The following is a 144,179-nucleotide window of genomic DNA, read 5'->3' on the forward strand; positions in this document are numbered from 1 at the left end:
AATATTTTATTACACATTATTTGCCTCTAAAAAATATTTCTTTGACATAAACGGACACAAAATGAACAATTCCACCTGATAACTAAAGTTGGTCACTTCCTGTGTTTATTTCTGTTGAGTACATCAAAAAACAAAATGATTGTTGATTTGAAAATAAAACATTAGGTTTGTCTCAAGAATGATTCTAATAGACTGTCTAATTGTTGTACTCATAAGCATTATAATTTATAATCAATATTTCTGGCATTTTAAAAAAGAATATTACATTAATTGAAGCTTTTGTATTCATAATACTAATAATAATAATGGCTTAACTTTCGTATGTGAATTTGTCAAGATCAGAAATTTTTATTAACCCACCTGTTGAGAGCCACTGTGTGTCCTATGGAAATTTATTAGCAGTTAATTTTTCCATTAAACAAAATGGAGGTGGTAGTGCATGAGCGTTTTGCAAAATTTAATAAGAAAACACAAATTGAAATAGAAGAATAACGTAGTGGACCAAGAAATTAATTTGCCTCTGCTGTTTTGTCAATAATATTAACATTTACGCAAATTTTTATAATTCTAGTTTAGTGGTTCTCAAAATTTGGGACTTTAATTTAAGAACGATTTTTTTGGAAAAGTATGAATTTTCGTTTTACATAAATTTTGCTTAATCCATTTGTCTTGCCATTCTCTATCTGTCTTTAAATATTTGCTAAACCTAACACGCTGTATTTTGTAATGTTTCTTTAATTTTGTAAATTTGTTTTTTATTGACACTACAATGAACACAGAACAATGTAGTCGTTGTTTAAATTTAATTCTTTTAACGATTATCGATCTGGTCAGAAGAAACTTGTATTATTGGTTGCATATTTATACAAATTTTGAAATAACCCACTATTGTCACACCCTGTATATGGAGTGCATTATTTGGCTGTGCATTTAGTTATTTTGTGGTCTTGTACTACAAAGAATTGTTTGCGTTTTTTTTGGTTATGTTGGCTTTAAGTTACACAGAGTTTCAAGTTGTTATATTTATGTTTTTTTGTGAAATTTTGTTTTTTTTCAGATTCTGGTTTCTCTTGTGACATTGTGATTTTAACCCAATTAAGTAATGTAATTTAAGGTTGTAATATTTTATTATAACACTTAGATACAATTATTACAAGTCACAATAAAAAACATTTAGTTCTAATACGTTTTGGTTTTTAATGAATTAATACTGTATGGGCGTTAAAAGTTGTTGATGTATTTTCGATTTTTCGTTTGTGAGTGTTGGTTAAGAATTCGGATAATGAACTACTTTGTGTGTTTGTTGTTGATTCCCTATTCCTTCTTTTCTTTTTCTTGAACAACCATTTGAACGGAGGCAATGACCTGAAAAAGACACAAAACCATTTAATAAACCATTGAAATATTTATGAATTCTTTTCCTTAAAAACCTGTTGTACGAAGAACTAAATACTAGGAGGCGAAAATAGTTATTTATCTAACAAGTTTGGAAATTGCTTTCAAAACAAGTTAGGTACAATATTTTTTGTTACGAATCACTCAAAAAAAATAAAAATTAATACTTTTATAATTTAGTATTTTTTGCTAATAAGTTAGTAACAGGACAAACAATAAAAAAAATAACAAAAATTGTCACATCGTAAAAAAATAATCGTTTCCATCTCAACGATAGCGATACCAACTTATTAAATGTCCGTAGCCATTGTTGCAAAGTAAAAAACACCACAGTACGGTGTAAGTCCGTTAGCTATCTAAACGCTATGAGTACAAAAATTAATTTTTTGAACTCATAGCGTTTAGATAGCGTGTGGGAAAAAAAGAAATTTTCATAAAATTTCGCTTACAAACAAAATTAATCTAACGGCAAGTGACAAAATACTGCCATTTTCCATCTTCATTCGTATTTTTTTGGTCCGATCGTTATAGCAAATTTTTGGAGGAAGGACGTACTCGTACCAAAATGCTTAAATTAAAGACAAAAATATTTTCAACTTGTTGAAGAAAAATATGTTTTTTTTGGTCAGTAATGTGTAAAAAATTTTTTTTTCAGGTATATTTTGTAAAAAAGTTAATTTTTAGTTTTGAAGTAAATATTATCTGTTTCAAAACTATAAAAACGACAACGTCGCATTTTACCGAATTATTTTTTTAAATAAAGTTAATAACATTGTAAAATAATTATTGATTTGATCTTTTATTGTAACTATAAAATACATTGGCTAGTGGTTTTTTGAATTGCATGAATAAATTATATCAAATAATTTTGAGAGAAAGTGCGATGTTGGCATTTCTATAATTTTGAAACAGCTAATATTTTTAAAAGTATTGGTAACTTTTCAGCCAATTTTTACAAAATTTCGCTTTTGTGCTCGTTTTTATGTGTTTTAGTCAAAAAAAGGTATCATATTTGATTGTGCTTCGAATCGAAGTCCATTAAAATTGAGTTACTTCATTTGGCTTCAGAATTCTGATATTTCGAGATGTTGTACGGTTTTCCCAGACTTTTTCAAGTTTATCGGTTTAGGACTTTTTTTTCATTTGATGTGTTTTATTACATGGTAAAATTGACACACATATTTCTGATACACCCTATAAATATATGAATTCATTACCGACTTTTTCATTTTATTTTTTATAGCTTTATTAATTCATATTTTGATTATTTTTTATCACCAGTAATATAAAGGCTGTACTATTTATTAAAAGCACTCAAAAAATGTTATAAAATGAATTTGAAAAAATGTAGCAATTTTATAGTAATAAAATCGACCAGTTTAAGTTTTTTTAAAACCTGCCCTAAATAATTCTTATGATATTATTTATCACTAGTAACTTGAAAGCACTCGAACTTGAAAATATGAATTCAAATTCTTTCTAAAGTAGTTTTAATAATTCGGACTTTTTAAAAATGATAAATAAAATGATAAAATATTTTTTAAATAATTATACTAAGTTTTCAAAAAAAATTGGGTTACATTTATCTCTTAGTATTAAGAATTTAATACTTTATTTGTCTTTTTTTTTGCCTTGAATTCACCATTATTTAAATACAAGCACTTTTTTATTTGTACAACGTGTCGCATCCTAGAATTTAGGTATCTGTAACATTTTGTCTAATTTGGTTTAATCGTCTTAGACTTAGCTAACAACATTTGCATTTGTTGTAGGAGATAAAGCTTCATCCCTATAATTTTAATTAAGTTTTCTTTTCTCTTAAAGCTAATGCTTTAAATGATGGAGTAGTTAAGGAGCACGAGAACATTTTATCGTTTTTACTTATTTAAGGTTATCGCTATTCATAAATTTTCGTGGTGTCTCAAGAGATAATTTAAAAAGCATCAACCTTTTTAAAGTGGAACATTTTTTATTCAGTTCAGTAGGCAATAGCTGTTTGTAATAATAAGAAAAACGTTGAGTAATTTTTTTGGTTCCACATAGGAAGGATCTCGTTAGTAGAGAAGTTTATGTGTAAAAGAATTCTTCCTTCAAACTTCTTTAATTTCACCAGAATTATAATAAGATATAATAAGTTCTTTTCTTTTGTTTGAGTGTTGTTGAAAAAGTCTACGCAGTCATTCACTGTCATTTCAAGTTTATCGTCATCTGTTGTGAGAAAAATTTCACATTGAATTAATTAAAAGTTGTCGAAGTGCTTTCGAGACATACACCTTCATCAGTTTGTGTCTGCTCTTAAAATAAATCAACCTAGTTCAGAATTAATTTCACTTAAAGTGTAGCTTTTCGAAAGCTCAATTCGTTGATCAATATTATTTCAATTTGGTCCAAAAGTTGCAAACGTATGTGTTTGGATAAACTGTTTGACAGGAAACAAACAAACTTATTTTAATTTTGTTCAGTTGAGTTTATACACATTTTTCGGCGGCTGATAATTAATGTATTAATGTAAATTAAATCACAAATTTTTTAAATCATATTTTTGTCTTGCTTAATAATGGAAAAACAACTTTTCAAAGTTTAACAGTTAAAGTTTTTTCATCTCATTCGTTGAATTAACTCAAATCTGGGGCATGTATAACCTAGTCTGCAAGTTATCCTTAACGTCTTCCTTTGCTTTAGCAAATTAATAAATTAAGCAATTAATAAAACTATATTGGTATAACAGTAACTTCAATCGAAGTCAAGTCAAAACATCTTATTCGCGTGTCTTGTTGTGGATCGATAGATAAGACATGATTCATTCGGTTTTGGTCGACAGTTCAAAACAAAAAAATTGATAGTTTCTGTAAGTTTATTTTTGAGCATTTGTATTTTTGATTGATGCATTGTTCTTAATCAAAAGGAAAGGTTTTGTTTTCGACCTCTAAAGATCGAACGAAAGAATGAATCTTGTTTAGTTTAAAGTGAAAACGTCTGGGTTTGTTTCAAAAAATTATTACCAACAATAAAGTGTTTAACTGAATCACAATTTGTTCATACAGTTTTAATATGTTGTTTTGAAAAATTAGGAAGTATGTTGCTTTAATGTAGCGCACGGATGTGTTTGACATTGACACTGAAATATGGTTTGTGTTGTAATGGATTAAATGCTAAACAAAATATCAGCAAACAAATTTAATGGAAGCAAGTTGGACCAAGTTATTAAAAGGTGTTTAGTGAAAATAAAGAGGTATTTTAGAAAAAAAATATAGATAGCATTGAATTATAAAAATTCGCAATATGGATCTAGAAAGTGCTGAATTAATTATTGATTTTCTTTGTGAATTGTTCCTTGTGTTATTGGCAATTTGAAGTGTTTGAGGTGTTCTATTTTAATTATGCTTTTTTCAGATTTTTTATTCAAATCCATCATATTTTTAATCAATTGCGATTAAAACGTTCTGTATACCGGTCCACAGTTTTTCATTTCAATCACAAATCCTTTAAGAAAAAATTGAAAACAAGAACAGGTAGTCTGAAACCAAAAATTTGGAAACGACAACACAAATCTGATAATAATGTGTCTTGAGAAAACTATTACTTAATTAAAAATTTTAATATCTTTATTTTACCGTAAAATTGCAAATGTAAAAATTTATTAGTGAAACAGTAGTTGTAAATTCGAATTTTGATAAAAAATTTTGTTGCGGATATCACTAAGAAAAACAATCCAACTTGCCCGCTGTTGAAACACAAAAACAAGCAAAATTTTGTGAAAACTGTTTGAAAAATTTTCTAAATAATAAATTTGAAAATTACTTTCTTTAGGACTAAAAACCATCGTTTTTTAAGCAATATTTAATTTTCTCCAAAAATTCGAAAATACTTTCTAAACCAAAATTACTTATTTCGCACAAATTTGGTGAAAAAAATACAAATGTACGTAGGTGGAAAATCACATTATTTTAATTGTTTTCGTTATACTTATCTTGTTTATAAGAAAAAAACTCACTTTGGCAAAATGGAACTAGAGAATGACTAATTTAGACCGAAATTGACGATTGTTGAAAATATTTGATTATTAGCTAAAAACCCATTTATTTGAACATTTTCCCTCTCATATGGTGGAAAATTCGGGAGTTTTCGCTAGAAAATCACGACAAAATCAATAAGCCGAAAAATCACTTAATTTATTTGAGGACATTATTTTTGTTGTATTCAAACGCTTAAATACATTTTAAAGTACAAACGCACTTTTTTCCCAAAATTTTGGTTAATAATAATAAATAATAATAATATTAATAACAATATTATTATATTAATAATTATTAATAATTGAAAAATATTTATTTTATAATATAAACAATAATAACCTTTATTTATGGTACTAAAAGGGAACTTTTAAAATTTAAATCCGTAACTGTTTAGAGCATTGCGGTTAGGAACATAAAACAATAAAAAATAAATAAAAATTGGATAACTTAAACAAGTTAAATGGAACACCTATTTTGCTTCCAGAAAGTTAAAGTTAATTTCAACTAAATTCCACATTATTCATTTAAATGCGAAAAAAAAATGGATGTTCCATTTAAAATTTTAAATTTATTCAACTTGCAGCGAATTTCTTCATATTTTTATCTTCTTGATTACAGTGTACGTGTTTTTGTCCAAAAAATCGAATTATTTCAAAAACTAAGTAATATCGACCAATAACAATTTAAACATCAGTGTAAAAGCAAAAATCCGAAAGTGCAAAAATATAGAATGTCCTATTTAAAATACATTCTGATTCTTATGCAAAATTTTTTGCTGATTACGAATCCAAAGTTTGATTTTTTGTTTAAAATTGCCTTCATTATGAAAAAGACGTTTCTGTGAAAATTTTTGAAAAACTTAAAGTTGGTCAAATTTTTCAGTGTTGTGTCGAAAAATGGGCCACCAGGAGCCACAGTAAGTGTACCTCAATGCTGTGATAAATTGTGTGTAATAAAGGCGATTTTTGAGACTCTGAAGCCCCTTAAAAAGGAATTAAATTTTTATTCGTCAAAATCACAAAAATCAATTATGAAAATGAGTTAGTTTCGTCCTCAAAATTAGAAAACGGTGTTTTTATTATTTATTTATTTATTTTTTCAACCTTCAAGTTATAACGGCCTAGTTACTAGTATTTAATTTTCCATGGACATAAAAACGGAAATCATTAACAAAAAAAATCAACATTTTTGAACAAATGAATAGAAATATTGTTATTAGTGTTATTACTAATTAGTTTCACTTAGCGCGAATTTTGCATTCGTCAGATAAACCCCGGATAAGTTAGTCGTAGTATAATCACTATGGTTACAATTGTTACAACAACTGTTGTATTTTTCAAAATTTATCCACAGGATAAAGTTATCCAACGATTGCAAAATCCACCCATAGAGTTGCAATTGAAGTTTTATTTTTTACTTGTTGTTTAAATAATACATTGACTTAAACCATTACAAATGAATGAAATTTGCAACTAAAAAAAAATAAAAAAATCAAAAAATAAAAAAAGAAAAAATAATAAATTCCCACGTGTTGCTAACAATACCCCTATTCATTTATATTTATAAGGCTACGAAATAAAAATACTAACCCCAATGTCCGACAGAAGTGTGTAGAAAAGAGGCAGTAAATAATGGGGTTAGCTGCAGAGTTGAGTGGTGCTAAACTTTGGATAAAAGTAGCGATAGCTATATTGGTCTGAGTCCCTGGTATTTGCCCAAACACTTGTAACAAATCAAAAATTATATAAGGACTCCAACATAGAATAAAAACTGCAAAAAAGAAAGAAAAGATAGCTTGTACCAAATGGAGAAATTTACTAAATTCCGTCTTGAATTCAGTAAACTTCCTTTTATCAAAATATTTTTTTTACAAACCGCTCACTATAACAAATGTGATTTTTATAGTCTTGACTTTGGCTCTTGGTATTAAACCTCTCGAACTTGCCCTTCTTGAATTATCAGACCCATTAACAGCTTTGGTATTTTTGATGAAACCTTTGGCATTTTTCGACCAAATTGTGATAATAATGATGGCGTAACACGTCGCAATAATTGACGCAGGAATGATAAAGAGTGAGAGCGAAACTAGTGTCATGTAGACTTGCCATTTCCATTGTGGATGAAATTCAATCCAACATTGAAGTTTTCCTTTCACAATCTTCTCCTCGTAGAAGATCAAAATCGGTAACGAATACAGCGCACTGAAGAACCAAGCGGCTAATATTAGATATCTAGCACGTTTCCCTGGAAAAACATTTAATATTACACTCGAATTTTACCTAAAAATAAACAACGAAAATATTGAAAAACAGAAACAATATTTATACTTACAACTGCCTGAAAATTTCATGGGGTGACGAATTGCGTCATATCGGTCTATACTTAAAGCAACCAAAACATAGGTCGAGGCATATGTTACCACTACCTAAAATAAATAAACCTTTGATATCGATTTATTTCAGTTAGATCCGAGGGGCCGTCAACTCTGGAACTGGTTGTACAAAATTTTGGAATCAATCGAATCTGATTGAAATTATTTAAAATATCCTTGTAATTTATGGAATTTTCGGAATTATTTGGTAATTACAGACATTTGTTTTTGGAATTATATAATTAACTTCTTACAATAGAAATTTGTTGAATTTCTTAGAACTACTGAAATTACGGGAATTAAGATAGAACTGTACTAATTTAGAGCTAGAATGTTGTTGGAATTACTTAGACAAATATTTGGAATTTAATCGGAATTATTCAATCATTTGTAAATATTTGGAATTATAAATAAAACTATCTTTGGAATTAATGTAATTATTAGAATTATTACTGAAATTACTTACGAATTACTGATTTTTTCTAGAATTTATGAAATTCTTTTTGAAATTACTGTTATTCCACATTTGGAATTATTCAATTCTAGAAAGGAAAATTATGTTTCGATTTTTTTGAATTACTGGACTTATATTGGAAAACTACTAAAGCTTCGTTCAATTTTTTTATGAATTACTAGAATTTCCGTTGATTTTATTTGGAATTATAATATAAATATAAATTTTTAGAGTTTAATCGGAATTGGAATCAGAATTGCTTGGAATTATTTAGATGTATTTGAATTTATATAGAATTACTGGAAGTAATTGTAAGTACTGAAATTCTTTATGAATTACAGGAATTAATCCGAATTTACTACGGATTATTGGTAATACTAAAATTTCGTTGTATTTTTTTTAATTACTGGAATTGGTATTTGGATGTTTGGAATTATTGGATATTGGCATTAGTTGTAGAAATTTTTGAAACCTAATCGGGACTGTGAACATGTGGAATACTGGAATTACTTGCAATTTAGGTAGTACTAATTTTTTATCTATAATTATTGAAATTCTTTTTGAACTTATTAGTTTTCGTTGTAAATTATATCCGAAATTACTTGGAATAGTAATTTACGTTTAATTTCTTAGAATTGGAACTATCGAAATTAACTTTCAATTTCAAAAATTAGGCTGGAATTATTATGAGAATTATGTTGGAATTGCATGAAATCATTTGACATTATTTGAATTAATCTAGAATTATTAAAATTACTGTAATTTTTAATTGTAATTTTAAGTACCCATTTTTTAAATTTGATCAGAATTGTAAGGAATTCTTAAATGGTTTTAGAATTATGTATTTATTTGTGTAATACTGGAATTATGGAAATTAAGTTGGAATAGAGAATTTAATCTAAAATTGTGGATTATTCGAATTACCTAGGTACTAGGATTTCTATCAATTTTTTTAAATTAATAATTGCATTTCCGTAGAATTGTTTTTAAATTGGAATAGATAAATAAAGAATTCGAGTGGGAATTGCTTGAAATTGTAAAGACGTATGTATTTGGAATTAATTTTGAAATTGCAGCAATTAATGTGAAATTGGAATTACTGCATTTTCGTGGATTTTTTTTGGAATTGGAATTAGTTGTATACATTTACTTGGAATTATTTCAAATTAATATTAGATAAGTTATCTTCTGACTTTATAGTACTGGAATTATTTGTAATTTCTCTGAAATTAATAAATTCTTTTTGGAATTACTATTGGAAATTACGTTGAGTGACTTAGAACTATCGGCATTTTGGTAGTTTTTTTGGAAATTGAAGGAGTTGTACACATTATTTTCGAGTTAGAGGCCCCTCGGTGAGATCCAGACCTGGAGAAAACGTATCACTTTACAGGCAACGTTTCCGGCATACCATGCCACTGTTGTTTTCCAAATTATATCTGTCAAAACATTAATCAAACCCACACTAAGGTCTGCAAAATAAATTTAATGATGGGTTTGGATGATTGTTGATCGGACTTTTACCTGCTAGGGCTAGGTGGGTTATGAAATAATTCATTCGACTTTTTCTAGATCGGCCAAAGAGAAGCGTGTACAACACACCTACGTTTCCAGCGACTATTATCACGAATAGGACCCATAGTAAGGTGAATTGTTCGGTCTAAAAGCAAAGATTAAAATTAAACTTATTTTTAGTTACAAGTACATGTATAAATTTTGTGTCAACGTTTCTAATAAAGTTATAACCGGATCTCTACGCTTTTAAGAATTATGTAAATTTAATAATATTTATTTCTTACTCTATAAGTAAATTTAATGACACTGGCATTGAAATTGAATTTATTTTTATGCTGATATTAAAAATTCGGTCTTTTCCAGATTGCTGATTTCGTAGTGGCTAACATAACATTAATGTAAAAATAAAATTTCCTGTTCAATTAAATTGTAGAAGAGTCGTTTCACCGATGCACCATACATACAACATTTCAAGAAAAAAATAAAATTCACTTAGGTATTAAATTTAAATTAAATTTAAAGAATTAAAACGGATTTATTAGGTTGACACGAGCTAATCAAAATAGGTGAACTTGTACTTTAACGGCCTTTTCTTTAAACAAAGAAAATATTTTTTTGTAAGAAGGTTAGCTGAATCTCACTGCATTTTTGAAAATGTAATATTACAAAGACTGAAAATATTTAAAAAATAGTAGATTTCCATTAAAATGATCCTTTTTGAATTTTACAAATAATTTCTTTATGTTAATTTACTTAAACACAAGAGCACTCCGTGCAATACTTGATCATAATTTATTTGCAAACGTGCAACCTGAAACAATTTTTTGAAAAGTTTGGAATCCATTAAAAAGCTCCGCTTTGTTTACATTTACTTCATCTGGTATATATTTAAAAAACTCAACAATTTATAGATAGGTACACAAACTTATTATTAATACAAGCTGAGTCTGAGGAAGGTATATTTTTAATTTTTAAATAATTTTTAAAAAATTATTAACTATGTAAAAATGACAAATTCAGTTAATTCAGTTTCTTCAGTTTCTTTTAGAATAATACTAGAAATCATAAAATTTCCATTACAAATTATTAATTAATATTTTTAATTTAAGTTTTTTGTATAAGGAAATATATAAAATTCTGAAACAAATCATGCACTTGTATTGAGAAACAAAGAAATTATTAATAGTTTAATCAATTATGAGTTAATAAGAAATGAGTAACAATACTCATGATAACAGTTTAACTCTTTTGGATACAAAAATAAAAAATAGGATGGTGCATTTTAAATGTTAAAGTTATTAAACACTACTTAATTTTTTAATTTGTGTGCAAGCACTAAAAGAAAGTGATCTGTGACTTTGAAGTTAAGTTGGCAGTGGATAATGAATTCAGTATTGCCACTTAATTTCGAAGTCACAGCTCACTCTCAAAAATGTACTTGGTAGTTTATACAAACGGTATAAATTATTTTCAGTACAATTTATTGTAAGTTTAAAGAGTTCTATAATATGTAGGTACACATCTGCGAATAAAATAACTTTAGAAATAAAGTTTAAAGTTTCCGGTTGAACTGTGTTAAAACTGTCAACAAATGCAAGTAAACCTGGTGTAGTTATCATTTAATAGAACTCTTAAAAATCCAGGATAAAGTTATAATGGTGAATGTGATTTCAGAAATTTATTGCCGTATTAAGTTACCAAGAGATCCTTAACAAAAGATACTGCAGAATTTATTATTCATTAAGTATTTATATCAGCTTTTTTGCGCTAAACTCCTTAATTTCTTGCGGAAAAAGAGTGGTGCGGGATTATTTATTATTTTCAGTGTTGTATTAATAACCCACGTGTTTATCCCGTTACAGGAAATACAATCTCAGGAAGTGGAAGTACATACAATGTGTTCAAAAATGGTTGTTCATCATGTTGACTATGGAATTCAAATTCATTGTGCCGCTTTGTCCAAATGACTATTGTAGTTTCTCTGTCAAATCATTGAATTAGTTTTTTACTCACTTTTTGCATTTTTTTTCAGTAAAGTTGTTTCACGTGCAGGGTATGTCTTGGTTTGTGTTTTATATTTCCGTGATTTTTGTTCTTGTGTATTCTTTCGTTTTTAGATTCGAAGCCCTTTTGCATTATTCTAACGGATCTGTCACTTTGGCGGCAATCACAAGTTAAATTAAGCGCCACACTACGTCCAAACTTAATAGGTGACTTGGTGAACAACAATTTTTGAAAACATTGTTTTTAAGATTCTACAGAATGTTTTATTTAAATCCCATAATAGAAGTTTTTTAAGTCGTTATAATGACATTGAATTATTTAAATCTAAAAATTTGTTCACATATGTGAGATTTTTGGGATGAAATTTTGCATGTTGGTGGAATTTTGCAATTGACAAATTTTCAAAAATAAAAACAAATTTAAATGTTTGGTAGAAAATCAAACTAATATGAGAAAATTAGTTTTTTTTGAATGATTAAATCATTTTTATAGTAATGTTAATGAACTTTTCGTATATCTTTCTTGTATACAGCGTGCTCAAAAACTGGCGCACCAACTCAATGGTGTGTGATAGAGAACTGGTTACATATAAAGGTAAAAATAGTAAAAAAATTCTTTGTATTAAAGTTATTGATAAATAACGGATTTTAGATAAATGATATGTGGCAACGTTGTCTAACAGTCATGATCACAATAGAATTTGAGCAACAATAAAAATAAATTATTTTTGAAACGGTTTCCTAGGAAATAATGTCCAGTGTTGGCTCATCTACACATTGTGATTTTTTTGATGAATTTTAATTTTTTAAATTAAAAAAACTGCTATAATCTGATAGTAAATTTAAAAATAATTATTCATCGTTTTGTTACGGAACGATTACCTGGTATGAAACATAAAACCATAAAAAAATAATGAAAACCAAAGAAGTTAACACAATAAGTTTGTAGCTCCAGATTTTTTAAAATATGACTTTAGGAATTTTTTCAACATTTTTCCCGTAATCTGCACGTGCTTCTCAATAACGTACCACTGAGTTGGTGCGCCAGTTTTTGAGCACCCTGTATAAAAAACCTAAATAAATTTTTAAATTTAATTTAATTTTAAAAATTTTAATTTAATTTAAATTTTTAAATATTTCAAATCCATAAGGTACAGTCTGGCATTTTTATAAATAATTGTCAGTGTCAAAATCAGAAAAAGACTTTCGTTGTATGGTTAATTGAAGAATTTTATGAACAAGGTGTATTGTTCACCCCAAATTGGGGTAGGTAATGTAGAGCTAATTTCTCAGTTTTCCATTTTAAAGCGATACGAACTACTTTTAAAAGCGATTTTAACACTGTCAATTGTTTATTAAAAAAACGGATAATACATAGTAAATAGGTAATGCCCTTTTTGTACATAAAAGTCCACTGTCTTGTAAAAAAAATTCGCACATAAACAGTGTCGCAAACTTGAAAATTTCATTTCGTAGAAATTCGTAGATTTGGCAATCGCCAAAAAACTTAAAACCTGGTATCAACTTTGTTGTAACAGAAAGTTATATTTTTTATTTATTATTTTATTATTTAGATTAGTCGACTTATTCTAAAGGAGTTTTCATTAGTTTTCCCTATGTTATACCTAAAATAATTATTTTTCCAACACATTTAGTTTACAGAACATTTTAATTGCAATTAAATCTTAATCGCGATTAACTTGACCTTTGTCAATGCATTTTAAATGGCAACTTAATTCGAATTAGTTTAATTTTTAATTAAATTTTAATTTCGCTTTCTATAAACCGACCTTTACACTTTTTATTTTTTTTGCACCTCCCCCTTCAAAAATCAACTTTTTTCTGTGTTAATTATAAAAAATAAAAAATGTGTTAAAATGTTTTAATTGGTAATTTATTCTGCTTAGTTAAAACACGCAGCAACGTGTATAAATCCAACTTTCGAAAACGCGCATTTTTTTAAGTGTCCATGGCAACATCAATAACCCAAGAAGCGTAAGGATAAATGGCAACATTTTGATGATTTTTTATTATAATGACAATCAATTCCATCCCAACGAAAGGTATACTGATCTCACATTATACTATTTCCAATTTTTGTAATTTTAATATCAGTATTTATGATTTTACAGTGTACCAATAAAAAACATAACGTAAAATATTCTTGGATAACTGGTCTTTAAAACACTTACTTACTTCGAAAATTGCGCGTGTTTTAAAAACCTCAGTATTCACTTATACTTTAAACTTAGAACTTTCCAGTTTAAAAATGCAAAATAAATTAATAAAATTCAGATTTAAAAAACTTTGATATTCATGTTTTTCTCTTAAATATGTTATACCGGGTGTTTCAGTACTCAATGTAACTTTTCAATATAAGTATTTTTATTTTTATAAAAAAGTACATACAGAGCTTTCATTTCAAAAGGAGCCAGTCTCAATAACTTTTGACACAGCAAATTTATTTTCAAGCAAAAACAGGTCGATTAGGATCACGAGGTTTCATCCCTTAATCGTTACCCACTCCTACTTTAAAATTTTAAATTACACTACTTTTTCAAACATTTTTCGAAAGGAAAAAAAAATTTTTCGAATTTTTATTGTTTCATTTAAATTAAATTGGCTTCAAAACAAACGCTACTACAACTTTAAGTTTAAAGAATAAAATCACTCTTAACTAATAAAGGAATTTTTTTAACAGTTAAATACGCTATTTTTTTTTCTTTCCGAAAATGTTTGAAAAAGTAGAGGGTGTCATTTAAATTTTCAAAGTAGGGGTGGCTAGCGACTAGGGGATGAAACCTAAAATGTTACTAATGTTAGTTTTGAACTTCCCCCTCGCAATCACAATCGACCTGTTTTTGCTTGAAAATAGATATACACAATTTCAAAAGTTATTGAAACTGGCTCCTTTTGAAATGAAAGCCCTATATAAAAAATCATATTTTTTGCCATTTGTCAAACGGTAACTGTTAACTTTTTTTTCCAACAGGAACTTGTATACTTTTTTGAACCATTTGATAAGTTACTTTTAGTTTTGGAGATGTCCCAAAGTATGCCAAAATCCTAGTAAACAATCAGAAAAAATATAAAAAATTCAAAATTATTTTAGATATAAAAAAGAGATGACAATGAAAACAATTACTAAAAACATACCTACCAAATGGATGCAATTCGACGGATAAAAATAAAAAAATTACAAGTGGGCAATACCAATGAAAAACAGCCGCTATAAATATAAAAATGTAATTCTATATTAAAACTGTCAATCAAAAATTTTGATAATTGTTACACTTTTGGGACATACTTTTTCTTAAAATTATTTTTTTAACATCTTATTATAGTTTTACAAATGTAGACTACACTACACTGGTTAGTTAATCTTTTTAGAAATAAATTTGTTTGATTAATTACTGGCACTTGAACAATTACAAAGAAATTTTACGTGTAGGATTTGCAAGAATTAAATGTGAATGACCCACAATATGATTCATTATCATTAGAGTTTTCAGAAACAATTTAGCTAAAATTTATTAATGAATATTAACCATTTTTCTTTTACAAAGCAACAATTAAAAGTCTTAATTGATATTGACTCACTTCTAAATAGATAATAACAATTGGCTAATTATACGTTAATCCTTTAGTCGGCTTATTTAAGAGTAGCCACTTCTCACAACCAAGCGTTATATCGTAAGTACAGTGGAACCTCGATAAGTCGACCCGATTGTCAGGTGTCAAGCATTTACTAAGAGAAAATCAATGTAATTTTTTCAATGATATCTCGATGTTGAATATTTTTTTTAAACAGAACAGATTATATTTTATGAATTTAATTATTTTCTTTAATTTGGTAATTTTAGAATTTTGAAATAAAACAATAAGGGAGGTTCCACTAGAAGTATGTTTTTACTACATCTCATAAGCTAATAAATAATCTACAGCATCCAAGTTTACTTTTAAGTACTTTGTATTTTTCTATATGTGTCTACATTGTTTTTTAGATGTTTTAAATAATTCCTTTTAATTAAACTAAATAAATTAATGAATTAATTAATTACTATTGAGTAGCTACAAAAAAGTGATTTTTCTTGTGGCATGTGAGAATAAGCGATGCTTAAATGTTGTTTTGTGATAAAAGTCCTGAAAAAATTCACATACATAGATAAAAACATTATTTAATAACGAACACCAAATTCGGTACGATTATTACTTTTTGAGATATAACAAAAGATACTTTTAACACACTCACCCTGTATGTAGTATAAAATGCAATATTGTATAGGTGTCTTGAACTTCGATATCTCATTTTTTTAGCAACAGGTAGGTACTTCGACTTATAGAGGTTGCACCGTATTTTGTTACTATCGACTTGTTTCGTGTTCATCAGATTTAAAAATTCTGAAACGGCGCGTTTAATAACAGTAATTATATTTCTCCTTATGTTTGCGTTTTTATCCCGCGGTCTTATGTGTACCATTTACGACCAAATTGTCTATAATTTTTCCCACTCACAAACACGTGGTAGTAATTCCCGAGGTTTTTGCTCTGCATTGGTTATAAATAAATGCTTTATTTTCATCTTTAGTGTGATTGAAAAATATCAATTTTGCACATTTTTTACTGGGTTTCGATTTGTTCCCCGAGAAGATTATACGAAAAGTAGGGAGCAAATATACCGTTCTGATTGAATTGGATGATTATTCACCTGAAAAAATAAAGCGAAACGTCTCGTCGGTTCATCCAGTGAATTAAGTCACGTCTCAATCATTACCAAATAACTTAAACGAGCACCTGATTTTTAATGAAACTAAGCGGATTCGAATAATTGAGGAATCATTGTCGCTACTTCGTTCTCTCTTACTAGTTCTGGAGATACAGTTACGCCTTAATTAACGCTAGATAATGGGGAATACGATAAGGGTTCTTAATAACCAACTTGGAAACCAATTAAAAGATTTATTCCGTCAAAAATAATTTATAAACTCAAGTTTTTCCGATCACAGTTTCCAAGCTATATTTAGATTTTCCTCAACTTGTTGACGTCTGACTAGTAGGTAGCTTTCTTCCTTTGCTGTAACACTGTAATTTATTGCTCCATTTTATATTCATTCTTCGAATAAATTAAATATTTGGTCAAACATCATATCGTGCACGAGGAAAACATTTCTATTCAATGCAAAATCAATAAACTCCGTCAAAGGCCAAACAAAATTTCAAAAGGCACGAGTATATAAGGTATCTATAAACTGATTGATGATTTTGAAATTTATTTTCATTGAAGAATTTTATTTATATGTGTGTCGGGTTGAAACGTAATGTAATTTTTAGGTTTCAGAGACACGTGCTTTTTTGCTCTTATTGTATAACAGATTAATACGGGGTGAGTCTGCTAAAAGTAACACATTCACTCAAATTTTTCTATCCTTTCTTATAATTAAAATTGATTATTTAAAAAAATTAATATCCATGATATTGAAAATATGACAATAATATTAAGATGGAGAAATCCTGTGTTTCAAATAGTTACTTTCCACAAGTCATTTGCCGTCATATATTTTATGTACTCTACGTCAATTGGCCAGAGGGTTCATCAGTAGCGCGCAATAATTAAAAATTAAATAAGTTTTTAGTCCAAGAATCATTTCGATATCTTTAAAACTCAGCAGGTTATATATGCACTTGAAGTAGCAATGCTGCGTATTTTCTTTTGTACTCGTACTGTTGCCCAATTTTCTCAATTGTGTATTTACGTTAAAAACTACATTCATTGAGCAATCTTTTGCAAAAGATTTATCCACAAGGAAGATAAGAAGATGTAAATGAAATATTTGACCAATTTTGAGTTTTTCAAGAATTTCTACAAAAACGTCTTTTTCATAATGAAGGCTCCAAATCGAGAAACTAAATTCGGATTCAAATTCAGCAGAAAATTTTGCATAAGAATAAGTGTTTAGTAAACGAGTCCCTTTTTAAGGTAAGTACTTTAACCCACGAAAATGAATGTACGTCACTGATTTAAAGCGAGCGCACAACAGAAGGATCACTGTTATCATAGGCCAGTAGCGCAAGTTCGTTTTAAGATTTTTACCAGTTAACGATTGACAATTTTAAACAAAATCAGCTTTATTTCCAAGAGTCCACTATAGATGCAAAAGTAATTTATTTTTTCTTTAACACACAATGTTGATGAGAAATAATGTACAACAATTTTTTTCAGTTTTCTGAATTTTTTTTCAAAATTAAATAAAGCATTTACAGCATTTTAAAACACCTTTGCACCTACAGCCCGAGTAAAAGAATGTATCTTGTAAATAACTTTCAACAACGTTACTTAAAACGGCTGTAAAACACCGAGGAAAATGGCTGAAATTCGACACTTTTTAGCGTGTGTATTCTCTCCCTTAATTATTCGAAAATTTTATGATTTCTAATATTATACTAAAACAACGATGTTTAAATTTTTGCTAGCACCAAAATTATGTTTATTTGAATTTTTAATTTTAACTTAATTAGTTAGTTTTTGGAGCCAGCGACATTTTTTTAATGATGTTTACCACAAAACAATATTGAGCATCACTTGAGATACTTATTAGTAACTAATTAATTAATTAACTCGAATTTTAAGAAGTTGTAGAACTATTCTAAAGAAAAACAGACAGAGAAAAACGCGAAGTATTAAGGTGCTGAATTCTCCACGATTATTACTTTTTGAGATATAATAAAAATATATACTTTTACTATACTCACCCTGTATAATAAGGATAATTAAGACCAAACAATAAAAATGCTGTTTTTTCAAATGACTTCTAAAAATTATACTCAGTCACAGTATTATGAAAAAAGTACATCATTTGTACATGATAATTGTCTCCCATTTTTTTTTCTTGTTCTTGTAACTTTTCATAAGGAGAAAAGTATACTTCCTAGCCATTTTTATCCAGGGTTTTTCACTTGTTATACGAACAGTGGACCTTTACGAAACAAACTTGGATCTCTACTACAAATTAGAGAGTTTGGGAGCGAAAAGTAATTATAAAGCTTTGCTTGAGGATATTTCCTGTTTCAACAGCTTTCATTCATAAGTTGGAAGGAAAATTGAGATTGTTTTGCCTAAAACTGAAGCAAAAATGGTTACAAAGCTCACAAAATGAATTTTTGGGATTTTAGAGAGGCCATTCGATTTAAAATCATAAAATATTATAAACTTGTAATAGCAATAGTATTTCTAATTTAAACCAAAAAAATTACTTTGACATCAGAAATTACGAAAAATTAAGAATTCAGCTTGAATTTTCTATTTTAAAAAATTTGAGTTTTTTATTCTTCTATGTCTTTTAGGCTTATTCGGTTTTTGCCATTTGTTTTAACTTTTCTCATTAAATTTGAGTTATAGAGAACTTATTAATACCTATAAATTTTCAGTTTTTAGCGGTGATAGGTTTCTTCAAATTTTTTAACTTAAAAGTTTTTTTAGTTCAGGTTTATATAAGTTTTTCGGAACTTTATTATTATTTAATTCAGTTTTATAGGTTTCTAAATAAGTTTTTCAAGGTTTTTAATTCAAATTCACTGAAATTTGATTGTTTGATTTTTCGATTTCCTTGATTTTAACTTTTTCAAAATTTTAGGTACTTATTTCAAGTTAATTAAAATGTAAATTAAAGTTCGACTTTCACGTTCGGTAAATTTTGAATTTTATGCAGAATGCATATTGCAGAAAACAAAACTACAAAAATGTTGTGTCTTCGTTGAAGTTATATGTAAAAAATAGCATAAACTCTTAATAAACAAAATTATAAACAAGTAGTCGGAGATTGTAAAACTAAAAAATTTAAACAATAAAGTATACAAATCTGAGAAAAGCTTTATAATTAAATATTTTTTTCAAATTAAAACTTCACTACAAAATGCAAATGTCAGGGACAGTTTCATAATCGAATAGAAAGGAGCATTGAATGAAATATTGTTTATAATGTACTGATTACTATGTACTTGTTGACAAAAATTTCATATTCTAAAATCAACATTAAGTCCCTTTATTTCGATTATAAAACTGGCTTAAAAAATTTTGCTACGCGAATAACAAAAAAAAATTGTATCAAAATAAAATAATTCTACTTTAAATGGGAATTTTGTTGAAAATGGTTAGAATTTCCCTAAAAAATAAATACTTAAGCATATTTTTAAATCAAAAAAACTTTTTTCCTAAAGAAATGTTTTTGTTTCTGCCTTTCTTCAAGAGTTTTCATTCTTTTGATGAATGAGTTTTTGGAAACTCACTTATTACGCACACACCACACATATGCTATATCAGGCAAAAACATCATGATAAAGGTCGAAAATGGCCTGTATTTTAACAGCTTTCGTTACATTATTTATCTGGTACATAAAAAAGAAACCTACTAATTTTTCAAAATTTCGTAAAAAAATTAAAACTGATCGATTGACGTTCTGACCAGCTCAGAGTGATTACATGCTAATAATATCGAGAATCAGAAAAATTTCATAAAATAAGTATAAACTTAAGTGACCTAAATTTGGTGAAAATTTTATTTCGATGATTTGCTGGAAAAATTAAAAAGCCAAAAAATCACGTAATTACTCAATTCGAAGATATTATTTATGCATTTTTCAAACACCTCTACAAATATTTTTAAATTACAAATACACTTTTTTCGCAAAATTCATTTTCACCAAAAAAGGTAATTATTAAAAAAAATTGAGAAGAATTATCCAAAAAATCACCAAATAAGTGAAATTGTGCGCCTACTCTAAGGAATTTCCTCCAAGTCAGCCAAAAAATCAAAATGACACTTACTTTACCTTTTCAAAAAAGCACTTAATTCGCAAATTATTTATGCATTTTTCAACTACCTCTACAAACATTTTTAAATTACAAATACACTTTTTTCGCAAAATGTTGCCCGAATAGTTACCACGAAAGATCTAAAATAATATTACTTTTGCCTTTTTCGAGCAGTTTACTACGTTTTTATGCCAAAAATTCGCTTATTTCGCATAATTTATTATATGCCAAAAAACTCATAAAGGAAGATGAAAAATTATGTTATTTTGACCCTTTTCTTTCGAGGTATCGTATTTTTGAGTAAGAAACTCACTTATTTTGTAAATTTTATTAAAAATTATGTTTTTCTCAATGACCTCGATTTTTCATTTTCGTGGTTTTGATTTTTAAGTTTATTTACTTTTAAAATTTTCTCATTATGTTTCAGTTATTAATATCTACGAATTTTTAGTTTTTAACAATGATATTTTTTCAGATTTTAATTTTTTATGTACTTTTGTTTCGAATTTTTATTTTTTTCAGGTTTGTTTTGGTTCATATATTTTATCTGAGTTTTGACAGTAATTAGATATTTTATATAAATCTATAGATATTTTCTATAAATTGATATTTTAGATTTTTCGATTTAATTAAGCCTTTTGTAATTTACTTTCGAATTCGATTCGAATGAGATCTGACTGCAATTAATTTGTTTAAATATATAAAATAAATGAGAGATAGATAACTCAAAAGATTGTTTTTTAATACTATTTTAGATTATCGTTTCCAGTACCTCATTTATTGTTATATTTTATTTTAACACAATTTAATTAATATTAGGTAGAGAGTTAGTTAGTCAAGACGTTAATAACTTTCAAACACTTCAATCACTTTAAAACTTTTATCCTACAAGTTTTTAATGTTTATTCCATTAAAAAAGTTAGCAGAACTTATTATTTTAAAGGAAAATCTAAAATGACTGATTAATGTTAAAAAGTGTTAACAAAACTTTATTTAACTTTTAATCTGCTTTTAACTGACTCATACTGTAAATTTTATTATAAGTTTCGTGTAAAAATAAGGACGTGTGTGAGTTGTTTATTCGTTTTAACAAAAAATAGAAGTTCTACTGTTTAAATAAATGTACGAATGTTTTTATGTCAAATTAAAATAAAATTGAGATTTTAGTGTCTGTAAAAACTTGTATGCGAATAAAAAAACAAAGTTTAGTTTCATTTTATTAGGCTTATTTTATTCCTCTGTATTGAAGAAAACTCAACAAATCTATAAATCGACAAAGTTAAAAAGGACCGGAAAACAAATCTTTGAAATTACCCTATATTTCGTACTAAACTTCAGTATGTTGATAGATCAATAAAAGACATTCACATTTTCAGCACATCTTCAGTAAATAATTATTAATTCAAATGTGAACAACAATAAACAAAATTTGCATTCGTTATAAATATTTGTCTTTGTTTTTTTCATGTTTACCCGAAGCTGAGATATTTTTGAGTCAATTAAGTTAACTGAAAGCAACAGGCAAGAAAATATCAAGGAAAAATATAACTTGTTATATGCGCGAATAGCGAGGCAATTATTCCATTACTGTTTTTGAAAATAGAGGATTCTTTTATTTTCAACAACCCTTTCATATTATTTTTAGTATCTAATTTGCATTTTTAATGAAATATTAAAACAGCGAAAATTAGGGGCAATAGAGTGTAAAGTTAAAGAGCGCCGTCTAATTCATTTAATTATTATTTGCCCTTTATTGATCAAGGAAAAGTAAGTGCTTCTTGTTTTTATCAAATGTGTTTGAATGTTACAAAGAGCTAGTAAATCGTCTATTCTGCTATTATGATGTAGTACAGCCATAAAATTTATCTACTTTATTTTATATTACACTTTTTCGCATACTTCAAGCTCATCAATTACAACTTCTTTCAATATTTAATATAAATTTCTCTAAAGGTGCATGTTTAAAATAATATTTTGAATTATGGCCCAATACTTAGTATAGAATTTAAAAAATCTAAAACTTCATTAAACTAAGGATGTGAAGAAAGAATGTGTACTTTGATTTATCTCTGAAGCGTAATTACGAGAATCGACGTCTTCCTGGTTCTAAAAATCAATTAGATGTCTTAAAGTGAAGCTGGCGTTTCTTTAACATTGTGGTCTTAGTGATTTGCTGTAATTTGTTCTAATTGAATAATGTCCGTCACGAACACATTTCGCTCTTTCCCGATCCATTTTTAAATTATAAACTGGTTTTTGTTTCCAAGGAAAAGGCAATGTACTTTTTAATTGTCTATAAGCCGGAACATTTAATTAAAATTGTGTTCTTTCATCTTTCTGTATATTGTCATCTTAATTTTCCAATTCATATTTTTTTACAAATTCGGAACAAATTCCTTTTGCACACATTTTTAAATCATCATACGTTATATGTATAACCGCTTTCTTTGTAAATTTATATTGAGTCATTTTTAGTCTTGCCGACAAAACCACGTGAAGACATTAATCAAGTTTATTCGAATTGCAAATTCGAGCTCTACTGTAAAAGCGAACCGCAGATAAAAGAATTAGTTATTATAATTCTGTGTATGATTAAGTTGTTGTGATATACAAAATGAATTTTTTGGCTATTCCAGGCCGAAAGATACATTTAGTTTCAACATATGATTCTAAATTAAGGACTTGTAAACCTAAAAATAAAAATAAAATAGTATATAAATACTCTTTTGTTGTAATGTACGTTTGTTAAATCTGCATCGATAAAAAGTAAATTTTTGACTTTATATTTTTCAAAATTAAGTTAGCTGATTTAGGGTATTTTTTTAACAAAATTTACTTCTCTACAACTTTGTTCCTGACACTTTTTTGTATTTTGAATCGTATTCGCAGCGCTTTCATAATAATAAGCAAATTGGTAAATATTTTAATATTTTTAAATATGTATTGATAATATTTTTGTTTGCCTTATTATTATTGTGACTTACCATCATTTAAACACAGATGACCGGTTTATAGAAACGTCATTAATTTAGTTCACAACTAAATGCGTGATTAACTGATCACGTGGCCAAATTGAGCCAATTTGATTGGTCTATTCGTGTTTTTAACTTTTAACAACGAGTTAAAATTTGATGCAGCTTTCTATAAACCGGCCCAAAGGCTTTCTTCATTTTAATGCACTTTGTAATTTTGTACAAATATTTAGGTTATTATTTAAAAACGACCTTTCAATCAAAATACAAAATACAAGTATAAGAAATATACATAGTAGGTATATATTTTTTTTATTTTTTTGTACCTATTTTTTTCAGTTCAACGTAATTTATTAATATTGCCCTGTAGTTTATTATTATTATCCTGGATATTAATTTAGTTCAGAACGTTTCAGCAAGAAAAAAAAATCTCCTATTTTTAAACGTTTTAACTCCTTGCACTTAAGTAAAAAATTTAAAATTTCGTATAGTTTTTCAACAGTTAAAACACGTTGTTTTAACAACAATTTATTATTAATAAGCAAAAACGTCATAATGACATTAATTTTTGCCATTTTCAAGCGTTTTGCCTTATTCTTCAAAAAACGAAATAAATTTCGGAAAAACTCCCAAAATCTGACGAAAAATTTCAAAATTAGTACCAAAATTGAAGAATTTTTGTATTTCTCGAGCTTTAAAGCACAACTATACCTATTAAGATAAAAACGAAAATCTAGTAAATTAAATTGAAAATTATAATACAATTTAACCATTTTTACATTATGTTTGCAGAACAGGGCTGAAAATTTAATAAAATGGATCGAAAATTGTAATACAATTCTGCCATTTTTACATTATGTATTTCTTTGTTTTATTTTCGCCATAAAGGTAATTATTAAAAAAAATTAGAAAAATTATCCAAAAAATTACCAAATAGTGAAATTGTGCGACTATTATAAGGAATTTCGTCCTAATCACCCAAAAAATCAAAATTACACTTACTGTACCTTTTCAAAAAAGCAATTATTTTGCAAATTTCGCTAAAATCATTTGAAAAATCATTAAGTTAGATTATCAGATATTCATCAGAAAAATTATTGCACACTTAGTTCACGAATAACATTTTCTATAAAAACACAGTTTTGAAAAATTTTGGTAAACGAGACTGAGAAAACAAGAAATTAGATTAAAAGTGATATGATTTTACCATTTTTGCATTAAGTTTTGCTTTTTTCAAGTGTTTTACTACATTTTCTAAAACGCAATTATTTTGCAAATTTTCTCAAAAACCAGCTAACTAAAATAGATAATTTTGCCCTTTTGGGTTCTTAGCAAATTTTCATTTAGAAGTACAATTGTTTACTAAAAGTTCTCCAAAAATTAACCGAAAAATGAGAAAATCAGTCTAAAAATGAAGCAATTTTTGCAAATTATAGAGATAAAATCACAGTTTCTGCAAAATTTTGCAAAACGGGGTTGAAAAATCAATAAATTGAATCGAAAATAATATGATTTTACCATTTTTACGTTACGTTAGAACATTTTGCACCAAAAAACTTAATTGTTCAGAAAAAATTCAGTAAAAATTTACCCAACAAAACACCGAATTGGGTAGAAAATTGTCCGATTATTGTGAGAAATTTCGTCCAAAATAAACCAAAAAAATCAATAGACCAAAATAACATCAATAGTGTTGCAACAATTATTTCAAAAAATTACCAGAAAAATCACTAAACTGGTTCAAAAAGTACCTACATTATTTCCATGTTTGAGTGTCTTAGCAAATCTTCAGTTAGAAAGACAGTTGGTTACTAGAATTTCACCAAAACTTGTAAAGTTTGTTTAAAAATATCGTTTATAAGCTCGATAAAAACTATAAGTTTTAGCGAGATTTTAGATTTACTTTTGCATAGAAAAGTACATGATAAACTCCACGTTAGTCCAAAGTGGAGCAATTTTTGCTTTTTTCGAGTGTTCAAGCACATCATTTTTGTTAAACAAGTCTGAAATTAATTGAAGCTAAAGCGATACGATTTTGCAATTATTTCGTAAAAATTATCAAAAAGCAACTGAAAAATCACCAACATCGAAAGATAAATTATTTAGCCTTTTTGGATATTTTAGCACACTTTTAATAATTAGAAACGCAGTTGCTTAGCTTTCGCTTTCAAAAATTAATAGAAAAATCGAAAAATTATTTCAAAAATGGAGCAGTTTTTACACACTTTCCAAAGTTTGAAAAATCACAACACTGAATTGAAATTATTTTACTTTGTCGTTATATTTAAAAAGTTTTTCGTCCAAAAAGACATTATTTTGTGAAAATTTTTGGGTAAAAAAAATACCAAAAAAACTTTTTTCAACACTTTTAGACACGCATTATTCGATAAAAACTGTTTTTTCGCGAGATTTTGTTAAACCCGAAAAAAATCTGCAATTGAAATTAAAAATGAATTGTTTTCTTAACTTTTAGCACGCTGTCGAATCACAAGATAATTATTTTATAGCACATAATTTGCCCTTGATTTCAATAGAAGTTGATTAGGATTAAATATAGAATAATCCAACAAGGAAATCTAAACTATTTTTTTAAATAATTGTCACACTTTTTAATAATTTTAAAGTGTTTTACATTACTTTTTTGAAAGATAAGATAAGATTGCGATTGTTTATACTTGAAATTTCAAAAAACAAATTACTTACTGAAATATCATAAATTAACAATTGATTGTTGTGAAAATATTTAAAAAAATTTGAAAAATATAAATATACTTTAGTTTCAAAAGGTAATAAAATTTACAAGTGTAAAGTAGACTCCGAAAAAGTGTATAGTCATTTATTTTTCTGGAAATCAAGCTTTTCAATTTTTTATAAGAATCAGTTTTGTGAAGACAAATGTTATGCTTGACTGAAAATAGCACAGTTTAATTAATCTTATAGGCAAATAAATGCTATACAATTTTACGTTTTAAAAAGTGAGTCATTTATTCAAAAACAAATACAAATCCAGTTTGTGAACTTCAAAACGGATCTTTGATTAAAATTCTCTAATTTAAATAATCACGAAATCCTTAAAGTGTTGTGTTTTTTTATTAATTTTAGAACTTTGATGAAAAAAGTCAAAGTTAATTAAAATGGGAAAACTATGTTTTCCACTTTTTCCGTTTTTAGGATTAAAAAAATTGCCTTTATTTTAAGACCAGGCAAGGCCGACCAATCTGAAAACATTGTTGTGATGACAGCCGAAGCAAATTTATTTTTAATTAAATAATCAACTGTACTATCCGGTATCTTACCCACAAGCTATTCGTTGAAAGAATCACACATAACAAAAATAAACACCAAACACTTGTGTTCTTCAACAATTAACCAAAGTTATGTATTTGCCGATAAAAATAATATTTTCCGGAAATACAGTGCCCTTCAACTCAATTAAGTTTGTTGGAGAAAGTGAATGCGTGAAAGTACGAAAAAACTGCGAAAATTTGATTTATGTTGTTGTGATGATTATTAATGCTCCGCTTTGTCGCTAAATTAAATTTGTTTCTGATCAATAACTCGCGCGAAAAACGTGCGGCAACAAGCTTTTAAGACACTCACCTCGAAAAAGTAAAAAGCGTCTAACGATGTGTTGTTCGAATCGGTCTCGTTTGCATCTTCAATGTATGACATGTCTCAAGAAATTGTTACATGTTGCCCGTTTCTAGCACAAAAATTCGGAGAGAACTGGCCGAAACGCGGCAATTTTTTTGTTATATACCAACAACTTAATTCCGGACACATGCGCGCTGGACGATCTGCTAAAAATCACAAAATTTCATTTTATTTAAATATTTTCTTGACGCAAGAGGCTTTAATAACCGAAAACGATAAGGTTTTTTCGAATTTGCAGCCAATGGCGTTGCGAAATTTCGGAGAAACTGAATATTTTTTAAAGTGAATGGTGTAATTTTCTAAATTTCGTGACTAAAATTGCTGGTGAAAAAATCGAAGGGGGAGTGACGCAAATTTGGTGAAGCTAATGAATTCTGATCTGAAATATTTCGTATTCGAACAATTGTGGCGATAATTCACGTTAAACGTGGATAAAAAACTAATGGAAAGCGGAGAGGAGTAATTTACGATACAGTTATTACGATTTTATGCCTAGTTTCTTCATTTTGTTCGAGACTGAACGGAAAACAAATAGAGGAAAGTTTGACGAACTGAGAAGTTTCACCCGAATATTTCGTTTCTTTGACACATTGGAGATTATTCGGTTAATCTAATCGAGAAAAAGCCTTTCAGAAAGTGCAGCCACTGTGAAAACGAGGGAAACTTGTTGCATCTCAATGAAATATACTTTTCTAATTAAAAGTTGAACCAGACGCTTACTTATTGCAATTTAAAAACTGGAAACAAATAATTATGATTATTCAAAATAATCACAAAGAAATACATTCAATGTCTAAGAGAATTACTGAAAATTTAAAAGAACATACTTCCTAATAATTTCACTTTCGTTTAATAACAGAAAAAAATAAAAAAATTAGTATTGTTCATAATTATAATATGATATACGAGGCGCATAAAATGTATGTTTCGTCTTTAATTATTTACTTAAAAAAAATAATTGAAGATTATACATCCAAAATGTGGTAACTTTTCAGGAAACGCAAAAACTTTTCTTCTTTTAAAAGTGCCAAAAAAATTTTTTGGAGATTGCAAATGTCTGGTCTGGCTCTGTACTTAATAGTATTTTACGTATCAAGTCCGGAAAGTAAGGTTTTACTGAACAGGTAAGCTTACGAGTAGCAGCAGAGGATCAGTTTCCGGACGTAATGCATACAACATTTTTCCGGACGTAATGCATACAACATTTTTTTTGCAACCGTGATGAGGATTTATTCATCTCGAAGGGGCGACTAACTCATTAACAATGTTAAAAACACGACTGCAGTTGCAATACCCCATTCTTCATGTAGCATTTCTGCACATAATTGTACATTTATTGATTATAATAAATAAATCCCTAAACTTCCAACTGCATTGCCTAGTTTTTACCGGACTAGTCCGGTACAATGGTACTTTCCGGCATGAATATTATGAAATTAATATGTTCATTAATGCACGGCTGAGAAAAAATACTTATTTGTACGGCTTAGAAGTCCAAATTCATTCTATTGTAGAATTTGGAAGCACTTTCTTTATGTTTTCAGAACGACTCATTCGTTTTTTTTTCAATGTTTGTTTGTTGTAATTTTTTTGCTGCGATTTTTAATAAAATTTTTTGGAATCTGAAATATTAATTTTAGGTCAACTTCCGCATCTTTTCGAAACTCTTTTGTCAAAAGTACAATAATGTTGTGTTTTTCGTAAAGTGATTCACTGAAATACGAATTGAATAATAAAAAGAGAGACACTAAAACTAAAAAAAATAAAATGAAAAAATATTTTGTTTGTCAAATATTTGTTGGTGTTTATTCGGGGATTTAAAACTTTGCCACAATTTTAATCATTTCCCTATAAAAATGACAAATAATGGCATAAGGGTAACATTAAATTATTATTAGCTGAAATTTTCACATTTCGACTACTGAAAAAATAGTTAATAAACTTAATGATTTTTAATGTTTGAAGTTTAATATCTTGTGAGTAATCAGCAAGGGACACTTAACTGTTATTGTTTTTAGATAGACAATGAGACAACAAACCTCTTAATTTTATTTTCTTAACTGCAGTGAGCTAAAAAAAATACATCCTTAGAGTTCCTTAAAGTCGTGAATGTCCCACTTTTGAAGGATTCTTAGTTTTTGAGCAATACATTTTTAAAAAGAGCGTGATTTTGTTAAAAAAATTTAAAAACCTTCAAAAACTAAGCAAAATCGACCAATAAAAGTTTAAGTCAAAATCCTTTGTTTGAAAAGCTACATCCAAAAATGCAAAAAATATAAAGGTACACCCTGTATATTTGAAAATAATTTTAGGTAAGAAAGGGTGTTAGTATCTAGAGCTTTGGAACAGAACTATTACTTTTCTAAAATTTAAAGGTAAATAATAGACTTTTTCTACTTTGGTTTCATAAATTGTTCATTTTGAAACTCACAAAGAGAACTTTTGTGCAACTCCTTTTAGTGAAGTTTTAGGAGTTGTATTGGCAGTGCTGAGCTGGATGTCATCAGTCATCACTGTAATTTAGTGTGTGATCTGTCAACAGCGTCAAGTCGTTTATTGATAAAGCCCGAACAATTAACAAAACTAAGATGAAATAGTTTAAACAGATTTTGATAAGTTAAACTAAACAAAAACAAACAAAAATAGAAAAGTAGGAAAAATAGTATATTACACTCGTTTTATAAGACTAAATTGTAGCACTCATTCTATTGGAGCACAACGAAGGAGTGCCACATTCGAGCCACAATAGAACGTCTTATAAAACTCGTATAATAATATACTAGTACCTACTCACTGGAACACACAGGGTGTATTTGAGTTTTTCAAAATACTATTAAGGGCCGCTTTTACAGTCGTCAGATAACTTTATCCTGGGGATAAATTTTGAAAAATACATTGTTGTAACATTTGTAACCATAATAATTATACCACAAATAACTTATCCGCAGTGACAATTGTAAAATCCACCCTCAGTATGTTTGATTTTTCGATTAAACTGAAAATTGAAAAACTAATCCAATGGGTCTGATTGTTTTTAATTTCAATTTTTTCGGTAATAGGTTCAAGTTCGAATTGGAATTTAGGAACCAAATTTTGCTGCGGATGAGAAAAAAATTTTGCACTAAAATAAAATAATGCACTTTTATTGGGCTTCAAAGCAAAACCAAATGATACATCTTTCTATTGGAATGCATTGGAAGGAGTATGAAAATGAAATTTTGTTAAATTGGCTCGAAATTGCGCCTGATATATCTTTGAAAATTATCTTCCTTAGAGCTAAAAACTTACTTTTTTGTGGAATTTCTCGAAAAAACACTCAAATTCTAAGGCACATTGTTAAATAAAAAAATTAATTTTCTTGAGCAAGTCGATACAACTTTCTCCTTTTATGAAGCGTTTTGGAACCTATTCCTGCTACTCTCTTATTTCATACAAATTATAAGCCCACAAATAATATGTGAATGTCAAAAATGATATTATTTTGACTACTTTTATTAGATTTATCTATTTAAGACAATTTCTTCTGCAAATGACTAAATTAGATCGAAATTGACGTTCTTTTGATCTGCTCAGAGCGATTTCATCCTAATTATGAGTATGTTGGAAATTATTTAACTATTTCGAACCAATTTCGAAATCGAAGAATCTTGTAATAAGTTCTAAGATTTATTTTCGCATTTTTCAAATGCTTAAATACATTTCTAAGCCTCAAACGCATTTTGTTTCCCAAAATTTTGCTCAACTAACTACTACTACTAATGATCGAAAATGACTACTCTTGCTTGTTCCCTGCGTTTTTGTAAGTTTTTATGGCAAACACTCACTTATTTCCATAATTTGTTTGGATAATAAAAAATCACAAAGAAACACAGAAAATTACACTATTTTGAGAATTTTTGTTGGATTTATATTGATTCGAGTAAGAGACAATTATTTTGTGAAATTTCGCAAAAATACTTTTTTCTACTTATGGCGTTTAGACTTTCCCGCACTTTACTTTGCAACAATGGCTAGGAACATTTAATAAATTGGTATCGCTATCGTTGAGATGGAAACAATACTTTTTATGATAAGTGACTGATACCAACCCATTAGCAAAAAACACTAAATTATAAAAAATATTATTTTTTATTTTTTTTTGAGAGATCCAGTACAAAAAATATTGTACCTAACAATTGCTCGCATTCGCATTTCATGCAGCACTCGCTGCGCTCTTGCAGCAAACAAACTGCTCATGTGGGAAATTACTCTTTCCAAACTCGTTAGGAAATAACAATTTTTTCAAGCCAAACCGAAAATAGAAAATCCCACTTTGACCTTAAATTCAAAAATATATCTAAAATGTAAAAATTTTAGGTTCTGGTTTCTCCAGATTTTCATTTTCAATTTTCATTTCTAAGATTTGGTTTTAAGGATTTATTCAATTTTAAACGTTTCACTTCTCATTAAGTTTTTGTTAGAATTCCTATACCTATGAATTTTTATTTTTTAGCAATGAGTTTCCTTTTTTATTTTTAAAATCAATAGAATTATTGTGTCTGAAGTTATAGATTTCCTTGTTGGTTTTAGGATTGTTTTTTAACTATTATAAATACTTTACTATTTGTAAATTAAGGCCCAGGTATCTTATAAAAAATACAGATTTGCATTTGTTATTAAGTACTTTATTTATTTCTCTATTTATTTATGTGTATATTTCATAATTATGCTTCTACAATTAAAAAAATATACTAGACCAGTTTATTTCATTTCTGCAATTTTTTTATATTGTTATTCTTGTTTTATGTTGCTACGTTCAAGGAACATAGCTTAATATATTTTGATTAAGTTGTTTTAAATTGATGTATGTAATTAAATGTGAACTTTTAAGACTCTGCTGTTATGATGACAAACCCAAAATAATTTGTTTGCCATTTATTACGCTTAAAAAATTGTCAACGCGTTTTTTATTTCCTACAGATTTATTTCTATAAATTTAAAAATAATGGTTATGAAAAAAATGCTATTTTTCTTAATCCTACCCAAAAGTTTTGAACAAAACATTCACAATAAATTTGAAATTCACTTAGAAGACTCCTCTAACCCACTTTGCTGTTAATTTATCATAGTTGACAAAAATATATTAAAACAATAAATCTCAATAATTCATCTACAGTGAAATTTACCCAGGTTGAAAATTCAATAATAAATCTTGAAAAATGCTTTGCCCGAGATATCTCTCATTGAATTAAAACAACAGAACTCAAAGTTAATTTAAAAGAAATATTTTCCAAAAGAAAATGATTTTCAGACACTGAAATCTACTTTTTGCGGTGAATCCACAAAGTTGTACTAAATAAACTGTCCGGCTTTTATTTCGTATTAGAAAACCAAGAGGAGTTTAAGTTTATACGTACCGTGTCAGAATTATTCAAATTACGTTATCAAGTAATTTCAATTTTCGTTTTATTTTATCAGAACTTAATCACAACGAATCAATAAAAATAACGTTCTTGCCTTTTTGAATTTTGAAAGCACAATTTCAGTATGTGTAAATCTATCAGTGAGTGTTTGGACTCCTGAAGCACAATCAATGTCCTAAATTATGTCTTTTCAAACTTTGAAACGTAAAAAAATCTGGGTCATTCTTGTCCTCACAACAAACTCAAGAACCTCCAACAGTGTTTTACAGCGTAATAGAGAATTTTGATTCTGATAAAAATGATGTCAATTACGATAAACTTATCTGGATTCTTTTTACCTGACGACAACTTTTCAGAACGATGTTCTGCGAGGCGTTATCTAGATCACCTCATACCTCATTTACCTCCTTTCTGTCGAGCACCTGGTTTTTAAATGCTCTGAGAGGAAATGTTCGAGAGCTGAAAACCCACAATTGTTCATGTTTTCACCCGAAGACTTATCGATTTGGTTTAAGCTGTCATTCATTACGAGCCTGTCTGGTTCAAGATTAATTAATCCTCATTTAATTTGGAAATATGTTCATTAGCAAAATATAAATTGTTTTTTCTTGTTATTTCCCGGTAATCTAATGGCTAATATAAATTTGTTAAAGGAGACGGTAGACTAGTAATTCCAGTTTAAAACGTCTAATAAATTATTCATTAATTCGGAGGCTTCAATTTATTCGTTTTTTCTAAATCAAACTACAACTTCTCACAGATAATAAATTGTGGCTTATTTTCTAAATTAATTAAATATTATATGGAATTATGAAGAAAAAAGTGAAGTAAATTTTATTTTTGATGCGATATTAAATGTTTGTTTACTCAAATAGACAGCAGAATTACCTACAAATGCACTAAACTTCATGATACATTATGCATTGTGTATGAATACTGAGCTCTATAATTTCGAACGTGAAGTCAAATTCAATGATTTTATTATATTGCCTGTACGTTTATCGATTTGATTTAGTGTAACTCGAGGTGAAAGTCACTACGTTCAATTTTTAATTGTATTAAATTGTTTTAAATACCCAAAAATATAATTATTAGATGTTTCAAAACTATGTAAACGCCAACGTCGCATTTTACCAAATTATTTTTCTAAACAAAATTGATAAAAATGTAAAATAGTTCTTAATGATTAGATCTCTCATTGAAACAATAAATTACATTGACTATTAATTTTTTAAAGTGCATAATAGTATATTATAATACGAGTTTTATAAGACGCATTTTGTCGCACGCACGAATTTAAGGCACGACGAGCGCAGCGAGCAGTGCCATAATAGAGTAGTGCGACAAAATGCCTTGTAAACGAGATATCATACAGTATTTTTTCTACTTCGCACTTTCTGTACCAAAAAAATTAATTTCGAAATTTAGGGAATTTTGTGGCAGTTGACAACATTTGCGCACAGACAGTGAAATGAAATTAATAATTTGGACCATCATTAGTTTATTCGTACAAATGTATTCTGAAAGTGTCCAAGACGTTTTGTAATGTATCCCTTAACAAATACGGGCAAATACGTGCAATTTGAAAATTGGCCGAAAGATAATGAGATCTCAAATTACTTACTTGCACTGGCTTTTGAAATTATGTTTGTACATTACTCGAAAGGTGTTCGAAAGGGCCACATATCAGGGTTGGTACAAAAGCCTCTAAAGATTCGTATTTGATTAATTTGATTAAATTATGCACTTGAAACAGGTGCCGATTGACACTGACAATTCTCTCAGATAGTTCAAAAAACTAGGTTGTTAACATTATCCAACTAAATTACCCTGGTTTTTAGTGTAATTATTATAGCACTCCGTTGGATATTACGATAGGCAAATCGTAATCGCGTATCGTAATGACCTCAATACGAAACCGAAGTAGAAAAATAACTTTTTCTTATTTGGTTTCACAAATTGTTCATTGTGGAACTCAAAGTAGTTTCACAAAGAGAATTTTTGTGCATCTCCTTTTAGTAAATTTTTAGGAGTTGTATTGGCAGTGCTGGGCTGGGTGTCATCATCACTGTAATTTAACAAGTAATCTGTCAACAGTGTCAAGTCGTTCATTGATAAAGCCCGAATAATTAACTAAATTAAGAGGAAATAGTTTGAACAGATTTTGATAAGTAAAACTAAACAAAAAAAAACAACAAAAATAGAAAGTAGAAAAAAATAGTACATTACACTCAAAAATATTAGTATTAATAAAATTAATATAAGTATGAAAATATTAATTCATTGAAATTCTATTATTTCTTGTGTTATTCTAAAAAACGATGCCTAAATGATATTTCCGTGCTTATTCTCAGATTACACAAGAAATATTTTTCTAAAATTACTTAATAGTAATTAATTAATTAATTAAAATTATACGAAATTGAAGAAAAAATTGACAAAAAAATCTGAAAAAATATAGGCATAGAGAAAGATACAAGTTATTTAACAGCAAACGCTGAATTCTGTGCGATTATTAGTTTTTGAGATATAATAAAAATTAGTACACTCACCTTGTACCTATACACTGAATCAAGTAGCAATTCCAGCTTCCACTAGATCTGTACTTAGAATAAGATTAATTAATTATTTAACTGTACTGACAATTTTTTGCATCAGTTGGACATTTAAAATTCACTTACCGTCACATTTAGTGTAAACATAAAATTTTTGTGGTTTTGATAGTAATGTCAGCCTTTCCCTATTAAATCCTGTTTCTGACTGATAAGAAAGTGTTACTTGGTTCGCAAGGGAATACGAATGAGTTGTCCTAAGTGAATCTCTTTTGTATTCGTTTTTAAAGCGTGTTTCTTGGAAGTAGCTGGGTATAGGATTTACTAATGGAGTGGCGTAATTAGGATGAGTACGTGCGAAGGTGTAATCAAGCGAATTCTACGTGTATAATTGCTAAAGTAATTTTGTTCAAGAATCTTTATGTTACAAACATGGACATTGTGTAAAGTTGTAAAATAAACACTGGACATCTTTGAAATTTATTTTTAGCAACTTGTGGATTTGTAATTTTATTATTTTTTAGGTAGGTACCTTAAATTTACCGGCGTCTCTTATCTTTCTCCGGTTTATTTAAAGACAAATGGTTGTAGATTTTCTGAGACGTTCTGTGTATGAGTATGTACGATTTTTATTTACATAGAGACACCTTTTAGTGTAATTTACAAAGTTGTAGCACCAACGCGTATATAAAAGAACCCCTTCAAAATTTTAAATGACATCGCCTCCTTTAGTATGGATACCTTTCAATGAAAGTATCACGAAAGAGATAATACTATTTTAAAATTTTAAAAGGATTGTTTGTATCACAAAAGTGACACTAAAAAGTGTCCTTCTGTAATTTTCTAATCCTTAGATAGTTACTTTATTAACAAAACACTTATAAATTATTGCCATGTAGTACTTCAAAACAGTATTAAGAATTTTTAGCAGATTGTTTAAAAATATCAATAATACTTGCAGACGATTTCATTTTCAGAGGATAAACAGTTAAATCAATATTATTAAGGTCTTTAAAACAGGCGCGATTTTTCGAGCACGACGGTTCGAAATAAAGCAAGTGTTTTAAAGACCACGAATACTTTGCGTTATTTTTTTATTGATACACTTTGAAATCATAAATAATATTAATATTAGAAAAAAAATGGAAATCATGTAATGTGAAATCAGTATACCTTTCGTTGTCATGGAATTGATTGTCTTTACAATAAAAATCATTAAAAAGTTGCCATTTATCTTAACGTTCCTTGGGTTATTGATGATGCATTGGACATTCAAAAAAACGCGCGTTTTTGAAAGTTCTATTTATACACGCTGCTGCGTGCTTTAAATAAGCAAAATAGATTACCAATAAAAAATAAAACTTTATAGGATACATTTTTTTACTCGGGTCATATGGGAGAAGGTTTTTTAAAATGACCACTTTATTCTATTAGTAAGTTAAAAAAATAACTAAATCAAGTAAAATAGATAGAATAAAGGTGTACTACTCCTACTCGTATCTAACGGAATAAGTAACAACATTATTAATACCTAAAAGAGAAAATACTTTTCGCTCTGTAGTAGACACTTGATGGAAATAAAGCGGTTTTTATCTACAGTCAGTCTATTATTAAGTCATAATATTTCTAGGTACTAGGAAAACACCATTAAGACTCGTAACAAAATTACACTACATTTTCTACATTTACTTTTATATTAAAAGAGAAATATGGTCGATTTTTCCTTTATTCGATGTGGATGCCAAATTTACTGTAGACGAAGCTGGAACTAATGAAGTATTCCTATTTTAAAAAATAATTTGACAAACGTCACTTCAAAACGTCAAATTAAAATTTTGAAAAATTATTTGAAAATATTGATTTAGTCTCGGATTTAGTCTATATTGTCTGGGTGTGGATAAAACGTTGTATTGCATACGGGTCTTACATGTATTTTATCCCCTTAATTAAACGCTCAAACTTTGTTCTCGAGTTTAAACCGTTGCGCGTATAAAACACATTTTAAAACCCTTAAACAACGTGTTTTTAAATGATTCTCATCTAGTCGTCTGTGAATTTCGCATGAAAAATCAGAAAATGCCGCCTACTACTCTCCATTTATTAAGTTTCTAAACCGGAAATAAGCTTCGACAATAAAAGTATTTTCTTGCCTGTATAACGATTTAGTTGAAATTTAACGAGATTTTTAAAATTAATTAATGGACAATTTGTGAATTTCACAACTGACAGTTTTGACATTTTTTGACAGAGAATTCAATTGAGCAGAGCGGCTAAAATTTTTTTACATGTAAACCAATTTCAAAGTTAACTAGATGAGAATCATTTAAAAACACATTGTACCATAAATAACACTCGTTTTTGCAAATTTCTGTAAAGAAACGTATTTTTGCAAAGTATATTTTACAAAGTGTGCAAAATGTACTGTATTTGGTGGAATAGAGCTCTGATGAAACAGATTGGTGGAACACATAAACTTTACAGTTTGTAACTTATGTAAAGTACAATTTATTGAAAGTTATCGTAACTTATGCAACTAATTAAACGGCGAAACAAGTAACGCAACAATAATAACAATAATATAAGACCCAGGAATATTTTCAGATCAGGAAAAGGCAGAAAAGACCAAGATTAGATAATAATCAAGCAATGTCTAATTTTTTGTATCGGAATATGCGGAACAGCCTATACAGCGTGTCCGTTTTTCGAGCTCACTATGGGGATCTCAAAAGATACGAGGTCGGTTAAATTAGTACAAAATTGCGAATTTTTATGCTGAACAATTATCTACAAAAAATTCGATGTCATTTTTAGTTTTTGAATTATTGGAAAAAACAGAAATTTCTAATTTAATTTTTATTTTTTCAAGCGAAAACCAAAAGAACTAACAGCTGATTCAAAACAATAAAAACGCCAACGTCTCATTTTACCGAATAATTTTTTTAAATAAGATTGATAAAATTATAAAATAGTTATTAGTGATTAGATTCTTTATTGAAACTACAAATTACATTAACGATTAAATTTTTAAAGTACCTGAATAATTTGTAACAGCTAATTTTGAGAGAAAATGCGACGTTGGCGTTTTTATAATTTTGAAACAGCTAATACACGTTTTTAACTGGGACCTTGTTCAGCCACTTTTTTACAAGGAAACTAAGAGCCGGTTTACAGAACATTTTAATTGCAATTAAATTTTAATCGTGATTAACTTGACATTTGTCAATGCATTTTAAATGGCAACTTAATTCGAATTAGTTTAATTCTCAATTAAATCTTAAGTTTGATTTCTGTAAACCGGCCCTAAATCTGTCCTCGCATTTTCTAAGGCGTTCTAGATGTCAGAGTTACAACTTTCAACTTTGGATTTTTCTATAGAGGCCATATTCACTTTTTGTATTTTTGAAAATTATTTTTATTTCGGATTACAACGATGTATCACTTGATATGTTCGAATCTTACATGCTGATCAAAATAGAGAAAAAAGCATTTTTGCGAAAAGTTCTTTGGAAAAATCGTCAACAATTTTGTTTTTAAACAAACTAGATGTTAGAAGTTTAAATGAATTTGCATCTAGAACGTTTACATTTCCGCCAAGCTTACTTATTTAAAAACTAAATGACATGATAAGTTACAAGTTTGTTCTTTGCAAAACAAGACAAAAGAAAGTTATAAAAATTCTGCTCGCATAGGTATTTTTTTTCTTAAACAATATTTTTGACGTTTTTTCCAAAGCACTCTTTGCAAAGAGTATTTCATATAATTTTTACAAGCCCAGCGCCTGTAAAAGGCCACCAAGAATACATACATATTCCTATACGAACTCGAGTGCAAATTTTTAAACACTAGATAGTTTTCTTTAGTTTGTTCACCCTTTAAAAAAACGTTTTTGAACTTTTAATTTAGTGATTAAAACAGAGAGATTAGAATCATATTCATTCTGTCTCTTACTAGAACTCATGATATTTGTTTCTGAAAAATAGCAATTTCTGAGTACTACTATTACAGTGATTATGATACTTATTTACTGATTAGTGTGCCGACTACTGTCATGAGTTTCCAAAAATTAAATAATTAAATGTGAATTTTTTGTATCTAGTATTTTGTGACATTTGTATATTTGGGGGCGTACATTAGGCGCAGGCCTCGTAAAGTTGTATCAAGTTGTGTGAAACACCCTGTATTTCTCTTCGAGCCATAGGTGCATCTCAGAATTCTCAGCCTAATCTTTCTTTCTTTGACTGGCCGAGTCAGTAAACGCATTTATAAAGATTATCTCACGAGTTACAATACCTCCTTATTTTTCCATTTCTTCCATAAAAGTAGACAATAACTCGTGCTCAACCCTCCGTACACATTTCCCATTGTATGAAAGGATTACTGCGTTATTGCCACGATTGCGTGCAACCTTTCGTATTTTTTACTATTTTGTCCAGGTCAAACACACATTTCTCATCATACAACAGCAATAACGTCCCCAACGTGAAACCACAAATTATCTAATCAGGACCTGTACTTTGAGGTTATGCCGCAACTTCTGACCTTAAAGCAGAGATTAAATTAAGCCGATTGGTAGCAAACCTCGCAATGTCGTTTCCGAAAGAGCACCCTCGAAATTTAATTCCCGAATTATGCCGCCAATTTTACCATCTGGGGTGGGTCACCGGCACAGGTAAGCCCCCCTTTAATCCCTCATTCCCTCAATTTACAACCAACAGGGGGAGGTATCAGCATCAAACTCGGGGATGAAATCTACATCGCACCCTCAGGAGTCCAAAAGGAACGCCTACAACCTGAAGATCTCTTCGTCCAAGATATAAAAGGCGAAGATTTGCAGTTACCACCCCCCGAGAAAAAACTGAAGAAAAGTCAATGTACCCCCTTGTTTATGTGTGCCTACACGGCGAGAAATGCGGGGGCTGTTATTCACACGCATTCGAAAGCCGCTGTTTTGGCTACTTTGTTGTTCCCCGGGAAGGAATTCAAATGTTCTCATTTGGAAATGATCAAAGGAATCAAGAACCAAAAAACTGGGAAGAATTTGAGGTATGATGATACACTTGTGGTTCCGATTATTGAAAATACGCCGTTTGAGGAGGATTTGAAGGATAGGCTTGCGCAAACTATTGCTGAGTATCCTGAAACTTGCGCAGTCCTCGTACGTCGGCATGGGGTAAGTCAAAATCAGTGTTAATTTTGGTGTATTTCTGAATTTTATTACATGCAACCACAAATAAATTTAAAATCAATTCATAATACGCGCCATCAAATGTGACGTCACATCCTCACCGTAGTATTTGATGTCTCAAAACTATAAAAATGCCACTGTCGTATTTTACTATTTTCGGTTCACTTTCATAAAAACCATTGTGGTGGAATTGATTAACCCGTTACCATGACAACTCATATAAAAGTTAAAGTCAAGAGTACCCAATTTCCACCACAATGGTTTTTATGAAAGTGAACCGAATGTACATTATTTTTTTAAATAAGACTGATAAAAATGTAAAATAGTTATTAATGATTAGATCTCTTATTGAAACTATAAATTACGTTAGCAAAAAATCCCAACTCTACGAATTTTTTTTCGACCGATTTGCCTAATTTGAGTGGGCTAAAGCAAACTATGGTGGAACCTTCGGGGAACTAGAAAGTTGCTAGTTGAACATACAGATGATTCAAAAGTGTCAGACTAACTTCTAACTTCCGTATGATGATAAATGACATATATTAGCTGTTTCAAAACTATAAAAACGCCAACGTCGCATTTTCCCTCAAAATTAGCTGTTATAAATTATTCATGAACTTCAAAAAAATAATAGCTGAAGTAACTATCTGGCAATTTTATTAATCTTATTTAAAAAAATTATTCGGTAAAATGCGACGTTGGCGTTTTTATAGTTTTGAAACAGCTAATACAAAATTCAGATTTCATAATTTTTATTCCAGTATTTTGTTTAGTGTTAACTTCATGGTGAAATTTTTGACGTTTATAATTATCAAAGTAACTCAGTGATTCAATCGAAATAATGGAAGACGGAATAAAATTTTGTATTGTACGCGACGATAAAATTCTTGTATAATAAATAAGTGTTAATATTGTTTTCCCTTAGTAAAGAAGTCTTAATCATTGCTTTTATTTCCAATCTTATCTCGTGAAAAAAGGCTCAAACAATTTTTTGTAAGAGAAACTTTAACAAAGTTGGATTCTTTTATCACTAATTAAGAGTTACGATAATGAATAACCAAAAAAAATCTTAACTGTAACGCTACCAACCTATACAGGGTGATTTTTTAAAAATAAGCCACCCTGAATATCTCTGAGAATAAACAAACATTAAAAAATTGCGAGATAGGTCAATTTTTATTTAAAAATCACCCTGTATGTTAATGTAAAGTAAAAACAGTACAAAAAAATTTCATTGTTTCAGGTGTATGTGTGGGGCGACACTTGGCAACAAGCGAAAACAATGACAGAATGCTACGACTATTTGTTTGACATTGTAGTTCAAATGAAATCACATGGATTGGATTCTCTGGTCAACGCAAAATAAAAACAAAATATTATAAAAACAACAGCAATTATATTCCGATTTATTTTTAAATATACTCTATACAAATAGTTCACAACATAATTTATTTCTCGCATAACAATCGAATAAAATTGTACACTTCATACTTAAGCTAAGAGTCTTTAGATGTGAAGAGGAAAACTTTCAAAAATATACATCTGGTCAAAAAAATTGTGCAATACTCGTACATGGAGAGTAAGGACGGGGCATTGGGCAACTTAAATAAATGGCACAATAATAGTGAGTTTGAGTCATGTCAAGTACGCCTTCAATCAAAATTGTGGAGGATATACTTGAATTTTTGATGTGATTTCTGTGAAATCAAAATGCTTAACTTTGAATTGCATACCTTAGTGAGTTGTGGCACCAAAAACTTATTTGATGTCAATTTATTTCATTTCACTACACAAATATGACATGTTACAAGAAAAATAAATTTCCTATTTTGTCATTCATCGTCTACATTTATTGTGGAATTTTGAAAAAAAAAGAAAGATAGAAACACAAAACCTTCCCAATTCTAGTTTTCAAAATGTTTACAAAAACATGTTTCTCACAATGAAGGCAGTTCCAAATGAAAAAGACCTTCGTATTTCAATTTTATCATGATTTTATCTTACGATTTTCCAATGTTCTACGTATTATGATTTTACTTCTAACCATTTTGTTAATTTTAGATAAACCATTTTTTATGTACTCGTAGAATTTTACGCTTTACAATTTTAATTACGAATAATTTATGTTTTTTTTATTTTTCCTAGCTCTTACCTTTTTTGAGTAATATTGAAACAAACACTCCTAGAAAAAAATCTTTGGCTCAACATTTTTAAAATAACTACTAGTACTTCCACAGTAAATTATCTCAAAAATTCAAGTAAAATTTTGATTTGAAGGTTTATGTGACCGGACCATTTCTCATACAAGGTGAGTCTGTTAAAAGCGTTCTTTACTGTATTTAAAAAATTGCTATTAAACATTTTATTTTTTTTCCTATGCATGTGGATTTTTTCTGCCATTCTTTATAGAAAGTGATAATTAAACAAACTAAAATTGTAATTAATAGAACTTTTGTTTTAGAACGGGATAAAAAACAAATTTCTTAATGAAATTCATTATAATTTATTAATTAATATTATACGTGATTCTTGTATCAGAATTCTGAAAAAATGCACATGCCTAAAGAAAACAAACAAGTATTTAACGAAAAACGCTAAATTTTGGGTAATTATTAGTTTTTGAAGTACAGTGAGAATTTACTTTTAACGGATTCAACCTATAATGGGTTATTCTTTTCTTTTAACTTCCAATGCAGATACAGCTTTGACATTTTGAACAGAACCAAAATCAACCGTTCTCAATTCAGCCAAATTATTTTCAAAATTGCTGAACTATCGTAACTACGAGAAATTGGCGCCAATTTTGAAATAGTATTCAGTCATTTTGTCGTATTTTTTAATTCTCCTTCTCAAACTAAGTAAAACGTTAAGTTCTTTAGGCTATTAATTTTTTGTCGAAATTTTTATTATATTTGTTTTCCTATAACTTATATTAAACATGTACGAATATTTGCAAGCTTATCAACACTCAGTACTCGCCTCGTGCACTATGTTTGTTGCGTGGGTAACATACAACTTAACCCACTTGCAACATAAATAACAATTGTTTGCATTTTTATAACCAAAGGTTGAAGAATGTTCTAAGGTAGTTGAATATTGTCAAATTTCAAGGTTAATCTGATTTCTGGAAAGTGTAATAAGCCTATTTTTTCGATGGCAATCGAAAGAACATCAAATTTAATTTTAAACTTATACAGTTTATTGAAATAATAATAAAAAACGAGTTTTAGTCCTATATTTTCGATGTTAATTAAGGAAGCTTTGGAAAAAGACGCTAAAACTAAGATACTAATTAATAGTAACTAAAGTTCAGCTCATTTTCAAAATAATTTAGTTCAATTTTAATTATGGTCAATTTTCGAGCTGTATAAAATTTCAAAGTTAAAAAGTTTCTAATGGAGGCCGAAAAGAATCACCCTGTATATTAAATAGGAACATAATAAACCTAAAAATAAGCTTACTAAATGCGTAAAAAATCACAACAGAATGACTAAAATCCACTCAAATTGGAAGTTCTCTCATAAAAAAGCATATAAGCTGTACTTTGCAATACTTCGTCGACCATTACCTCGCGTATCTCTACATCAGACGTATAATACCACCTGTAATTAATTAACACATAGCTAGTGTGTTTGATTAAAAAAACAACAGTTTACTTGGTATTGTGGTGTCCCCTCCTATAAGTAATGAAATGTCCGGAATGTGCATCCCCTGTATGGACCACAACCGCAGCCAATTGGTAAACATTTCGAAATTCGTTTGCCATTTCTGACAAAGACCCCACACCCCATGACATGGGCATACTACTCGATAATGGGCTCCCACCTTCACTTGTACTTGTGTACACTGAATTGGTTAATTTTCGCTGATAATGAGCATGGACAAAAGTGTACGCTGCCAAAGACAATCGCATTGGAAATTGGACATAATCTTGGCGTTTCGATATTCCACCTGGCTGCCAAGTGTTACGAGATATATGTATGCAAAGACACACCGGGAGCTGAAATGTAAATTTTCGTTGCAGAGTTGGCAAACTAATATAGGTAATTTCGATATTTAGTAGTTAGACATTAGCTAGCTTGAAACACTTTGTAATTTAATTGAGTTAATCAAGTTATAATATATTCCTAATAGGTTCTGGAGTTCACCCATTACCATGAGATGTTCAATTCCACTAACACAATTTCAAACAGCAAAATTTTGTATTCAACAGTTAGAGTTTAAATAATATTAAAAAAAATGCAACTTATGTTTTTATATTTCTTTTGTACAACTCGACTTTTTTTTAAGTACAGAATTTTGTGCTACAATACAGGGTGGTCCACCCCAGCTCCTGTCTTCTATAGCTCAGTTCTTATTAAAGTTGGTGTTTTGTTATTTTGTAGATGTTATTTATACTCTAGGACACATTTCAGGAAATTATTTTTGATTATAGAGAGTGTCCTAAAAATGGTATGACGCCTTAATAATGAATTTTTTGATTGGTATGCTATTATTTTTTTGTCTTCATTATGAAACCTTTTTAGCTTCTTACATGTCCTTAAAGTTTTTTTCAAATCCGTTGAGGGATTACTGCTAAGAAATAAAAAAAAATCGGTTGTACACCTTTATTTTTAAAAATTAATAAAAAATAGAAAAGTGCTCTTTTGAAGACATTATTACTACATAAGCGTTAAACAAGGTCTAATACCTGTTTATTTCTATACCATTCGATGGGGAACTAACACGTTTGTTAGAATTAGAGATTTCCCAAGTCTAATGCTGTTCGTTATACATACAGCGTGGTCCACAACGCATTCCCCAGCGGAAATGTGCTAGTGGTAACAGGTAACAGCAATGGAGATGGCAAAAATGCACAAAAATAGGTCATTTATTTTATTCTTCGTTTGCGAGATACAGAAGTTTTAAAGTGATCAACCCTAGAAGCTGTCTCCCAGGAAAGAAAAATAATTCAAGTGCACACTTTTATTATCTGTTCCACCTATTTCTGGTTTCCTAGCAACATATTTGCAACTTTTTGCAAAGAAACTTTATATCAAGAATTGCCTAAACTATATGCTCCTTTCCGGTGGGGAGCGAGTTGTGGACCACGCTGTATGTAACAAACAAGTTTGATATAAAAAAAATATTTATTTATTAATTAATTGTAGGTAGTTACATGTGTAGATTAAACTGTCGTTCATTTAAAAATAAACGGTTTGATAAAAATTGATGTTTTTGAGGCACTGAAGTCTTGAAAAAATAACAACTCGGCTAGCACCTCGTGCGTCAAAATTTTCACTAGCACGATACTTACTTTCCACAGTCGTTATGTAATATACTATTTTAATATCATTTTTTTCTTAATAATTAACAGAAAGAAAATCAGTAAAAAAATGTTGGTTGTCATTTTAAAAAACTGAAAATGATGTAATTACTCCAAAACCAATAACGTCAAAGACGTCATCCATCATAGTTTTTGAAATAATTTTAAAATGTAGTATTACAAAAATTAACCAATCTGTTCGGGATTTTTTTTTTAAATAACAAAGATATGACTTTTTCGCGTTACTTTAAATTCAGTCTGATTAAAAAGTACTCACCTTTCCAAAATTAAGTATTTTAATTTGTTTGGACAAAATCGCCGGCATCGCCGGATCACGGCCACTGTTACAACCTTCACATTGAACGTCAGGTACAACTTCTGGAGTAACAAAATTCGTAAGTAACTGATGTAATTTATGTCTTCCCCAACCCAAATCGCCCGCTCCACTGGGTAATGCCAATGAAAGACTTTCAAATTTATCATAACGAACGCTAGACTAAAAAATACTGTCCATTCTATCGCTCTTCTAAAGTATACGATACAACACGAGTCTGCTTGAAGTACTTGCTACTCGAAAACTAGGAATCACACAGAATTCAACAATTGCTTTTAAATACTTTACTTGTTCTCTACGCATGTGAATTATTTTCATAATTTTTCTACAGTTCCTTACAATACATATTACTTAGGGTCGGTTTCACCAACCTCAGTTAAATTTATAAGCATAATAAATCCACAGAAACGATTGTTATAATCATAGCAACGATTGTTTTTAACTGTTCATTAAATTTAACTTAATTTCATTTAAAATATTTTTTGGTACACGTCCCTAAAATGGGTACTTTGGGAACTGCTTTGACTTCGCAAAATGTCATTTTAAAGGAAAAGTACTTAAAGTCGTCACTTTGCAGTCTCCGACTCATTTTGCGGACTCTAATTTATTTATTATTTGACAAAATAATTGTTATTGTTTCAATAAATCAGTCGTTGCTATGACTATCGATCGACTGCACTTATATTGGAAACGTAAAAAAAATACAATTTATTTGTTTTAGAGAGCTAGTACCAAAAAAGTTTGTATGCAACACTTCCGCAAAATTGTTTTAGCAGACTCATCTCATTATAAATGAATCCGATTCGTCCGCTAAAACTCTATTTTGCGGACTTGTTACATAAATAACTATTTTTGTTGGCAACATTTTAAGCCTTCTTTTTAATAACTGAATCCTAGATTATAAACACTATTATAAAAGCACGCTTTCCATAGCAACGTGTTTTAAATTTAATATAAAAATACGCTTCCCATAGCAACGTGATTTCAATTTAATTGAAATTGAAATGAAATTGAAAATTTAAAATAAAATAATAAAAAAAATAACTAAACTTAAAATACGTTTTGTACCAACAAAAAAATTTTGAATAAGACTCTTGCGAAAACGCTTAAAGTTCTCGGGTGTCTATGCAACTTGCTGAGGCTCGCTGCATACCCGACAGCCCTTGAACTTTAAAAGCTTGTGTTTTCGCACTTGTATTACTAATAACTATAAAATAGTAATAATCAAGTTATTATAATTTTTATTATCATTCTCACACAAACGATGTTTAAATGATTAAAAATTAAGATCGGTTTCAACAACAATAAATAAATTGTCGGTTAGTTAGACCAATAATTTTTATTATTATTAGTAATGCCATCATCCAAGTGTCAGAGTTTTCAGGTCGCATCTACGATCTCTGACTTGACCTAACGACCACTAGTAGTGTCCGAGACCGACGAAAGACGAGTTAATTGCGATGTTTTGGCATTACAATGACTATGATTAAGTGGGCTAAAAAGAGTCGAATTTTAGCCATTTTCTACAGTGATTTAAAGCCGTTTTAAGTAACACTTTTGGAACTGCTTTACAGGATACATTCTTCTATTTGGGCTGTTTTTTCGAAATTATTTTCTGAATTAAATAGTGCTATTGCCGCATTTTAAAAGACTTTCTCCCCTACAGCCCCAGTAGAAGAATGTATACTGTAAAGTTTCAAAAATCTTACATAAAACGGCTGAAAATCACTGCAGAAAATGGCTAAAATTTGACTCTTTTTAGTCCCCTTAATCACTAAATTACTAAATTTGCAAAAGTCGTTTGAATTCAATGAGTTTCTTATGAAAAACGTTATAATAAATATACCTGAAGAAGCGAATATTTACTGCATTGTTTCAATAGAATTTCTTGAGTTTTATTGAATTTCACTTTTTTACATTACTGTAGTAAACTCATATTTCTAATTAAAATCTTTTATTTAAAAATGTTCCTACATTCACAGAAAATAAAAAGTTTTACACCTGACTTAGGAACGATTTTACACTTTGCTTTGATAAATCAACGTGTTTTAGACTTAATTTAGATTTAATTTAACGATTTATTACTTCTTTTACTTGACAAATCTTTCGATTATCAAATTTCTCGTCGAAAAACACCTAGATCGAACAAAATAAACTCAAAAACACATCTCGATCTTACTTTTATAGTCTCTTTGTGTGTTATCTTGAAACAATGAATATTTAATGGGATGCACACGGTCAGTTAAATAAGAATGCATTAAAAATATTTTTCGCAGCTATAAACTGTGATAGACAAAATTTAATTAAAATTTTTGTTAAAAAAAAAGGAAATATGTAATAAATATAAAAATAATAATTTGACTAAACATAGTATATGAAACAAGCTATTATTTGTAAACTAGCGTGGTTACTACAAAGGATAATAGAAAAATTCTGAAAAAGTAAGTATTTAACAGCAAACGCTGAATTCGGTACGACAATTAATTTGGAGATATAGTAAATATTATGAATATATACTTTTAGCAGACTCACTCTGTATATAACTGGATACCTTATGTCCGCATTCAGTACACCTTAATTGACTGGTTAAAGTACCAGTAAAAGGATGTGAAACGGGCTGTTGTGGAGGTCCAGACATTTGCAAAGCCCTACAAGACCTAGAAATCCATCGATTTCGCCTAATTGCAGTTCCTCTCCAATTTAAACTGCTTGGTCTACATAATTCATTTAAGGACATAACACTGCCTAAAGTATTAAATTCGGAAGTTTCCTCTTCTGGTTCAGTGACATCCAATTCATTCATGCCCAAAGCATCGGATAAACAACCAGCCTAAAATTACGAATTAAAAGCAAAAATAAATGAAAGCGATTTTTAAGTATAACTTTTCTGGTAATTTTATGAGTCTCTTCGTCCAAAGTTGTTAGAAGCACATTTAGTAATTCGTGAGCGTCTTGCTCGCCAGCGGGGATAACCCAACCAAGCCGTTTTAAAGCATTAATAACAGCAGCTGGTGCGTAAGTTTCCTTAACGGACTTATTAGTGCCATTAACAACTAAAAATCACATAAAATCAAACAAATACAGAGTCTATTTATGCATGAAAAAAATAACATACTCGTATTAAAAATACTACTAAATACAGGGTGTATCAGAAATACGTGTTTTAATTTTAATAGGTAATAGAACTCAACAAATAAAACATCTTATCTTCTTGTAATTTTTAAATAAAAAATTCGCAAATTTACTTAAAATTCGGAAAAAGATAACATACTGAAACGTGTACTTGCCTATGGGTACAAAAATAAAAGCGTCGAACTATTTTCGTTATAATAGAAACGGACAATTTGAAAAAATTTAAAACCACCATGAAAATTGTTGCAATGAATTCAAACTAATTATTAAAAATTGACCGGCTCGTTTACACAAAAGAAAGGAGGAAAACAGTGAAAACTATAAATAAGAATTTTGCAAAACATTATATAAAAAATTGTTGTATTTGATGAGTTTTATTACGGTAGTAAAAAAACACGTATTTCTGATACACCCTGGATAGTCGTTTACGAGTGGGTGTTCCAAAATTTATTGATATGATTTTTTTAATGCCAATTTTTATTAATCAAACATTATACTCAGAAACGTCGATCACACATCAAACGTTTAACCATGTTTACAAAGATGCGTAAAATTGCAAAAAAATAAGTTTTGGTGTAGATACACGTTTTTTCTATTCTGAAAAATCATCCACAGTATTAAATTACCCAGATTCATTTACTTTTTTCCGGATGCCACAGTAGTTCGTAAAATAAATTTAGTAAATTAATTGTAATTTTTTGATTATGGATCAAATTAAAGTAAAAGTCGTAGGCTGCCTTTATTTGAAAAAAAAAAATAAATAAATAAAAGTAAAAAAATAAATATGAGCATTGAGCAAACTACTACCCGAAAAGAACCCGAAAACCTAGAGTATATTCCGAATTTTTTTTCTAAAACCATTACATAACGGCCCAATTATTTTTTTCGGAAAAAAGTAAATAATTAGATACGGAAAGTAGATACGGAAAGGGGTGTGTAATCGGTCTATATTTTTTTGTTATTTAAAATATTGCCATGCCGTTTTCATTATACGATAGATCGACTTAAAGTATACAGACTAAAAATATTTTTATTATACACAGGCTGTTGTATACAGAGTGGTGAACCAAAGTTATATTTTTTTAAATAGAACACCTATTATATTTTTGCATAATTAGATTCTACATAAAAAATAATGTAACTTCGTATAAATTATTATAGGACTAACTCCTTTCACTTCGCAATTATTCAACTTTTCGACAAATTTGCCACAAAAAAAAACTCAGAATACCTTGCAGTTTTAGCAAAGAGTCGACTTTTACTTAAAACACGCAGATAAGTACAGGGTGTGCCAAAACGAAAAAAGTTGAATAACTCATTTTTTTCAAATGGAACACCATGTATTTTTGACACGTGTCGATAGCATTTTGCATAAACTTATAACTCGATTTTATAATCTCAAAAATTACCAATATTTTTTTTAAAATGTAACAATACCAAAGAAAAACATAAGCAGAACATATGCTTCCTCTTTCAATTCAAAATATTCAAAAATGAGACAGTTATCGATTTTAGAAGAGGAAGGGGCAAATCCAATTATTTAAGAGTTAATATCTTAAAAACACCTAAATTTAGGTATGTAGGGTAATTCAGAGGTGTATCATCTCTTGGGTGAAGGTAAAGAACATACAACTGAATTAAAAGTTGTCAAGACAAAAAATTCCTTGAACAATTAACTTTTTTGTCATTTTAATCTCTTTTTTTTCATAATTATAAAAAATCTTTTGTTTCTTCCAAAAATCTCGAGTTCTTTTTTGGTTAAGGTTTAATTTCACGATTTTTCTTAAGAAATTAATTCGCATAACTTCTAAATGTAACGTTATTTGTACTATTGCTACTAAAAATATCGCATTCATTGTATAATAAGTAACTAATAACTAAGAAAACTTTGATTCGCAATTTTTTATTTAACAAAAATAAGTAAGTTTTTTGACGTTCAGATCATGTATTTTTTTAATTTAGTTAGCGTAAACGGCACATTTTAATAAACTAAATTTACAGGGTGCTTCAAAAGGTGCTTTGTACATCATAAGCATAATAAATACATCAATTTTCAACAGGTACCTGTTAAATGTTGCAAGATCTGTCGTTTCCGCTAAGTGCAAAAAAAATATGATCTGAAGTGAGAAAAACTTGAAACATTTTTCTTGTCATAAGAAGGTTTAATTCCAATGTCTTTTATCCCTAGCCAAAAGATTGTTCAATAATTTTGAATCATCCTGTGTATCTGTTGAAAAAATTCACTTATGTATATGTATAATCTTATGATTGCACTTAACAACAGTTGATCCGACACATGCCTATAAAAACTGTCATTTCAAAATTATTCTTACTAAGAACAACGGAATAAGACTGCCAAAATTATCAGATGAATATCTTAAAAAATTAACGTAATATTTAAGTGAAATACTCGTAGCATATGTTTGTCCGAAAACAATAATTTAACTAATTATAAAATAATTCATGCACTTAAAAGAATAGCTAATGTAATTCATAGTTTGAAACATTAATAACTATTTTACAATTTAATCAATCTTATATTTTTATTTTTATAGTTTTAAAACAGCTAATAATGTTGCCTTGCCTCATATTTCCTATATTTTTTCTTAAAACACCATTAATAACGCGGTTAGATATAAAAGGTGAAAAGAAGAGAACTGTAGACTTAATTTTGGCAGGCAGTAAAACTTCGAATCACAAATTGAATAAGTTGTTAATCCAAATGTAATCGAAGAAAAAGTCTCATTTTAATAGTTACACTACTAAATAGCCAAAAATATCCCGTGAAATTTTGAAACCAAAAACCAAAATTTGAACCATTTTAAACCTTTAGAAAAAAATGTCTAAAAAGTCACAAAAAGATTTCTGTGCTATAGTACCAGATTCTAAACAAATTTAGTGTGAAGAAAATCCACAAATTAAGAGAGAAAAAGAAAAATTTTCAAAAGTGACATTTTATGCTAATAAAGATTTGAAAAGTTCTGTATGTTCTGCTACGATTTTTGCGAGTATATTACAATACATGCAAAAGTTGCCTAATCGAAATATTCTCTTGCACTAGTTCGAGTTGCGGGGGTTCCACAGTAATTTAAAAAAAAAATTGTAATTGAGACAACAGAACAACTATTGGAAAAATTTTAATACTGGCATTAAAAACCAACTGCTAGGTATATTTAGTATTGCTATTTAAAAAACAAGATGAACTTTATCACAAACAGGTATTACAAAAATGATCACAACAAAATTTCTTTTGGTTCTTAATTCATACCTGATAAGACAGTTGCCAAAGTTCTTCTTAGGCTTGTTTCCTTCACACATCTGTCCTTTTCCAACCATTCAATAAATTGCGGACAAGCTGCCAGTGCATGCAAAACAGCATTGAGAAAACAGGTCTTCCCCAAATTGACCAAACCAGCTAAACGCCCTCGACCGCTACCAGACGTTGTCGCAGGGCCCCAAAAGACAAATGCACCAACAACTGCAGCTGCGGTCAAGCCTGCAGCTACCAGTATTCGATCAGATTCCATCCTAACACAAAATGCGCTTTAAAACATTGGGCTGTTACTTAACTCTAACCTCACTTTTTTATATCATAAAACACATATTCGCTTTCTTCAATATAAACCAGTCAACACGAAATTTAAAGTCTTGATTGTAAAACGAAAGTAATTTTAATAATAATAAATACTGTTGGATTTGTTTGAAGAATATTATTGAATCTGTCAAATAGCCAAACAGTATGACCAACTCTAACTAAACCGATACTGCGATTTTTCAATTTAGAACAAATTACTTTTTTAACTATTTTTTTGAAAGTTGATTGTTTGTAACAAACTCACGTTTTGATGTAATTGTGATAATTATCTCAATGCAATTTAAATTGTATTAATTGATTTATTAAAGTTGGTGCTAGGGACTTTATTGTTGTGGCATTGGTGGCGCATTTAGTTTGTTGACAGTTGTCATTTGGGTTAAGTCAAATTTGGTTAAATTTAAAAACGATGGATGAAAATTGTGAAAATAGTGTGTATAATCTAATCACCAACTTGTGTGAAACATTTTCTTATGACCAGACGGTCGTTAAGAAACTTCGATCAACGGCCTATGAAATTCTGTTGAAAAAGAGAAGCCACAATCAAACAAGTAAGAAAATTAGCTAATGGGGCTTGTTTTTACAGTTTTTCAGGTCAGAGACATTTGAAAGGTCCTGATCCTCATTGTAGTTTGTTAGCTTGGCAATTTGAACTTGCGACAAAGTACAATTTAGTGGATCATGGTTTAAAATTGAAGGAATGTGGAGAATATATTCAAAGGCATTACGAAGAAAATATTATTGAGTTTTTGTTATGTTTGCGAAATGTTCCGGTTGAAAAAGACGATTCTGTGGTGAGTCACGTTGAAATTTATTTATTTCTTTGTTTAACTGTGTTCGTATTAAAGGATTTTGAGCTACCTTTTGATGTTAAAAGTTTATACAAAATACCCTCGACACCTGAAAGCGAATGCTCAGCTTTGATTGTAGACATTGCTAAAAACTGCTCATCAACAGACGTGTGGACTGAGGCGTCCAAATTAACATTTAGCAACCGAAAAAACTGGGAAGATTTTGGGCATCCTGAGCCTGATAAGGAAAAACCGTTTTTGTGTGAATTAGGGGAATTGTCTCATTTATGGGTTGAGAATTTACCTTCTGGTTATTTTTCTTGCTTCTTGCAAGATGAGAGTACTGTTGAACCAGTTGTTAAAACAGTGAGTGAATTTGTGAAAGATGTCAAGTATTTGCTAGGTAAGTGTATTTTTTTGTTCACCACACACGAAACAGCAATTTTTGGATAAAATTAATATTTAATATTGCATAGAATAATTAGGCCTATTTAACATTCAATTATTGTTTGTTGGCCGTTTACAGTTTTTTTTAACATTAAATCAATAAGTCAATTTCTTATTTTATCGTAGTTTCCATTAGCTTTTTCTATACCGAAGTTTAGCCGTATTTGGATATAAAATTCATATTTAATATTGCACAGAATAATTGAGACATATTTAGTATTGAATTATTTTTTGTTGGTCGTTTATTGTTTTTTTTAATAATTGAAATTAATAAGTCAATTTCTTATTTTATTGTAGTTTCCATAAGCTTTCTCTATACCGAAGTTAAGCCGTATTCAAAATATTTACTATTTTAATTATTTTTTATTTGTACATTCTCCTCTCCTAGCCAGTTGACGTAGAGTACGGCCGGGTGATTTGAAAATGTCATGCCAATAAACCCCAGCACTTGGCATCGGTAGGTACTCTAACCGCAACCATCGGTGGCAATAAACTATATTTAGTCGTAAACTTGAGGACACGAAATAATTTTAGTTTTCAACTTGAATACAATTACTTAAAATAAGTCTTCATTTGATGTTTTTAGTAAATTTCAAAGTCATTATGTTGACGAAATCCGTAATCAATGCAACTAATAATAAAGCTGATTCCAATTACAATTGCCATTTAATTCGTATTGAGAATAAAATTAATCAAAAATGAAAATTTTAATATTTATTGATTTCAACAGGTGACTCGAACACAGTTGCTTAAAAGATCTGATGTTTCTAGTAAATTTAACCGTCGAAACCCTTGACCGATGAAACCAATTTCAATAAAGATGTTGTTTAATTCGCGTTGCTAAATAAATTTGTTCTCCCTATGATATTCGGCGAAAACTAATTGCATCCCTTTTTGTAACAAAAATCCAAACACGATTGCCAAAGTGACAAACTGTGAACAAATTTGTGATAAAGATTTGCAAATAAAAAAACATAGTTTTGTTTTTAACTGGAGCCATCATTTCTTTTAATATATTCTATTTCTTGTTGAAGAAATAATAATAATCATTGAACAAGTATCAAAATAGGTAGAATTCTTAAAACGCACAATTCACAAATAGGCCTTTAGAGGCAATCAAATTTTTGTTAATTCATTAATTAATTTTTTTTAATTTGAAATCAATTTTATTTCACATTGAGAATTAAACGACACCTTCATTAGAATCGGAAAAGGGAATAGAATTAGTGGATTAACGGGTTTATTAACATAGTGATTTTTAAAATTACTGAGAACATCATAAAATTAAATCTTATTTTAAGCAGTTGGATTCAAATTGAAAAGCAAAATTATTTCCTGTACCCAAGTTTAGTTTATTGCCACAGATGTTTGCGGTTCGAGTACCTACCGATCCCAAACCAGGGTTTATTGGCATGATATTTTCAAATCACGCTACTGTACATAAAATATGTAATGGAAAATGACTTGTAGACAGTTACTATTTGAAACACAGGAATTCTCCCTCTTCACTTTATTTAAAAATTTAAAAAAGTTGAAACATTGACATTTTTTAAGTCGTTTTTGTAATTTTATGTTTTTACCACATTTTTAGCTTACTCAGATTATTCTTAAAGCTTTTAACAGCTTACACAATACCTAGTTTAGTCGTTTTGTATAGATAATAGTATTTACATTTTTAAATTTTTTTGTTTCGCACTTTTTATTCTTGGTTTATAACGCTCTTATTTTTACATATTTTTAATTGTACTTAGGCATTTGAAAGAGAAAACTGAGATATTTTTTTATTGGTAAATAAAACAAAGTTTAAAACCCGACACACCAAACCTTTATTTGAAACACAACGCGTTTCAACCACAAACTGGTCATCCTCAGGTGAGAATATAAATTCTTTATTGGTCTTTTTAAATTTCGAAAAAAATTAACATAAATACAAAGTAAATTAATAAAATTCTGGTTGCTGGCCTTACAGATGTGGCTAAAGTTACACTTCACTTTCAAGGCTTACTCTAATTCAGAATGATTTATTACTATCAATTATTATTTATAAAATAAAATGGATTTTTAAATACGTGTATTAATTTTAACAGGTAACAGAGTTCAACAAATAAAATATTTTTTCAGTATGTAATTTTTCAATAAAAGTTGAGATAGAAACGGATAATTTAAACTATTTAAAATAACAATGAAAACTGTTACTATGAACACAAAATAATTATTACACACTGACCGGCTCGTCTGCACAAAAGAAGGGAGGAAAACAGTGAAAATAATATTCAAGAATTTTGCAAAATGTTATACAGAAAAGTTGTTGCATTTGATGAGTTTTATTACGCAGTAAAATTAAGGGGGGCCCCGAGAACTGTCAAAATGATGTGTTCATACTTTTATACATATCTCAAAAAATAGGCCACGGAGTAGTTTACCAAATAAAAAGCAAAATGATTAGAAATTAATTCCCCACAAAACTACACATTTTTTATTTAGCATTGAATCCATTTTCATGGTCTACTGATCTGAGACTTGGGTGCCAAACGCAACATACTGCAAAGATCGTAAAAAATACATCATTCATGCATAACATAATTGTAAATATGCATGCAAAAATTTAACCCAATACTAGCAATAGCAAGGAAAAAACATTAACTCCATTACATTTCTTTACATGTATAATAAACTACTATTTGCATACTTTGAGTTTAAACAAGATTTTTTTCCATTTTTATTCATATTTTTGTTGTGGAGTTTAACATATTGTTTTGTTTTTGGAAACAATGTTTTTATGCAACAATGATCGTTTCTACTGAGAGTTAGAAACTGGTTAATAATAACTGATTTAAATATATTGGAAGTGCGACTTTTTTTAAAATAAAACAGCTAAAATACGATTATGCGAATACGACACGTGACAAAAATTAAATTAACAAATAGGCATAGAATTTTTTTAGTGATTATTTTGCTCCGTAAGAAACGTGTGGTAAGTATCTAAATTCTACGTAAACATATACTTTTACAAAAGTTTTATTAAATCACTTTGAAGTAAAAAGTCTTATTTTAAGAGTTTCGGTTTTATCTAAAAATACAAAAGAAAGTTTATAAAGAGATTGGAGAAGAAAAACCTCCACTAGAAGGAACAGCAAGTTTCCATAATGCTGAATAGAGAATGAAAATGTTTCATCAATATTCAAACGACATGACCTTCTGTTGACTATTACTGTGCGATTTTTTAAATTTTGATCTGGTTATTCCTGACAGTTACGTTAACCCGATGTCCATTACGAAAACATGGTTCCAATATAGTTTTTTTTTATATTCTTCTTTATTTTTTCAAATAGAATGCCTTATTTTTTCTTTAATAAATATGTATTAAAAAAATGTGAACAAATTTTCATACATAGAAAAAACATAAAGTGTTTTTTGTAATTATTAATTAGACAGTAAGCAAATTCGCGACCGTATTTTTGCCAATTTCATAAATTTCAAGGGGCGTTCTAGCGAGATTACCTTTATTATCACCCCCACTCGAGTTTCTTAAAGGACTTAGATGAAACAAAAGTGTTAAATCAATTTTTCACTTTCTGATTGAGACATTACCAATTGTCACAAAAATCTCTAAGTCGTTTAAAATAACAATTTTTGTTTAAAACAGCAAAAAGGGGGTAGATTACAAAAACTAGTATAAAAAAACTCGTTTCATAAGACCTTGAAGCACTCATTCTTTCAAGTAACTCGGGCTAACGCTACTTGAAATTGAATTCGTGCTTCAAGACTGGTTTTATTAAATTGCTTTTTTAATATACTATAGTAGCAAACTCTGAATTTGATGCGATTATTAGTACATACCTATATAATCTAGGGTTGTATTTTTTTTGAAAATTTTTATGAAAGCCGAGTAGAAAATTGTCAAATTGAATAGAAAGTTTAGCGTACTTCATTCTATTTAGTTTGTGAAGTGAAAATTTGGTATTTTTTTACTTTTTTGTGGCAGGAACGACCTGATTTCAAATAAATCGTTAAATTATTCCAGAAATGGTGTTATCTTTACAAATCAAATATTTTTGAAAAATCATACGGTTAGATAGAAATTGATATTATTTTAGCTTGTTTGTCTTGATTTAGTTTATTTTTGAATCAGACCAAATGCTCATTTAATTAGCAACATGTTATAAAAACGTGTTTAAAAATCATAACATACATGCAAATTAATGTTCCTTTATTGGTTTTACTTTATTTAACTTGTTTCATAGAAAAATTAAAAAAATATTTTAACAGTTTATAAAAAAGTACGTTTTTGATCAACAAAAATTTTCATTTTTGCTATATTTGTCTAGGACATACCAATAAATCAAGTCAAAGATTATACTATTTTAGTCTTCTATTACATGATCAAATTTCTGATGTCATTGTTGCCGTTTTAATTTTGTTAAAAGTAATTGAAACCTTATATAGTTTTCTAGACCTTTTGTGAATTTATTTGTAGTGGGCATGGCCTCTTACTTCTTCAGCTATACCGACGAAAGTGATTTTTTTTTGGTTCCAAACCTAACAGTTAAAGGGCTATCATCAGAAGCTTTAAAATCGTACAGCGAGGAGTTTATTTTTTGTGGAAACTGTTACAAAGCTTTACATGAAATTTCAACTCCCTGCTCACTTACGGGGGAATACAAACAGGACGGTTATATTTTCGCTGTATGTCGATCGAATTTTGTATTTTTCGTGTCGTTAACTGACCTTCTAGGAGCTATGCCAGAGCATTCAGCGTTATTTGGAAATTTATCGTACGACAATTATGAGTCTATCTGACACAATTGGTTTATTAAAATTGCACGAACGCACTAATCAATTGCGCAAACAATTAACTACTTTAGCTTCGATTTGTAAATTGGGACCTTTTGCACAGTCAGAGAGGATGCCACATGGAGTGTTACTGCTGAATTATCTATACCAGACAGCTTTAAGTCTCACTGATAAAAATGTTTTATTGGTGTTGTACGCAGTTTTGTTCCCTTGCTGTCAGGTCTATTTCAGCAGGTTTCTCCAACAGTGGCTTTTGGACGGCACTGTTAACGATCCGTTTGAAGAATTTTTCATTAAACCAAATCTTAAATACATATCGACACGAGGCAGGACGTACTGGACCAGGAGTTACAACATCCGTGAAGATATCGTTCCAGATTTTCTAGCGGATTTGCGAATGGATATTCTAAACTGCGGCAAATCCATGAATTTGCTAAAATTATGCTTACAATCGGTTAGTTAACAGTGAGCTGAAATAATCGTTTTATTTTTTGTTGATTTGTTTACCAGAGCACATTTTGCTCGTATCTAATGGGAAAGAAACCGCTGATTATATCTTGTTGTTTAACTTCGGAACAATTATCCTTGTTGGAGCAAAACGCGACGAGTTATTACCTTGAAATTTTATCCGAATGTGGTCCGAGGATTAACCTGGAACATATCGTTAGGAGGAATAAAGAACAGGATCCGATCTTTATGAATTTAATCGCCAAGAAACGTGCTGCGACGTTGGCGAGACTTGAACGTAAGTATAAGTTTTTTTTTAAGAAAAAAGTTTGTTTCAATTTGGAATTACACCAACTTGGCCTAGTTTGGAGACTTGTGCAAAGCGGCAAAAGTAATCTTGTCGGCTGTCATAGTAATGGAAATGATGTTAAGGTTAAATCTTAATGCGAAGCAATCTTTATAATTCCTTCCTTCCAATGAATTTGTTACTCGCTACCACTATTCTTTCTAAGACAATCTCATTTTATGTATTTTACCAGCTTATCATGTTTGCAGTCTAGAATGCAAACATCGCCTCGAAATTTCACTTATAAGGAATTACAGAAAAATACTGAAAATTTTCACATGCATAGAGAAAAGTATAGAGCATTTAATAGCAAATGCTGTATTCTATCTGATTACTAGTTTTTATGATATGCGAGATATGAGATAATATACACGCAAGAAGGTTACTCATTTTCATGATGATGAAATTTGCTACACAAGCCGAAGTCGAGTGGATTAATTTATCCGAGTGGAAATGAATATTTCTCATGAGTTACCAGTATTTCTAATCATATTAAAGAATTTTTAATTGAGAAAGTTGGTCAGGCTTTAACTGTAGAGAAAATTGAACTCTTTCTCTACGAGGAGTTAAAATTTTTCCACAGTTGAAGACTGACGAACTTTCACAATTAAAAACATTACAAAAACTATTTCATTCATTAATATGTCGACCAACAGCATACTCTCATTCAAAAATAAGGTTAATCTAAATTTTACATCGACAAACTATAATCTTGTAATTTTTTTCGGCTTCTCTGTTCAATAGAATGCCGTACTTTGGTAACCATACAAATTAAAAAAAATGAAAATAGAATACAATAGAAATAGAATCAAAAACTAATACATCACACACAAAAGTAAGCATTTGCTTTAAAAAAACTTTGTGTTGTCTTGGTTTTTGGATGTTTTTGGCTTGGTTTTTTTTACCTATTAGATGTTTCAAAACTATAAAAACACCAACGTCGCATTTTCTCTCAAAATTAGCAATAATAAATTATTCATGCACTTCACAAAAAAATAATAGTTAATGTAATTTCCACGCAAGAATGTTTAATATTCTTAAGTGGATAAAATGCGACTAAAATACGAATGCAATACAACGTTTTATCTACAATCACCATATTAACAAAATGGAAGTAATCGAAGTTAAATTAAAAATATTCGTATTCGTAAAATGAAACTTGGCAGACTTTCTCTGGGAGTCATAATTACTAGTTGCTATGTCACTAGTGGATTAATAGGTCGCTTTATATGTATACTTTATGAGTGTGGATAAAACTCCAATTATAATGTGATTGTGGATAAAAATAATTGTGAGGTAATTTTTTCATTATTTTTCTAGAGTTTATTTGAAACGTCTGCTATAGCATAATGAAAATTTGTATACACCCTGTATATATTTTTAAAGCAATGGATGCTAAAATGCATTAAACTTATCCTCGTCTCGGGCAACTAGATGAAAATCATTTTAGCATACTTTGTAATATTTCTGTAAAAGTAGATCATACAAAAATTACTTAGTATTTCCCTGCTAATAAAAAATAAATATAATTGTAATAAAAAAAAACAAAAAACTTGTTATTTTGTTAAATCGTACCATGCAGATTTCTAAAATTTTGATCTAGTTATCCCGATGTCCATTACGGAAATAAGATTCCAACATGTTCTTCGGGGAACATTTTGGACATATTGACAAATAAAGCGATGCTGAAGTTATGCAATACATTTCACTACTGAAGTAACTCATGGATAATTAGATCAAAATTTTAGAAAATCGCATGGTATTTCAAAACAATACAAATCATTACCCATTTTCGAAATTGTACAATTAAATCAATGACGAATATTCGCCAAAATGTACAGGGTGAATCATTTGAGATGATTAGAGTTGCTTCAACGAGACTTAAACATTTTGAGGCTAACTGCAATAAATTCCATTAACTAAGCATTTCTTTTGGGAAACAATATAGTCTAAAGGGCCGGAAATGATCGAAATGTTTAAAAAATTTAAAAAAGGTGAATAATTGTAATTACTTTATATGCCACTCATGCGATTTGGAAACAGGTTGCTAAGTTCTATAATTTTATAAGAGAAGTTAAAGTTGATTAAACTGCGCACAAGATTAGCTCTTATTACATTATTGTTTTAGAAAACGAAAAGTTGAACCGAGACTTGTGTAATAATGAAACTGTTTCATTTTTTCTTTTTTAATACTTTCATTAGTCAGTGTGAAATTATTTTCTGTATGTGTTTATTTTTAAAAATCGTACTAGAAATTATCGATAGATAAATTTCAGTCGAACGAAAGAAAGTCTTAGAAGAAGAAAGGGAGAAAAAGCTCGATGAACTGACCGCATTAAAAGAACAGTATGATTCCGCTGTTCAGCTAAAACAAGAAAGAATTGCATCGGAAATAGAACACGAGATCAAACTAATCCAGTTTAACTTATCTATTGAAAATACTCGCGATAGGTTAATCGAGAGAGAAGCGTAAGTTCTAATACCACGCAACTTTTCGTTTATTATTACCACGCTTGTAGTAATGAGTTAATCGATTATTACAACAAATTGTACGAAATATCGGACCTTCGGCGAAAAAAAATTGAAACCCACATTGAGAAACTGAAAACTTGTTTGGAAGAGCCAAGTAATTTGGAAACAAACTCTTCAGAAGAGTCTTTCTATTCCGTTGATGAACCAATGAAAGAGACAGAAAGTGAAGAGAAATTCGATGAGTCGGAGACACAACCAGAAGAACCTATTCACACTTCAAAATCTCTCGATATAATCAATGCCAACAGCGAACCAGCCCTTGAAACATTTGCGACAGCAAAAAAAATCAAAGAAAAGGTTTTAACAGAAGAAATGGGAATCTTAATGCCACCATTAAAAAAACAAATCACTACAATTTGCGACAACCACAAATTAACCGATGCACAGAGGAACAAACTTAAAGTGATGAGCTCCGAATTCGGCATCGAAATGAGGAAACCGACGATCAGAAAAAGTTTAACTCAATGGGAAATCAACCGAAATCATGTTCTAGGCACTAGCGAGGTGTTTATGCCGGTAAAACTTGACAACGTTAATTATCTGAATCGGAATTTTACGAATAGCGACATAAGTGAGAAAAAAATTAAAAAATCGAATAGTCTTTCTTTGGATTTTGCCAAATGTGATATCCCTTCACCAATGAGTGTCGACACGACCCCAATGAGCGAATCGACAACGAGCAGATTCGGCCTAAGTGTGTCACGAGGCGATTTTGAGAGTCTTCCCACAACTGCTGAAACTCAAGCCACTGACGAAGGTTTCCTGTTTGAAGGCGTCCCAGAATCGAGCTATGTCCCAATCAAGCGAAATTTTGACGATTCGTTGCAGAAAAAAGTCTTCTCGAAGCGAGTAACACGCGAGGAAGCGTCTGGTCTTAGCACAAATTGTCTGAGGCTGTTTCTTCACGAAAGTGTTTCGATTCCGTTAGCAACGCAGACAAAACTACTCGATAACGAATTACTCAAATACTTTGTGGAGGATTTGCAATACTTGAAGCATTTGAATAGTCTTCGCGATTATTTTTTCCTGCAAGATGGCGAGTTTGGGCGCAACATTACTGAGACTCTGTTCGAGAAGTTATACGATGTGCATTTTCCCATCGAACTGATCAATTGTCAAACGTTGCAGAGTTTGGTTTTGGGAGCGTTGCAGATGTCAAGTAAATTTCAGGAAAATTCAACTTGTTTGTCTTTCAAGATCAATAGTCTGCCGAAGAGGTTTCATTTAGGGGATCCTGATGTTTTGGATTGCTTGTCGCTGACTTATAAAGTTAAATGGCCTTTGAATATTTTGCTGCCGGTGGACACGATTGAGAAGTACGATGAAGTGTTCAAGTTTTTGCTTAAACTTAATCGGATTTCGTGGGTGTTGAAGAAAATTCTTTTGGTAAGTTTTAACACTAAAAACGGACTATGTCAAAATCATCACTTCTAAATCCGCAAGTGTACATTTAACAGTGATACTTTTGACATGGAATTTCTTAATTTTTTTTTGTAGTTTTTATTGTAGCCATTTCGACAAAAAACTACTCGTAAATTGTTAAAAGTGATTTATGTATTCTTTTGGTATTCGTTACAAAAAATGTTGTGTCTAACTTATTTGAAAAGCAGTTTTCCACAGTTGCATTTTATGCACTGTCTTCCGTCGTGCTGCAAACAAATTGCTTGTCTGTGAAATAGCATTTTCCACACGCTATTCAAAAGCCATCTTCCGCTTATCTTCGGTTATCTGCAGTGTATTTTACATTTCAATTACTTGAATATTTTAAATATTTCTTTTTGAAACATTTTTGGAAAAAGCTTATCTATGCATGAAATTTTTTTTCTAATAGTCTATGATTTTAAGTCATCCTTACTTTTAGAAACATAAACATAAATTTTTAACTCAGAAACAAATCACCAAAGAAATTTTTTTATCTAAGTGTTATTAATTTAATTTAATTACAATACTTAGCAATAAAATAAACGAAAAATTAACCCTTAATTTAGAATATTTAATTAGAAATAATGGTGGAACTAGACAGGACATATCAAACTTTTCTAAATGAATAAAGTAATTAATTAAAATACTATTTATGATATTATGACTTAGTTAACTTCACGACTAAGAAGGGTGTTTCAGATTATTTAACTATTAATGATTATTACTTAATTCGTTATTTGCAGAAATAATACATCTAAAATCAGAAATGCTGCATTACAGAGCTAATGACAGGCATTCACACATCTAATGTTACCATTCTCTATTAATTAAGTTTTCAATTCGGAAGTAATAAGTTCGATTTGATAAATGTGTTTTCTTGCACAGGGGTAACATTTTTGATGCTTTTTAACGAAAATATTTAATTTGTAAATAATTGACAATTTGTGACTTTCAGTACTGATATGTCATTTATTGACAGAGGATTTAATTGAGCAAAGTGGCATAAATTTTTTCACAATTTTAAAGTTACCTAGATGGGAATCATTTTAACCAACCTTGTATAAATAATAATAAATTCGAATAATTTTTGAGGTATGGTTAAAAAATTAAATATAAACTGATATAACTTTTTCCATCTAATACTTAATAGACGTTATTTTATTTTTTATACTTTGCGTTTATACAGACTGATCCAGAAATACTAAGTCTGTTGGCAACACTGGACTCAAATTTTTAGTCTATCAGTAGGAGTCGTTTATGACTGATTAAAGTACAGTGTACTTTAGTGAATGTAGGGATATTTTGTTTTGAAAATTCCCTAGATGACAATTTTTTTTTATTAAAATACGAAAACAGGGGGCGCAAAGTATAAAAAATAGCATAAAATTCTCGTTTTATAAGAGTTTTAGCGCCAAATCAACGCTTATAAAACTTGTTCTTTAATATACTATTAATTATTACGCACTTACAATTTTAACAGTAAGAAATTACGGTAATGAATCAGTAATAAAAAAATAACAACACGTATTAGACGTGCAGTTTCTTTGTGTCCATTGTGGTGCAGTTAGCGTACTCTTGGCATTAACTTTTATATGTGTTATTATGGTAGTGGCTTAGTCATTTCCACCATCATATTTTTATGAAATTAAACTGAAAGCAGTAGTTGACACTAAATTCTGGGAAAGTAGCTTTTTTAAAATTCTTAATTTTTTTCATCTTATTTTTTTTGGAATACTCTAAATGATTTCCTCCAAAGCAAAATACAAGGTGTTACAGATTCCCTTAACTAAACTCAATTTTTAATAGCGAATTAAAATAATTTAATTCTCTACATATGAACCAAATTCGTTATATTTTACTTACATTTTTAAGTAATTTTTTAGATTTGATTTAATTATTTAATTTGTTGTTTACTAGAAAGCTTAGTATTTTTGGTATTTTTTAAGGTCATCTCTTCACCTGTAAAAATAATAAAATATAAATGGTAGAGAAGAAACATTCTTTAATATGTAATAATTACAATTAATTAGTAAATTTGAATTGAATTGAACACCACACTTTTTAATTTTTCAAATTGTGTTCGAGATTTAATTAACTTGGTGACTTAATTAAAATTGGTATCACCACAGGTATCACTTAATTCATTTTTGTCTCAATATTATGTGAAAAGAATAAAACATTAAATAATTATCACATTAAAAAATTACTTTAATTACTGAATAAATTAAATTATTTTTTCTAATTAATTCTTCAGTTGACTGAATTATCGAAAAAATATTAGATATATTAGAAGGTACTCGTTTCATTTTTTTACTAAAGTAAGGGTGATATTTTTTTTCTGGATGATAATCCAACACAACTCTAAATGATAAAAAATGCTTTATAAAAAAACACAAATGATATTCTTATTGTATCTGCAGATTTACTTTAAAATTTATTAATATTCTTAACTTTTTTTAATCAGTTTATTTATTTTTGTTACAAAGTTTTGTACGTAACTTATATTTGCGAAGTTGAGACGATTTTTTCAACATATAACATTATGAATTATTCTAAAGAGTTTTAGCCTAAATTGTCTGAATAAAATGTTTTTATTAACAAAGATAGTAGTTTTTCTAATTTTTGAGTTCAGCCCTGTGATTAGAGCTTCAAAATAACGGGTGCTCAAAAACCGGAGCACCAAATCAAAGGTGTGTGTGGTAGAGAACTGCTTACATATAAAGGTTAAAATAGTAAAAAAAGTCGATGTATTACAGTTATTGATAAATAATGAATTTTAAATAGATTATATGTGGCACTATTATCTAATAATCGTCATCGCAATAGAATTTGATCAACAATAAAAATAAATTATCTTTGAAACGGTTTCCTAGGAAAAAGAATTCCCTGTGTTGGCACATTTACAAATTGTGATTTTTTTGATGAATTTTATGTTTTTTTAATCATTCATCGTTTTGTTAGGGAACGATTACTTAGTGTGAAACATGAAAACATTAAAAAATAGTAAAAACTGAATAGTTAACAAAATAAGTTTGTAGCTACAGATTCTTTAAATTATGATTTTAGGATTTTTTTTTAATTTTCCCCGTAATCTACACATGCTTCTCAACAACGTACCACTGAGTTGGTGTGCCAGTATTTTATCTCATCATTACTCTATGGATACCACATTTTCAATAATTTTACTTTTTACTATTCTACTCTTACTTTTTACTTGTTGTCTCCTGTTAAAAGGAACAATCTGTATGCGTTCGCATATGCAACACCTCTTCCAGTCGTGCTGTAAGCAAATTGCTAATGTTTGCCAACGCAACAGTTAACTGCGAACGTAAATTTCTCCTCGCAGTTGTGCGTAAAATATTAAAAAAACAATGGCTTTTTCGAGCGTTGTAAAAATAATTTAAGTTTATAATAATCAAATCTAATTTACAAGTCACCATTTTTCCACTTTGGATGTTAAAAATATCGAAAAAGTAAAAATATTTTTTTTTAACTCGATTGACAGTTGACCCTTTGAAGCCCATAGCGTAAACATACGCACAGATAAGATAAATAATTCTTTTGTTGGTAACATTTTAAGCCTTTTTTTTAATCCCTGAATCCTGGATTATACACACTATTTTAAAACACTTTTCCGATAGCAACGTGTTTTCACTATTTTAAAACACGCTTCCCATAGCACAAGGTGTTTTAAATTACAATGTTCCAACAAAAAATTTTTTTTAGTAACACTTATGCGAAAATGCTTAATGTTCTCGGGTGTCTAGGTATGCAACTCGCATACGCTCGTTGCATAACGACAGCCCTCGAACTTTAAGTTTGTGTTTATAAAACATTATAGTTACTAATAATAATAACTATAATGTTCGTTGCTCACTCGTGTAATGCGCTTATGTGCGAAAAATGTCTTCTCGCACTTTGTTCGTAAACTCAAACACGTTAGATAAATAATAACGATTGCACAGGAACTGAAGATCTTGGCGAAAGTCTCGGGAAAGAAAGAGATTTATTTGATGATGTCGCCTCATTATCGGCGAGTGCACCAATGCAGGCACGTCATGTTGCACTTTATCCAAACATTGCAAAACTATGTGGTTGGAGAGGTGCTGCAATCGAGTTGGGAAGTTTTCGAACGCAATTTGGTCACAGTTACAAATTTGGATACTTTATATTCGACTCACACCAACTACATTAAAACAATTTTATTCCTGTAGGTTGTTTAAACCCATTGTTTTGGTTGGATTTGTAGATTTCTGTTTCAGCTGTCTGCTTAATCAAAAATCGGCGCCTTTGAGGAAAGTTATTCAAAAAATATTCGTTGTCATTTTAAAATTCTACGATCATTTGAGGTCAAGGGCGTGGAAATGCGAGAATGGAACTTACATTCATCCCAATTTTGCGAAATTGGAGAGCATTTTTCTTAATTTTGAAGAATTTGTTTTGTACTTGTTTAAGATAGGACGGAAGGTTGCAAAAAGTGGCTACCAGCCACATTTAACACAGTTGCTTGATATGTTGGATGTTAATGGTTATTATTCCAACAAAAATTATGTTCAAGTTACTTAAATTTTATCAAGGTTGAATAAATGCTTAAAACTGATTGGCTTCTTATTTTATCCTTTTTATCCTTTCACAAATATTAAAGTGTTGTTCAATATTATTGCGTCTCTTAGAACCAGTTTATGGAAACGTCATTAATTTAATATGCAATTAAATGCGTGATTAACTAACTGTCCTAAACCTTAAAAAAGCGCGTTTTTTAAAGTGCCCATTGCAACATCAATAACCCAAGAAATGTGAAGCATGTTTTTAATAATATTTTATTTTAATGATCATCAATTGCATGACCACGAAAGGTATACGGATCTCACATTACATTATTCCCAATTTTTGTAATATCAAAGTGTATATATACGTATATATACATTGCTCAACAAATGAAGTGGATATTGAGAGAAATTCTAAATTTTGGTAATTCATTGTATATTAAATAACAAAAAACAATCACAGTAAATAAATTTATACTCGTTCACACTCAAAATTAAAAACTGAAGAAAATTGTCCGTAAAAAACCAGCACTAGAAGTAAAACACAAAAATCGAATAAAACGTAACGAAACTTAAAAGTTCTCAAATTTAAATTTAAATTTATTCGGAATTTGGTGTAATAAACGTACCGAATAGAACAAATAATCAGGTACCGACTAAGACATTTTTTGTGAATTTTCGGTGAATTAATCAATGAAAAATGCTACCAGACTGGTTTAAATTTTTTGTAGGTTAGATTAAGAGACTGAACTAAACCCTTTTATTAAATATTTTCAATTAGGAGCCCCAAATTGTCCAAAGTTAAAGTTGACAAGTGTCTGACAGGACTTGACAGCGCTTTAAGTGCAGATGCACTTTCGTTGCTACGGATATCGTCTGCTCAAAATTTATACTTTTTTGATTTTGGTCAAGTGCATGCCTCTGTTTAAATTAAAATAACTATTAAATGGTGCATTTTAGCGATGTAAAAGGTTATACCTTTTTTATTCGCAATTGATTACTCTATCGATTTAGGCAATAAAAAAGTAGTGTTAAGAGGGCAAAAAATTAGAAAAACACAAAAAATGTGACCCGGAAATGCTGCAACCGGAAACTAGATAGATGTATCCGGTTTTCATAATTACCAGATTAAAAGGCATGTTCTCTTTAGTAAGTCTACCAAGTTTTGTAATATTTGGTCAAATGATTCCAAAGTTATGGTGCAAAAACGTCTTTCCATACCCCTACTTCCCAGGGCTGTAAAATTCTTATCAGTTTCGATAGGACACGACTTATAATTTCAATTAGCATCATTTTATAGGTCCTTTTTGAGGTTCATTTTTTGTTGCACAAATATGAATAACCCTGTATAAAAAATATATGTCAAAAGACTTCAAAGAAATAAAGGGTTGTTGGTTATTAAACTATTTTGCTGACTTGCCAATGAATAATTTGTTGTATTGGTTTTAAACATACTACCGTAAAAAATTAATTTTTGTTCAAATTCTGTGTGCCCTTTCTCATGTCTTTTTGATTTGCACTTGTATGTTAGGGCGCCCACAAATTTTGTAGTTAGGTGTGGAATGGTTTAAGCCTTTTATAAAAATAAAAGAAAACTTTGTAGCACTTTAATTTCGGTTTTAATTAAGGCAGTTATCCAATTTAAGTGCGTACAGATATTTTAGGAATGATTCACTTACTACAGGTTGCTTTCTCATTGTTTATGTTTACTTTAAATTGCGTTTACATTATCATGCAATGTATACAAAAGTAAGGGTTAATTCAAAAAGGGATATATGGGTCAGCAGGTTAATAAGATAAAATATTTACATTTTACCTTTACAACCTAATTGCAAGCATTAATTAGTGAACATTAATGAAAACATATTGCAAAAGCAGATTTTGGTGTTAAAAATGGTGGAGGTGCCGGGAGAGTGGATACATTATTATTATTATGTGATCAGTACACTGGGTGAAAATCAAGAAATATCACATTTCTGTTTTTTTTTTTCAAGCAATTAATGAACTATTGGCTGTTTTAAAATTATAAAAACGTCAACGTTGCATTTTACCGATTTTTTAAATAACTGATAAAAATGTAAAATAGTTATTAATAATTAGATCCCTCATTGAAAATATAAATTACATTAGCTATTATTTTTTTGAAGTGCACGAATAATTTAAAATAGTTTATTTTGAGAAAAAAAGCGACGTTGGTGTTTTTATATTTTTGAAACAGCTAACAGTGATAACTCGATTTTTATCAATTCCTGGATTAGAAAGAGTCAAATCATTTTAAACTCACTGCGTCTTTTAAAAAAACAATAGAACAAAAAAGAAAAATGGTAAATATGAGTAGTAAAAAGTTTAAAAATTTAACAATTAAGTAATTGGTAAAAAAGAGTTTTTTTAAATGCCTTAAATTTATTATTGAACTTTAAAATTTAAAATTTATCTAATATAAAATTTAATTAAAAAAACATAAAAATGCAGAAGTAATAGTTGAACTAATACTTACTTATGTAGTCAAACAAAATAAATTGACAACGATCTAAATTATTCAAAGCATGATAACAAGACACTAAGTGATGAATTATAAAGTGTTTTTGTTTAAACTCAGAAGTCCACAAAGCAGGAATTAAATCTTTAAACATTAAATTCACAACAAGAGTTAGGTTATGAAAAAAACTGTGTTCGTGACTTCTATAAATACATCCATATTTCGACAAAAAATCGTTAATTTGTAGGAGAGAAAGTTTAACTCTTTTTTAAATCGCACTACATTTTTCGGCACAGAAAATCCTGTTATTTGATAAATTGTTTCGTCTCACGGTTTTAGTTTCCGCGTAAGTACAACATTGCACTCGTGTCCTATAGAAATGCCAACGTTGCATTTTACCGAATTATATTTTTTAGTAAGGTTGATAAAAATGTAAAATAGTTATTAATGATTAGATATCTCTAATCTCAAGTACATGAATAATTTATAACAACTAACTTTTAGAGAAAATGCGAGGCGACGTTGGCATTTTTATATTTTTGAAACAGCAAATACGTATTTGCTGTATTAATGTCAGAGGTCAGACAGAAATTTCATATTTTCTTCTAATTACACTTTTATTAAAATATGTACGTATACAATAATTAAAAAAAAGTACTACTTTCAAACCTATTACGATAAAAAAAGATTAAATTCTATTTCCATTTTCATCATATTCAAAGCACGTTCAATTAATAATTTATGACAAGGTAACTTTGACAAATTAATATGAAATGCGTGTGCAGTACGCAATTAATAAAGATCTACAGCAGCTATACAAATTGTCTGTAATAAGCCGAACGTTCTGGGATAAATAACAATTTCAATGAAAAGTTTTCAGCAAATTTTCAACGTTCTGAAGTCTCTTTTTAAACACAAATGTCAGTGATAATTCATTCGTATCCATTTTAATAAAAGAGGATTTAATTGGCAGTCTCGGTTTTCGATTTATTTTAGGAATTTTCATAAATGTCATAAAAACAGTTGTGTTCAAATTTGAGCATGTTTCAGATTTCTGATTTTTTCTGATTGCTTATTAGCTAGCGGTTGAGATGGATACGTCTGATTATTTGTGATTAAACAGAGAGTTTAGTTGATGTGTTTTGCTCGTCCTTTGAGCGAAATTTTATTAGAAATAATTAAAAAAATAGAAAATGTGGTAGTAGCTGGTGTCATTTTTCCGTTTTTCAAGCCTTTAAAAGCATGTTTTAAAATAAAACCGCAGAATATTTCAAATATTTTGCTGATTTTAACTGAAAAATTACTAAATGTCGTACGTACAATATTTCCAACTTTTTTCAGCATTTTAGTTCATTTTCAGCGCTTTTTTCGCACAATTTTATTAAAACAGACACAAATTGACAATACATATTTGCCTTTACCTATCGAACAAAAATGGGATCGAAATTCATTTTTGCTACTTTAGTGTTATTAGCATTAATTTATTTGAATTGAGTAGTTGTTTTTTGATTCTACTTTAAGAAAATGTTACTTATTATTATTACATTAAATTTTTGATCTTTTTTATCTTTCTTTAGTTAATAAAGATTTCAACAATTGAATAACGCACTCTCATTTTTATTCTGACGTACTTCCTAATCCTATTTAGTTTTTCGTAAAATGGACACAAACGCTTTCAATAAATATTCTAGCGATTACAAATTAAAATGTGAACTACTTATAGGTCTTTGAGAAAAGTTAAACTAAAATCCTTCATTTTCAATATTCTGTTAAATTCTAAAAAATTTTCTTTTATGAAAAAAAACTATAATTAAAAAAATATCCCTATGAAAACAATAATGCTTTTTGTCATTTTATAGAATTTTGGCACTTGTTAAATGCTTTAAAAAGTAAGGAACTTAAACATGTACAACCGAGTTTTGGAAAGCTAACCATTTCAGGAACAGTTTTGCCAAATTGTTAAAATTACGCTGTATAATAAATACGACACTAAAGAAAAAGCAGTTGAATGAGCGCTATCAACTAAAATTTACTTTTAAATAAATCCCTATTCGTTAAATTATGCTCTGATAAATAAACTGCATGCGGTTTTAATTTTTACAAGTCAATTAATATGACTGGAGTAAATGAAACGTTTTAACTCTGTCAAGTGTGTAATGTGCAAAAATTGATTGTCACAAACACGTGTAATTGATATTCGATTCTGAAAGGGTTATTTGTAATTTTCATTCCTATTGCGATGTAATTTTGCCACTGTACGGTTGCAAACAAAGATAACAGCGGAAATATTGTTGTATCGAACAAATAACTTTTTAAAATTAACGTTTGTGGCTAAAGGTTAGAAAGGGACCATGATTACTCAATCAAACTTTCCTAAATTCCAAATTATTTGTTTGTATTATTTGGTGGAACTAAGCTACCAGAACTTTACTTTTTTTACTTGTTTACTTACTTATTTTTTTACTATATATTATTTATTTAAAATGTGCTATTTAAAAATATTTTGAAATTTTCTTCGAAAAAAAGTCAATTGAATGACCTCTTGACTTCCAAAAACTTCTAATAGGCAGAAAGCTGGTATACATACATAATATACCTGTCTTAATAAAAGTCGCTTATTTAAGAAGTTTATCCGGACACATTTATTGTAAATTGATTCTTTTATAAAATTCCTTACTGAATTCAAATCCGGAGGTGTTTTTTTTATTTGAAATTGCCTTCATATGGAAATGACAATTTTGTGAAACAAATTTAAAACCAAAAATTTGGCAAATTTTGTGGCTACATCCTCATATTTTGTAGAAACTTAATTAAAAAAAACAGTTTTCAATCATTACAAATTGGAACGCATATACACAAGCTTTATCTTTGAGCTGTTCCTGAAGTGAAATTTTGTGAAATGCGGTAATTGTTTGATTTTAAAACATAGATTTTTACATAATTGAACGGAAATGAGACTAATGCTAGTTCAAATAATTCAAAAAAGCAAATGTTTACCAAATTTTCTAAAACTTTTTAAACGATGCTTATAATGTTTGTTGAATATACAAAAATTGCAAATCACATATGTTGTAGTCGATAAATTACCCTTAAAAACACCATACTTCTATCTTTAACAGTTTGGATATTAATAGTTTTAAAGTATTCAACAGGCATTTTTAATAACCGGCAAAAATGAAACGAATTTGCACAACGTTTTCTCTTATTTTAAATTTTTTATATTTTTTTCTCATCTTTGTCATGAAAAGTTTAATCGTTATTTTTTCTCAGGTTATTACGAATTTCATGTTTATTGTTCTCGCTTTTATTCCAAGTAATTAACTAATAGTCGAATTTAGTTTAACTAAAAAAAAAGAATTTGCAGTCAAGATTGTTTTCGGATAAAAAGTGCAGTTATTTTGAATTTATATTTAGTTCCCCATAGTCTAAGTATTGCAGAATTTATGATTTTTTGTTTGTTGAAAGAAATGATTCCCTTAATCAGTAATCAATAGTAGAAATGCAAATTGCCTCTTTAAAACTTGTTGACATGAACTTGATTTATGGAGCTTTTCAATATTTTCCTCATATTCCTTTGACAGAAGCGGCCTACATGTAGTTCTATTGCATTTTTGTTTTGCTTCTTTGAAGTTGTTTGTGAAAAATATTTAATATGAGGTATTGTTATATCTTCCATAATACGCAAGCAAATCAAAAATATGCGAATCCTTTTAAAATTCGCTTGAACTGGAAATAATACAATAGCATTTCGCTCGGCCAGTTTTATTTTTCAGATTCGTAGAGCTTCAACGACCTTTGTTGGAACGCAAGCGCCAGAAAAATTCCAAAGTCATAAAATACAACCGATTTATATCGGCAATATTCCCTGAAAAGCAAAAAAAACTATTATGATGCAAGTCGACCTGTTGATAACAATATGGGCGCAAGCGCCATCAATTTCATTCACTTGATGAATACGCGACTAAATAAATTCAACTTGCTGAAATTCTCTCCAGTTTCAGCGCGCACTTCAGCATGTCGCGCCGTGCTTTCAGGAGCAAAAACTGATCGCCGACTCGAAATTATGCTTATTTTTCTCTTTATTTTTCACTGGACGAGTGTCTGTTGCGCTTTAGAACAAACCACTTGTAATAATTCGAGCAATTCGAGTCAAGACTACCAAATACTTTATAGCTATTTGACGGGAACTGGGGCCCATAATTTCAGCGAGTCCGTTACTATCGGCTTCTTGGGGGCCTACGGGCAAGCTCAAGTTGTTTTGGGAGCTTTACCGCTGGCTGTCGAAGCTGTCAATGAGGATGCAGGTCGGTGAGCTTTAATGAATTTTTTTGATGAATTACTCGAGCGCTCCCTTGCAGCGATTTATCTTATCTATTTTGGGCTTATGCCGGAAATCAAACTTTTACAGTTTAATTAAGAAGTTGGAGCTTTTGTAGTTAATAATTTATTGATCATAATTACAATATTACTTCAAATTTAAACTCATTTGGAGAGGAAAATTCAACCTTAAAAATGTGTAGACCTATTTCCATTATACTGTATGCTCAAAAACCAACGCACCAACTCAGTGGTGTGTTACAAGTGTCCTAATGACCGTGGGCCGCTAAACCCACGTTCCCAAGATAATTAACACCCAATAATGTGAAAATAGAGAATTTTCGGAAATATAATTTCAAATAAATAGTTTTAAAATTCTAATACTCTACAATCGTTGCCTTGAATAAATAATACAACTCATCATAAAAAAATTGGAGACTTGGGTTATTGGTAAAAAAAATTGTATTCCAAAATAAAGTTTTAAATACTGACTAATTATTGGGTTACTGTCTTTAAACTCTTTGCTGAAAACTAACTATTGAATTTTCCTACACCAATTTTGACATAAGTGAAGCTTTTGACTTTTACATTCTTTCAAATATTGACATAATCTATGTGAATCGCACTTGCAAAATCTAACAATTTCTTTGGGATCAACACTTAAATCTGCTTGCCTACATTTTTCTTCTAAGAAAATTTTCTTATGTTTTGTTTGGCAATAAGGCAAATACTAACAGATCGTATAGCCATTTTTTAGGCTGTGTACAGTGAACATCTGATCACAATAGTTATTTACCTAACGAGTTTGGAATGTGCAGTTTTCTACATGAGCACTTTGTTTGCTGCACGAGCGCAGCGAGTGCTCTATGATATGCGAATGTGGGAAATTGCTTTACAAACAAGTACAATATTTTTTGTAAAGAATATCTTAAAAAAGTATTTTTTTTAATAATTTAGTTCTTTTTGCTGCTGGGTTGGTAACACGTCGAACAATCATCAAATTGATGTGAACTGTCACTTATAAAAAAAATTATCGTTTCCATCTCAACGGTAGCGATTCCAACCTATTAGCCATTGTTGCAAAGTAAAAACTACCGAGTGCGGGAAAGTCCGTTTCCCACACGTTGAAGATATCCGAAAAATAGCTATCTAAAAGCGATGAGTACAAAAAAAAATTGAACTTACTACCGTCAAAATAACTTTTCGCGACGCAACAGTTAACCGTGAACGCACTAGTGCGAGAACTGTAATTTCGCGCATTAGTTCGTAAACTTGGCAAAAAACAATGGCATTTTCGAGTGTTGTAAAAATAATTAAAAATTGTAATAATAAAATCTGGTTTACCAAAAGCCATTTTTCGACTTTGGATGTTAAAAACATCGAAAGAATAAAAATAAATCGCTTTTTTATTTTTTTAACTCGATCGACAGTTGACGTTTTGACAAGCTCATAAGCGTAAACATAAGCGCAAATAAGAAAAATATTTACTGTTCGTTTGAAAAAATATTGTACGAACCTCTGTGCGCGAAGACGTATTCTGTGTATTCGCGCAAATGAAGCACTCGTTCGTTCTTCACTCGTGTTCAAATAATGCGCTCATGCGCGAAAAATGTCATCTCGCACTTGGTTCGTATTAGCTGTTTCAAAACTATAAAAACTCCAATGTCGCATTTTCTCTCAAAATTTGCTGTTATATTTTATTCATGCGCTTCAAAAAATAATAGCTAATAGAATTCTTATACTTTCAATGAGAGATCTAATCATTAGAAACCTTTTTACAATTTTATCAATCTTATTTGAAAAAAAAATTGAAAAAAAAACAGCTATTAAATAACTATTGCAAAAGTTCCGTCAAAATTATATTTTCTCGGATTCACATAAAAATTTCCATTGGTAAAACAAGAAAAAAATCAACATGTGTTCGCTATGATCTTAAACATATAATCTTTAATTACGCAATTGTTCTGATAACACTTTGTAATCAAAAATTAATTATTTTTTACTTTTTATTCACTTAGATCAAATTCAAACAAAAAGAAACATTTTATAATCACGTAAAACCGCATAACCAAAGTCAAAGCTAGTATTTACCACCACATACTTTTAAACTGATTCTATTTAATGTAATAAAATAAGCATACACGCAAAAATTACTAAATAATTCATTAAATGAGGAATTACGAAACATTTGTTACTGTTTTCGACATAGTACAAAATGCCGTCACCAGTGGGCGTCTAGATAATTTTATTTCCGAATTTAAAATTCAAAACTTGATGGTACAATGGCGGGCAAATTAGCTGTTTCAAAACTTTAGAAATGCTAACGTCAAAATTATTTTTTTAAATAAGTTTTATAAAAAGTGAAATACTTTTTAATGATTAGGTCTCTCATTGAAACTATAAATTACATTAGCTATTAATTTTTTGAAGTGAATGAATAATTTATAACAACCATAGTAACTACTAATTTTGAAAGAAAATTCGACATTGGCATTTCTACAGTTTTGACAGTTATAACACAGTTATGACAACCCATGATTAAGTCTTGTTTTACTGCATATTAGCTGTTTCAAAACTATAAAAACGCCACGTCGCAATTCCTCTTAAAATTAACTGTTATAAACTATTCATGCACTTTAAAAAATAATAGCTAATGTAATTTATATTTTCTGTAAGAGATCTAATCATTAATAACTATTTTACAATTTTTTCAATCATATTTAAAAACAATAATTCGGTAAAATGCGACGTTGGCGTTTCTGTAGTTTCGAAACAGCTAATATTTAATAATGAATCAGTTAAAAACTAAATAAAATGTTGAATACTGTCAATTTTTGACCATTTTGCAAGCCCTACTTAATTAATGATGAAAATTACGATGTAAGATCTATAAAAACTGTAACACCGTGCTATAGGACGTCTATGTTTATATAGAAAGTTAATATAAATGTCGATGTTCTTCGGTTGCTGTTACGAAAATAGGAGGTTCCATTTGAAAAAACTGAGTTATGGCCGTTTTGTGATCATCATTTTGAAAAAGCCATACTAGCAATTTGACATTTGACGATTTTGGTAATTCTAGAAAACTCTTCGAATCATATTGAATGCAAATAAGTTATTCACTTATTGCAAAGGATGACATTTTGATTAAAGGACTGCTAATAAAAATTATGACAGATAAATACCAACAACTTGGGTACATTTTATTTTAGAAGGCAAATTTAAAATTGTAAAAACAATGTGCAGTTACTGTTTAAAATTTAAAAGTTGGCGACAATTTCTTGTAGTTTGTAAGTTTAGTCATATTGGAAATAATTATCTGAGGTCAGAATGGTCGATTTGGGTTGTGTTCAAAATTTCAACACCCATTTGCAACTGAACTTGAATTGTTTCTAATGTTGCTTCTAAAAGAATCGCGCTGTCTAGTTACACTTTACAATTGTTTTATTTTTAATTGATCCCGAGGATAAAGTTATTGGACGATGGTAAGAGCGGTCCTAAACATTAGCAGAAAAATAATTGTGAATATTCTCGCAGAAACTATTTCACTTTTGTAATGTTTGATCGTAATTACGTTCTACGTTAGAATATTACTGTAGCTTATTTGAATACGTCCTACATAAAAGAAAACTTTTTCTTGCGTCGTTCGGATTAAACAAATTCCGAGCTCACCAATAAATATCCCCTTTTAACTCTAATCTGCTTCATTGAAAGGATTATTCTAAAAGCGGTAATTGGTTTTACAAACTTTTAAAAATATTTGAATTTCTTCTGGGGAATGTGAGATCGGGATAAGGGATGCACAGTTACATGTTTGCTTTTTACGTACTTTATATTACGACGAGCTATGTATTTTATTACCACAGAAATTATAGAATTTTTCCTTAGTTAAATAAAATTAAATACTTTTTTATTTTGAGTTATACAGTTTTTTATTTCTATTGTTTACAAATACAAGGGCAGGTCAGTAAGTTCTTACATGACACAGTGGTTCTTGTAACAAAAATTAAGAACGAAAAAAGTTCCATCGTGATTCCGTCAAATCATGATTCACCTAAAATGTCCGTTGCCTTTCTTTTAGAGTAAAAAAGTTTGTCGGGAATTTAATTAAATGGATGTTTGAAAAAAGGTTAAAAGCTAAAAACTTAATTAAATAAAGACTAAAACTATCTGGTTGTTCCAACGATCCGAAAAAGCTTCATAACTTGATTGTTATAGATACTGACTTTTTCTTTTTTATTTAGATTAGCTGCGTTTCTGTTGCATATTTTAAAGATATCAGTTCTTTCAAAAAGTAAATAGTTTAAGTAAAATAAGTTTTCCATAAATTTTGATTAAAATTTTATAACAAATAAAAACAATGGAAAGTTTTGAAACGTGTTTTAATTTTAGGCTCATTTCCGAAAACTCACATAAAGCTTATGTTTAATTAAGTGGGCTGTGACTTTATTAAGTGAAAAATTAAGTTGGTAACATTAAATGAATACTGTAAAGACAGAACACATGAAAAATAAATTGTAATTTAAAATAAACTGCTAATAATTTTCTAATTAAATCCTTGTCTTGGCTATTTGTGTGTAAAAGTGAAACTAAATTTTGTAGACTTGTAAAATAAAACTAAACTTTTTGGTGGAAGGCTTCAACCGGTTGAGTAATGAGATTTTGTCTCTCTTATACAGGGTGTCCGTTTTTCGAGCTTTACCATGGGGATCTCACTCGTGATAAGAGATACGAGGTCGGTTAAGTTAGGGCAAATTCAAGGAATGTTTTGAGATTTTTGGGTTAGATTTGTTTGCAATTTTGTGGAGGTGTCGGGATAAAACTAATTTATTCTATCTATCTAATTTATTATCTCAAGGGTGTCAAAACTAATTAAAAAATTAAGTCCCAAAATTATGTAGTCCAAGTTAATTAAGAAAGCCTTAAAGTAAATGCTTTATAAACTTTTTACTAGAACAATAATATTTTGCTTCGTTCGATCCTCGCTAATTAGTACATATTTAATTCAGTTAGTTGAAATTTGTTTTCGATTACTGAAGCAATAGTTGATTTTTTTAATGTTTAACGTAAAATATCTTTTGAATTATCACTTAATCAATAAGAGACATACTAACTTAACTGTTAATGTTTTTAGAAAAACGATTAAAATCTTTGTAAATGCAAAAAGTAGGGTGTTCCATTAAAAAATTAAGTTATTCCGTTTTTAATTTTTTTTTATTTTTTAAGGATTTCGACTACAATTCTAAAAACAGTGTTAAGCTATTAAATTTCGTTTATTCTTTGAAGCTCATTCAATTTATTTTTTTTAGTATTTTTGGTTTTGGTGTAATGAATTTTTAACATTTGTGTATTTGTCAAAAAAGTCAAATTATTTCAAAACCGAAGCAAAATCGATCAACAAAAACTGAGCTTGAAAACATTAAAATGTAAAAAACTACAATATAAGGTATTTCCATCACCTACCTACCCTAAGAAGGAGGAATAGTATTTACTTTCTATTCCCCTAATTTTAAATATGTATTAAAATGTAAGTAGCAAGTAAAGAGCTTAATATTTTATCGAATATATTTTTTTATTCGTTACACTCGTAAAATCTACAGTTGTTTTGTATGGTCCTATTACAGGGTGTTTCACAACTTTAAGAGTTCTGCGCCTAATGTACGCACCCAAATATGCAAAAGTTACAGCACATTAGATACAAAAAGACACATATAATTATTTAATTTTTGGAAACCCATTTCAGCAATTGACAAACTAATTACTGATTTATATATAGTCATAAATTGCTGTTTGTTGTTAGAAACAATTTTCATGTGTTCTGTCAAGAGATGAAATGAATATGGTCCTAATTTATCTAACTTAATAATTAATTAACGTTAAAAACGTTGCAATTGTTTGAAGGGGACGACTATCCAATTTTTCAAAATTTGTAATCGAGCTCGTATCGGAATATGTATTGTTGATTGCATTTTACAGGCACACGTTTCGTATTTCCATGGATGTTTAAATAGATTTTTGGGTCGGAATATTAGAAATTTGGTGGATGCGCCGAATGAACGTTATTATTCCTACTAAAGAAACAATAAAACTATGAAAAACAAAATAAAAAAATGCTTAGTCCTGGTTTAGTAAAAACAGCGTAAATGTGGAGGCCTTATCTCTTTCCTATTAAAGCGATATTTTTTGTTTGTTCAATCTTCACCGATTTAATTCCCTTTAATTTACCACGTGAATTATATCAATACGAGCTAAATTCAATGTCTGTCACAGCACATTTCAAAAGATTAGGATGCACGTGGTTAATTTGGTCTCATTTAATTTAATTTATTATTTTTCATTGGCTTTGTACGAAATGTTTCAAGACATTTCGGTAATAATAATGCAAGTAGTATATCGTTCAGAATGTTATAGACCTTTTTTAAAGACATCTAATACAGTTATTAATAATAAATGATAAATAAATAAACAACCAATGGAAAAAATAACTAAATTCAAGAACTATCAAGATATAATATGCATAGCATACAAAATGTGGTGACCTTGAAATGGTCAAGTTAGTTGTTTGGACTTTTAGAAAGTAACAAAAAAGAGCAACATTATAACCCAAAGAACTGAAAATAAATTAATTCTAATGAACCATTATTTGAAGGAACACCGTAGGATACAATGAGCGCATTAGTTAAATATCATTTAAATATCTTTTCAAATACATAAAGCCGATTTACAGAACATTTTAATTGCAATCGAATTTTAATTTGAAATTAACGCGGGAATGCGTTTTAAATAGCAACTTAAACCGAATTCTAAATTAAATCTTAATTTTGCTATCAGTTTTACAAAGAATTTATCACTAGAGCAAAATACATTGTTATTTAGTAAACTCATTTGTTTGTAAACTGATTGTTAATAATAGATACAATTTTTTAAGCACAATCGAGAAATAGCGATTGAGTTCCTTTAATAGTTAAGATTATCAATCGCTCGGTAACAAACGAATTGAAGTTTCAAAATTAAAATCACTAGATTTTTAAATTAGTTTGTGAAATTATTGTTACTACAAAAAATTTCACTTTTATTATATACTTTTGGACATAAAATAATGATCAAACGTTTTTTTAAATTTTGAAACGTTATTTGAACATGATTTTTCATTTAACACAATTTTATAAAAACTGTCATTAAGAGAAAGTAGTAAACAACTTCCATTTTCTTTAAAACCTGAACGGAAGAGAAAAAATTATTGATTATTTAATGAAAATAGACGTCAGAATGTTCGACAGTATTATTATGGTAATCCTTAAATTCTGTAACGGGTTTTAAAAAAAGTGATTAAACCTATAGTTGGGTTTCCTACAATAAATGGTCAAGGGAAATATTGTCTTTCTTTGATGTGAGTTAAATAAATACTCAGCCACTTTGTTCTCCATTATTTAACGAAAATAATGTGTTAGAAAAATATTAGTTTTTTCTTCAACAAAATGGTTCGAACGCATGAGCAAATCTACGTGAAACAGTTTGATTGAAATTGTTTTATTGCTCAATACATGGTTTAATGTAAACAGCTTCTTAGATTTCCCACCTTAATGTAAACGTCGATGTTTCAAGCAAACAGGTGAGTTCGTGTTTCAGTCAGTTAAACATCCTTCTAATGGTGCTCTATATAATTAAAATTGAACTTTGCAGACTCGTTTGAGCTCATAGCATGAAATTAGCGTGATCATCTCAAATTTGCGTGTGGTTGCATTTCCATATATCAGTGTTGATAAAGTCGTTAATATCAAAATTCACTTTAATAATGTTTTAGTAAAATCAGCAGCTGCAAATTTATTTTTTTGAATTCTTTTATTTCTCTTCTATACCAAATTTACAAATTATTAATATGAAATGTAACTTTTTTAAATTTTAATTGAGTTTCGAACTTTCATAAATAAATCCGTACGCAATCTCGGCCCAGTTTTTTAGCATTTTTATGTAAGCTCATCCCTTTTAACTGAAGAAGCAATTAATTTTGTTTAATTTATCCCTGTGGGAGTTTGCTAAAAGGCATGTGTGCACGTTTTTATTTGATTTTGTAACTTAACCTGATTACACTTACAACTCACATTTAAATCTAATCAGTTCTTGTATGTAGCAGAATACTACCCTATACAGGGTGATTCTGGAGTATTAGACAACTTTTGAATAGTAAGAAAAATATTCAGTTAAGGATTAAAATGAATTCAGAGTTTTTCCAAGCAAGTTGATTTTTTTAGCATCCATATTAACTGTTGTTCTTTGGTTGTCGGATTTAGGGGAAAAAAATTAAACGCTATGTTATTTCACTTTTTAAGTACAAATCGTAAATGGGTAAATGGGTGAAATAATAAACACTAAGTGATAATAGTAAATTTTTAGTGAAAATAATAATTACTAGGTAAAATAGTTAATTCTAGGTATAAAATCGTAAATGGTATCTACAGGAATTATTCTGTACATTATTAAGATCACTTATGCTGCTCGATATTTTTCATTATAAGAGAGTTTTTGCGAAGAAGTGTTTTGTTGCGTAATGACTGCAGTTTTCTTAATTAATTTTTATGGGAAATAATTTACACTCCAGAGAAACAAAAGCGTTGTAACATTTCTCTTGCAATTTAAAATATAACATAATTATAATAATTTATCTGACTGCATTATTCTTTTTTAAAGGAAGAATTAATCCTATATTCCTATATTATTAGCAAGTCTGTTATTTTATGGACAAATATTTATTGTTAACTCAACTTTTTTTGGAATTCAAAGTTGACTAAAGATATTTTCACCCGGGGTTTTGTTTAATGTTAAAAAAAACAATTTGTAATTGGCGGAGGCGCCGGAATAATCTGGGAATTATTTTTGTTATGTATGTATAATGAGAAATTGGGTTAGCTTTACATTGTCTTGAGCTGAAGAAAACTGGTTGGAGGGAATTATGACTATCTTTATGGATACCGTATCTAAGACAGTATTTGACAACAATAGAATAGTAAGAAATAATTAATATATTATATGTATTTATTTTAGCGCAGCAGGTTTATCATTTCTCAAAAATAAATAGATCAATGTTACGTAATTTTAGTTTAAATTCAACCTTTAAAAATTGAGACTGCTGCAGAAGCGCATACCATGCATTTAATTAAATTATTGTCTGGTTTGTAGATTCGAAATTAAGTTGTGAACATTTTCTATTTTGAATTTTTTTCTACTTTTAACGTTGTAAATTTAATGCTAGACTACGGGTCGGTTTACAGAAAGTGAAATTAAGATTTATTTCAAAACTAAACTATTTCGTATTAAGTTGCCATTTAAAATGCATTGACAAATGTCAAGTTAATCTCAGATTAAAATTTGACTGCAATTAAAATGTTCTGTAAACCGGCTCTTAGAATCTACGAATACTGTAATAATAAAAAATTAATAAATGTAGAAGGTCGTAAAACATACCTACGTACTAAATGTTTTAATTTAATGTTCTACACATTCGGTTTTCGAGGGTTTATAATCAAGTCTTTTAGTTATGTAATTATTATAAACCTTGTTGTAGTCACTTTTCAGAGTATCATATTGCAGTAATTTCTAGGAAACTCAAATATCCTCGTAACTGTGTAAACTCAATTAGATAAGTACTTCATTGTAATATTATATTAATATTGTAAATAAACACCTTTTATAAAATTATCCATAACCATTTTAACTTTTTTATTTATTATTTTTTTGTTTGTACTTACTAGAAAAATTATAAAAGAGTATTTTCGCGCTGTTTAAAAATCATGGAAAATATGACAACAGCACACTTACATTTAAAATTTTAAATTGGACTCTTGTAAAAAATTTAGTGCCAAGAAGACCCACTAGTTAAAAGAAAGGTTTAAGTGTAAAAAGTGACAGTTGTTATAAATTATAATTTTGAAAGAAATGTTATAGAACCTGTTCCGTCTAAACCCCACATTAGAAGTATTGAAAGTTGTAATAGAGATATTTATTTGAAAGTTTAAAAGTATTTTCAAAATGGCGGCACTTCCGGTTAAACTGGAAGTCACTGTCAACTTTCTTATTTTGAATGGAAAGCTATGTTTTGCACTGCGTTTTTGGATTAGTTGAGTTATTCTAAGAGAGTTTTGTCAGCTTTTCTTATACCCAAATTTTACCGTTTTCGAGATAATTAAGATTTTTTGCAAATTTTTGGATTTGCACCTGTCACTTAAAAAATCGGTAACTCTCTTAGGACCGGTTTATAGAAGCGTGATTAATCTAATTCGCAATTAAATGCGTGATTAATGGATCACGTGATCAAATTGACAAAATGTTATTGGTCCATTCGCGTTGTTAACTTTTAACAATGAATTAAATTTTAACAAAGCTTTCTATAAACCGGCTCTTAGTTTTTGAGATTTCGAAATCATATTTGAAGAACTAAAAGAGAAAGCCTATATCTGCTCTCCAGTGTGTTCGAAATTGGAAAAAAAGTTAATAAACTCAAAAATTTTAAGGTTAAGTTTGGACAGTTTCAAGTACCCATAATTTAATTTTTTCAAATGGGATGTCCTAATTTAATTTATATTTTACTAGATGGAGGAGAATTTTTTTTGACATTATAGAAAATTTCTTAATAACCACAACTATTTTTGCATATTTTGCCATAAAAACATTTCTAATTAAACAAACGACAAACTCTGTTTAAAATCGTGTTATCCGTTTTGTAACAACAAAATAAATTCATTGAGTGTTGGTTTAAAAAACTTTAATTTCACATATTTCTTCTCCCGTTTCCATGGCAGCCTATGAGAAAATGCCTATGGCGGCTAATGAATTTTTTATTCTCAACAAAAAGTTATTGTAACTAGAAAACTATTAAACATATTATATATGTATAGAGGAATGCTAATATAGATCTATAGAATTAAATTGTCTACGATTTAATGACAATTTAATTTTTTTGACACTCATTTAAAATTAAAATAATGAAAACGCAAATTTATTTTATCAAATGTTATCTTTGTTTGCGACTGTAGGTATATTCGGAAAATTACAGCGCTATAGGAATGAAAATTACAAATAACCCTTGCTGTATCGAATATCAAATCCACGTGTTTTGTGACAATCAATTTTTGCACATTACACACTTGATGGAGCTATTACGTAAACCGTTTCATTTATTTCTCTAATCATATCTACTGACTTGTAAAAATTAAACCGCATGGCATAGTTTCTATTATATCCTTTTGTGACCATTTATGAGTGTATATAATTAATCATTTAAAAATAAATTTTAATGCATATCACTCATTTACATGCGTCACGCTTATGTAGTTATTGTATATCGTAACTAATTCTTCAACATCAAATTGGTAAAAGCGTTTTTTACTTTTTTTTTTAATATAACATGAAAAAAAATTTACAGTACCCGTAAAAAGTAAAAAAAAGGCTGTTAAGATTTTTGTGCTCTATCTGCCTCTAATTTTTTGCTTAAATTTAATATAGGGCATTCAAGAACTGGCGATTTCTTAAGAAATAATTCTCAGTGTTGGCACATCTACAAGTTGTGATTTTTTTGTTGAATTTTTCAACCGTGACGTAATAAACAAAAATGTTCATTAAGTATTATTGGATTAAAAATAAAAAAATTATTAAAAAAATAAAAACTTCCATAATATTCATGCCGGTAAGTACCATTTTACCGGACTAGTCCGCTGTATAATTTTTCCCGGACTAGTCCAGTAAAAACGAGACGATGAAGTTGGAAGTTTAGGGATTTATTTATTATAAATACATGCGAAGTTGAGGCTTTCCTTTCAAAAGGTGCTAGCAAGCATTGTTCTTAACAGTTTTAGCTCAAAAAACCTTAGTAAAACGTTGATGTTTGTAAGTTTGTACCTCCAGATTTATTAAAACATGACTTGAGAATTTATTCAAAATATTTCCCGTAATTCCGTAACTTGCTTCTTAACAACGTACCACTGAGTTAGTGCGCCAGTTTTTGAGCAGCCTGTAGATTACGAGAAAAATCCTGAAAAAATTCCTAAAGTCATATTTCAAAAAATCTGGAGCCACAAACTTTTTAATGTTAAATAAAAATCGTTCCCTAAAGCAATAATGAATGATTCTTTAAATTTACTATCAGTTTCTAGCAATTTTTTTTAATTAAAAAAAATTAAGTTTATCAAAAAAAAAACAAAATTTGTGGATGTAACAACACTGGGTAATATTTCCTGGTAAGCTTTTTTATTAATAAAAATAATTCATTTTTATTGTTGCTCAAATTTAATTGAGATCGCGATTGTTAAGCAATACATACAGAGTGAAATTTTTAACTGGAATAAAATTAATAACTTTGATTTAGGCGATTTTGGAGAATTTATAGATCAATTTTTGTTTTTCCTGCCGACTATTTAGTGCATATAGTTTTTGTTTATCTGCTGTCAGAAATACACAGCCACCTTTAACTATTTTCTTCAAATATAACGGTATGTTAAGTGACACCTGGTATGAAGGCCCACCTTCCAAGCAATACAACTCACTCTTTGTTTTTTGAAAAAAAATTTTTTTCAAAGCCTACGTGATAAAAAAATAAGAACCAGTTTTATAAGTTGAACATTATTTAATGCAACAACTGTTCAGGCACCGTTCCTCTTCTGGTAAATAACATAACGACAATAGCATGAATTCCTAACATTTTGCATCGTTTCTAGTGTGATTTGCCTAATTTCAACTAATAAAAATTGGTTCTCATTTTTTTATCGCGTAGGCTTTGAAAATATTCAGAAAACAAATAGTGCGTTGTATTCCTTGCAAAATGTTCTTTCACACTTGACATACCGTTAAGTTTAAAGAAAAAAGTTAGAGGTGGCTGTCCATTTTTAAAAATAGGTAAACAAAAACCGCATGCACCAAATGATGCGCAAAGAAAGATAAAAACCGACCTGTTTCAAGATTTTTTTACAAAAATCGCTTATATCCAAGTTACAAATCTTATTTCGTCAATAATTCCACAATGCTTTATTTTTTTTTTCACTTGGGCGTTGAAAATATTTAGAAAACAAATAGTGCGTTGTACTGCTTTCGAAGTGCTTTTTCACATGGGGTGTCACACGACATACCGTTAGATTTGAAAAAAAAAGTTGGAGATGGCTGTGCAGTTTTGACAGCAGATAAACAAAAACCATACCACCAAATGATGGGCAAGAATTTTATTCCAGTTAAAAATTCCACACTGTATAAATACAGCGTGCTCAAAATCTAGCGCACCAACTCAGTGCTACGCTGTTAAGAAGCATGTGTGAATTACGAGAAAAACTTTGAAAAAATTTCTAAAGTCACATTTTTAAAAATATGGAGGTACATATTTTGTTAACTTCTTCAGTTTTCATTATTTTTTAAAAAATTAGGTACAATTTGTTGATATACCAACACTAGTTTCTCTAGGAAACATTTCAAAAATAATTTATTTTTATTGTTGATCAAATTTTATTCGGAAGTAAAATTACCGTTGGGGGCGCCACTGAGCTAGGTCGAAAACAGTAAGCATAAATGGCGGGAAAATGTTTATTCGGATATTTTGAGCGTTGTACGAATTTTGGGGCTTCACAATTATTGCATTGCCTATGCGGAATGATTATTGTATCTTTGATGCAAGAAACTTATGTCGACAAATGAGAGATGACGAGGAAAACACGAATAACGAATGACTGTTTGGTTCACTTTCTTTACTGGAAAATTATTACAAAGACATTGAAAAGCCTACCTTTTGGCATAATTTACGTTTAAATGTATCAGTAGTTGTTAATCTTTATTGTAGTTTTGTAGATTTGCCGCAGCATTTCATGATTTTTTCAGTGGAAAATTCTAACCTAAAATTCACACACTTCACTAATTTATTGGTTTCTTGAGCCAAACTTTGCGTTCGCTGTGATCCATTACTTATAATCATTAATTAGACAACTGTTTGATAACACTTTGTAATCAAAATTTAAATATTTTTCAATTTTATCCTCTTTCAAGTTCCAACAATAAACACTTTATACCGCGAAAAACTACAGAACCAAAGTCAACGCTAGTATTTACCACCACGTACTTTTAAAGTGATTCTTTCTATTGTAAGTAATTAACACTATACACGCAAAATTGTTGAACAATTCATTAAATGTCAGTCAAATGTGGAATTACGAAAATTTCTTTACTGTTTTCGACATAGTTCAAAAGTCATCACCAGAGGGCGTCTAGTTAATTTTATTTCTGAATTGCGATCTTGATTAGACAACGTTGCCACATAACACTTATTTAAAATTCGTTATTTATCAACAACTTTAATATAAAGAATTTTTTTACTACTTTTACCTTTATACGAGTATGTAAACATTTCTCTATCACATATCAGTGAGTTTCTGCGCCAGTTTTTAACCACCCGGTATACTTAAAATTCGTTAATAATAAATAAAATGAATTTATTGCATTTTTTACATATTTTTCATTATTTTTACTTTTTGAGATGACATTTATGTTCTTAAAAATTTAATATGACCGGAGAAGATTTATAGGTTATGTATGTATTTATTGTAACCGATAAATTGTTTCCGTTATTTTTGCTTTTATTTGTATTTCCCTAAACATTACATACAGGGTGTATCAGAAATTCGTGTCTTAATTTTAACAGATAACAAAGCTCATTAAATAAAACATGTTGTCTATTTGTAATTTTTCAATAAAATATTCCCATATTTACTTGAAATTTGGAAAAGATAACATACTGAAACGTGAACGCGCCTACGAATACAAGAATAAAAGATCTGAACTATTTTTGTTGTGATAGAAACGGACAATTTAAACAATTTAAAACAATAATGAAAATTGTTGGTATGAAAACTAACCAATTATTAAACACTAACCGGCTCGTTTGCACAAAACAAGGAGGAAAATCGGTATGGAGGACAATAATGAGCACAGAAATAAAATAATAACTCGTTAATTGCGACTTCATGAGTGTGTTTTATGGAGTTCATTTTCTCAAATTCAATTGATGTGAAAGGGCAGTGATTCAAAGTTTACAAACAAAAGTTTACAAACGAATGATAAACTTAGAAAAAAAAATTATTTTAACCTTTCAAAGTACAAATTTCAGTTTCCTTATTAAAATTATAAATATTAATTTATTTTTATTAATTCGTCGACAGGAATAACAAGAAAATATTTTTGTTTTGTTTATAAAACATTAAGGACCAGTTTATTGAAAGCTTCATTAATTTTTAATTTGTTAATTCGTGATCAGTTAGTCTACGCATTTAAGTTTAGATCAAATCAATGACGTTTCTATAAACCAACCCTTAATGTATTGGCTCCATAAAATACAGTTTTCACAACACTGTCAATTCAAGCTACTCTTAAAATAATTTCAAAACCATACAGAGTTGTTCAGAAAATTGACGATTCGTAACAAATACATTATTGGCCAATTCAAACTAAATAGTATTTGTTGAGCAAATGGCTATTTACGTAATCAGTAGAGAATAGACCGATTTTGTTTAATGAGCATAATGTTTGCCAATACGAGTGAGCGCAGCGTACAAGGTTTGCTAATAATATGGGTCAAACAATAATTAGCGGCTTTTTAAAACGTATTAAGTACAAAATTTGTCACCGGAATAAAACATATTTTAATCAACTCGTTTCTTAATTGGGGATTAATAACTACACCCACGTATTAAAGGCACACACTCGCTACGGCTCGTTCGTGCTTTAAGCAGTATCGATTATTTATTACCTTCATTAACTCTCATAGGATATTATGTTTTACTTTTTAATAAAATTGTTCTTTTTTTGTTTTTTATTGTATGTATTGTCTATTTTTTCCAGATTTGTTACCGGGACGTCGGCTAAGCTACGTAGCAGCAGATATCGGAACGAATCCTCCAGCTTCTGGCCTAACTCGAAGTAAATCGTCTCTGGCAGCACAAGCCATTCGTGTGATGACCGAAATGAGAGACAACGGAACTATCGCTTTCATCGGACCAGATGATACTTGTTCAAGCGAGGCCCTTGTAGCTGCTGCCTGGAATTTGCCTATGATTTCTTATGTAAGCCTTAGTTAATAACACTTTCATACAATACGTGATTCTGTGATGACTTTAGGAATTAACAGTGTTGTTCACTCGTTCGGGCTTTTTAAGGGTGCTACAAATATAAGCTAGCTTAATAAGCTTTTTAATTTCTTCTAGTTCCTTGCGGAAAGTGTAAACAAGCAATTATTATTATAAGTATTTACTTGACATATTCTAAAATTAATTTTGCGGTCGGGTTTAGGAGTTGCGATGACAAGGAAAGGGTTGGTATGTGACGCAAATTGTGTGGGATTTTGTAAACATGAAGTGATTAACACAGGACGTCTTAGTTTTTTAGAAGAAAAACTTTTTTTCGTTCTTTTTTAAAAACTTTTAGGAGCACAAATGATCAGAACTTAAACTTAAACCAGTTTTTTTACAATTGTTGTTTACTTTAGGACGAGGTAACAAATACCCACGGAATTATTATCCCATCCTATAACATTTGTTTGATTTGCCAAACAAAAAGGAAGTTTGGTTAAAAATTAAATCTTAATAGATTTTGGATACACAATTTTCCGGTTTTCAGGTTGAATCCTTTGGTGGTTCAACTGTTTTTGAAAACTATTTTGGGTTTATGTGCACACTTTTTAAGTGAACTAAAATAAGTAATTACAGTACATCACGTGAAAATTAGACCCAAAGTCTCACATTTAGTAACGGGATTAGCGAAATACAATATACATGTTTTGTTTTTGTTAAAGTGAATAATAAAGTTAAAATATGTAAATATAAAATGCAAACAATAAAATCACGAAATATTAGCAACTTGTATCCGAAATGACAATAAATTTAACCAAAACAAAAAATTTAATTTGACCATCAATCGAAAAACAAAAATTTGTAAAAATTTTATCTTGAGTTTTGTTTTTTTGGATTTTGAGTTTTTTACGCACTTGTATGCCTAAGTTAAATGGTCAGTAATTGATTTGGAACACCTTGTATAAATAGATGATGAGGATTAATGTAAAAAACATGTACGAAATCTTGTAAAGCATAAGATATTCAAAATTTTGCTTGGGAAACATTGCTTAAAATAAATAATGCATGAACGTAGTTATTTTTACGGAAGTTTTAAAGTCTTGCGTAATCATGTTTACGTGTCATACTGAAGGAAGCCTGTGAAGTGGATTGTTTGACAAAATCAATTTTTATTTTAATTTAAGCTACGTTACGAAAATACGGTTTCAATTCATAAAACTGTTTTAATTAGTGCACAACAAAGCAGTAAATAAGCAAATCGAAATCATTGTTATCTACGCTTTGAAGTTTTTTTAGTCAAGAGTCATGTGTAAAAAATCTAACTAAAAGTGGTACAAAAATTTTCTGAACCTGTACTTTGATTTCATATATTAATTATAAAAAAATTACATGTATAGAGAAAGCAATTAAATGTTTATTAACAAACGCTGATTTCTGTGTGATTATTAATTTTTGAAATATATAGTAAAAGATACTTTTAGCAGACTTACCTTTTATGTTTTTTAATTTACAGCCGATTGTTTGGTATTAAAGGTAAAAAAAATGTTATTGAAAATATCCTTATCGATTAACATTAATGTCCCGGCGCATCCACCAATTATAGCACTGTAATTTCTTTCTCATACCATCATAACCAATATGTGTTACATATGGGTAGTTTTTATTCTCGAAGTCTCTTTAATTTATTATTATTATTATTATTTCCAGATCAAATGCGATTAATCCCAGATCTGAGAATAAGTTAATCAATTCGTAAAAATCATAAGCCATAAGTCATAACAAAATGACAAAAACTAAATGTCTCTTTGATGTGATATCTTGGTCACGTTATAATATCATTCGGGAAACCTTTTGAAGGAATTTAAATGTTTTTTGTGCGTTAATTTAATTATAGTGATGTGGTTAAATTATGAACATAATGTGATCTTACTGAACAACAAAAGTTTTTAAAACGTAATAACTTTTTCACCAAATTTGAAATGTTATTCATTTAAGTAATTAAGAGTCCATATTTGAAGCATGTAATTAATTTAACGAGTTTAAAACATCTAAGTCTTGAGATCTTTAAAGTGAAAATAAAATATTTGGGTCTGGACAGAATGTCAATGGCTTTTGAGTATAAAAAATGGTATAGGAAGTTAATTGTAATAAATTGTAACAACAAAATTTATGAAAATAAAAAAATTACCTACTCTTTTCTCTATATAAAAGAGAATATGCCTATCTGCATTACCAAAACAAACCATGGGACAAAAAATCAAATAAAGTAAGCTTCATTGCTCTAGCTTCTGGTGGTAATGATTTTTTACGATTTAGTTACTTATTTGTTTGAACAAAAATTCAATCTTTACAAACCATGTAATAATTCATTTTTAATTATTTGGCGGTGAGTGGTTTATTGCCTGAAATAATTTATGATTGTGATATGACGTGGCAATGAATAATTAAAAAACAAAAATGTTTATCTTTAGGGTATAGGGGGCATATGGCTGTGTTCCCTTGTGAAAATAACTGTTTGATTTAGAATTAAAATTGCCTGGTTTTAATAACGAGTAGTCACCTTTATTAAGCGAATGTTAAAAGAAATGAACTGATCATATCGGACTTTCGAATAATCGAATCTGTCGCAAGAGTTTTTAATTAACTCTGTGGAAAAAAATCATACTGTTAGGAAACACTTTTTTTAACTTCGTTTTTACCAATACTACATATTAGCTAGTTATAGTTAACTCGGTCGGTATTCTCACAAATTTTAAAAACTACTGTCTGACTAAATTTTCCAATGCTGAAAAATGACGTTTATAAGCTGTTTCAAAACTATAAAAACGCCAACGTCGCATTTTCCCAAAATAGTTTTTTTAAATAAGATTGATAAAATAGTGTAACAGTTATTATTGGTTAGATCTCAGTTGAAAGTGAAAATTACATTAGTTATTATTTTTTTGAAGTGCATGAATAATTTATAACAGCTAATTTTGAAAGAAAATGCGACGTTGGCGTTTTTATAGTTTTGAAATAGCTAATAGCTAAGTATAAAAACAAATTTAAATTTGTTTTCCTAACAATTTGATTTTAATTATTTTTTTAACAATTTTTTTTTCTTAGAAACCGTTTTTATTGTTGGTCTTTAGTTTCCAATGTTTTTGGTTTGTGTTTATCGTCAAATTTGAGGGCCTGTTAAATGTTTTGTACCCTTTTGTGCATACATTGCAAGACACTATCCAAGAAATAGCCCGAGAGATTCGTTTTGTAAAAAATTAACAAATTTACACCATTGTAAAGTTACAATAACTTTCATTTACAATAACTCTCATTAATTCTTATCTCCAAGTACAGGATGCTCAAAAACTGGAGCATCAACTCAGTGGTACGTTGTTGAGGAGTATGTGCAGATTATGGGAAAAATCTTAAAAATATTCCTAAAATCATATTTAAAAAAATCTGGAACTACAAACTTATTTTGTTAACTTCACCAGTTTTTATTATTTCTTAATATTTTTATGTTTCACACTAAGTAATCGTTCCCTAACAAAGCAATGGTAATTATTTTTAAATTTACTTTCAAACTTTAACACTTTTTCAAACTCATCGTGTTGGTACATCTACAAATTGTGATTTTTGATGAATTTCAATTAATTTTTTTAATTTGTAGATGTGCCAACACGAGGAATTCTTTTCTAGGAAATCGTTTCAAAAAAAAAAATTATTGTTGATCAAATTCTATTGCGATCACGATTAATAGAAAACGTTGCCACATATTATTTATTTAAAATTCGTTGTTTATCAATAACTTTAATAAATAGCATTTTTTTAAATATTTTTACCTTCATACCGGGTGTGTATCAGAAATGCGTGTGTCAATTTTAACAGGTAACAGAGTTTGCACAAAAGAAAGAAGGAAAACAGTGAAACCAATAAATAAGAATTTTGCAAAATGTTATATAGAAAAGTTGTTTTACTTGATGAGTTTTCTTACGTGGTAAAATTAACACATGTTTTTCTGATACACCCTGTATGTAAGCAATTTTCTACCACACACCATTGAGTTGGTGCGCCATCATGGCCAGCTTCATTTCTACAGTTTCAGTAACAGTTACAATTACAGAAACTATTAAAAACAATTATACAGAGTGTATCAGAAATACTTGTGTTAATTTTAACAACTGACAGAGCTCAACAAATAAAACATTTTTTCTTTTTGTAAATTTTCAAGAAAAATTTCGCAAATTTTCTTAAAATCTGGAAAAATACCACTTTGAAACGTGTACTCGCTTGTAGGTACAAAAATATAAGTGCCGAACTATTTTCGTTGTGATAGAAACGGACAATTTACACAATTTAATACAACTATGAGAATTGTTGCTGTGAATATAAAAGTAATACAAATTTATTATTAAACATTGACCGGCTAGTTTGCACAATAGAAAGGAGTTTTATTACGTGGTGAAACTGACCATGGAGGAATAAAGTCTCTGGAGGGAAGGATAGCTATGTTCGCCATGTAAAATTTTTAACACACATCCAAGAACCTTTTATGGCTCTTTTAGACTCTTGTGCAGTTTCACGCGCAACGGACATTGTTTATCTTTTACGAATGACTAAAGCCTTCGCTTGACCAGTGACGCAATCGCAATCATACCGTCTAGCGTTCTGCTGGCATTTTTACTGTTTTTTGTTTAGTTGTTTTTTTTGTGTTAGTGTTTAATTTAATTTTTTAGTGTTAATTTCAACTAATCTTTAACCAACGAGATAAAAAAATCAAATTTTATTTTATTTATGTTGCCCCCCAGAAAAAAGTTAATGCAACGCCAATAGGTCGCCGTATGCAAGCACCTTTTACAACTTTGTTGCATGGCGCGAAATATCAGCTTTTTGAACTATCTTTACCTCCAGACTCTTTATTCCTCCATGAAATTAACACACGTATTTCTAATACACTCTGTATTTTAATCATAGTTTTTTGATGTTGTAACTGAAAACACTAATTAATGTTGACATAATTAATTATTTTCATGGAAGTAAACAAGAGAGCAGTGTGTTTTTGTGTTCTTTGTGCTAAGAACAGCAAGAACGCGTTTATTGCCAAATTTCAAAGAATAATAACTGTGTTCACTAGCATCTTAAAGCCGTGCAGTTTCTTAGTATCCATTGTGGTGCAAATAGTGGGCTTTTGGCTTTAACTTTTGTATGAGTTGTTATAGTAACAGCTTAGTCATTTGCACCACAGTGGTTGTTAAGAAAGTGAACCAATTTTACAAGTACTTAGCTGAAAGACAAAATAACTCGGTAAATCAGTGAGGTGTTTGGTTTTAATTATTTTTTAAGCATTAAACGCATTTTTTAATAATTTTATTGTAGGTAATGGACAATCTAATGTTAAAAAAAGCATTACCATTATGAAAACTAAAAGAATTATTTTACCATACTTATTTATTTTTTCAAAATTGGTTTTTAGTCCCACAACAGTCACAAGTAGTAGCGTTTAAACTATTAATTTTTTTTTAACTCAATTAGAAACAGTACTCATTTTTGCATTTTGCTTTTTAGTATGTAAAATTAGTTTCAAATTGTATGATACGTTTTCTATTTAATGTACAAAGCGATCAAAAAGTCCTTCTGTCAAGTAAGCTTAGAAGTCAAGACGTATGTCTGCAGAACTCAAGCCTAATGTCAAAAGAAAAATGTTCAAAAATTAAGTAAATTAAATTATTGTTGGAATCCAGTTTTGCCCCATAGACATCATTTACGGGTCGTCTAACTTTCGGGTGTTTTTGTTTCACGAGTTCACGGCATCTGACAGTTAACATTTGAGGTAATTTTAGTTTAAATTTTGACAGCAGGCTGAACTATACACGACACCGGACATACGTTTTCAAGTAATGTACCTACTTGATAGAAGGACTTTTGGATCCCTTTGTATTTTGCAGTTTTTTTGTTGTGGTTTTATTTTTATATTTTTCAGCTAGACCTGCAATTATCTTACTAAATTTCATTAAAAACAAGACAAAAACTCGAGTTAGGTTAATTTTGCATTTCTCGAATATTCAAGAACCTTTTTGAGGTTTTTTTTGAATTTCATATTGCTAAACGAACAAAAAGGATCAAATCTAAATTCATATAATTTAGGATTGTATTGCTTAATATAGTTCTTTTTTCAACTAAGTGTTTTTTGACAATAAGTTCTTGTCAAAGTATTTTTTTAGTTGGACACATGAACATATTATATTGACTTTTTTTTTAATATTACTGTATATTACAAAATTAGATGGGGTTTTCTTATTTTCACACGTATCGATCAATTTAGTTAAATTTTTAACTACAGAACCTATTATTTTAGAAGTTTTTGTCACAACGGATATAAAAATCACATTCTACTTACGTGATTGAGTTCTTCTTTTTAACTAGATACTCAAGCAAGATTTGGTCAAAATATGACTAGAAATAAAAAAAATCCAATGATTTGAAGGCATTTTGGGTGTTTCACTTGATTTAACTTGTTTTTAAAGGAAATTCTACTAAAAATAAGACAAAAACACACACAATATTTAGCTGAAAATATCGTTATTTTATTAAAAAAATGCAGTAACAGAAAAATAGAATAAAAAGGGAAACATTACATTCACATAATTTCAAGAAATAAATTGAAAGTATAGATTAGGTTGGAATATTCTCTGATTTCAACTTGTATTAAATACCGACATCCCAGAAGGTACACTAACATAAAACTAATTTTAGTCAAATTAAAGCCAAATTATAATTAATTATACGTTTAAAACAAACTTTAGTAAGTTCGATTATTAATCTTTTGTTGGTTACATTTTAAGCCTTCTTGTTAGTATTTAAATCCTAGATTATGAACACAATTTTAAAACACGTTTCCGATAGCAACGTGTTTTTACTACTTTAAAACACGCTTCCCAAAACAACGCGTTTTAAATTAATCTTTTCACTACGCTAAAACACGTTTCCCATGGCAATGTGTTTTAAATTAAAATATTCTGACAAAAAATTGAATAACACTTATACGAAAACGCTTAAAATTCTCGGGTGTCTAGGTATGCAACTCGCATACGCTTGTTGCAAAACGGCAAATCTCGACCTTTGAGCTTGAGTTTTCGCTCTCGCATTATTATTAACTACAAATTTTTTTTAGCTTTTTTACGTAAATACAACTGTAAACTTTAAGTTAACGAGTAATTTGAAAGTTAAAAATTGGTAAAAAAATTTTACTTTTTCATCGTATAACGAATAAAAAACCGTTGTAACGTTAAAAAACGTTGGATCTACATCTGTGTGCTTACTGGGAAAAAAATTAAGATATTTTGTTTGTAATTTTGTAAGGAACAAAAGTGATTTCAATAAGTAATTTGTTATAGGTAAATTGTGTTTTAATCTTAAATAAGGAAGTTATAAACAACAACCTATAAATTAACCAGTTTCAATCAATGTAAAGGTCTGGATTTTGAACGCTGTACTTCGTAAATATTTCTACCTATAATAATAATTTTGTCTGCATTTGTCCAACAAATATATAATAAACTAATTAACCTGGAGCTAGAGTAACATTATATTTGTATTTGACCAAATTCTTAACGCGCGAAACGAGATCAAATTAAATCAAAACGAAAACATTTTTTGACGAAATTGTTATTTTACATTTGTTCCCATAAAATACACTTCAATTAGGTAATTTCTAACAAACCATTAGATATATTTTGCTAAACTAAGCAAAAAAATGCGATTTTGAATAGTTTCGATTATTGATTTATTGGAGATATACATTCAAGTTTGAGTAGGAATTTATAAAAAAAACTTAAAAACAAACAGTTTCAGCGAATTCAGAGTGATTCAAAAGTGTCGAACCAGCACTCGTAAAAGATGTCCAGTGAACCACAAAAATGAAGTCAGATTTTTTAAGCAACTTTTTTATGTTTTTTATGTTTTTTTATTGATTGTTGCTCTTTTGTTCCCTAAGATTTTAAGAATTTAATTTATTGTCGCATTTACAAGTTTTTAATTGTTTTGCACATCATTAAACATTAATTGTTGGTTTTTTTGAACTGATTTTTGTTTAATGTTGCAAAAGCTGTCGTTTCCGTTAACTGAAAGCAAAAAAATATTAAATTAACCTAAAAATTTATTTTTGAAGAGCTATATATCTCGTAAATAAAGGCTCAATCATTTTTTGTTATAGGAACTTTTAATTCGGTTTGATGCCCTTTATCAGCACCCGAGAGATTGTACGGTGCTTTTTATTCATCCTGTATTATGATTAATGAGATAACAATTAAGGGCCGGTTTACAGAAAGCGAAATTAAGATTTATTTCAAAATTAAACTAATTCGAATTAAATTACGATTTAAAATGCATTGACAAATTTAATGTTAAGTTAACGGCGATCAAAATTCAAATGCAATTAAAATTTTTTGTAAACCGGCTCTAAGAGGTTGATTTTTGTACCCATAGGTGGGTACACGTTTCAGTATGTTATCTATTTCCAAATTTTAAGTAAATTTGCGGATTTTTTATTGAAAAATTACAAATAGGAAAGATGTTTTTTTAAACTCTGTTACCTGTTAAAATTAAGACACGTATTTCTGTTACACCCTGTATATTAACTCTAAAATTTTTTGTAAACGTATACAAATTACAATTTTGGATTAAAAACTACTTATTGTTGAGGGGAAAATTTGAAGTACCCCATAAAAGAAACGACTAAAAACAAGTAAACTTAGTTTTTAATGCCGTAATTGAAAACACTAATTAATGTTAACATAATTAGTTATTATTTTCATGGCAGTAAACAAGAGAGTAGTGAGCTTTTGAGCTTTTTGTTCTAAGAACTCACGTTCATTGACTATTAATAGGAAAGAGAACAAACTACAGCAATTCAGATAATAATTATTATAGCTCTAAACACTTATTTCTTTTGAATTGTACAGATGCAAATTACTTTTAATTTAAAATTAGATTAGTATTTTCGCTCCAAGTTTGCTGATTATAAAATGAAGCAATTAAATTTTTTTGCTTTCAGAAATGCAGCGACACTCGAGTCTCTGACAAAAAAGTCTTCTTTACATTCGCTCGAACTCTGCCACCGTCTAGCAAAGTGTCTAAAAGCGTTGTGGCTCTATTAAGGGCTTTCCAGTGGCATCGTTTCGTGGTCGTATCTGGCACGCATCCAGCTTCAGCCAGCGAAGTCCAGGAGGCAATCGAGGTGGGTGTATTCTGTATGTAAACACCATTACATTTACGAGGCACGCATTGTTTACTTATCTTGAATGTATAATTTTCGATTGCTTTATCTCAACAATTTCGCGTTATATATTTACCGAAAAAAATTGCTGTGCACAAGTTATCAAACTTTCAAATATTTATTCTGCTTCTGATTGATCTGTCAATATATTATTATAATGTGAATAACCTCGTCTTAGTTAAGTGTTTTTTATTGGAAAAGTTAATTACGATTGTGTGTTGCTTGATCCTGTGACATTATAATTAAGGTTGTCGAACGGATTTTCGATTTAAATAAAAATCGTGTTTTTTCTGAATCAACGCGTAAACATCCTCACCGTAAAAAACTGGAATTAAATTTGGATAAAATTGTAGTATTTTTTATTACAGGAGCTCTCCATCATTCATGGACTAACTGTTACAGATATTAAGCAGTACTCAGACTATATTCCGCATTACATTGAACAAATGGACAATATTGTCGCGGATACATACATGAAAACACGAGGTAAGCTTGAAATTATAAGCAACTGTATCACCTTCGCAAATTCAACTGTTATCGTGTCATACTCTGAGTTCTTAGATCTTTTGTGTTATATAGTAAAAAGTTTGTTTTGCTGAAAATTACATAACACACATAACACAATTAATTGTATTATGTAATCCATGTCAATGCATTGCAAACAGTTCCATAGAAACGCTAATGTTCAGCAAAATAAAATCTTTACTGTATTGTTATTTCCTTACTTCACTAGAATTCTACGTTTGTTATACAGTGTGGTCCTGATATAACCTACCAAAAAATTCTTGGTCATTGGAAGGTTCCAAAAGCCCAAAAAAACTTTTTTTGTTAAGTCAAAAATAATGAAGATAAATTAACCCCTATCCACATACAGTTGACGCTACTTGATCACAGTCATAGTCAGAAATAAGTTGTTAGTGCTTCTAAGAATGACAGTATCTACGCAACCATATTTATCTTTTCAAATCATTAGCGCACAGTATGATTTGATCTACTTTTGAATGATTTTTATTTCCAAAACGAAAATATTGTTATTAGAAAAGTTTGTTGTGTATGAGACCATGCTGTATAGCAACTGTTATGCTATGAAATGCTAGTTGAAAATTCCTATTCCTATTTCTATTCCTATTCCTATTTCTATTCCTATTCCTGTTCCTATTCCTATTCCTATTCCTGTTTTATTCTTATTTCTGTTTTCGAATTTTCGATTTCTCTTTAGTGGAAATGAGGCTGTGAGTGCAATAGTGGAGTAACCCACAAAATTGCTCAATTAATTTATGGTCATTTCCTTAATGATTTGAAAATCAAATAATTAGACATAAATAGTCATGTGGTCCATTTTGAAGTTGATCATTATATTATTATTTTCAAATTATTAAGGAAAGGTTTTATAGAAACATTTTTCTGATACACCCTGTATACTCGTATTTTATTTCAATCTCTGAAAATCGCTCAATAAATGTTCAGACAAAGTTAAATTGTAAATATCTCATAATGTTTGAAATCGTTTTTCGATTTTTCGATAAAAGAAATAAGCAATAAATAGCCAATTAATAGTTTAATTATAATTAGGACGCAAACATCTAACGTTCAGAAATTGAATTTTTTGATACTGTTAAATCAAGGATCTCGCAATTGAAGAACTACGGAATATTAAGATTATGTGCCAGCTGAGGATTAACGGTGTTTTATGACGATTGATTTGGACTCGAATTTGAGTTTAAAATTATTGTTAAAAATTAGCAACATAACCACTGAATAATAAATTATTTCTAATAAGTAATGCGAATGAAAATGATCCGTTGCTTTTTAATACGAAAACTTTAAACAGATCCAGCATTTAGAAGTTTCAGTATACATCGTAATCTACTAAGCAAAGCTACAGTGAATCTTAATAAATAAAATAGTAGATAGTATTCTGCAATTTTTATGTTTATTTTCTCTTTCTTTGACGTTTCAATTAAGTTTAGTGGTAAAACTTAGTTTCTTTAATGAGCTTCATGTATTTTAATATTCTCTAAAACTTGAACAAATCGTATAGCTATATTTTTATGAATTTTAATTTATTTTAAAATAAATGCTTTCCTTATAAAATTTATAAGCTTAGGGAAAAAATGTAATGCTCCATAATAAGTAAAAATGTAAAATAAGTCAAATGAATAATATTTTTCTTAATAAATGAAAAAAATTAAAAGTGTAACTAAATATTTCGGAATTGGGTATGCAAAGCCGTTGAAAGCTCTCTTAAGATAATTCACAACAAAATAGAAAGAGCATAATCAATTAAAAATTTCTTCAGTTTATTACGTCTCATAATAAACTGAGTTTTATTTTCACCTTGTAAATACTGGATAAAATTGCATTGTTTCCTTGCAGAATTCACGCCTTATTAGTGAACCCGGAGAATTCCGCTCTACGATAAACATTATCCTTGGCCTATATCTTTAAAATATCCATAATAATGGGGCACATCAAATTTTCTTACATCATTTTGTTTCTCCGCGTTTTCAGCACGTTTTAAAAAAATCGAACATCCAACCGTAAATAAGTAAATTCCTTTAGAATCGTCACAATTTCTTTTCTCGCGGATTATCTTTCATGATGAATGCATTTCTCTTAATTGGAAACTTTTTTCGAGTTTCGCAATTACTTGTAAAACCACCCACGAACAAAATATCATTCTAAAACTGGAGGAAACGTAATCTCTTTTTCCTTTCTTTCTTTTTAGTATATGTTTTCGTGGGAGAGCATATTGCCTTAATCGACTTCATCAAGTGTTTACAACGGCGTAAACTCCTGGACACGGGGGATTACGTGGTGATTTCGGTTGACGACGAAATATACGATCCCAACCGAAGAATTAAAATCATACGAAGAGGTGAAGCTAATTTAAACTTGTGACTGTTTCGCCATAAATTATGTTGCAGATTACCTCGATCCCTTTCTGAATGAAACGTGGGGTAATGTTAGTGACGTAATGGGTTTTAGATCAGTGCTCAAACTCACGCCGTCTCATCCTAGAAATCCCAAGTATAAGTGAGTTGGAAAGTTTAAACCTTTTTTTAATCTCTCATATGCTCAATTTGGTTTTAGATATGTGTGCGAGAAGATTAAAGCCTCTTCAGCCAAACCACCCTTTTGTGTTCCATACCACCATAAGATCTTTGACAGCATATCGGTAAGAAATCAATTTCATTTCACAAATCAGTGCAAATATTTTTTTCTAGATTTTTTATTTTTATTTACATTTTTATACAATCTTTTAATACAAATATTTGAATAATGAATGTGTCGCTTAAAAGCAAGCTTTGACAAAAAATATCTTTTAGAATTTGTCTAAAAACTTAGCTTTTTTGCTTTCAGACAATACCGGGTGTCTCAAAATTGGCGAACTCCTAGTTCAAAGTATTGTAGAAAATCACTTCAGTAGTCCAAATTTAGAAAAAAAAATAATAACATTGCGGGCTTCCCCACCAAGATACACTGGTTTGAAAATCACTCTTTGAATTGCGTTTTTTTCAAAAGCAAGCTACAGTTTCAGTGTGTATTAAACCATTCTAGCAAAAATGCAACCTGACTGCGAAATTTCAAAATGATTGTAGTACTGTTACGTTTCTTTCAAAATAAACGATTCGGTTTATATTTAATGTATTTTGTGACAAAAAATTTTTTGGAAGACGATATCATTTAAACTGAAATCACTCATTGGATTCTAAAATTTACAGACATTGCCTTGTAGTCAATAACATAAAATACTGACGTACTGTAACCGTTGAATATTTTTTGAAGAATATTTTTCTAGTTTCTGGTAGTTTAGAAAATGGAAATGAGTAAGTAAATTTATTAGTAATATTACTTTTTTATCTTTATAACTGTTGTTGCCCCGTCCGTAATCGCAAACATAAAATATTGTTCTTATTTCTTACGTTGTTAAACAAAATAAAAATTTTATAAATTCCACTGTTGAATTTTATTATTGTTAAAGTCTTTAATAATTAAAACCTGTCTGAATAAATTTTTTGGAGTTATTTTTACAGACATGATTTTTTTGTCCCGTCCGTCATGTGTAAACAAAAAGTAAATTGATTTATGAAGGAGAGAACCAAACTCGAAGTCGCCCCCCAAGAAATTTATTTATAAAATAGGGACAATTGTTTCGGGGTAACTACCCCATCATCAGCCAAATAACACAGATATTTTCCATAAACAAATAGAAGAACTTTATTTGTCCATGGATTACATGGATTTGTTAATGACGTTACAAGCGTGCTGTCATGGCGGCGAAGTAAATTAATCAAAAGTCGTTGCACATTGTCTTATATGTACTTCGGTTTTGTGGTTTCAAAAGTTTCAGCAAGTTCCACCATTTATTTCAAAAATAGTTGTTGGAATGAGTGCCTTTTAAATAAACAGAATTTTATAACGATTGTGTTCAAAATAAAAATGTGAAAAATGTCCGTCATCATCATCATCAACTTATTTTTATTTATTTTTCCTGCTCGTATTTCAAATTTTAACAATGTTTGATTTTGATTTCCAAAATAAAGCTTAAGAAAATGCAATTCAAAGTGCACTTGAAGTGCACCTTCAAACCAATGTATCTTTGTAGGGATGTCCCGAATCTTTATTTTGTTTCTACATTTGGACTATAACGCTCTGAACTTGGAATTCGCCACTTTTGAGACACGCTGTATTTTACAGAAAACAAAAAAAATATTTAAACCAAATGTCAGATTTTACGTCAACTTTTAACGTGATGTACTGTCACATATTACGTAACTCGTTAACGATCGATGCTAATTGATGTGTTTACTCCTTGTTTTTAATAAAATTGCGGGACTTTTTAAATACAACGGAATTAGGAAAATATTTGTTTCTTGTACGTTATGAAAAACCCATTATAGCCTAACACTTATAATTTGCAATACTTATTCGCTACGCTCACTCGTTTTGGCAACCATTATGCACGTTAAACAAAATCGATTTTTTTCATAACTGATTTAATGTACGACAATAAAATGTATATAAATAAATAAAATAAAGTGATGTGTAAAACACCAAAATTTTATAATAAATCAAACAAATACTTATTTCGTTAAAAGAAATAATTTTTGAGCCGCATCTTAGAATGCACGTGTATGTTGTTGCAACGTTTTGCTTGTACACCATTAAATTTTATTGAGATTACTCCAAACCGCGAGGACCCTTCAAGCTTATATTGTGTGATATATTGAAGACAGTTTGTAGTCTTTCAAACGAACCGATCGGTATCGTAAATATCTTCGGATTATCAAAACATTTTATTGTAAGGGTTGATTATCATCAACTGTACCTGAAAACTCTTGCACTTGGGTGATGGCGTTACCACCATACGCATATTTATTTATTTTGTCATAAACAGCATTTACTGCAGTAAACCTTATGGTGTACAAAGAAAACGTTGCTGCAATAACTGGTTCAAGACATATGCCAACAAGATTTATCTCTTAGTTTTTAAGTCACTGTGTTCTAAAAAACATGACATTAACACAAATGTTTCTGTTTCACCTTGTATCTATAATTAATTTATAAAATACACTGAGATTTAACAAAAAGTTCGGATCACCACTTGAAGTTTTCTGCGCCATATTGTTGTGAAAACATGATTGTTTAAAGACAACACAAACAGTGTTAATACATACTGTTCAGAAATGGTTTTTCCCGTCTTCTATGAAATTTAAACGTAATATGCCGCTTAATTTAAATTGTGAATGCCGTCTAAGTGACAGATTCGTTAGAATCCTGCAAAAGGTTAAACCTAAAAAGGAAAGAATACAGAACAAAAAACACGGAAACATAAAACATCATTTAAGTTACTTGAAACAACTTTGCCGAAAAAACTACAATAGACATTTGGATGATGCGCCAAAATGAATTTGAATTGTATAGGCGACTTGATGAACAATAATCATTTTTGAACCCATTGTTTTATAAAGCATATTTAGGAGTCATATTTTTGTTTAAAATTTTGAGAACAACAATTCAGTAGTTAAAAAAATTCACCCAAATGGTTGTAGTTTCTTTTTGAATCACATTTCATATAGGAAATTGGTTAAGTGTTGTTTCTGTTGGAGATTTGATAAGAGTTAACTATAAATCTTGAGTAAATAAAACGCCAATCTATTAAGTACTTATTGATCCAGATAATGACTATAATAATATTAATCGGTTTTGTAATTATCCCTTGAATGATCCTAAAAATATATAGATTTATGAAAATAAAGTGTAGAGAAATATTTATAGACCTTTCTAAAGCCTACACTAAATACGATTTTTATTATACATTTTATAGTGTGAAATACATCAATCAGACTGTTGTGGTGTTGTGTACAGGGTGTTGCATTTTGGATGTCCCGTTAGGAGATTTCCGAAACCAAGAGGTTTAGAGAAAAACGAGTAACACATTCTCGGGTTCATTTTTTGAGAAAATTATTTTGGTCAAAATCGCATTTCGCTATCATTTTTTGTTTTCGACTTAAAAACAAAAGTTGGCTTTTTAGCGAAGTCTTAAAAAATCATAACTTCCTTATTATAAATGATACACATTTGAAACAAAAAAATTTTAGAGGCACTTTTTCTCAGAGAATTTAATAATTTAATTAGCGATTTTTTTAACCATTCGTTTATCTGTAACAACAAAAAGTTATATATATATAACTTTATATATATATATAGGATATTATATATATTATATATAGGAATCATAGGCGGCTGTGATATTTTTTGAAAAGCCTATAGACTAAAACTAAAGTATCTATTTTTATCTCGGAAATGAAAAAAAAAATAAATTTCAAGTGCTAAAATGGTGTATATAGGTTGTATCAGAAATACGTGTATTTACTTTACCACCTAAGAAAACTCATCAATTTTTGTACCCATAGGTGGGTACACGATCCAGTATGTTATTTTTTCTAAATTTTAAGTAAATTTGCGAATTTTTTATTGAAAAATTACAAATAGAAAAGATGTTTTATTTGTTGAGCTCTGATATCTGTTAAAATTAAGACACGTATTTCTGATACACCCTGTAATTATCTCAGGACCAAAATGCCTAAACTCCTTGAGTGGTCGTTGCCTTAGGCCTTCGCCCTCCAGGCAACAAACTCCACTTGCGGGATTAAATGCTGCAGTTTAGACCCTCTATATACAGAGTGTTTCGTCTAAAGTCCACATTGGAAGTATTGGCAGTTCTAATAATGGTAATCATCCGAAAATTTGTATGCAACCAACCATAATCCCTTAGGCCCTTATCGATGATAATGTTTTTCAACATGGTGACACTTTCGCTTATCCCGGAAATCGGTATCAACTTCCTTATGTTAGATGGAAAGCTATGTTTTTTGTTGCATTTTTGGATTACTCGATTTATTTTAAGGGAGTTTTCATTAGCTGTCCCTATACCTAAATTTCATCGTTTTCAAAATAGTATTTTAGGGTTTCATGAAAATCTTTGGATTTGCATCTTTGACTGAAAAATTGGTACGTCTGCCGTTTTTAAAAATCCTGAAATCCTTTTTGGCTTATTTGAAAGAGAAATTTCTAAAAAAAGTTAGCAAACTCCAAATATTTAAGATTAAGTTTGCAAAACTTCAAACACCTATAACTCAAAATTTTCAAATGAAAGGCCGCAAGTTTTAGTCCACTAAATGGTAGAGAATTTAATTCTCTATCGATCGGTATTAAATTCCCTATACTTGTGTTTAACAGTTTTCAAGTTTTACAAACTTTTTGTTGGCATTGAAAAATTTATTACCTAAAGGATGATGTATGATATATGGTGTCACAACTGTCTTTAATTCCCCATATAAAAATGTCAACTGAACGCAATGCTAGCAACATGGCAAGGTCAGGAACTTTTTTGAACATTGTCCAGCAGATGGAGCTGTTCTACAAATTTTTGACTATTTTTCAAATTTACGTCATAATGACACATTATATTAAATTCTGTGGTCTAAGGCTGTTTACGGTGTTTACGACTATCTACGAACCTGTGCCAGGAATTATATTAGTTAATGAATCACAAGTATGGTCTTTAAAGGGAAATTGATTTATTTAGCAGTAAAATGGTTTCACTACAATAATCTCTTGAGTAGAGACATCAGCTATCATAAACATAAATAAATTCATATCGGAGGCTCGAAAACAACTGTGAACGCATTATAAGGTGATTGATGTCTGTACAAACGGTAGTTGCACTTGAGTTTTCGAAAATGTTAGAATACAGCAACGCCAAAAACAACAAGGTAATTATATCGCTTAACACCATAGGCAAAATGATTTTGAACTATGTACCATCGAGTAAACTTTGTAATCAAACCCATTTGGATGTAGGAGCCAGCCTTGATTCAATGATTTTAAATGAAATTCCGCATAACATAAGAAATGACAGTAATTAATAAAGTTATTAATATTTTTAATCAAAACTACAGATGAGAAGTATAATACACAATTAGCAAAATCAGTCTTTTAATTAATTACAGTTGGGTGTGAGTCTCTTAGGTATGTAAATGTGTGAACTTGTCTTTGGGAGCCACTTTTTGCAAAATTTTTACATACACAAGTACCACTGAAAACACAAACCATCACAAAATATTAGTTTGATGTGCCCGTCACTCAATTAAAGACCGGTAATAGTATCACTATCTTCCTTTTATCAGTAAATTGAATCTTATCTGCCAAAATGCTACTGTCACTGAAATCAAATTTAAAGCATTTTTGAAGTTCAAAATGTAATCGGTAATAAGGATACCTTTAAATCAAATTCAAAAAGCGCTATCTAATGGTCATTGTATGAAATGGTTTCCGACCTCGTCAGTTCGTTCCAGTTTAAAACAAATGAAGGGAGTTGGAGCACCATACCTTCTAACACCACCACCTAAAGCTTTTTTCGCATAGGTTGCCATGGAAACGTGAGTAAAATGATAAGAAAACAAAGTTTTTCAAATCAAAATTCTATGAATTTATTTTGTTTTAAGGAAAAGGAAAGCAAAATATTGAACAGAACTTATCGTTTATTCAGTGAAAAATGTTTTTTTGTCAAACTGTGCAAAATTATCTGTGGTAAGTTAAAGAAAGTTAAGTTATGGAAATTAAGTTAAGGAAGTTAAGAAAGTTAAGGCAATGTTAAATAAAACCAACATAATTTGAAAATTATCGCAGATAAGTATAAGGAATGCTAATACAGATCGAACGCAAAATAAAAATTTTTCCACTTAGTGAAATGCAATTTGGGGCATTCAATTTGGAAAAATTGACTTATAGCTTGTAAAAGTTAGAAATAACGTTAAGATTTTGGAGTTTGTAAACTTTAAATCTCTCGAAATAAGTCGAGTAATCTAAAAACGCAGTAAAAACATATCTTTCCATTTAAAATAAAAAAGTTAAGACCGGAAGTGCCACCATGTTGAAAATATTTTCATTCAACCGCTAAAATGCCTTTTATACTTTGCGTTTATTATACGTTTATTAACGTATATCAGTAGTTGTTGTTTATGACACTTTATGAAGTAAAGTACAGTGTACATTATTTCATTTAGTTTACTTCATGTTTCTGACGTTTGTCTCGTGTGTTGTCGTTTTAGTTCAAGTTCATAGAAAATAATGGGAGAAGGTAGTCAATGCACACCGCCTAAAATTCAGAAGAAGTTGCTAGAGACGTCTTTAAAAATTCTACGGTTGACGATAAAATTTTGTATGCACCACGTCAGTAAAGTGCCTTTATCGAACTCGTCTCGCTCACTTCACTCACTCAGCTTATAATCTCATACTTGTTTGATAAAAAATCGCTTTACTGACTTGGTACATAAATTACTATTATTAGAACTTTCAGTAGGTACGTCTAATGTACCTAGATGAAACAGCCTGTTTAATATACTATTAAATCACTATTTTTCATTCTTAGAAATTTTTTTTTGATTTAAGTTTTTAAAAATCATTTAAATGTTTCTTTTGAATTTACTGTGGAGTGTTAACTCGCAAATTCAAAAGGTCATATTTTTCTAAAAGCTGGATCTACCTCTCCAGCTGCACACACTGTGATTTCAGATGAATTATTTGAAGGTGTTGGCAACGCTTCAATTTGTTGTTCCAAATTTATTTAAACTTCATCTGACAAACTTGAAGCTGTGCCTATAACCTTTGGCTTTATCTAAAAGTTTTGAGGTGGCTGGTGTTATTTTTTAGAATGGAATACCACTTACTGTATTCTCAAGGATATTCTAGTAATAGATCAATGTATTGCATTGTAGAATATTATTATATGCCTAATGGAAAAATGTATGAACGATGGATGACCCTTCAATATTAACTATATTATTAGGGGTATAAGTGAAGCTTTATGTGCTGAAGAATTTGATTGGTGGTTGCTCATAGCAGCGGCGGATTTTGCTATTTTATTTTACTACTGGGTACATAATGAGGCTCATTATCGACGCTATGAAAGTCCGCGGTGACGTAAAGCTTCGTAAGTCGGACATAAAACTATTTTGTTCTGTGTAAAGTGATTTGAAAGTGACTAGGTTCTAAAGCAAGTGCATGTTTGGTGAGAAATCAGGACTAGATTTTGTTAACTTTTATGTCATAATGAGCTAACTCGATAAAACAGCTGGCTGTTATTATATCGAGTAGCAAATAATAAATTACTAAACCTACTTATACGAGAAAAAACTCTTATTTTATCATTCCCTACAATCGTTATCTCTTATTTTATTTTAATATTTGTTGTACGTAATCCACTGTTTACTTTTATGATTAATGCCATTCTTAAAAAATAAACTTTTTTAAGGGTTTTCGCAACAAACACTCATAAAACAGATTTTTTGTAGTCTAATAAATTCGTATGCGCTGCGTAAAAACGATAGCCCAGACAAGGAATTAGGAAAGTTGTTTATATTTCAGGTCCCCATCCAAGCGGCTTATTTATACGACGCCGTTATGATTTATGCTCGAGCTTTGACTGAAGTCTTTCAAAACAACGAAGATCCGCGGAATGGAACAGCAGTTCTCCGTCGAATAGTCAATAGATCTTACCATTCCATTCAAGGATATGATGTATGACCGCTTAGTTTTTAATTAAAAAAATAAAAAAATAAATAAATAATATCATCTAAAATAATCGTAGGTTTTTATTGATGGAAACGGCGACGCCGAAGGCAATTTCACTGTGGTCGCTTTACTGGACGACCAAGAAATGAACGGAACGTTGCGGATGAGCATGCAACCAGTGGGTTATTTTCAGTATAAATCCAACGGAAGCAACGTGCCATCAGCACTCCCCGTAAGGGTAAATTCGCTGAAGAGATTCTTTCATGATAACTTTGGTTTTGTTGCAGGAGTTCCGATATCTGGACGTCGATCGGCCCATTCAGTGGGTTGGTGGAAAGCTGCCGAGAGCAGAGCCTCGATGTGGTTTCAACGGTGAGAAGTGTATTTATAGGATCGACTGGCGATTCCTCGCAAGTGTTTCCTTAATGTCCCTCATTGTCCTGATCGGGATTCTTTTTTGTGTAAAGTGAGTATTAAATACGTGTTTTTTTTATTTAGCCTACCAGGTGGGTCTGCAAAATTATTAATATTTACATAGAAATCAGTGTTTGCTAATGAATCTTTTATTTTTTTCCTATGTGATTTTTTTTGTAAAAAAACGAAATTTGGTGTTAAAATCTGGTAATTTAGGATCCATTTTTTATTGATTTCTACAGCAAGAAAAACAAACACTTAAGTTTTATTGCAACAAATTATTCCATTGCATAAACAAAACAATACGTTGTCTATACTGGACAAAAAGCTATAAAGAAGTTGATTAATTATTTCAAATTTTCTGTTGCAAAACTAGTTCATTTTTCTGTAAAAATCCAGCTTAACCTAAGAATGAACTCACTGTATACCAGTATACCAGTAATTTTTCATTCAATTAACATTTTTATTTTCTGTAGATTTTTTGTAAAGTTTGTGTCTTAGTTTGTCACTAAATAATGTTTTCTCCTAGAGTGCTTTTTATAAATGTTTACACTTTATTCACGAGTTCAACAAGAGATAGATTTTTTGTTTAAATTGTGTTATGCTATTTATTGAAATTTCAAAAAAAGTAAGTCATTTTTTAAAGTAGCTTGGCTAAAATAATGCTGTGCTTTTGCAAGTACTCGTGAATTTTAAGAATTGAACGTCAGTGCAACCTCAAAAATAATTTAATATTACATCTATTTAAAATTTATTAAGAGACATTCTAAGTACGTAACGCGGAGATACTAAAAAGGTTGTAATACAAAAAGACAAAAAAAGGTGACATTGAAATTTTAAATTACTACGTGACGACTGAAAAACAGAGAAACCGAAAAAACTATAGAACTGGAAAAGGCAAACACTTACATTTTAAAAAAACGAAAAGCTAAATACTTAGAAACCGAAAAGTTGGAATACAAAACAAAAAAATGGTGAAGTATAACTGACTGAAAGAATGAGTATTTAAAAAACTATGGAACTGCAAAGAATATTTAAAAAATTAAAAAATTGCTAATTAACTGAAATTATTATAAAATAACGAAAGCACGAAACCCTGAAAAATTTAGGAAATGGGGAAACCAAAAAACTAAAAAAATCAAATACTGACAAACTAAGCCACTGGGTGATTGAAATACTAAAGAAAGATTGAAAGTCTGGAAGCCTTTAGGTAGGTGTAAAATTAAAAAACTAAAAGATTGAAAAGTATGTTGTCTTGTAACTTAATCTAAATACTAATAAAAAAAATTTGGAATTATATTATATTTTAAATTATAGGAAGGTAAAACACTTAGAATATTTAAAAGATATTTATGGTACAATAAGCCAATATAGGTATTTATGAAATATAAAAATGGCTAAAAAATGTTGTAAATTAAATACGATATCTAATAATCTGCTGTAAGTGATTCAGAAATGTAAGTGTAATGTGTGAAAAATAGTTTTTGTGTTTTTTTTTGTTATTCCGGCGGTGTTTTCTGCAAATTGTGTACAAGAATGGGCCGCCAGGAGCAACGGTATTATTTCACAATGGACTGTTTAGGAGACACTTTATGTACACTTCCTGACTTAAAAGAGGTATTATAATGAATTGTAAAGCGTTATTTCAAGTTTTCGAATTCTCATAAAGCAGAAATTAAAATTTTTAAAGCGAAAATCACAAGTACTCGTATGATGTTATGTTATGACTTATGAAAAAAATGACGATGGGATATGCCCAAAATTACGTTTATTTGAATTTTATTTTTATGTCATTTATTCTTTTATTTTTTACTAATCTACTATTATAGACAAATATTGTATTAGATAGAGCCACCATAATGATGGTCATAACTCCTTTGCGGCCAGTTTTATTTAATCATTCGACTCATTTCTTCTTGTGCATTGTTTCAGACTTTCCGGAAACAAAACTAAACGTGTTCTCTCCTTTTCTTTTTCAATTTGCTTGAGATTTTAATTTTTTAACTCACTTTATCAAGCGACAATTTTTTTATAAAGGATTGTCAAACAAATTTCAAAAATTCCAATAGTTATATTTTGTAGAAATTTATTTTAATAAGAAAAAAATTATTTATCTATGACGGGGAGTTATTGGGTCTTAATTGCCTTAGGCAACGCAGTGTCCCTTGGGTCTAGCGGCCCTCGGGACAGTAAATTCGTTGCCCAGTGTCATTAAGACTCTTATAATTCCCTTGGCATACAAGTAACTATTTTATAATGATTAACGACATTTTTAACGTATTTTTTGCACAAAATAACATTCACGTATCATTTGTTTTAGAATGACAATTTTCAGCAACTTAATATTAAATAATTAATTAATTAATTAATTGTAAGTTATAAGTAATTGAACGAAAATTGTACAAAAATACACATGCATAGCTACTTCAACAATAGTAAGTGCTGAATTCTGAGATTATTACTCTTTAAGATTAAAGATGAATATACTTTTATCGAGACTCACCTCGTATTGTATAAAACGGGATAATGGTCTCAAGAGTATAGAAAAGTTAAAGATGCGATGCGAGGAAGGAAATTAAAATCAAATTCATTATTTAAAATTGGCAGGTGGGCGATGAGTAAAAAATCGAAGAGTTAAAAGTTAAAGGTCAACAAGATACGGTCCGTTACATTAACGTTGATGTTGAATAAATTGATACAGTTTATAAGTGGCAATACTGCATCAATAAATTATGAAAATTTAAGGTATTTGTACTTTCTGAAAATGAAATAATAGAAAATGATTAATGTTTTACCACAAAGAACATTATTATTTCCAGTTATATTCATTTATCATCAAATGAGAAGTTTTCAGTAACTCATCGTAGCACATAAGTAATTTATCCCTTTAACAAAGGACCTGATTTTAAAAGTTCGGATCTCATTATTTATGTATGTATGTATGTCTTTGTTTTTGTTTTTCAAACTAATTTCAGCTATTTTGACTGAATGTACACATACATAGAGACTGTCCCAACGATCCGAAAAAGCTCCATAACTTGTTTATTATTAATGATATTGACTTTTTTTTAGATTTTTTCTAAAATATTGCGACATATATATAGAGTGTTCCAATATTTAAAAAAACACTAAAGTTACGTTTTTCCAAATGGAACACTCTGAGTTTTCTTGCATTTTTGGACGTAGCTTTTTATACTGATTATTTTAATTTAAACTTGAATAGGTCGCTTCTGCTTCGTTTTTGAAAGGATTTAATTTTTTTAACATAAACACGATTTATTTAAAAAATTATTACACAAAAACGGAGAATCGTAGAAAAATAGGACTTTTACCACTTTAAAGGGAAAAGTTCAAACTTAAATCTGTTCTAACTGCTTAGCGTATTACATTAGAAACATAGAAAAATTAAAAAGTTTATTAAAATTTGAATAATTTAAAAAACTCAAGTGGAACACCCTATTTTTTGTTCCTGCTTCTCAAAGATTTTTAAATTGTCTATCTAAAACAAAAAATTTCAAATGCCTAAAGTTAATAACTAAAAAGACATTTTACTTTAAAAGTTAATTTCAATAACAATGTACACTATTCTGAGCATTGTTGTTAGCTAGTAAACCATATCATAACCAAAGAAACTCGACCACAGACCATTTGTTGGAATTTATATGGGAATTCAAAAATTTGCAATTGATTAAAGGTTTAGATATTTCACTGTAATAAATAACAAATAATGGCCTAAGGGTAACATTAAAGTTATTATTAGCAGAAAATTTCATTTTTTGACTACTGAAACAATAGTTAATAATTTTTTTTAATGTTTAATGTTAAATACCTTTTGGGTAAGCAGCAAAAGACACTTAACTGTTAGTGTTTTTAGGAGACAATTTGAAGGTCTTTTAGACACAAAAATAAAAAATTGGGTGTTCCAATTGTGATTTTTAAGTTATTCAACTTGCAACAAACCTTTTCATTTTTTATCATATTGATTACAGTAAGCTACTAAAAATAAAGCATCCCTGAAGTTTGAACTTTTTTCTTTAAAGTGGTAAAAGTTCTACTTTTCTGAGATTTTTAGTTTTCACGTAGGGATTTTAAAAAAAGGCGTGTTTATGTTAAAAAATTAAGTTATTTCAAAAACAAAGCAAAATCGACCAATAATAATTGAGCAACAATTGAAACATCAGTGGTAAAAGCAAAAAAATGCAAAAAAATATAGGTTGTTCCATTAAAAAAAACATAAGTTTGTGTTGTAGCTAATGTTAGAAACACCCTGTATACTTTAAAATACTTTTAACTGACTCAGAGGGATAGTATGTACGGCTTCCGTAAAAAAAAGATTATAATTTTCGAACACTTAAAGGTCAATAATGAACTTTTAAAATTTTACAATTTGCAAAGCATGATCTGATAACATGACACATTTTTATTGCAGACATTTTTTAAGAAAAAAATAACATGTTAAAATAAAAATTATCCCGACGCATCCACCATTTTTATCGTTAACTTTGTATAGGACAAGTAACCTACGCAGCTGATTTAAAAATGTATTCATATAATGTTAACATCAAGATTCATATAATTTTTAAGTTTCTAAGTAGAAAATACTTGACCTTTTACATAATATAAATCCACAAAATTATTGAACACATTTTTCACGATAACTATTCTCAAAAGGAGTTTTATTATTCATTAATTTTTATTGTGGTCATTACTTAAATAATAATAAAGATAGATTTTAACTACGTTTAAAGATAACCCTAATTACGGTAATAAACCCTACAACAAATTGCATGATTTTATTGAAAACATTCTTAATTTTTTATACCTACCTAAAGTGGGAACAAAACCAAATATCCACAACACTGTGTTCTATTTCGAATTTACAACCCGGCAACACTGTTTGGTGGAAATTATCTGCTTCACCCACTTAAGTTATCATTTGCCTGCTGTTGACCACAGCCCACACATATGTAATGTATATGTAGTATTTTCAATTTTTTTAATGATTAATTAATAATTAATTTTGAAACTGATAAGAGCTTAAATTAGAAAAGTTTTGAATTCACAAATTCATAGTTAAACTTCACCTAATTGTAATTTATAGCAACATACACGAATTTGTATGTATTTTAGCATGGAATCAATAAATAACTTGTTTGTTAGGTGCAAACATTGTGTTAGAACCAACGTTTATAGGAAGCGTGGCCAAAAGTTAATCATTAACTTTTGTTAACTAAACAATTATATTTAGTTCTAGTTGCCAATAAGGTAGAAATTAATATAAAATATCATTTCACTCTAGCAATTTTTGTTAATTAGCTAATGGTGTCTCAATAATTTCAAACTAACCCCTACATTTCTTATAGGTTTTAGATCATATTTTAGTAGTACTAAAAATTATTGTTTAAAAAAAGTAATAGATTTTAATAAAAGCTAGTTGTTACTAAAATATAATTAAACTTACAAAAATCTGTAATGACATTATGGAGGTTCTCTCGAAGTTAGCCCCCGAACAGACATTTACTTTTCTAACAAAATGACAGAAAGAATACAAACTTCTGAACAAATTATATTTTTGTTAAATAGAAATAACAAAAATTAAGGTTGAGGGCCATCTTCAAGGATTTGTGTTTTTTCCTATAATATTTAAAGCTAAATATTGTAGGCACTATCGTTACGAACACAAACTTGCTTGCCTCTTGTGGAAAATTGACATGCGAGACGTTACAATAATCCCTACAGAGACAACGGAATTGTCCAACAAAAGCATGGTTAGTCCAGCGAATTTCAAACATAAAAATTTGTAATTACCCTAATTACGCAGATCCAAGTTTGCCGTCACAGCGTTTTCCAAGCCCCAAGTAGCAGTTTAGCCGAATTAGCCGAATCCTCACCAAAACGAGCATACACAGATATAGGTTTATACAAAGGCAACATAGTTGCAATAAAATATTTAAAGAAAAGATCAGTCGATCTCACGCGTTCTATACGGAAAGAACTGAAACAAATCCGAGAAGTGAGACATGAAAATCTTATCCCTTTTATCGGTGCAAGTGTGGACCATGGGAACGTGGCAATTTTAACAGCTTATAGTGCGAGAGGGAGTCTTGAAGATGTTTTGGCCAATGAGGATCTTCATTTGGACAATATGTTTGTTTCTTCTTTAGTTACAGACATCCTTAAAGTAGATTTTCGTCAATATTATTACTAAAACTTTTGATTATTTTTTTTTTCAAGGGAATGATCTACCTTCATGATAGCGACATTATATCACATGGTAATCTAAGGTCGAGCAATTGTTTAATTGACAGCAGATGGGTTGTGCAAATCACAGATTTTGGTTTACATGAATTTAAAGCATGTCCTGAAGGTGCCGAAACACAAAGTAAAAAACTGAAACGGTCTCTATGGCGAGCTCCAGAATTGTTGAGAGATCCTTCACCACCTGCTCGAGGAACACAAAAAGGCGACGTTTATTCGTTTGGAATCGTTTTGTATGAAATTATTGGGAGGAGGGGTCCTTGGGGTGACACAAATATAGAACCATCAGGTAATTTCTTTAACTATTTGTGTTTTATAGTAACACACTTATACAAGGAGAGTCTGCTTCGAGTATTTACCGTGTCCCAAGAACTACTGATCACAGACAAAAAGGAAAAATCAACACGTCTCGTATTGAATACTTTTTTCTGAACATGTGATATTTTTCAAAATTTTGAAATCAGTTCCGTGAATGTAATAGTGATTTAATAAACTAATTTGTTGTTGAAGGCGACTAACAATAATAATCAATACTGTTTTAAGTACAGACAATCCATAGCATGTAAGTGCCTTTAATGTTTAGTTAAGATTATTAATCGCCTATCAACTTTTTCGTGACTAATTATCTAATTAAGTTCGTTACGTAACTCGTTAACGGTCGAGCCTGTTTGATTGGTTTACTCTTTTTTTTTTTGGAAATAAAATAGCAGAAATAAATTTTCAATTTACCACACTACGCTCACTAGTTTTGGCAAAAATTATACTCGTTAAACAATGACTTACTTACGTAAATGACTACTTATAGCATAACCATGTATTCATGTTCATGTATATTGAGGTTTTATAACGGGTTTAATATTTTCTTATTAGAAATTCTACGGCAAGTTATAGAAGTGAAGGAAGTACCATTGCGACCCCCTCTTGAAAACTTGGGAGCTGCAGATTATATCATCAAATGTATGAAGGCTTGTTGGCATGAAGAACCGGACCAAAGGCCAGATATTAGATTTGTTAGAGTGAGACTTAAAGAGATGCAAGCTGGTCTGAAACCAAACATTTTTGATAACATGTTAGCAATTATGGAGAAATATGCTTATAATTTAGAAGGGTTAGTGCAAGAAAGGACCAATCAGTTGACTGAAGAGAAAAAGAAAACCGAAGCTTTGCTTCATAGAATGCTACCAAAGTAACATTATTATAAAATGAAATGGTTTCGTTTAGGTAGTTGAAATGTTTTTCAGGTCTGTGGCAGAAGCTCTAAAACGAGGCGATCGTGTCGAGGCTGAAAGTTTCGATTGTGTTACAATCTACTTCAGTGACATTGTTGGTTTTACCGAATTATCTGCGGTTAGCACACCGCTGCAAGTAATAGATTTGCTCAACGACCTTTACACTTGTTTTGATTCTATTATTTCACATTACGATGTTTACAAGGTAAGTAAAATTATTACAAACATTTATTTGTCTGTTTAACTCATTTCGCTTTTACAAAGCGACCAAAAAGTCTTTCTATCAAGTAAGCTTAGAATGTATAGAACGTATGTCTGCAGAACTCAAGCCTAATGTCAAATGTCAATAAGTTAAATTATTGTTGGAATCCAGTTTTGCCCCATAGATACCATTTACGGGTCGTCTAACGTTCGGGTATTATTTGTGTCACGAGTTCACGGCATCTGACAGTTTACATTTGAGGTAGAGTCCGCGAAATGACAGATCGTCCACGGTGGTAGGAGTGCGCAGAGACGAAAACTCGTCTCGGACGAGTCCAATCTTTAAATTAGGGGTGTTGGCAGAAAACAGTGGCGTGGCGTGTACTTACATGTGTAGGGAATTCGTCTTAAAGTTTAACATTTCAATATTACCAGTTATAGTAAAGATACCAGTAGAAACATTTTTTGCAATAAACGCGTTTTTACTCTTTACTCATTGTGTATTTTTATTTATTCGACCTCTCTGCTTTGTATTTCTAGGAAATCAACGTGTATTAGCATTAGATATGATTTTTACTATTTCATCTTGCAATTATTGAATAGAGGAAATTTTAACTACTACAAATTATGAATCTCAAACCCTTCTTGATCATAGAATAGTTTTTTGCTACGCCACTGCTCAATCTCCTCACTCGATGAAGTACGCATTGGCTCCGCCTATCGTGGTCGTTTACAGAGTTTCCGAGCTCCAATTTTAGTTTAAATTTTGACAGCAGGTTGAACTAATACACGATACCGGACATACGTTCTCAAGTAATATGCCTACTTGATAGAAGGACTTTTTGATCGCTTTGTGTTTTGCTACATTTAACATTAAAATCGTCTACATCTCAAAGATTATATTTTCTAACTCTATAACTAGTATAAAGCTTCACAGAATATAGATTAATTTATTTTTGCTTTTTGTGATGGCTGTTATGGTCTCTTATATTCTAGGAGTTGATTTTGCTTTTAGAAACCCTATTAGCCTGTAGAATTTATTTTCTGTAAAGGTTGGTTGCATTTTCATAATACAGTCATTAAAAGCCAGGAAACAGACAACTCTTACCAATAATTGTTAAATGCTTCTTAATTATTACTAAAAGTAAAGGCTACTATAATGACCTAATGTCACAGAAATTACGTGTGTGTGTGCAAAATTTCAGCTTATTCGGATACCAGAAGCTGAATTTTGCTCGTAAACTTCAAGATGTTAGCATCTAAAGTGTACATTAAAAGTATTATCTGTTCTAATATTTATCTAACTTATAAAAATAAGTGTATATTGAGGTCTTTAAAAAACGCGAAATTTTTTGAGCACGACGACGTAGCCGGAGTGCTCGAAATAGAGCAAGTGTTTTAAAGACCAGTTATCCACAAAAACTTTACGTTATTTTTTTATTGGTACACATTTGAAATGACAAATACTGATATTAATGTTACAAAAATTGAGATATAATGTGAGATCAGTATACCTTTCGTTGTCATGGAATTGATTGTTATTGTAATAAAAAATCATTAAAAAGTTGCCATTTGTCTATCCGTTTCTTGAGTTATTGATGTTGCCTTGGACACTTTAAAACGCGCGTTTTTGAAAGTTGGATTTATACACGTTGCTATGTGCTTTAAATAAGCAAATTAGATTACCAATAAAAAAAATTGTTTACAATCATGAATCAAAAGATTTTCAAGGTTTTGGCACTTCCGGTTATACGGGAATCGGCATCAAGTTTGTTTTTTTTAACATAAAGCTATATTTTTATTGCTTTTTTTTTGGTTTGTCTTAATAAACGGTTTTGTTTTTTATATAGGTTTTCCTTTGTTTTCGAGATGTCTTTATATTTGGAAAAATTTGAGTTTTATGAACTTAAAGTTCTTTAAACGTCTTTAAATCTTTAAATTTGAGATTTGTCACTGTTTTCGGAATTCGAAAACGCCAAAGGAAAAATTTAATCTTTCTCTTTCAAATACTCTAAAACAATTTCAGTTTTTGAAGAAGATGGTGCAAGTTCAAAAAAAATGTAAATATTTCGAAAACTGTTAATCTAGCTATAAAAAAGCAGAGAAATTTTTCAACATTTGTGAGACTGAGGACACCGATGCATTTCAGGTAGAAACAATCGGAGATGCTTACATGGTAGTCAGCGGTTTGCCTATAAGAAACGGGGACCGCCATGCGGGAGAAATCGCGTCAATGGCGCTCCACCTACTCAGCAATATACGAAAATTTGAAATCAAACACAGACAGGGTGAAGTCCTCCAACTGAGAATTGGTATTCACTCAGGACATTGTGTTGCTGGAGTCGTTGGCCTAAAAATGCCGAGATATTGTCTGTTCGGAGACACAGTGAATACAGCTTCGCGAATGGAAAGTTCTGGTGAAGCTTTCAAAATTCACATATCGCATGCCACTTATAACCTTTTACAAAACTTGGGTGGCTATAGATGCGAAGAAAGAGGCGTTATTCCAATTAAGGTAACATTTATACCATGCGATTTTCTAAAATTTTGATCTAGTTATCCATGACATTTACGTTAACCCGATGTCCTTTACGGAAATAAGGTTCCAACATAATTTTTTTATGATCTTTTGTGAACATTTTGGACATGTTGACAGATAAAGCGATGCTGAAGATATTTACGCTTAATAAAATTGAACCTAACACACACAAAGAGTGTACAATACTCTTTGGTCGAAAACCGTTTTTCGATTAATTTAAATTTCGATTCGTCAACACAAAAAACTATGTATATTTTTGATTATTAAATAAATAAGTGAGAGCAGAAATGAATAATAATCATAAAGCATATTTTTCGGTGTTTGTTGTACAAATATTGTACCTTGCTTATTTAAGCACACATTTGCAATTCATGTAGCACTCCCTCCGGTCGTGCTGTAAACAAATTGTATGTGTTTTTCTAGGGAAAAGGCGAAATGCGCACTTATTGGTTAGTTGGTGAGGACCCGGCCCAGCGATTGGCCCGAATTCGTGAAGAAATCGTCGGTTCATCGCTTTTCAGCAGCTCAGACAGTGTAATGCCAGATGTTTGTTTTTAATGAAATAATCGTTTTTGCGTTCAAGGATTGAGCGAAACTCCTGATTTACTTCGACGTCCTGGTGCCAATTTCCTAATTGATGGAGTGCAATTTCCTCAAGCGTCTTGCCCTTTATTGCAGTTGCATCAAAGAGCAAGATTGGCGTATTCGATGCACTATAGTCAGGTTCGGTTAATTCCAAATGATAAACTGATTCATTAGTGACAATTAAACTTGCAGGAGAATTTAACAGCTGGTGATTTGGAAAGGCATCTGTTTCAATCACAGTGTTGCAGCAATCGAAATCCGAGGTCAGCACCGGCTATCACTTTTACAGATCTCAATTATCGTTACATGTGATCGGGCCATACGTACAATAAGTGTTATATGTCAATTATTGTTGAAAGATGTTATTATTTTATTTATATTAATAAATGTTGAAAACAATTTGAATGTTATCTGAGTATTCCAGCTTTTCATAAGCAAAAAAATTCAAGGATTCTGAATATGTTTTCGTTTTTCGTCCACGAGCGATACTTCCGAACATATATAATTCTTTTCGGCAAAGTAGAGAATCTTTCCAACTCAAATGTAAGTTATTCATTCTTACGAGAAATTGTCTGGAGATTCCGAGACTATCTTTTTAACTACCGCTAACGGATCAATAAAAATAATTAAAAGGACTCAAGTCTTACTCCAACTACTCTTTGTGTATGTATATTTTAGCTGTTTTAAAACTATGAAAACGCCAACATAGCATTTTCTCTCTCTCAAATTTTCTCAACATTAATTGTTATAAATTTAATTATTCATGGACTTCAAAAAAATAATAGCTTTTGTAATTTATACTTTCAACGAGAAATCTAATCATTAAGAACCATTTTATAATTTTAACAATCTTATTAAAAAAAAATTATTAAGTAAAATGCGACGTTGGCGTTTTTACATGTAGTTTTGAAACAGGTAGGGAATAGCTCTTTAAATTTACTGGCCTTAAATGGAGTGAAACATTTTTTAGTTTTGAAAATGATTCCAGATCTCTTGACGTTATTGTCAAGACGTTATTATATTCCGGTAGCGGTCGAATAGGTAAACAAACTTTACAGCGTCCCATTGTCAAACCGTCGTAAAAAATTACCACCGATTATGGGTTACTCAGGTTGTATCTTCCAAATATCTTTAAACAAACTTTACCTCAATGATCATCTGGTTGCTTTGATAACAATAGCTCTACAACCACCCTCATTATAGGACAAAATGTTAATAAAAAGTTAATATCATTTAACAAAGCATTAATCCTTTGCATTTGCTTCCCAACATTATTTCTACTCTCACTCATGGTCAAAATGATAACTATTAACTATTGTTAGAAAACCTTATTAAAATTAGTTAAATAAAATCAAAAAGCTCAAATCAAGATTCATTCACCTTGGTAATTAACACGTGTGAACTCTTCCACTGCCTAATTCTGTCTGCCCTGGGGGCTGTTTCAGTCCCTTGTCCTCTATCCCCTTGGTACTTCATGACCTGGGGAGTCTCCCTGCGTCTTTTTGGCCTAGACACTTCCCATACACTTAAGTACTATATCACTAGGGCGAACAAATCCCCACAAGGCTACCAAACACCATTTCTAACACTATTTTCACTTCACGAGAGATAAAAAAATAAATGTCAATCAATTGGCATTAGGAAAGCCGTAGCATTTGCTACGCACCGAAGTTTTTACTTTATGTAAAAGTTTATACTACAGTAAATACTACAGAGTAAATGCTTGTACTTTAAGTAAAAGCAAATGCTTTTTTAAATCATACCACTCAATGCCAAGTTTTCTTTACGTGTATAATACAACGTTTTCTCTTGAAGGTACATTGAGAAATATTTGTTAAATTTTTTCACCGATAAAATGAAAAAATCACCAAACATAATAAAAAAATCCCCAAATGGCCACTTTATTCTATAGAGTAAGATAAAAAAATAACCAAATGAAATAATGTACCATAGTAACCACTTGTAGGATAAAGGTGCACTACCTCTACTTGTATCTATAAAATAAGCAACAGCATTATTAATACCTGTTAACTGTCCCAAAACTATAAAAACGCCAACGTCGCATTTTGCCAAATCATTTCTTTAAATAACATTAAAAAAATTGTAAAATAGTTATGAATAAATAGATCCCTCTTTGAACGTACATATAAAATACATTAACTATTATGATTTTGAAATGCATGAATAATTTAAAACAGATAATTTTGAGAAAAAATTCGACGTTGGCGTTTTTATAGTTTTGAGACAGCTAGTATAAGAAAATAGTATTCTATATTATAACTGATGAAAATGCATCATTATATGCGAGTGAGAATTTTGACACTTCTCACGGGCTTTATAATGCCATTTCGATCACGTGGTACGTAAAACTATTTTTTATGTAAATAATTAATTTTTACTGAAAATTTGTTCTGTAAAATCGTGCAGTAGGTAAAGTAAGTAAAGTAATCATAAAGTAGGTACTGTAACTAGTGTTGTTTCATTTTGAAATTTTTTCAACTGAATTTAGGATGTAAATAAATCTTGAATTAAACTTACAGGCCAAGATTATTGTTTGGCCTGCTACATAATGTACTCAAAATTGGACACAAATTTTATATATTTTCGGAGGTGGAGAGCATGAAGGACGTTGATGACATCACTTTCAATTAAGAGGTGCATAGGTATCCAGAACTTTGCAAAGCTTTGTTCCTCATAATAATTCAGGGACTTTTTTACTTCTGAATAAAATGATTATAAAACGTTTGTCCAATTTTGAACCTGTCCGACATAATGTAACGGGCCAAACACTAATCTCGTCCTTACGCCCTAAATTCGGTAGAAAAAAAATAAAAATAAAACAATTCTAGTCACAGCACCTTTCGCAAAGGCAGCATTTCACAGCACAATTTTCAATAAAAATAAATTATTTACATAAAAAAATAGTTTTGCACAGATGTGCGGAAAGCCGGAATTGAAGGCAAAATTGAAGGCAACTCCCTGTCGTTGGTGATGTCACTTGTAATGTTCATGACGCTGCCGGGATTGGACTGGATACCGGTGCCAGGAGTTTGGACACAGCCTAAAAGGCTACCATTTTTAGCAGTCATCAAAAAATAACGGTACAAATTAAATGCACAACAAAAATATTAGATGCACAGGAAAATAATACATGCACCGTAAAAATAATAAATGTACAGTAAAAATAATAAATGTACAGTAAAAATAATAAATGCACAGTAAAAATAATAGATGCAAAGTAGTAATAATAAATGCGCAGTAAATAATAGCATCTCAAAACTAGAGAGTCTAGAATCCCACATTTCGAGTTTAATCCTTCGAGAGGTATGTTTCCTTTTAGCAGACTAGCGTTTATTATTTAAACTGTGCAAAATGATATTAGATAGGTACTGTGCATATACGATTCTTTTACTGGGCAAAGTACTGTGCGTGGTTTACTTGCCATTTACATTTTTTACTATGCAAAATACAAAGCGATTGGGAAAGTCCTTCTATCAAGTAGGCGTATCACTTGAGTACGTGTGTCCAGTGTCGTGTATTAGTTCAGCCTGCTGTCAAAATTTAAACCAAAATTACCTCAAACGTAAACTATTAGATCCCGTAAATTCGTGACACAAATATACACCCGAACGCTACATGACCCCTAAATGGTGTTTATGGAGCAAAACTGTATTCCAACAATAATTTAATTTGCTGAATTTTTTTAAATTTTTTTTTGGCATTTAGCTTGAGTTCCGCAAACATATGTCTTTTAATATCTAAGCTTACTTGATAGGACTTTTTGATCGCTTTGTATTTTCTCTTATAGGTATTAACAAATAATGATCTTGCTTATTCCATAGATACAAGTAGAGATAGTACACCTTTATTCTACAAGTGGTAACTATGGTACATTATTTCATTTAGTTATGGTCTGTTTTTTTATAAACAATTGTCAGTGGGTATAAAAGTAGTTCATATCGCCTTAAAAGGAAAAATTGAGAAATTAGATTTACACTACGTACCCGGATTTGGGGTGAGCAATATAAACTTCATTGAATTAAAGCCACACAACAAAAATTCGATAGAATAAAGTAACCATTTGGTGATTTTTTTATTTTATTTGGTGATTTTTTTTCTATTGGTGATTCTTTTATTCTATCGGTGAAAAAAATTAACAAATATTTCTCGATGTACCTATAAGAGAAAACGTTGTATTATACACTATAAGAAAAGTTAGCATTATCTGCTTGTGATTCCTTTCATCACTCACAGTGACACTCACATATTAATATTATACCGATTACATGAAGTTTTTTACTGTGCAAAATCGGATTTACTACTGATCTAACTTTACTAATTTTAAAAAATTAAATAAATGACCGCGTTCTGAAAATCACAAAATTTTAAAAATTAATTTGAGAAACGTTACTTCAAAACAAATGAAAATTTAGAAAATTAATTTGAAAATATTGATTAGTTTCGGATGTAGTCTACAGAGTGTATCAGAAAACGTGTGTTAATTTTAAGAAGCAACAAAGCTCAACAAATAAAACATTTTTTCTATATGTAATTTTTCAATAAAAGTTTCGCAAATTTATTTACAATTTGGAAAAGATACCGTATTGAAAAATATACCCCCCTATGGGTACAAAAATTAAAGTGCCAATGTATTTACGTGATAGAAACGGATAATTTCAAAATTTAAAATGACAATGAAAATTGTTGCTATGAACACAAATTCATTATCTGTACAAAAAAAGGGAGAAAAACAGTAAAATTTTTAAGTTGTCGGGAAGCACAATCGCGACCGAATTTTTGCCAATTTTATAAATTTTAAAGGGCGTTCATGCAAGTTTACTTTTATTATCATCTATACTCGTGTTTTTTGACAGAATTTAGGTAAAACAAAAAATTTAAATCAGTTTTTAACTTTCAAAATTAAGACAATACCAATTATTGTTTAAACGACAGATAACGATACTCGTTTTTAAAACTGAATTTGTGCTTCAAGACAACACCGAAGAAGGTAAAGTTTTGAAGTAGTAGTTATAGAGACAATGACTTATGTGCGAAAATAATAGATATAATAATAATGCCTTCTTTATCTCATATGTTGAAAATTCTTATGCATAAAAAATAATCATAAATCTCTACAAAGCAATTATTTAAAAAAATAATTAGGTAAATTTCAAGTTCAAAAAATCTCCCTACGGAAAAATTGCACAAATGTTATCTAAAACCGAAAAATATTTTGGAAATAGCACAACCATAAAAGTGTCCGTTGCTTGGGTTGGGACAAGAACAGGTAGCGACCAAAAGATCCTCCATAGAAACGGCACGAGCAACACTTCTAGTGGCAAAAGTAGTAAACAATGCATTCATTAATAATTTAAAAACAACAATGTTTTCTCAGATGGCGTTTGTTAAATCAGTTAAAAATTCATATTTTGCATTAAATACCAAAACCTCAAAAAAAGTTACTGATAAAGGATGAGTTTTACATCAATCACAATATCTCAATAAAAAACTTTTTTTAAAAAAAACCTTAACGCATCGGCCTGTAAAATATTCTTTTAAATTATCCTGCAAAAACACAGATCGATCATTTTAACAATAACTGATTAAATAAAATTGCTTTCAATATCAACTTATGCATTTTTTTCCTTTTCTTAAAAAGATTTAATTTTTCTCGAAATATGATAACATTGGTTAAGCATCGGCTTGTAGAATTAAAAAACCTTTAACTTGATGTATAATACTCGAAATTATGTTGCGTATTAAGAGAGAAAACTATGGTAACCTCTCGAATTGTTAGTGGCGGACACCCTTAAGTATCAAAATAAAAAAAACTCTCTTATGTTACGAATTAGAGGTTTCGTCAAAACAAGTTGCAAAAAATACCAATTTTATATTTAAATTTATTTATCTACTTATTTTTAATTTAAATTAATTTTTAAATATGATTTGCAAGATTTTAAACATTTGCCTTTATTTTATTTTTAATTATCTGAGTTTGGAGTTCAGATCTTTTGTAATTCAATGTTTGTCCAAGTATTGGACTTCATTTAATTTTTTGCTTCTGTAAATGTACTTTTTTAATGACAATTGGGATTTGGCTAAAATGGGTCCAAAAACATGTAATTATCGCGAATATTCCATTTCTTTATTGGCTTAATCTTGGAACTGGTAATTTTCTTTCCGAATTGTTTTTCAAATTCCTATATTTGCTAATATAATTGTTTCGAAGTTCTTTAACTTTCAATACAACGTTTTGATAATCTTCTTAATGTCATCCCTCTGTAAGTAAACAAGTTTTTGCAAGTCCGTGAAATTCATTATTTTCGTTGTTTCATCGTAATCCTAATTCCAGCTTTGAATTTGGTGGCTGTTATTTTATGAATACAGGACCGGCTCTACTGGGTAAATGATGTGAACGGGAAAGCGAAACTGATCCACAAAATAGAGAAAAATATTACTTCAGGTCAGATCATTGATGAGAATAAGGGTTCCAAATGAATGAAGAATAATAAATTAATAAGGGAATAAATTAGTGTAATTAGTGCGAAATAAGTTAAAACGCCTAAAAAAACAAAACTAAATGTCATTTTTAATTTTTAGCATATTTTTTATCTAGAACAAAATTAAGAGGTTTTTTTTATAATACTTTACAAAAAACCTATTATCAACTCGCTGTGCTCACTCGTTTTGGGAAACATTATCCTCGTTAAACAAAATCGGTCATTTCCTAACTGATTACGTAAATAACCATTACCTAATCTAGTAATTTCTCCTTTCGTTCTAGTGAGTGAGTGTGTGGGAAGCTGAGAAGACAAGTAAAATTTTTGATAAAGCATCTGCTAAACCTACAACGTTTCTAAGGACACGAGCCTAATAGATCTATATACAGGGAATTTTTTTTAACTCTGAACATAGTCCCTATGTTCAATCTGAAAAAAAAAACAAATCAAAGCATTGGTCTAATTTAAACTACGAATGAAACGTAAAAATAATTATTTGATGTCAAGTGTCAGGTTATTTGAAGTTTGTGTTATTATTACGATAAAATCAAAAAAGTGTATTCAACGAAAGGGAAGATACAGATAATGATTTTATACAATGCCAATAACAGCCTAAGAAATGTGCGTGACATCTTTTCTTTCCCCGATCGGCCAATTCCATCAATTGGAACCATTTATAATATTATTTCCAACTTTAATAAACGCGGGTGTGTCGATTACGAATACCACAAGAGAACAAGATCAAATTATGTGTTAACTGAAGAAACCAAGTTAAACGTTTTATGTTATGCAGAAGAAAACCCGATATCTTCATTAAGAATTATGAGCAACAATTTTGGAATCTCGTATTCTTCAGTTAGAAAAGTGTTGAAAGAATTTAAATACAAATCGTATAAATTTACAAATCATCAGCTATTGAGTAACGAAGATAAAATTAAAAGAACCGATTCTTGTGAAAGAATGTTCAATTTATTAAATGAAAATGAAGAGATATTGGAAAAAATAGTATTTACAGACGAAACATTATTTGAACTTGATGGTGAAGTAAATTCTCAAAATTATCGGTAATTCACTTATTCGTCCATATTCTTTTCCTTTATTATTCTGTTCTTTACAGATATTGGTCAAGGACTAATCCACGCCTCCAAAATTTAACAAGGCCACAGTACAACCGTAGGGTTAACGTATGGGCAGGAGTTATTAATAACACACTAATAGGCCCATTTTTCATAGAAAGATATTTAAACTCAGTTTCCTTCTTAGAACTTCTTCTCACACAAGTAGTACTCCAAATCCAAAATTTAAACATTGATAATGCCTGGTTTCAAATGGATGGAGCTACTCTGCATTCCACTGCAGGAATCAGACATTATTTAGACGAAATTTTTCCGGAGCGGTAGATTGAAAGGTTTGGACCAATATCTTGGCCCCCTCGGTCCCCAGATTTGTCACCCAATAACTTTTTTCTTTGGGTGTACTTAAAATGTAAAATTTATAATAATGTGATAATAAATAATGTGGAAGAACTTAAAGATCGAATTAGACATGCCTACAATGAGCTTGACCCCACTTTCATACGAAATGCTGTTCAGGGTTTTCATAACAGGCTGGGTTATTGTCTGGAACGAGAAGGTGGCCATTTCCAACATTTGTTAAAATAAGTTATTATTCTTTTACCTGTTACTGTTTCCAATAAATTTCACAAAAACTACAGACTGATCCAGAAATACTGAGTCTGTTGGCAACACATTTGAAAGTATTTGTGCTCGTAATTTGCAACATTGCAACCGAATTCAATTTTTCTTGACAATATTTGACGTACAACCCCACAAGAATGTTAAATTGTTGTTAACTAGAAGCGTACTCCATTGGTATCCTTAAAAATCTAAGTCCAGTGTTGCCAACAGACTCAGTATTTCTGGATCAGTCTGTAATTTTTCACTGTTTGAGAATTTTTGATGGCGCACGGTATAATTAGTTGCATAGCAATATTCACAATGCGTTGATCTGTGTTTTTTTCAAATTGAACATAGGGAAAATAGATATGTTCAGAGTTAAAAAAATGTCCCTGTATACAAACAAGTAAACTTTAGAAATTTTAAAGAAGAAGGGTACTTCTATTAAAATTTGAAGAACAATTAGATTTCTTAAAAATGACATGTTTTAATTATTCAACCTGTATACAGGGTATGCTAAAAATGATATAAAGATGACCAAAAAACGGCGATATTTTCTAAATACTAAAAATTAATACTGTCGTGTGGATATCCTCTTGTGATAACTATATGCAGTAGGTAATCTTGGATAATGTGCACCAGGAAAATTAAATTGGATACAAAGATTAAACATTCCATTGGATGATTTTTCCTCGTCTCTGATCATTTCCTCATTATCGATTATGTATTTATAAGGAGCATAAGCTAACGGACAATCAATTCGGATGTCGATGTCTAAGCCCAAGTGAGGAATAAGAAAGAATTCGTCTTGTTGATCCACACCTTCAGGATTTGGCATTACTTCATCATTGTGTAGTTCATCCTCCACATCTTCGTCTTGCTGATCTTCGTGCAAATGAAACTTTTGCAGATATGCAGCTGTAAACAATTAGCATGAAATAATGCAGTTCTGAAAGTACCTAAAGTTAGCCTCTCAACCTTAATAGATTTGTGTGTAATAGTGCAAGTTATTTATAAGAATTTGGAACATAAAGAACGTAATTTGTTAAAAGTAATTAAAATAACATGGTTTAATGTGAAACCGATAATACTAATTCCCTCCAAGACTGCATTGTTCTGAGTATTAGTTAACAGTTTTTATAGTTTTGCTAAGTTTTATTATGAAATATCATTGAGTTATTTTTATTTTTTAAAAAGCTATTATTATTTGAAAAATACGGCATACATTTTGACACACTTCATTAATTTTTGTGCTCATTATGATTATTTTTAGCTTCTTACATGTCCCTACAGTTCTTTTGAAATCGGATCAGGGATTGCTGTTAAAAAAAATAAAAACCAAAAAAAATCGGTTTTTCACTTTTAGCTTTAAAAATTCATAAAAAATAGAAACAGTGCTTTTTTTAAGATATTGTTACTAGCAGCTGTTTCAAAACTATAAAAACGCCAGCGTCGCATTTTCTCTCAAAATTAGGTGTTATTAGGTTAAATAAACTGTAAACACCCTGTAGTAATTCAAATAATTCAAACTCACTTAATATGCCTGTTAAACCTTGTTTATTAACACTTACGTAGTAAACATGTGTTCAAAGAAACACTTTCTATTTTTTTATTAATTTTTAAAACAAACGGTGTAAAACCGATTTGTTTTTGGTTTTTATTTTTTATTATAACGTCATATTTTTTTAGGACATTCTGTATTGTATAGTCAAAAATGTTTTCCTAAAATGTGTTCTAGAGTATAAATACCATCTACAAAATATCACAACTCCAACTTTAATAATAATTGAGCTGTAGAAGACGGGAGATGAGCTGGACCACCTGTATAGGTATAAAAAAAGTTATAAATTTTTCAATGAGGGGTCTTCAAAGTGATAAACTACAAAATTTTGATTTTCACTGACTTACAAATGACTTACTAATAGTAAAAGGTGTCTAAATACCCAATTAAAAGTTTTGGGAGGTCTAATATCGACATTCAGTTCAAAAAGTACAAAGTTTTTATCCATTAAGTTCTGTGTTCCATTTACACCAGAAATCAGTATCAACTTGCTTATTTTAAAAGAAATGCTACGTTTCATTGCATTTCTAGATTACTCGAGTTGATTTGAAAGAATTTTCATCAGTTTGTCCAATAGAAAAATTTAATTAAATAAAATGTTAAATCCTTTGATTTTTTTTTAGATTTGGACCTGCAACTTCAAAAATCGGTAACTCTGCCATTTTTTAAGATAAAATAGCAGCTAAACATTTCAGAGAAAGCTTTATTTTTACGGTTTATGTAAATGCAGAGTTTCAAGTGCTCTTCATTTAATTTTTTCAAATATTTTTTCTAAATCTTAAAGAATTTGTTAATTCTGCATAAATCCGTATTCATTTCCTATAACCATATTCAACAGTTTTCAAAAAATACATGGAGACCAAAATTGATACTGACTTCCGGTATAACCAGAAATGCCGCCATCTTGAAAATATTTTTATTACGTAGAACGTAAGGAATTATGACCAAACACCAATTTGCAGTTGAATATCATTATTATTAGAATTTCCAATGGTTTTAATGTGGGGTCTACACGAAACACTCTGTATACGAATGGATAAAGTTGAGAGACTAGTTACACGGTAAAAGTACCATCGTTCATGGCCCCATAGCAGAAAAAAGTATCATGCACGTCACCATATCCAGTGTAGACAACAACACTTGGTTTCTTAATGATTGGATTAGCTCTCACTAAAGTTTCTCTTTCGTAGTGGTTCTGTTGCATGAACATTTCAGTATGTGCCAGGATAATTCTCCTAATTCTCATATGCATCATACGCTGCTTCTGTTTTAGGGACATTTCTTTATCTGGCGGTATCCCAAATGCCACAAACCAAGCATTTTGAAGGTAATAACAATACTAAATTAATTACTTTATAAATAAAGAAAACAAAGGTATTTTAATTACCTTGGCCGAGAAAGTATTACCAGTTATTCGTTCAAAAATCACATTTTTCGAGGCGTATGTTGCGCAGTCGAGAAGATCGACAATTTTACAACCACTAACACTCAATGCATTTTTAATCGGTTCTTCGCTCACTTTGTCAAAGTGGATGCAAAAGTTTTTTGTTAAATGTATGATGTGTTTTACGTCCTCTGGTAAAGCCTTGAACAATAGTTAAGGAACAACATTTGGGTAATTGAATTATTACGTAGTCTTTTACAACGGCGGGGCCGTAAATTTGATACGGTTTTGTCGTAAATTTGTAAAGAAAGTGTTCAAAAAGATCTAAAATTAAACCTCCATACATGCAACTTTTCGGAGTTCGATAAAATTCGTTGTAGACGTAACGCCATATAGTGGCCATTATCACAGTTTGCTGAAAAGGTGTTATCAAATTTTGGATTTGATTTTGGGCTCTTACTTGAAAATTAATTATGTCTAATAAATTTAATAGTCGGCATAAACACTTAATTTCCATATCGTCTTGAGTGGCCTCAATCGCCTTGAAAGTGGTGGCTGTTAAGTGCTGTAATTTCTTCGCCAAGCTCTTAAATGTCTTGTTTAATAAATCTTCAGCTGCTAGCTTGAACTTGCGATTGACTTTTCTCACTTTCTCACCTGGAATTGCATTTTGTGTACGAATTATGTGCAAATTACAACAACTAACTGAGTTCTTGGTACGTTATGAATTTAAAGACGTTCTGGAGAATCTCTAGGGGCATCAGCATTATTGGGTTTTTTCGTTTGAAGGGATTTTTGTTAGAATACGAACAAGTGGCCTCCTCACCATCGTCAACTTTTCGTTTTTTCGATCTTAGGTAATAGGCGGAATCGTGATCGTCCATTAGCTTATCGTTTCTATTTGATTGGGAATTTTTTTCTGTCAGATCAAAAACTGATATAAACCGGCTAGATGCGGACAAAATTTTTGTTGATTTAATAATTATACTTGAGTCGGAAACATACTCATGACGAGAAAATTTATTGAGCAATAAAAAGTACCTTTTACCTCTCTAAAGGTAGTAACCTAAATTAAAAAAAATACCGAAGTATTTTGTGGGCTTATTTTAAGAATATTTACAGAAATTATTTTTTACAGTAACACTCCATTGTAGCGCTTCTAGATAAAACTTTTTCCTAATTTTTTTAAACAAATATTTTTTTGAGATAGTGTTTTAAGTTTATTAATTTTTCAGCTTATTTTGTACAATTTTACTTATTTTTAAATGGGAATCGTACATTTTACAAAAAGATTTAGTTTCTGCACATCAGTTAGGCCTTTTTAATAATTTTTAATTATAATAATTTTTCTGTACCATTATATTGCAAAATAATTTGTTGCAAAAAAGTATCATATTTCAAAAATTAAAAAAAAATTGAGATATGTTATTTTGGGTTGTTAATAATATTGTTTAATATGGTCTCAATTCAATTATTTAACTTAATAATTTGTTCCATTAATTTAACTTTTTAATGAGAATAGCCCTTATGTTAAAAATGTTTCATTTTTGCACAATCTAGCTTTTTAAATCTTTTTTGTTGGACTATAAATGCCAGATGTAATCGCAAAGCATGTTCTAAAGTGTGTAATTTTTTGTATTTTTTCTACTACAAAACTTATTTTTTAAATAGATTGCTGCCTTTAATAAAAAACTGTTCAATTTATACTAAAATATGAAAGAAGTGTTTTGTGAAAATTGCCAGAATTAGTATTTGGAACAAAAATATTAGTAAATGTTATTTGAACCTTTTAACAATAAAACAAATAAGGCAAATGGCTTATGGTGTATGTTTAGTAAAATAATTAATACGTTTTTTAGTATTGCAATTTAGGTCTCATACATCATAAAATCAAAAACCTTGTTAGTTCTTAGTGTTTATTTGGTTGCCTACCATCTCTACGGTATACTTCAAAGCTTAGAGTAAATCAATTTTATTCCAACATTAAAGCCTTCGATACTATTAAAAACCAAACAGTGGTTTTTACATTACGACTATAAGCTGTTTTTCAAATATAAAAACGCCAAAGTTTATTTTACCGAATTATTCTTTTAAATAAGATTAATAAAATTGTAAAATAGTAGTTTATTATACAAGTAAAGAAAAGTTGTTCATTATCTGTGAATGATGTGTTTCTGAAAAGAGTGCAGAGAACGAGTTTCAGAAAGGAATCACGAGCAGATAATGCTAACTTTTCTTAACGTGTATAATACAACGTTTTCTCTTATTATAGGTACATTGAGAAATTTTTGTTAAATTTTTTCACCGATAGAATAAAAAAATCACCAAATACAGGGTGAGTTAATAGTGGGTTATTTCTGATAAATTATATATGAATATGAAACCAATATTCCAGCTGACCAGATCGGTAATCGTTAAAAAAAATTATAATTTAATCCAAAATTACATTGTTCTGGGTAGTGTCAAGTTTGCCTTGAAGGTTTTGCTAAAATTTCATTAAGGATTATTATTATTTAAAAAATGAAAAACTAGTGTTAATTCAATTAATGTTTTTAGAAATCAAACGATGTTTTAAGTGGTAATTGCAATTAGTATTTTTGGTTGCATCTTAGGACATGTCAAAAGTAACCCACTATTGACTCACCTTGTAGAATAAAAAATCACCAAATGGCCATTTTATTCTGTCGAGTAAGATAAAAAAATATCTAAATCAAATAATGTACTGTGATGATCGCGGTATTTAAAATTTTATTTTATTAACCAGCGCAAAATATTCGGAGTCAGTTTAAACGTTTAGTTCTTTGACAATATTAATTCAACTTCAATTCAAAAGTTGCAACAAATTTTAATTTAACTTATTTATTCCTTTGTTAGCATTAAAATGTTTAGAAAATTATCGTTCCCACGAAACTTTCCAAGAACTGTTAAAAACGTTATAAATCGCCAAATTGGGTGGTCGAAAGGCCATGTGTTTTAACAAGTGGATATGCAAAGATATGGGGGTTGGCGACGGCCTGGCTCTGCACCACAGTCGCCCAGCTAATCCAATGATTTTCTCACAAAAGCATAATTAATTTACTTTCGTTTAAAATAGCCAAAATTTATTGATAAACCTAAAATTAAATCCAAAATTTTGTTTAGAAATTAACTAGTCACGTTTCAAAAAGAAAGGAATTTATGAGCCAATTTAAGGCACGTTGATGATCAGTAAACAACTCGAGAAAGAATCAAAATTTCATCTTATTCAAAAATTCCCGTAACGTTTCGTACCAAAAAGTTGAGTCTTTATGCAGTGTACTCCAGTCATCAAATAAAATTGAATAATTTATTTTATTCGGCGTAATTGTTAACAAATTGTTGCAAAACTTCAAGAACGAATTGGTCGATTGAAATTCATGTCTGTTAACTAGATTAGTATAGCCAAAACGACGTTGGTCAAGTGCCGCTTGAATAGGGGGTGTTGACAAATTCGTTACAGAACAGAGCTTTTTAAAAGAATATCAAATTACAAGCACACATGTGCATTCCTTATAAGAAATTGCAGCGAAATTAACGTTTTCTTTGTTAAATCAACATCAGATCACGAAACCAGTAGTTTAGAAAAACACGCGAAATTTTTCTGAACATTTTGATGTAAAATTTAACCCTAATATTTAAGGGGCAGCCGTCGAAATTCTGGATGTATAAATCATTCTATTTAATTAAATTATTGTAAGCAAAAAAATTGCATGACACGATTGCTGCCCGTTACTAACATAATCCTAAGAGGAAAGTAGACAGGAAAATCCCTAAGGAAATTGGAGAAAAACGCGGAAATGTTAAAATAGTACCGGTGTAGTACTGGGGGCGACATCTAACAACGGGTAGTACGACCAAAATTACAGTTTCCTCACGGGGTTCTTCCTTATATTTTCTGTGTTATTTAAACAAACAAAATTTGTTGTTACACAAAATTCATTTCATTGTGTTCCCAAAAACAACTTCAGACCTGACAACAACCAATTTTGGAGTTTAATTTCTCTTTCAGGATATTTGGGGAAATTCCATAGCGTTCTTGTATTGTATTCAGTTCAGATCGACGATTACCAAATTTAATGTTTAATTATAATGAAATTGTTAATCGGAAAACACCCCAGCTGTTAATTAATAATAATATTTAGAAAGTTAAACAAGGTTTGATCAAATGCCAAGACATCATAAGAGTCAGATTTGCAAAATTTCGCATATGTGGAAACTACTTAACAAGGGTAGTGGGGTAAGCGAGTGAGTGTAGCTTACGCAAGATGAGCCCTTGACTTTAGGAAGGATTCGATTTTTGACGGTCTTTCGAGGTAGTCGATTGTCGTGTTGCCCTTTAAATTTTTATAAATTTAAAAACATCTTCGTTTACCTTTTAGTGCGTCTAAATTGTACTAAGTGCATTTAAGCGTAATTTTAAATTAAATTAATTTAAATTCTTGAATTAAGTGATAGCGTTAGTGATTAGTGAGTAAGTTAAAAACGAGACAAGTTTAGTGTTCGTTCGATTAGGTAGTGCTGCGAACTACAACACCTGGGAAGCAGCTAACCCCCTGCGTTAGGAGGATTAAAATTTCTAGGTAGGCCCTCAAAAGGATTAATTAATTTTTTATTCATTTAATATTATAATATTAAATCATTTAAGTCATTTCGAAATAGTGATCATTATCATTCATTTCATAAATTCTCTCGTAACCACCAAGTTATTAAGCATCGGAAATGCCGAAAAGACCAGTAATTATTTAAATTCTTGTGCTTCGTACTACGTCAGCTATATAAATTTTAAATAAATCATTTTCAACTTAAAATAACTCGCAACAAACAATTTCATATTTTTCAATTCAACCATCCCACCTTTAAATTACAATATTAAAAGTTCTTTATATTCTTTGCTTCTAACTTCTAAATCTGTTACGACAAATTTGAGTGAAACGGCATCAAACAAATATTCAACTACAACAAAAGTCTAAATCCAAAACCCACGGTGCTATTCAAACTGTTGTACACAGATAATTTAAGGTTGCATACACCAAAATATTACGAAATAGAAGGATTTGTTGCTAGTTAAGGATAGGTTTAGAGTAGAACGATTTCTCTTCCGCAACGCGTTAGGCGATAAAGCAAAAGAGTGTTTCTCTTTTGCGTCCAGATCAGAAATTACAGGCTCGTGAGTTGGCCATCTTCATGGGAAGAGTCGTAGTCCCCGGGGACGCTCTTCCCCAACTTTAACAAGGTCTAAGACGCGGTGGCAGGTCGTAGTTTCCGCCCGTTGTACTTAGAATGGACGTTGTAATTCCCGTCCCAACGGCAAGTACTTCCACGTACTTGCAGGCTACTACGGACGATCGAGCAGACATAATCATCCGTGATTATCTGTAATAAACTGATATCGCGACATGGCAAAGTTCTGCACAAGTCTTTGTCAAAGCTCGTGGACGGAAAACTTTAGAGAGAAATTACTTCTACATTTATTCAGATTGATTTGTAAAAGCTTGTATGTCCGGGTTTTATTCGTAATTCATTCTAGGTGTTGATCACCTGACTTTTACCGGAGACGGAATTTCGGCACTAGGGCGCAAAATTCAATGCGATGCACGTATCAAAGATTCCGCGAGCATGTTATAATCCGCCTTTGGTACAAGTAATTTAGAAACGCGTTGTCAATTGCCTGGATCCTATGAGTTCGAGCAATATCATCTGAAACGTAGGTTAATTTATTTGGACATTATCGAATTAAATTAATTCATGTTAAATATTAACGTCATATCATATCAATAAAACTTTTTCGTATCACTCAGCAACTTCGAAACTATTTACTTGGAATTTCAAACGAATTGTGGTTACGACTCTGAGATATGTTTTGACGACATTACTATACAAAAACAAATAACAATTGGCCAAATTTGATCAAACTTTCATAACCATTGATTATTGTAATCCATCCAACGGAATATTCATTATTCTTGTAATAAATAACTTTGGAGGAAACTTGTGGTTTAAATTTCTTCTCCCATGCGTTTTGACACTACTTTGAATCCGGACTTGCGTTACGGATAAATCCGGAACCCTTTCTGATAAGAATTAAGATCAAATTACGATATCATTATAAGAGTGACTTCGTACATCAAAACAACACAACGTAGGTAAGTGAAATGATCATGTAGCGTATCAATTAACTAGACGAGCCAAACCATTTCAAAAAAAGAAAACAAAAGTAAAATTCAAGATTAATTAAATAAATCAATTAAAATAAGTTGTAAATCATTTAAACATCGATCAACCATCATCAATCACAGTCTCACTACATATATATTTTTATTGGTGCCGTGACCAGGATTCAAAGTCATAAAGTGTCATTTCCGAGGGGAAAATTGCCGTAAATAAGATACTGCTGTGTTATTAAAATTTCTAGGACTCCAATTTATTTGATCGTTCGATACCCGAGATTGAAGGTTGTCGACATGGAAAACAACAGGAACACCGGAAACGCCGGAGCCCCACCGCAAGAAATGCCGACGTGGTTCGTTCGTTGGTTAAACTCCCAACAACCAAGGAATGTGCCAAACTTCGCGGCGCCATCGACGTCGACAGCGGTTCAAAGACCGCAAGCCATCCTTCAGGTACGTCCAAGTACCAGCGCCGCCGCTGATGTCGATGGTTGGCAAGTCACTCCACTACCTAGCGACGGGACGACTTCGCCAGAACCCGACCCGGAAATTCCGGTAGCTCCGGAACCAGCCCCTCTTGCGAGCCCTCTTGTGCAAGAGCCGGGAAGTTCGACCACATCAGCGACTTCGGGAGCAGTGATGGCCTCACCACCTATGCCAATCACAACAGACAATGTGGCCGCAATTTCCGGAGTACTCCGGAGCTTGCTGGATCGCCCACTTCCAGCTCCTGAACGACCATCTTTCGAAGGCCTGAAAAGGCAAAATCCGGTGAAATTCTTACGAGCCATTGAAGAATATGGACGTTTTTTCGGGCTCGACTCGCAGCGTCTTTTGGGAGTCGCCATGGATTGCTTGAAAGGCAATGCCAAACATTGGACGGGAATATTCCAGAAGAAGTGGCGTGGTTACGAGGACTTTCGACGGGACTTTCTCCGGACCTACTGGTCGGCCAAGCGTCAACGGGACATCAGATTTCAAATCGCTACAGGCCGCTATGACGAAACCAGGGGCACGATGCTGTCGCATTTTGCTTATTACGTCGACATGGCGAACATGTTAACAACACCTTTATCGGAGGAAGTGTTGCTGGATGAATTACTGCGTCACTTCCCCGAAAGAATACAGTCGTTGTGGGTATTAGAGAAAATCTGTACCACCACGGATGCCGCCGAATTCCTGGCAGCTCAAGAAATTCCGGGACAAAATCCGGGAGAGAAAACCAACATCGCTCCCAGGGAACGACCCCGCGCAACAGACCACCAGCGGCGTAACGAGCCAAAGCGCCCGCGGCCAAACATTGACCGCCACGAAGTAACTCGTCCTGCGGCTCCTGCAAATCGTGGAAATGGTTTCCCAAAACGCTCAAGTGACGAACAACAATGGCGCAACAACCAACCCAGCACCAGCAACAACCGTTGGCACAATAACAACGGAAACAACAGCAACAATCACTGGCGCAAAAACAACCCCAACGACAACCGCAACAACACAAGTTCGAGAGCGCAGGGTGAAACATCACGAAACTCCAAGAATTCGGGAAACGGGGGCGGAGTACAGGACGGGGCCTAAAGTACTCCGGCCAGCAGCACGGCCCACAAAGCGACAGCAGGAACCAACAATTGAGGACGGGAGAGAAACGTAAACGTTCAACTTCGTCACAGTCAACAGAAGGGGAAAACGATGCTCGACCGCGAGCATCCCAGGTTAAGTTAAATGTTTTTTCTATAATTAAATCCGCTGCCGCAGGTAACAACAACATACAAAGGGTCGTGCCGGAGATTAAGATCCAAATCTCTCAACAACAATCAGTCACCGCGCTTTTGGACACCGGAAGTGAAGTCAGCTGTATTTCCGAAGAAGTTTGGTCCAAGTTGATCGAGACCGGAAACAAACCGCCCACATTACCGGTTACCTCAATCCATCTTCGTGGAGCCATCGGCCAGCGAAGTTGCCAGGTTGTTATTCAGTGTTACCTGGAAATCAAAATCGACGAACATCTCTACCCCGTCGTGGCGCTTGTCGTTAAAAATTTAATCAAGCCAACCATTTTGGGAGCAGACTGGCTAAATGAACAACGCGCGGTCATCGATTTCGATAACAACGAAATCCTTTTGAGAAACGGGGAGAAGCACCACAGTTTTCCGTTTAGAAAAACCACGGAGATACCACCGGAACCGGAGGATTATGTGGAAGATCTTGTTGGTCACATCGAAGTCAATCATTCGGCGCCGATCACGACTTGTAACAAAAAGCAACACTTAGAGTCACCCAGTGCCCTACAAGCCAAGGTGGACCCATTAAAAATTCCTGAGGCCGAGAAACGGAAATTAATACACCTGCTGCAAGAGTACAGATGTATCTTTAGTTTGCGTCCAGGGCTAACACACAAATACACTCACGAAATAAAACTACACGACAAGACTCCCTTCTTGAAACGACCGTACCCAGTACCTTTTGCTCTACGTCCTGCCGTCGACGCCACAATTCAGGAAATGTTAGACTTGGGGGTGATAAAACGTGAGGCGTCACCTTACGCAAGTCCCATGACGGTAGTGAAAAAGAAAGATGGAACGGTGAGAATTTGCCTCGACGCCCGAATGATCAATTCCAAAATGATCGCCGATTGTGAGTCACCACCCGCTGCTGACGAATTATTACGTCGATTTCACGAAATTCGCTACATGTCCACCATTGATTTGAGATCGTCGTACTGGCAAATCCCACTTTCGCCAGAAAGCAGACAGTACACCGCCTTTCTGTACAACGGTCGCAGTTACACATACCAAGTCCTACCTTTCGGGTTAAAAACTGCTGTGGGTTCATTCAGTCGTGCAATGGACGTAGTGTTAGGAACAGAAGTTCGCGAATTCGTCGTGAATTATATCGACGATTTGTTAGTGGCTTCCGAAACGCTAAACGAACATTTGGAACATCTCCGACAAGTTTTCGAAAAATTGAAGCAAGCTAGAATGACGATAAATCTCGAAAAATCCAATTTCATACAAAAGGAAGTGAAATTTCTGGGGCACATTCTCACAATCAACGGTATCAAAGCCGACCCGGAAAAAATCAGCGCCATCCGAAATTTTCCGGTTCCCCAGAAAACTAAACACGTTCGAGCCTTCCTGGGACTTTGTAATTTTTATCGAAAATTTTGTGCTCGATACAGTGCAGCCACACAAGACGTAAACAAACTACTTCGAAAGGGTGAAAAATGGAGATGGGGACGAAATGAACAAGAAGCTTTCGATCGTGTGAAAGATCTGTTCCTCGAAGCTGTGTTGTTACGTTACCCCGACCTGAATAAAATATTCTACGTCCAAACTGACAGTTCTGGTTACGGATTGGGGGCGGAATTGTATCAAATTCAGGAAGACGGTTCGCGAGGTGTGATCGCTTTTGCAAGTCGCTCTTTGAAAGGACCCGAACTCAACTACACGACTACAGAAAAGGAATTACTCGGCGTCATTTTTGCCTTACACAAATTTCGAATCTACATCCAAGTCACAAAAATCATCATCCGAACCGACCACCAAGCTTTGAAATTTCTGAGCCGTTGTCGTTTGCTCAGTGAACGCCTAACTCGATGGACTTTGATACTAGGACAGTACGACTACGAAATCGAGTTGGTAAAAGGAAAGGATAATGTAGTTGCCGACATCCTGTCACGATACCCGTCCGACGGTGAAGCCAGTTATGAATATCCACGTGAACAACCAATAGTTGCAATGTTTGAAGTCAACAACACACCTGAAATTCTCCAACTGATGTCCGATCTCAAACAACACCAATCAGATGATCCTGTTTTGAGTCAAATAATTGCCAACAAACAATCCGGTGCAGCTGCTCCAGATGCGAGAACTCAACGGGTTTGGTCCCAATATAATTTCACAAATAATGTGTTAGTTCACAGATCTCAAAATTCAAACGACGTTTGCCTGGCCATACCTGAGAGTTTGGTAATTAAGCTCGTGGATTACCATCACCAACTCCTGGGCCATTTCGGGGCAACCAAAGTGTACAATTCCATGAAGCGCGAGTACTACTGGCCGAACATGTATCGTACAATTAAGAAACGTCTACGAAGTTGTGACCTTTGTCAGAAGACAAAAAGTTCCAACCGTCCACATCAGGGTCCATTAACGCCAATCCTTTACGACCACATTGGAGACCTAGTTTGCGTCGATTTCTATGGGCCTTTACCAACAGGTCGATTGGGGGCGTCCTATGTATTTGTGGTCATTGACGTCTTCAGCAAGTTTCTCAAACTTTACCCACTGAGAAAAGCCACCGCCAAAATCGCTGCCAAACGTCTCATAGAGGATTTCTCTGGGTACATCAAACCCAAATGTGTGTTAAGCGACCACGGGACACAATTTATTTCGAACACTTGGCAGAATAG

At 30.2% G+C, this 144,179-nt stretch overlaps 7 protein-coding genes across 11 annotated transcripts; 4 read left to right on the forward strand and 3 right to left on the reverse strand.

The window, feature by feature from the left end:
* Positions 1 to 1,108: 1,108 nt before the first annotated feature.
* Positions 1,109 to 39,572, reverse strand: Ccapr1 (cardioacceleratory peptide receptor 1). Of its 2 annotated transcripts, none has more exons than XM_064357190.1 (7): positions 39,434 to 39,572; positions 9,761 to 9,896; positions 9,605 to 9,708; positions 7,743 to 7,836; positions 7,287 to 7,655; positions 7,001 to 7,181; positions 1,109 to 1,365 (listed from the first exon to the last, which is right to left on the reverse strand). In XM_064357190.1, the coding sequence occupies exons 1-7, from the start codon at positions 39,503 to 39,505 to the stop codon at positions 1,197 to 1,199; spliced, it is 1,125 nt and encodes a 374-aa protein (XP_064213260.1). In that variant the 5' UTR covers positions 39,506 to 39,572; the 3' UTR covers positions 1,109 to 1,196. The 2 variants fall into 2 exon arrangements, with proteins under 2 accessions (XP_064213260.1, NP_001076796.1); NM_001083327.1 differs by lacking the exon at positions 39,434 to 39,572 and adding an exon at positions 27,136 to 27,236 and having other exon boundaries at positions 1,112 to 1,365.
* A 105-nt stretch (positions 39,573 to 39,677) lies between these two features.
* LOC657217 (uncharacterized protein) lies at positions 39,678 to 41,762 on the forward strand. Its single transcript, XM_963688.5, has 3 exons — positions 39,678 to 39,812; positions 39,859 to 40,313; positions 41,572 to 41,762. The coding sequence occupies exons 1-3, from the start codon at positions 39,728 to 39,730 to the stop codon at positions 41,692 to 41,694; spliced, it is 663 nt and encodes a 220-aa protein (XP_968781.1). The 5' UTR covers positions 39,678 to 39,727; the 3' UTR covers positions 41,695 to 41,762.
* Positions 41,705 to 52,856, reverse strand: Usp30 (Ubiquitin specific protease 30). Its single transcript, XM_008200988.3, has 7 exons — positions 52,681 to 52,856; positions 52,368 to 52,627; positions 48,851 to 49,020; positions 48,519 to 48,797; positions 45,911 to 46,129; positions 43,985 to 44,328; positions 41,705 to 43,930 (listed from the first exon to the last, which is right to left on the reverse strand). The coding sequence occupies exons 2-7, from the start codon at positions 52,624 to 52,626 to the stop codon at positions 43,819 to 43,821; spliced, it is 1,383 nt and encodes a 460-aa protein (XP_008199210.1). The 5' UTR covers position 52,627; positions 52,681 to 52,856; the 3' UTR covers positions 41,705 to 43,818.
* Positions 52,857 to 53,037: 181 nt separating this feature from the next.
* Grip163 lies at positions 53,038 to 68,070 on the forward strand. The gene is made up of 10 exons (XM_008200987.3): positions 53,038 to 53,242; positions 53,286 to 53,485; positions 53,540 to 53,885; positions 58,407 to 58,615; positions 58,665 to 59,177; positions 59,234 to 59,468; positions 61,793 to 61,985; positions 62,036 to 63,434; positions 67,436 to 67,680; positions 67,733 to 68,070. The coding sequence occupies exons 1-10, from the start codon at positions 53,101 to 53,103 to the stop codon at positions 68,034 to 68,036; spliced, it is 3,786 nt and encodes a 1,261-aa protein (XP_008199209.1). The 5' UTR covers positions 53,038 to 53,100; the 3' UTR covers positions 68,037 to 68,070.
* Positions 68,071 to 74,491: 6,421 nt separating this feature from the next.
* Gyc32E (Guanylyl cyclase at 32E) lies at positions 74,492 to 122,873 on the forward strand. 4 transcript variants are annotated; one of them, XM_015982279.2, is made up of 19 exons: positions 74,492 to 74,800; positions 90,678 to 90,898; positions 99,939 to 100,121; positions 100,529 to 100,646; positions 102,889 to 103,038; positions 103,088 to 103,196; positions 103,254 to 103,338; positions 111,096 to 111,248; positions 111,319 to 111,480; positions 111,530 to 111,708; positions 117,319 to 117,424; positions 117,478 to 117,837; positions 117,891 to 118,203; positions 118,785 to 119,100; positions 119,156 to 119,348; positions 121,494 to 121,859; positions 122,307 to 122,415; positions 122,467 to 122,606; positions 122,661 to 122,873. In XM_015982279.2, the coding sequence occupies exons 1-19, from the start codon at positions 74,560 to 74,562 to the stop codon at positions 122,778 to 122,780; spliced, it is 3,624 nt and encodes a 1,207-aa protein (XP_015837765.1). In that variant the 5' UTR covers positions 74,492 to 74,559; the 3' UTR covers positions 122,781 to 122,873. The 4 variants fall into 4 exon arrangements, with proteins under 4 accessions (XP_015837765.1, XP_015837766.1, XP_015837767.1 ...); XM_015982280.2 differs by having other exon boundaries at positions 111,319 to 111,474; XM_015982281.2 differs by lacking the exon at positions 122,661 to 122,873 and having other exon boundaries at positions 122,307 to 122,601.
* An 8,238-nt stretch (positions 122,874 to 131,111) lies between these two features.
* LOC103314581 (hypothetical protein) lies at positions 131,112 to 134,541 on the reverse strand. Its single transcript, XM_008200984.3, has 6 exons — positions 134,296 to 134,541; positions 134,050 to 134,246; positions 133,837 to 134,004; positions 133,593 to 133,790; positions 133,277 to 133,544; positions 131,112 to 131,562 (listed from the first exon to the last, which is right to left on the reverse strand). The coding sequence occupies exons 1-6, from the start codon at positions 134,471 to 134,473 to the stop codon at positions 131,216 to 131,218; spliced, it is 1,356 nt and encodes a 451-aa protein (XP_008199206.1). The 5' UTR covers positions 134,474 to 134,541; the 3' UTR covers positions 131,112 to 131,215.
* Positions 134,542 to 140,068: 5,527 nt separating this feature from the next.
* LOC135266522 (uncharacterized) lies at positions 140,069 to 141,346 on the forward strand. Its single transcript, XM_064357476.1, has one exon. It carries the CDS (start codon positions 140,069 to 140,071, stop codon positions 141,344 to 141,346), a length of 1,278 nt encoding a protein of 425 aa, XP_064213546.1.
* Positions 141,347 to 144,179: the final 2,833 nt, after the last annotated feature.

Source organism: Tribolium castaneum, chromosome 6 (assembly GCF_031307605.1).
Source record: "Tribolium castaneum strain GA2 chromosome 6, icTriCast1.1, whole genome shotgun sequence".
Classification (NCBI taxonomy): Eukaryota; Metazoa; Arthropoda; class Insecta; order Coleoptera; family Tenebrionidae; genus Tribolium; species Tribolium castaneum.

Excerpts from the sequence above, each read along its gene's own strand:
- Usp30 (XM_008200988.3), bottom strand. The coding sequence starts at position 52,626 with ATGGAATCTGATCGAATACTGGTAGCTGCAGGCTTGACCGCAGCTGCA. Across the intron at positions 46,130-48,518 it reads GTACTGAATGCGGACATAAG|TCTAGCGTTCGTTATGATAA; the intron begins GTATCCAGTTAT and ends AGTATTTTTTAG. Across the intron at positions 44,329-45,910 it reads AAATACTTAATTTTGGAAAG|CTCCCGGTGTGTCTTTGCAT; the intron begins GTGAGTACTTTT and ends TTTACATTTCAG.
- Grip163 (XM_008200987.3), top strand. The coding sequence starts at position 53,101 with ATGGATGAAAATTGTGAAAATAGTGTGTATAATCTAATCACCAACTTG. Across the intron at positions 53,486-53,539 it reads TTGAAAAAGACGATTCTGTG|GATTTTGAGCTACCTTTTGA; the intron begins GTGAGTCACGTT and ends TTCGTATTAAAG. Across the intron at positions 63,435-67,435 it reads TGTTGAAGAAAATTCTTTTG|GAACTGAAGATCTTGGCGAA; the intron begins GTAAGTTTTAAC and ends ACGATTGCACAG.
- LOC103314581 (XM_008200984.3), bottom strand. The coding sequence starts at position 134,473 with ATGGACGATCACGATTCCGCCTATTACCTAAGATCGAAAAAACGAAAA. Across the intron at positions 134,005-134,049 it reads TAGACATAATTAATTTTCAA|CAAACTGTGATAATGGCCAC; the intron begins GTAAGAGCCCAA and ends ACACCTTTTCAG. Across the intron at positions 133,545-133,592 it reads GTAATACTTTCTCGGCCAAG|TATTGTTATTACCTTCAAAA; the intron begins GTAATTAAAATA and ends TAATTAATTTAG.
- Ccapr1 (XM_064357190.1), bottom strand. The coding sequence starts at position 39,505 with ATGGGAAATGTGTACGGAGGGTTGAGCACGAGTTATTGTCTACTTTTA. Across the intron at positions 7,656-7,742 it reads CATGAAATTTTCAGGCAGTT|GGAAACGTGCTAGATATCTA; the intron begins GTAAGTATAAAT and ends ATGTTTTTCCAG. Across the intron at positions 7,182-7,286 it reads CACATTTGTTATAGTGAGCG|TTTTTATTCTATGTTGGAGT; the intron begins GTTTGTAAAAAA and ends TCTTTTTTGCAG.
- LOC135266522 (XM_064357476.1), top strand. The coding sequence starts at position 140,069 with ATGGAAAACAACAGGAACACCGGAAACGCCGGAGCCCCACCGCAAGAA.
- LOC657217 (XM_963688.5), top strand. The coding sequence starts at position 39,728 with ATGTCGTTTCCGAAAGAGCACCCTCGAAATTTAATTCCCGAATTATGC. Across the intron at positions 39,813-39,858 it reads GGGGTGGGTCACCGGCACAG|GGGGAGGTATCAGCATCAAA; the intron begins GTAAGCCCCCCT and ends TACAACCAACAG. Across the intron at positions 40,314-41,571 it reads TCCTCGTACGTCGGCATGGG|GTGTATGTGTGGGGCGACAC; the intron begins GTAAGTCAAAAT and ends TCATTGTTTCAG.
- Gyc32E (XM_015982279.2), top strand. The coding sequence starts at position 74,560 with ATGCTTATTTTTCTCTTTATTTTTCACTGGACGAGTGTCTGTTGCGCT. Across the intron at positions 103,039-103,087 it reads AATTAAAATCATACGAAGAG|ATTACCTCGATCCCTTTCTG; the intron begins GTGAAGCTAATT and ends ATTATGTTGCAG. Across the intron at positions 119,349-121,493 it reads CACATTACGATGTTTACAAG|GTAGAAACAATCGGAGATGC; the intron begins GTAAGTAAAATT and ends GATGCATTTCAG.